Source organism: Furipterus horrens, unplaced genomic scaffold (genome assembly GCF_987537825.1).
Source record: "Furipterus horrens unplaced genomic scaffold, mFurHor1.1.pri manual_scaffold_11, whole genome shotgun sequence".
Classification (NCBI taxonomy): Eukaryota; Metazoa; Chordata; class Mammalia; order Chiroptera; family Furipteridae; genus Furipterus; species Furipterus horrens.
This window is the reverse complement of record NW_028327181.1, coordinates 80742218-80884262: the sequence shown is the minus strand read 5'-3', so window position 1 is coordinate 80884262 and position 142045 is coordinate 80742218. Positions and strand designations below refer to the sequence as shown.

Below are 142045 nucleotides of genomic sequence, written 5' to 3'. Positions count from 1 at the left end.
ACTAAATCCATTAGGCATTATTTACAAAAGGAAATCTAGCAGCACCTTAAATTTGATTGGTGCTTTATTAGAAATAAATGATAGCTGGTAGGAAAAATGTTAATATGGAAATGGAATCATCATGTTAGATCAATGTCAATAATATTTAGTCCGTAGGTAGAGAATACAAAGGTCAGTCTCTCTCTCTCTCTCTCTCTCTCTCTCTCTCTCTCTCTCTCTAATACAGTGATTCTCAACTGCAGTCGATTTGGCCTCCCAGGGGGCATTTGCAATGTCTGAAGACATTTTGGTTGTCACAACAGGGGAGTGTTGACGTCTAGTGAGCAGAGGCTAGGGATGCTGTTGAATATCTTATAATGCACAGGACAGACCCCCCCACGAAAAGAATGATCCAATCCAAAATGTCAATAGTGCTGAGGCTTAGAGCTCTCCTATCTTTAGGCCTCCTGAGGGTAGGGACTCTGACTCCTGCATCCTCCCCACCAGGACCTGGCAAGGGGTAGGTTCCCAGTCCACACTGAATGACAAGAGTGCAGGGAGAGTTACTAGGAAGAAAAATATTTGGTGGGGACACATTTGAAAACCTCCCTAACCTGCACACAGTTCTGGGTGCATTTCTACATGACACCAACTTCCTAAAGCTGAAAAATCTCATTCTCCAGCTGGGCGGTGCCCATCTAGATCAAATGCCACCCGGGAAATGGGGTAGAGCCGAATGGCAAGGAGAGTTCAGCCCCAGGATGAAACGGATTGAATCTCAGGTCTTCCAAGCTGTGCAACCCTGGGCAAGTCACATGACTTCTCTGTGTTTTATTCTTCCTCTGTACAGTGAGGCTCACACACATCCTCCCAGGTTGTTGTGAGGGTTAAATGGCATCATGTGCATAAAATGCTTAGCCTAGAGCTTGGCCCTGTAAGTGCTCGTTAAATGTTAGCTATTATTGGTATTACTACTGTTCATGTCTGGACTTGGTTGTGTGCAGCTGCACCACTGCCAGAGACAAGCTATCACCCACGTGGTACTTGAGCGTGAGTAGTAATGAAGCATAACTAACGGATGCAGATAGAAGCAGAGGATCCTAGGCCCACTGACCCTGAACCTTCGAGGGAGGGGCCTGAGAATGTACAATGATAGTGAACTCCCAGGTAAATTTGGGCAACCTGGCTTTAATAGAAAGACTTTGGAGTTAAGCCACCTGAGTTCAAATCCAGACTCTGCCACTGACTGACTGGGTGATCTTGGGCAAGTTATTTAGCTTCTCTGTGCCTCAGTTTCCCCACCTGTTAGAAACCTGCCCAGCACTACTCTAGCATCCAGTAGGAGTCAACAAATGGCAGCTCCTCCCCAACCCTTCGCTAGCTCTATAATTGGTGATTTTCACCTTCATCATCCATACAAAACCTGTTTCCTGGCCCCTGCATTTCCCTCAGATTCATCCTTTTTCTTAGCCCCCACTGGTATGAGATGAGGACATTTGTCACCCACTGACCACCTCACAGGTTTCCCCAACTCCTTACCCACTTCCTCGGGGAGTCCTTCAAACAGCAGCAACAACAGAACCCACACTGTGGTTTACAGTTTTGAAAGCATTTTTCCTAATTGATTTTTCCCAATCATCCTGCATTGTCGTCATGACCTCACTTAACCGAATAAACCTCTAAGAAATGTCACCAGTACCACTGGTGCTGCTGTGGTAGCAGTCCACAGCCTTTCAATCTGAGCCACTCATGTTCTGAGCTACATGCAAACCTAAGGCCACTCAGAGTCAAGCTCTATGCTCCTGCCCATCAGAAACACGCCTCTGTGCCCCAGGCCTCGAGACTCCCCTATTACGCCCTCTCCCCCTGGCCACACAATGCCCAGGTACCAGCAGGAAGAAGCAGCAAAGTTTCAAGATTTCATTTGTAATTCTTTGCAGATGAAATGTCAGAAATATTGGAAAGACAGAGTCATAAATCTGATCCTAATACAGCATAGAGCTTATTAATGAAGAATAAATCACCAAGGGACCTTCCCTGGAGGGCTCCGCCGGGGCCCGAGGGGACGATGGCATATTTATGTGCAAGTGGATCAGGTCTTTTACTTTCTCAGATATATGGCCAAGGCAGATTTGTCAGGGCAGTAGCCTTAACATCAACCAATTATATTTTTTTTAGTGAAATTAATCTATTCTATAGAAATCTCCTAAGCATTTATTGGATTAGGCCCACATCCAAATGTAGAAAATTAGACACACACACACACACACACACACACACACACACACACACACACACCACTGTGGGACACTGGCAGGCTCAGAAACAGAACAGCTATACACCCTCCCCCAAGATGCTCCCTGACTAAAAAGTTCAGGTGAAAGGGGCTGGAGGGGCCCGCCTTCACTGCCCAGGTGGGTCAACTGAGGCACAGAAAGGCAACAACCTTTCAGTCACCTAGATGGCTATGGTTGATGTGAGACAAGAACCCTAGACTCTTTTTCCCACCCCTCAAAAATATCCACGCCCTAATCCCCTGATCGTCCTAACATAACTATGTTACCTTACCCAGCAAAAGAGACTTCCCAGGTGTGATTACATGAACGATACTGGGGAGATTATCCTCGATGGGTCCAATATAATCAAAAGGGTCCTTAGAAAGGAAAGAGGGAGGGAGGCAGGAGAGCCAGGGGAGGAGAAGCAAGGACAGAATGAAGGCCAGAATGATGTGGGGGGTTCCTCGGCCAAGGACTGCGGCGGCCTCTGGAAGTGGGAAACAGTGAGGAGATATGTCCTCCCTCAGAGGCTCCAGGAGGAAGCCTGGCTCACACCTTGATCTGGGGACTGTTTACCTTCACACTGTAAGATATTTGTGTTGCTTAAAGACACTAGACTTGTAGTTTGTTATAGCAGCAAGAGGAGACTAACACAGTTTTAGAGAGAAGCTTCGTCACAGGAACCGCACCAGCAGTGTCTGCAAACAGTACAAGAGAGGGACCCCTACCCCAGGTCACCGCAGATCATCCCCGGTGTCAGGGACCTCCTCCCATCCAGAGGCCGCTGGGCATCACCTCCCGCCTGCTCTTCCCTTGGTGGTGACTCACCCTTTCTTGCTGGCTGCCATAGGGTCTCCTCCCATTTCCTTGTTCCCTCCTCTGCAGCTTTTCTGCAGCCTGACCCACCGCAGTCTTGGGAGAGGCAGTCACGCCCCAGCAAGGTGAGCGCTATGCCCTCCCCTCTCCCTCCCACTCCGCTCAAGGATTTTCTTACCTCTGAGAAGCTAAGGAGACCGTGACCTTGTCCAAGGCATGACCCCTGCAGCTGCTCCTGTTCTCAGCCGTCACCCCCACCAACCCTCATGGCCTCAGAACCAAAGAGCAAGCTGTCCCTTCTCTGTGCCACTTGGGGGGCCTGTTCCAGTCTGGATTCCTCTCTCCATCCCACAGGAAGCGGCCGGGAGACAGACCCAACCAGGGGGGTGGAGGGGAGGTGAAGAGTGGTGAAAAAGAGGCCAGGAGGGGCTGCTGTTCTCAAAGCCTGGCCAGTGGCCTGCCTAGCCTGGCTGGTGGCTTATTAAAGTGTGTGTTCCTGACACAGCACAAATGCCACCTTGACAGGGCAGAGTCTTGAAGGGGAGCCCAGGAATCTGCAGTTTAACACGCTCCTGGGTTGTGTCTGACTACACGGAAATTATGGGTGGAAAATATGGCCGTGATGCCAGCCCTCCTGGCTGAACCTTCTTAGTTCGGCTGGGAGTTATTTAACCGCCCCAAGCCCCAGTGTCTCTTCCATAAAGTGGGGGGCTCTGGTATGCATGTGACAGAAGTTAGGAGGATTAATGTAAATACATACATTACATTGTGGATGCTCTGACCATATCCCCTGGGACCCCATCATCTTGGAGCCCAAGGGAACTTCTGGCTGTCTGAGGGCCAGAGAATGAATGTCCCCATCCCAGTCAGCAGGCTCACCAATGACAGGATGGAGCTGGTGTATAAATGCCCTAGCTCTCTCAGCCTTCGGGCTGGACCACGCTGAGGTGTGGGTCCCAGGCTGGTCCCCTGAGTCCCCCAGCGAGATTAAGTCCCACTCACCCACAGGGTAACTTGCCTAATGACAATGCCCTTTGCAAATTGCCTTCCCTACCTCGCTTTCCCGCTCTCCTCCTGGAGTTTATGGTGAGCAACTCTCAAATAAACAATGTGCCCTAGAAGCCTCCTCTCGGGCCGGCTTCTGGAGGACCCCCCGTGAAGATGAGCCCCAGCGCAGGTCTGGCAGCCAAGAAGTGACTCCTCTTGGCTCTCAGTGTGGAAACTAAGTTAGCCCAGACCAGGCCGAGTCACCACAGGACACTGCATAGTGCTGTGGCCTGGAGGGGAGGGTCATCATGGTCCCAGGGGAGCCAGCTGACCCTTTCCTTTCCTAGATTCTCAATATCTGCAAGCTGGGAGCTCTATTACCAACTCCAATAAACTCATCTCCCCTGATCCCAAATCCCTCAAGTCTGAAATCACCCCAAACCACTCTTGTCTCTAACCCAATCCTTTTCTGGTTTCTCCAACAGAGCAAACACTCCTTAGAGATGCCTCACATGTAAATCTTGCCTCTGCCATGCCCAGCCCCAGCTGCCTGGGCCCCTGCCACATGAATTCTAGCCCCCAGGGGCATTGAAGTCACCTCCCAGAGAAATCCCTATGATTTCATCTTCTATTTAATCTTTATTTCTCCTCATACTTTTTAGAACTTCAAATAATTTCTCATTTGTGGCAACTAGGAAGCCATAAATCGCCCCTTTATGTCTGAGGAAAATCAATTGTTATTTGACACTTTACCTTAATATTCCTGACTTCCTTCAACTGTAATAAAGCTTCCATCTGCCTTTTATTTTACAGGCAATTAGTAAGTCACCTTTTAAAAATTTTTCCACATTTTCTATCAAATGAATGCCAGGATCGAAAGGGGAGAGCTGTTTTATGGGATTGAACTCACTGAGTAGAAGGGGTTTATCTGTAGCCTTCATGGTACCAACACTCATTACTGGGTTTTATTGATTTGGGGGCTTTTTAACCCTTAGCAATAATACAGGTGTCACCTGCCAGCAGCACTGGAGAGGGGGCGGGGATGCTGGGAGGGGCAGGGAGAAACCGGCTCCATTCTGAGCTCTGGGCCTACACTGGAAAGGCAGAAAAATGAGTTCTAACCCTTTGAAATGTGATCATTCCTGGCCCAACCACACTCTCAGAGCTAAATCACAGCCCAGACACCCTCTTTTTTCCTACTTTGGGTTTTTTTCCCTCAAATTACCCAGGAGAATGTGACATTGTTGCCCTCCCCACCACCACCACCCAAACACACACACACACACACACACACACACAGAGGGTCAAAGGAAAGCGAACTGTTCTTGGGGGTCCAAGGGCCTGGGTGTGGGTCCTGGGTCTACCTCCTTGAGCCCTGGGACCTTGGGCAGGTAAGTGAAGAAAGAGCTGAGGCTCAATTTTCCCAGCTGCAAAGTGGAGAGAAGAATCTCCCTCCATCCCCCTCACAAGGCTGCTGGTGTCTACCCACTGGACCCCATTTGTGAGAAATGCTTAGAAGACCATCTTTTTTTCTAAAGATTTTATTTATTTTTAGAGAGAGGGACAGGGAGGGAGAAAGAGGAGAGAAACATCAACGTGAGAGAGAAAAACATCAGTTGGCTGCCTCCAGCACACCCCCAGTGGGGGAACAGGCTTGCAACCCAGGCACGTGTCCTGACCAGAAATCTCACCAGTGACCTTTTGCCTTGAAGGACAGTACCCAACCAACTGAACCATGCTGGCCAGGGCTAGAAGACCATCTTAAGAAACTACTTGGTGAACTTACAAGAACTAGGGTTACGAGTAGAAATCTCAGTCCACAAACTCCAGAATGACACCTCCCTTGTTTTTCTAGAATACATCCCAATCTGTCCTGCACCTCCATTCTACAGAGCTAGTGGAACTTTGACCCCAGCCTTTCCCCAGCAGCCTCCCCACCTCATCCACTGCACCCCTTCCTACAGGCCACCATCTGACCCCCAAAGCCTGGGATACCTTCCTTTGTCCTGACAGGAGGGCTGGGAGCTTTCAAGCTGTCAGCAGGAGATGGGAGTCCAGTAGCTGAGGACAGAGTCCAAGGTGAAAAAGACAAGGTGGAAAAACTTCCCCATACGTCCGCGATGAAACAAATACAGGAAATGTTCTTGGTAGAATCTGGGTGGCAGGTATATGGTGCTCACGCTAAAGTTCTTTCAACATTTCTGTATGCTGAAATTTTCCATTAAACTCTTGGAGGGGGAGGAAAAACTCAATCCGGGGCAAATTTCCTTGGTGGGAGATAGGAACTAGCATGAGCAGAGGAGGAGGAAGGCAGGGGGCCTTCTGCATCCAGAGGAAGCAGCTTATGGGCACTGCTATATTATTTGTGGGCCCAGTGCAAAATGAAAATGTGGGGTCCCTTCTTCATACGTTATTAAGAATAGCAAGATGGCAACAGCAGACAGCAGGCATTAAACTAAGTGCCAGGGCCTTTGAAGGGGGGGCCCTATAGGTCTGCACAGGTCATCCACCCACGAAGCCAGCCCTATCTGTTTGGATGAGAGGTCTGTTTTGACCAACCCCTTCCCACCCATCTCTCCATGTCTGATCTTAAAAAAAAAAAAATTCCCACCTCTGAACCTAGCATCTTATGCAAGTGAACAATAAGGTGGGTAGGTTGGGACCTTTTCTAATAATAATGAGTTAATTAATGCTCGTGTAGCCCTCGCCATGCGCTAGGTACTGATTCAGCACTTGACATTGTATTAACTCATTTAATCCTCCCAACAATCTTATGAGGTAGGACTATTATTATTCCCGCTTCACAGATGAGAAAACTAAGGCGAAGGCAAGGGAAGTCTTGCCTAAGTTCTCAACGCTGATAAGTAGTAGAGACAGTCTCAGGCAGTCTAGACCCAGAGTTGTGCTTTGAATCATTGCACTCTGCTGCCTCTCTGAAAAGGAAGTCAGGAAAAACCTGACAGTGACAGCCCCTTGGCTGGAATGTTTGCTTGTCCCTGGAGGGCAGTCTTCTCAGAATTTCTAGGTCAGAGCTTCTCAACTACTATGTCAACGCATATCACCTTGAAGAATGTCATAGTTATCATATTACTAGTTTTAAAGTAGCAAAATCTGGGAATGATTGAACTTTTTAAAATATCAGGGCAGATTCAAGTAGTGTCGCTCTCACTCATTTGCCTTGCAATTGGCTTTCCTGACTACAGCAGAAAGGGCTTCAGGAACAGCCAACTCCAGAGTGCTGCACCGTCCCGAGGTAGATTCTCAAGGGAGTGGGTGACACCAATGAACATCATCACAAGGTTTGACAAGGCAGGAGAAGCAACATCTACAGCTCTAACTTTATTAATATAGGAATGGGTGAGTCCTGAATTTTTTTAAAAGCAATGCTATTTCACGGGCTCCCTCTCTCAACACAGCTGCCCCAAGGACACCACTGACACCTTGTGGCCAGGAGTAGAATTGCAGGTCTAGTGTCTGCAAGGGACCAGACAGGATCTTAGCATCTGCAGGCCTGGGAGAGGAACTATATCTCCAACTGCAATAATCACATCTCCCCTAACTCCAAATCTCTCAGTCTGAAATTGCCCCCAACCACTACCTTCTTTAACCCCCAACATCCTTTTGTAGTTCCTTAAACACAAAGCAAACACAGTTGTTTCCATTCTTCAGAGACACCTTGCCTCTAAATTTTGAAGCCACAATGCCAAAGAATCCTAAGTGCAGTCATTGCAGGAAACAGATCAGTTGTGTTTGGGTAAGTCAGGAAGAGCCCCTGCGGAGAAGGCCCTTGAGGATGGGTAGGAGTTGACCAAGGAGACAATAGGGGTAAGACACCGGAGGAAGAGGGGACAGAGCTTAAATTGGGCTTTGTGAGACAAGGACACAAAGCATGTTTTGTACCAGAATGCACTCTGTATTACTCCTTTTTATCCTCACAAATAACCTTCCCAGGGAGTTATTATTGCTCATATTTAAGATAAGGGAATTATGATTCAGGATGGTAAATTCATCTGCCCAAAATGGTCAGACATGTAAATGGCAGGGCTAGTGTGTCTGATGTGAGTTGTGGGGGATTTGAGCTGAAACAGATGAGGAAAAACTAGATCACCCAGGAAAAACAATGAAGGTACAGAATAGCTTTCAAGTGCCCTCATTGTCCTTGGCACTGAAGCCTTCCCCATCCTCAGAGGCACTGTCAGGTTGGATGAGAGTCCCACTAAGGCCGCTGGCACTGGCTGACTGTGCTTCCCTACAAGACAGAGTGGGCCACAGAGACTTAGATTTACAACAGCCATGGCCTTCATGACTTAATGGTCAGGAGTTAAGCCATTTCATCTCATCACATAGTTTTACCTAGAAATAGCTGCAAACCTTCACTCCAGGATGACTTCCAGTCATGAGAAGATGACCTGTGTATCTCCTAAATCATATTAATATGCAGGGCAGCAGGCCTGTGCTTCCTTCCTTCCCTCTGTAGCATCTTTCACCATCTGCCAGTCTCTTCCTTCTGTAATGCAGAAGAACGCAGAGCAGGGGCAGGAAGGTCATTCCAGTGTGGCCCCATCTGCCCACCCAGACAGCTCGGTAAACTGTCAAGGAGCAGCAGATTGGCTTGGCCTCACCTCCTATCTCTGAGAATTAACATAAATACCTTCCTTTCCTCTCTCTCCCTCCTTCCATGTCTTCTTCCCTCTACCGCCTCCACACTCCTCATCTTTTAGGACCTCTCTGGGATGGGACTGCCTTTCTGAGCAGTTCAGATGAAGATATGACCTCTTCCTCCCAGGTGACTCAATCATTAAATTAGACCCTCCAGAAGACCTGTGTGTAAGGGGGTTCCCTGTGCTCGCCGCAGCCTTCCTCCCAAGTACAAGTGGGGGAACTCCTCTCCACACCTGCCTAGGTGTCCAGGGACTTGCTTCATGGTTCTAGGTCCAGGCAATGGATGGAGACAGAGCAAACATCCCATCCTGGGTGCAGATCTGGTACAGGCTGGGTGATCCAATAACAGGGTCTTGGGCACAGGCTGTGGGACAGTCTCAGCATGGGCATTGGCTGATGATGACTCTGGCAGTGTCCTCGCTGGTTCTTCCCGCCACCCACTCACCATCTCTTCCTGACTCACGGAGGGGCTTTGTGAACCACTTCCCCAGATCCGTGCTTAAATCCAAAACCTCACCAGCACCTCCTTTGCTTACTCCTCCTCCCCTCATCCTCCCCTGGGGTCCTGCCCTACACCCTCTTGGCCCTTCACAAGAAAAAATATTTCTTCACTTTTCTTTCACAATATAGCTTGATGGTCTGTTAAAAGCCAAATGCAAACCATTTGCAACAGACAGCTGCACTTTTCTGAAAGCTGTTTCTTCTTTCTGTTCTGGGTGAATGCTTATTTCTTCCTTTTGTTCCAAATCATTGGTTTGAATCCTGGCTTCCTTTCCATCACTGTTGGTTCCCTGTATATTTTTCTTTATTTCACTTTGTATAACCTTTACTTCTTACTTTATTTTGTGGCTATACTCAATCATTTCTTTGAACATCCTGATCACTAATGTTTTGAACTCTACTTCTGATAGGTTGGCTATCTGCATTTCATTTAGTTCTTTTTCTGGTGGTTTTGTTATGTTCTCTCATTTGGGCCATATTTCTTTGCCTCCTCAATTTGGCAGCCTCCCTGTGTTTGTTTCTGTGTATTGGGTAGAACTGCTTTGACTCTGTCTTGGAAGTGTGGCCTAATGTAGTAGGTGTCCTTTAGGGTCCAGTGGCACAGCCTCCCCTATCACCCAAGCTGGGTACTAGAGGTGTGCCCTTCATGTGGGCTGAGTACACCCTCCTCTTGTAGTTGAGCCTTGGTTGCTGTTGTCAGACTAATAGAAGAGATTTACCCAGGCCAGTCAGCTTCAAGGACTGGCTGTAACTACTTACCACCAACCTCCACCCTCTGTGGAGGAACAGCTGTACAGGGGCAGGGTGGTGGTGCTCCAATGTTGTCTGTAGCTGTCCACTGGGTGTGCTGGCCCTGAGGTTTCCTGGGTGGTGCAGGCGCCAAGGTCAGTGCCCACCTTTGTTTTGCCTGGGGAACCCTGCCTGAACTATAAAGCAATCTGATATGGCTGCTGCTTGTGCTGGGCTTGGAGATTCCCAGATGAAAGCAAGTTGCGAATCTAAGGTGGCTTCGGTAGTGCCGGTTTTGAGCTCACTGAGGCCAGCTGTTGCTTGTTTGAGAGGGTTTAGGAAGTTGTGAAGCACAAGCTAAGACCAGCCATTCATATGGAAAAGCAGTCTGGGTCTGTAAGTTGGGTGGGGTGGAGTCTTCAAACCCTCCCCAGGAAGTGAGAGGCAGTTGTACCCTGCCCTGCTGGAGTTATGCCCTCCACTCATCCTCCACCCCCAGAATAAGCAGTAAATAGCAGAAAGAAATGGAAAACAGGCCAGTGTCCACACTGGAAGAGAGGATGGCTCCTGACAGCCCAGAGGGAGCACCACCTCAGAAGTATTATTAACACACTAGCCGCCTTGTACCAACATTGGTTACAATTTTACCTTTATAAGGAGCCTTCTTACACCTTGTCTCTTTCACAGCCAACATGCGAGATTAAGATTAGCATTATAAATAATAGCCACCATTTAAAAAACACCAGCTATGTGCTGGGTGCTTTCCATATGTTATTCTATGTAATCCTCACACCGATCCTGAAAGATAATCACTATTATCCCTACTTCACAGGTAGGGCTCTGAGAGGTCAGACTGCCCAAGGTCATGCAGCTAAAACGTACCAAGATGGGGCTAGAGTCCAGGTGGGCAGTGGCTCTGGTAGACTAGGTAAGTGCTTTCCACTGATTTCTGGGAATTTGCGCAGATGCACATAGGGCTGTAGTGCTGGATCTGCCAGCAGAGGGCGCACCGAGGCCTTGGGGCCCTGGAGTTCGCGGACTAGCCAGAAAGGCGGTCTTGCCTTCAGCGCCTGTAGCCTGGACCCTTTGAACCGTGGCTCCTTTCTCGGAGGCTGCTCTGCAGCCAAAATCTGTGGGCGAGTGGGGGCCAAACTGCCAGGCTGCTGCAAATAACCGGAGGTGCTTTTCCTAATGCCCACGTCTTGGGTTCTGGTCCCAGTCGGTCACTGAATGGCTCTGTTCGTCAGTGCCTGTTTTCCCATCTTTGAAACTGCAGGGTTAGCATGCCCAGACTCCTGAATCTCTGGAGGCGTTGTGGGGTGGAGGGAAGAGGGGAGTCGTCCCTGTCATTTCAGAGAACCCAACGGAAGGGGCACATCTGGCTCCTTGGACCCTCCCAGCATTAGCTCTCCTTTGCTTTCCAGCAAACCTTCCCTCTACACAACTTGCTTTGTTCCTGTTTCCCATTGCCCTGATTAGGATGCTCTCTTCGCATTCTTGCTTTGTTCTTTCCCATCCCTCCTGACTCACACACCCACCACCTCATGCGCTTTCCTCCCTCCTATGAGGCCCCTGAGAACCATCCCTCCTGACAGCCCTGCTCCAGCCCCTCCCTCCCTACCTGGGCCTCCCCGGGAGACATCTCCACGCTGAACACAGTCCACAGCACCCTTCCCCACTCCCTTGGCTCAGTCATTCTCTTCCTGGAGAGCTTGCTGAGCCAACCCAAGGGAGCCGCTGCAGGTGGTTCCAGGCCAAGGGCCTCTTCCTGATCTCCTAGGTGGGTGTTTAGTGTCTATTTGTAGATTGACAAGAGTCTTACATTTATAACCCTTTCTCTGGATAGCCAGCTCCTGAGGTACATGGAGAAGGAGCTCAATAAATACACATTAAATAAAAGATCAAGACACTTTCTATTCTTCCTAAAATGGAGCACATTTCTTCTCAAAGTGACACTTCTCATCCCCTGCCATCCTTTTTCCAGACTGTCCCCACTTCTGATTGCCCTCTCCCCTGTCCTCCATGCAGCCATGCCAGGCTCACACTGTCAAGTCCTCCAAGATGACTTCCGTGGCCACTCCAGCCCTGATTGACCTTCCAGGCTGCAAATTCCTATGGATGCCCAATGGTTTAGTACTAACATCTTGTGCTGTCTTACATGCCTTGCTATTGTTTTATGTGAACATGTCTCATCTCTGCAATCGGGTTGTGTGAGAAACAGAGAGAGGCACCAGGGTTTACCATTGCCAAGTTTGACACATTGCCAAGTGTTCAGGGTGGTGCAGAGGCCGTGGCAGTTTCTCCATGGAGAACACCGAGGGCTGCCTTAATGTCCATTTTCGAACAAGATGGGCTAACAATGTGCAGTGGCCTGCCCCGCGTGCCCCTCCTCCCACCCAGCTACATTTCTGACCACATTTCTGACCACTCTCCACCTCATTCGCCATTCCTTGAGCTCTCCGAGTGCTTCTTTGCCTCTAAGCATTTGCACGTGCTGCTGTTCTCTTGGCCTGCGCTGTTCTCCTGAATTTCAGCATACTCCCTTCTTCCCTCATTTCCATCAGGTCTCTGCTCTTTCACTTTGAGTGGCCATTCCCGCCCACCCTATATAAGACAACACAAGCCCCCACCCACACTACCTCTCTACCCACTTACTCTCCATATGTTTCACCTTGGCACTGAGCACTCTGACACAGTCCTGTTTATGTGTGCATTGCTCTTCTGCCCTCCCTAGAAGCTAAGCTCCATGAAGGCAGGAACTTGGTCTGTTGTGCTCACTCCCATACTTAGAGCAGTAGGAACTCAATAAATATTTATTGGCTATTGTTAACAGCAGAGGATTAGGACAGCTTCCAGTCTTTCATGTTATTTTCCATTTAAAATCCAGAAAATGGAAGCTGAGACTGTGTTAGAGGAGAAGGGTTCAGTAACCTGAAAATAACTCTTTCCGCCCTCAGTGTCTGCATGCAGCTGTGGGGCCGCAGGAGTCGTAGGGGTTTGACACCCCATCCCTCGTCCACCCTTCTAGGGTCAGAAGCGGGTCCACACATTCCGGAAGAGGTAGAAGCTTAGGCCTGCGCTCATTGTCGAATGTGCTGCAGTTCTGATAACAACCACCAGATGGCGCCCCAGGGCCTGCCGTCCCATTCCTCCTAATGCTAAACTGTTTCTGCTTTAAACCCTTGCACCAGTTTTTCTTACTCTTCCTCTCCGTACAGGTGAAAGCTTCTCCAGAGACTATCAGGCAGACCCTTTGACCAGGATGTGAGATGCTCTGAAGGCCCAAGACCTGGGACATTAACTATTTGGATGCCAAAAGTGGGAATTGTGATGTGGGTAAAGCCAACAGAGATGAATGCTGTTGCTTTTTTAAAACGTCACGCCACATTCAGCTCTCAAAACTAACCCAAGGCTGAAGACATGCATCAGTGTGTGCATGTGTGTGTGTGTGAGAGAGAGGGAGAGAGAGAGAGAGGGAGACCAGAGCCAGGACATCGGGGTTTCAGGGCTCATCTCTGCAGCCTGCGGTCTGAGAGTGTGGACTGATAAAACTGTACCTCACAACACCTGTTGAGGGAGAACATTTGCACATGCTGCAGCGGGAGAAAGATGTGGGGACATGTCTGTCCTGATGTACCTCCTAGAGTGTTTAGTTCCATGCACACGTGGTCAGGAGTGCCTGGATCCAGCATCTGTGACTGTGCTGTGTGCCCCCACTTTAGTTTTTCTGCCCAGATAACAGGGCTCTGCCGTGAGGGTGAGAGGTACCCACAGCAGCTGTGTACTGGTGTGCTGAGCCTCTCTATTCGATTTTGTATGACGTGTGACCGTGTGTGTGGGCTCTATGTAGGGACTCTCAGGGCCCAGGTAAGAGGTGTGTATATATGTACACACACTTGTATGTGGTACCCCTTGTGATCTCCCTCTTTGGGGGCTCAGGCAAGGCCAGGTTGCTCTCTGCTTCTCGGATTTTACTTCTCCATGGCACAGAGTCCTTCCAGGCCGCTGCTCCCCTCCGTTTACATTGCACCTGCTTTTCTCCCTGGCCAAGCATGCCCTAGGGTACATTGTTTATTTCTTCAATTAAAAGAAGAAAGGCCCTGGGAGCTGGAACACTTGAAATTACCACATAGTAAAAGGCTCCAACATTCAGGAAACCAGAAACCTCGAGGTGCTGTCTCAGCTATCCCGACCCAAGTTCCTTCCCTCCCTGAACTAAGGGGTTCACCCCTCTCCTGAGGCTGAGGAGGTCAGTGGCCAGAGACCCTGTGCATCTCTGTTTGGTATGTGTGACCCTGTGTTAAGTTTTTGCTTCCCACAGTTCTTTTCTGCCTTAGTGTGGTATGCAGGAAAGTCTAGAAAGCAGAAAACCCAGATTCCAGCACCCCTTCCCTGGCTGTGTGACCTTGGACAAGTTCCCTAACCTCTCTGGACCTCAGATTCCTCCCTGGTAAAATAAAGATGGCGCATACCATGACCTGAAGTGCCTTCCTGCTCTGACACTGTGTGACCTGAGGCCCTTTGTTAAGTGGAACCTTCCACAGTGAGTTTTGAAGGAGTCGGCATTATCCCCATTTGACAGGAGAAGGTGAAGGTTGGCAGGGTTTCTCCCGGGACACTGCTGTCTCTGCAACGCTGCCCTGAAGCGGACAAAGACACATGCTCGCCACCGTGTACTGCGATTGTCTTCTAGAACACCCCAAACAGCCAGGAGGGAATTGATGAGGACTTGTCTCACAGCTCTACACAGTAATTATTGGTGTTCATAATGACACCCCAAGGCATTACATTCCCCTGAAATGCCTTCGGAATCATCAAAGAAAGATTAAACCATGCCTCGTATAATTGCTCTTTGAAATATCTTCTATTTTATTCTCTTGCTTGGAAAATTGATAACCTATGGATTTTCAATTAACTTTAAGTTACAAAGAATATTCAGTTTACCCAAGTATCCCATCCATTTTCTGTTCTCTTATAGGGGTTTATTATCCATCTCAGGCTGTCTCCCTGAGGATAACAGTTTGGGGGTGGAAAAATCATGATCTATCATTGGAAGACAAGGCTCCAGCCCTTCCTAACGCTGTTGCTCTGCAAGTCACCTGGCCCCTCCCAGCCTCTGTGTCCTCACCTATAAAAAATGGACTGCCCTGGTTGGTGTGGCTCAGTAGATTGGGCTCCAGCCTGTGAACCAAAGGGTCACCTGTTCAATTCCTGGTTGGGCACATGCCCAGGTTGTGAGTCGGGTCCCTGGTTGGGGGTGTGCAAGAGGCAACCATACATTAATGTTTCCCTCTCTTTCTCCCTCCCTTTCCCTCTCTCTATAAATAAATAAATTTTTTTTAAAAAATGGACTAACATCAGCTTCACTCTCTCAGGGTCATTGCCAGAAGTAGGTAAGTTATGGGTGTGTTTGTAAACGTCATTTCTGTGAAATGAGACCTGCTTGGGAAACACATGAGAATGGCTTGGTGAGACTGCGGGCTCAGTCCGCAAAACCTCTAGGTTGGGCAAGGAGCATAGGACAGGCGTCCTGGACCCCTAGTTTTCCCAATAGCAACCTGTGCAGCCTTGGAGAGATCACTAGGCCTCTCTGGGCCTGAGCTTTGTCATCTGTAAAATGGGAACAGGCGGTCTTGGAGGAGACCAGAGATTGCAAATTGCCAGTTCAAGAACAAAATTGTGCCCGTAGGCATCTTTTGATTGAGCAGCAGTGTTTTAAATTCATTGCCAACATTTAAAAATTGAGACATCACCTATAAAAATCTAGAATCATGGCTCTTTTAAAAATCTAGAAAGAGCTGGTAAAACTAGGCCCACGTCCTTGCAAGACAAAATTGGCCAAGCTACTGCTGCCCCTCTCTTTCATTGCATTCCTGTGTCTCCCTCCCAGCTGGCTTCCCTGGCTTGAGTGTACTGGCCTGGCCCCATGTGGGGTCATGACCCCTAATGGAGTGATCTCTAAGGTTTCAGGCTCCCCCTTTGTCCTGGAGGAAGGAGAGAGAGTGACCTAGGACCTGCCCAGGGCTACCATGTCTACCTGGACCCTGGCTGGGGAAGGGCATATTCCTTTAGCAACTTCCAAGCTGATGCAGAGCAAAGTACTGTGGAGGAGACCCCCCAAAAAAAAAACCCACCGCAGCCCACCCCACCACCAGCCTTGCAGCCAGAGCCAGCAACTCACAGCTGTGGTTACCCGCGCTGATTTCTGTTTTAAAAAATACTGCTGGATAAACAGTGAGGGAAACCCGAGCTGTTCCCACACCACATAAATCCCCAGTTTGCTGTCCTATCTAGTTAGCTGCCCCCCCCCCCCCAAATAATGGCACTGCTGCCTTGCAAGCAAGGGCTGCAAAAGTGCGCCCCAGGAGGTGGGCGGCCAGGGGTCTCCCGGGCTGGCTCCCTGCCCCGCACTGAAGGCCGCCCTCCTCTCTTTCAGCACTTCCTGCCCAGGGGCACTCACCTTTGTCCTCCCTCTCTCCACCTGGACACCCTTCCTCCTCTCTTCCTCCCCCCTTCTGCTTTGTCTCACGAAAAAGGCCTCCACACAAGCCCTTTCTGGGGCTCCTCTTGCAAACCTGCCCACCTACCACACCTCCCCCCTGGAATGCCTCCTTTGGAGTTTCCTTCCAGAGTCTCCTGTCAAAGTGCAAATATCCTGGCTCAGAAGGTAAGACCTGAGCCTTCTTCACCTCAAAGATGATTTTTGCCTTAGATTAGGGTTTCTAGAGTTGGGCGGAGGGGAGGAAGGACACCCAGTTAAATTTAAATTTCAGATAAACAACAAATAACTTTTTAGGGTTAAGTATGTCCCAAATACTGCATGGAACATATTAACCTGGACTTCCTGTATTTTATCCAGCCACTTTACCTCCGTCAGACACAGAAGCCCTGGGAAGAGAACATTTACTGAGCACCCTCTGGGTGTCTGTACATCATCTGTACAGCAAACCTCTACTTTTCAGTTGAGGAAACCAAGGTTACGTGACTTCCCAAAGCCAAGGTTCCAACACAGACCCCTCCGTGTATTGTGCTTTTAACTTATCTGCCCACATTCTTGGTAGCAGGCAAGTGATGGCCAGTGCCAAAGTTTAAAATGTATATACATGAGAGAAAGCATTAATCTGAGGAAGCTGTCTCTATGAACTCAGTGTTTTCTGGGATTGAGCAAAAGACCCCATCACTGGTTCCCTAGGGTGTAATGTCTGGTCCCACCTTGCAGGCTTCACAGGGGCATCTGTGACAGTCATGAGGACTGTATTCTGTGGTTTACTCAGCTCTGTCCTGTCCAGCTTATTATTTGAGTCTCACAAAGTCCTTTAGGGCAGTAGTGACCCTGCTTCTTCAGAGCCTTCTGAGGAGCAAAGGACATACACATTCCAAACGAATGCCAGGCCCAATAGCAAATAAAGTCTGGTGAGATTTCCACCACATTCAAAGCTTGTCAGTCTCCCATCTCACCCCCGCCCCCCGAGGTCTTGCTCAGTAACAGGTGTCTTGTCTGGTTCCCATGTTCAACCTTCTGAGGGAATGCTAATAGTTCCATCTTGTCCCTCTTATGTGGCACATAAATATTTCACAGGGCCTTCTGCAGTTGTCCTTAAGATGAAAATCTCAGGTATTTTCATTATCATCACCTAGCTAGTATCACTAAAAACTGTATACCAGGCTATGGCAAGAGCTTCCTGAGACTTGCCTCACTCACTTCTCTCAGCAACTTAATGGGGAAAGAAGAAAAAGTTTACCCCCATTTCATAGATGAGAAAACTGAGGCTTAAGTCATGAAGTGAGTTACTGAAAGCCATTAAAGCTTTAACGGCAGGGCTTGGGTTTGAATCCATGCTCTCCTGGTTCCCAAGGCCATGATCTTGACCTGTTCCATTTCCACAGGAGAAGGTATTTGGGAGCTAAGAGGAGCCATCTTCATCCTTCGTTGAGATGTGACATGCCCTGTGGGCCAGCAGAGTAAGGAAAGAGAAGCCATAATAATTCCCTGTGCACATCATCCTTCGCAGCCAGCCAACTCTTTCACAGACGTCAGCGCCTTCATCCTCAGAATAGCCACCTGAGGCTGGTACTGTCATCTCTGTTTTTCCAGTGAGAAAACTGAGGCTCAGAAAATGGGTGTGATTTGCCTGAGACCACACAGTTGAGGAAAGGCAACCTGAGTCTTCTGCCTGTGGCCCCAGGTTCTCCCTGGGACACCCTACAACTCCAGGCACAGGTGGGGTGAGGGTGGGGGTGGGGGGGTCTGTGGCCCCAAGAACATGCCTGCTTGCCATGCACAGTGGGGGAAATTCCAAGTTCTTTGGGATGGTTCAGGTGTGGCCAAGTCAACTGCCTGTTTCAGAGTCCCTCCTCCTCACACAGGCTTTTCATCTTCCTCCCCCTGTCACTCCTAACAACAACCAGAAACAGGTCCCTTCCCTTCCTAAAACCCCTGCTCCCCTTGGCCTCCTGGCCTCGGGCATTTTTTCCACAAAGAGCCACTTCTATCCATCTCTGTCTTCAGGCCTGCAGGGCCTTGACAGGGAAATGCTGACTTTGAGGAGGTTAAAGGTGCTGGTGCCCAGCCCTCATCTAACAAACGGGTTGCCGAGAGGGGAGGAACTATTGTTGTTTTTCCCTGGCCTCGGAAGAGGGGCCTGTCAGGAAGATGTAGAGGCCAGGGGGCCCCCAGCCGCGTCCCGCAGGGTGGCTGACAGACGCTGGCAGCTGCTCCCGGCGCTGGGGTGCCAGGGGCCAGCACAGAGCACTCCTGCCGGGGCCCCTCCTGACCTCTCCACCCACCCCACCGTGACCCAGAGCCCACCCCTCCCAGGGACAAAGGGCCAGGCTGCTGGGCCTCATGGGGCCAGATGAGGAGGCCAGTGCAGGAATCCGGTTACAGCCTGCCAGACCAGGCCTCAGGAAGGTCTTCCTAGGATCTTCCTCCCAGCCTCCTGTGGATTCTCTCTAGAGCCCTACGGTCTGTAGCCCCTCAAGGGACCGTACAAGACTGTTTCTGTAGAATTTCCTCAGTGCTCCCTGGTCCCACGGTCTCCCTTCAGATCATCAAGTTAAGGAGAATGAGACAGGCTAGGAAGGGCATCTCGTTTATCTATTACCCACTTCACAATTCACAGAAATGATTAATTTAAACATTTCAAGTGTCTGTGGGGTGGGCATTCTGATGTAGTAGGGCCAGGCTGCCTGGGTTTGAATCCGGGATCCTCCACTTCTCAGCTGCGTGACCTTGCGCAGGTTACACAGTCTCTCTGTGCTTCAGAGTCCTCTTCTGAAAAACGGAGATGATGAGTGAAGCACTTGACTCAGAGGACTTTTGTGAGGATTCACTGGGGCAATATTGTGAGGTATACAGATCAATGGATGAATGTCAGCCACCATCAGTGGATGAACGGACGATCATCTCAGATGAGGAAACAGAAATTCAGAGAGATAAAGCAACTTGTCCCAGGGCACACAGTAAGAAAGTGGCAGACCCAGGATTTGAACTCACACCTGTTTAAGCCCAAAGTCCATGCATCAAGCTGCTCCACACACCTGAGGGCAACTCCTGGTTCTGCCATTTCCTAGCTGGTGATTTTGAGCAGCTCATATTATCTAGCTGAGCCTCATTTTCCTTGTTTGTAAAATGTAGAACATAATTCTTACTTGACCCATAATAGGAGGCTGGAGAGGTTCAGAGGAGACGTGTATGCAACAGCTAAGTTCTGGACAAAGTGCAGAAATGCGTCTGGTTTGTGGCTATGACCCCGTCTCCCCTGCTGGCCAACAATGCCCTGGCTGCCCATTGCAGAAGATGAAATGCCTGTTTCATGAAAAGCATGTGTGTAGCCTCCAGGCTACAGAGCTAAGACCCTTTCTCCTTTGGCACCAGGCAGCAGAGACATTACCATTATGGTTCATACCCATTTCGGCCCTGATCCTGCTGCTCTGGGCCATCCCATGGTCTTGGAATGCCATTCTCCAAGAAATTACATTAACCCTCCACAGAGACCAGCAGGCCACAGGGATGAAGTAGACTGACTGATTGGTTGAAATGGCAACAGGCTTTCCTCCGATTGGCACCAGCCAGGAAGACCATGTGACCATTTGCCAAAGAGAACTCCTTTGGGAATGAGACTACCTTGATTCCTATTTCTGTGCCCCAGACTTCATGGAAGACTTGGCGTCTGGGGATGAAGAAGGGGAAGCAGGTGGGTGAAGGTTAGGGGGCCAGGCGGCAGGAGGGGGGCGCCTGGAGGAACTTCAAGGACTCTATCTAAGAGCCTTTCTTTGCCGTGGAGAAAAACGACTTGAAACCCCTCTAGAGATGAGTGTGGCTAATTGGCATTAAGTTGGGGGTTAAAGAACGGAAGGAAGAATCTGACTTTTTTTTTTTTTTTTTTTTAAGTTACTGAGAAAGTAAGAATGTCACTTTGGGCAGAGAGAAATAATTTTTTTCTGGAGTATGTCTTTCTGTATACCACAAACCCTAGTGGGCCGCTGAGACTTGCAAAAAAAGATTTCTTTTAATCCACCTTCCTTTCTGCAAGCAGCAGTAGAAGGGCCTTTAAATCAAATACAGTCAGCAAACTTGTCTCTTGCACTTATTCCCTGCTTCACTCCCTGGAATTTGGCACTTGATGGATTCTGGATCTAACTTAAGGTTTTTTCCAAATCCAAGACTTGGGGAATTTTGTTAACAGTGCAATAAAATAACTTCGTAGTGTTACAGGAGTCACATTAAAGAAGTTGTGTGTGTGAGCTGCTCTCTCTCCTTAAAAAAAAATACAGACAATGTTTCTTTAAAAGTCTCCATCTGCAAATCCCATTAGATGTGCATATAAGGTTTCTGATGATTAATAGTTGCCTGCTCGGGTTTTGGTTGGAGGGGATCGTGTGGGTGCGGGTTAACCCCTCCCTCTCCTCTCTCACATTTCACTTCAGAAATTTGTCACTCTCTCCCCATTGCAGCATTTAAAAGTGTGTCTCCGCAGCCCTGGTCCAGCCCTCTGCAGGCATTTGCTGCGGGCTCCAGGACGAGCTCTCCATCAGCTGGTGCGTCTGGGCTGGGACAGTGAAAATGTTTAGTGTCATCGGCGACATGTACACGTACAGGGGACCCCAATAGGCAGGCTGGTGTGTCAGGGGACAGGAAGCCAGGAGTGAAGTCGGACATAAGTGTCACACACACATACGTGCAGCTGGCCACATGTGTGTGGACTTTTAAAAGAGACTTTAGTTTTTGTTTTGGTTCCTGGGGTGAACTTTTTGTTGAACATTTTCCCTTCTTATTTACTTTTATTTATTTTTTTTTTGCATTTAAAAAAATTTGAATATAAAAAGTGTACGAATCAAACCTTTGAAAGACTGAGGTGTGCAGCAGACGGCAGATGGATCCCGTGACCAGCAGCTGCATGAGGAGCCCCCACCCCCCAGCCCCTGTCTGGGGTTGCCTTCGAAATCCCCACTCGGAAGGCAGTGGGGCCTCGGGGCTACCCCACTACCCGCCAACCCCGTTCTCCTTCCACCAGAAACCAGACTTCCCAGCGACAGCGACAGCAGCATACCCCGACTTCTCCGCCTCCTGCCTGGCGGCCACCCCACACAGCCTGCCCCAGCAGGAGCGGGTCTTCACTGAACAGCACCCTGCCTTCCCACAGTCCCCCGACTGGCACTTCCCTGTCTCGGAGGCCCGGCGCAGGCTCAACCCGGGCCCAACTGGGGGCTCCAGGGAAATGGGGTCCAGCAGCCCAGATCTGGTGGACACCACGGGAGGCCCAGGCAAGGACTACAAGGTCTCTGGGAGCACTACCAATGAGACGGAGAAGGCGACCAGACGGAAAAAGGAGAGTTCAGGTAGGTGGCTGAAGAGCAACTGACCATTCTTTTACTGTGTGACCTTAGGGAGGTTTCTTGCCTTCTCTGAGCCTAACTGTCCTGAATTGCAAACAATACTATCTAACCTATGCAAAGGCAAGAATTACCTTTGGGGTTTCTTCTACTTGGAGCTCTAGGATTCTCTGGTGATGGGGGGCACTCCTGCGCCCCAGGAAGGATGTGCCAGCAAGAGAATGAAATAGGATCCACAAAGATTTGGAGGACGTGTGGGAAGGAGGCACAGTGTAGGATGGCAAGAGCTGGAGGAGGGCTTTCCTGAACCTGAGCTGCCTCTGGGTCATGCTTCTCCCCGCCGTTCCCTGGCCGGCTCCAAATGGTCCCAGATCACAGGGTTTGCTCCCCAAGGGAATCAGCTGAGATGGAAGTTCAGAGGGCTAGAAGCAAGGCTAGAGGCCTGGGTGGTCAAGCAGAGCCAGGACCCGGTGTCTCCAGGAGCCTAGAGGCAGAGAAGCAGGACTAGGGCCGGGCTGGGAGAGTGAGGGGAGATGGAGTGCTGAGGTTTGGAGAAGACAGCCCACCAGGTAGCACCCCGACTCGCTGGGCTGTGCCTAGGCCCCAGGGAGCAGCTCAGCATGCTAAGATCTACATGACCCTGAAAGAAAGCCCTCCTGAGGATCACCGGCCTTGAGGAGAGAGTCAAGGAGGCAGGCAGCCAAGGGCAAGCACTGGACCTCAGAATGCAGGTAAAGCTCAGCTCGGTGCTGGAGTCCCAGAGGCAAGAGGATGGAGCTGACCCTCTTGTTAAGATCCCAGCTAAATTCCATCTCCTCCCTGTGGTAGGGACCTGCGGTTTCCCCATCTCCCATGGGGCCCTTCCCAGCTTCTATCACCGCCAGTTCAACTATTATCTGGCTCCCTGGCCCCACCTTGCCCAGAACAAGGCAGTGCCCATGCCTTCTGCCCTCACTGCCCACTATGTTCTCTGGACAGCCACCCAGGGGGCAACGTCTGTTTATCTGACCTATAGAGGGGCTGACCAGGGGCAGGCAGAAAATGAGAGAGCCAGCCAACCAAGGACAACATTCTGTGCTTTGCTTTACGAAGCACTTCCAATGGAGCACAGATTTCCCAAGCACCTGCTTTTTGCCAAACCGTAGCCAAGGCCCTGGTGATGCAGAGATGAGTAAGGTGATCTCAACCTGTCCCTCCTCCCCCCTCCGCAAAGAGCTCAAACTGAGAGGGAGGAGGGGCCTACAGATGCCTGTTTGACAGCACAATGTGCTACTATCAGGGAGGTGCAGGGTACAGTAGACAACATACGTTAACTCTTTTGAGTTTCGCCAGTTTGTGCTGTAAGCCCAGCAGGTCTTATCGGCAGGTTCTATATGTGTGGAAGAGAGGATGTAAAGTTTGAGGGGATCACCGCTGGAATGGAGTCTAAATGGTGTGATCTGCTCATCTCAATTCACCCAGGGCTTTTCTGATTTCAGCATGGAAAGTCCAGTGTCCGAGGAAGCCCCTCAGCCTTGGGCAGACTGGGACGGTTAGTCACCCTAGAAATAAGCTGCAGCGATGAACTTCAGACCCCAAATCCCACACCTATCAGTAGATTTCAAACATGATCCTCATTTTGAAATAGGAGGATTTTGAAACATGCTTGAAGAAGTTCCTCAACGTGCTCACAATAAATGATAATGACCACAGCCCTCCTGTTTGCTCAACAGAAGGGCCCTTTAAATTTCCAACTGGTTAAATTCTGAACTATTCCTAGCCCTGGCTGGAGATTTGCCGAGAATGGGGCACTTTGTGCTTCTCCTCTCCAAGGAGCTCTCAGTGACTTGGCTCTGAGCCTGGCTGAAGAGCTCTCCCCTCCACGGCGCCGGCCACCATCTCTGCCCACACTTCCCTCGGCTGCATCCAGCCACTTTCCAGGGAGCAGGGAGCCAAGGCATTGGGGAGGCACGGGCTTAGGAAAAATTATTCTGTGTTTCAGCAAGGCTCAATTATACGTCTTTCCTTTTGGCCAGTGGCCCATAGCACTGCATTAGGGAGTAAGCTCTGTGCCAAGCAGCTGACCACCCCAAGAGGAGAGACACCCTCAGCTGAATTTCCTGCACTCTTCATAGGGTTGACTCAGGTCAGCAGAGGTTTCCATCCTTGAGGGGTCTTGGGCTCTCCCTCAAGGTCCCCTCAGGTGCAGCAGCAATGGCAGAAGTCACATAGAGCACAGTACAGCAAGCTGACTTTCATTCATTCTCTGGATTCCAGACCTACTCTCCATTCAGCATGAAATTTTTTTTAAGATTGCATTTATTTACTTTTAGAGAGAGGGGAAGGGAGAAAGAAAGGAAGAGAAACATCAATTGGTGGCCTCTCTCACACCCTCAAGGGAGGACCCGGCCTACAACCCAGGCATGTGCCCTGACCAGGGATTGAACCTGTGACCTTTTCATCTACAGGACAATGCCCAACCCACTGAGCTACACCAGCCAGGGTTCGGCGTAGAAATTTTTATTACCCAGTTAGTTGCTTTAAGTCTTCCTTTGTGGTTTAACTGAGAGGAAAGTGGTGGGCAAGGCTCATGACCCACTCCAGGAATCTGCTCACAAGAGACAAACCCACAAAGGACCCATCCCTAACCCCATCAATCCTGAGTCACTGGTTAAATTCTTTCTTATTTAAAATTTTGATATTTTATTCATTATGGACTTTTTGTGTTTTTATTATTTTTTTAATTGCATTAAAATATTGTTTCTCTTGATTAACTGAGGTTTTAGGCGCCCCTTGCATTTTGCACTCAATGTGAGTTCCTGATACACCTGACCCTGGCTCCTACTAAGCCACCCCTGGAAGGTTAAGCAGCATGGATCAGAAAGTGCTTCCCATGATGCTTCACAGCCCAGGAGACAGGCTGCAGTGTCCACACTGCAACTTCTGACTGCCTTACTTTGGGAAAATCCTTAACTTCCTGGAGCCTTAGTTTTCTTAGCTATAAAATGAAACTATAACAATAGCACCTTCCATATACAGTAGCTATGAAGGTTAAATACAATGATCCACGTGATGAACACTGTGCCTGGCCCATGAATTCAGTAAATAGCAGCTATGAATAATATTAGGCCCATGTTTCCAGAACCAGCCTCTGTCAAATCTCCCTATTATTTATGGGATCCATGGAATTGAATGCTTCCAATACACTGTCTCAGAAATTCCTGAGTCTGGGGTATAATCAGTGAGAACCTCTTACAATCATTGTTGATTCTAAGAATCCAGTTGTCATCAATTAGGAGCTCAGAGCTCAGAGCTCTGCTGGGGAGGTTGCGGGGCCTGGCGGCGGTTGGGGAGGAGCGGGTTGTATCTGGTGAATGCGTCCGGTACTGGCTGGCTGAGAAAACCCAGGTAACACAAAGTTCCTGCAAGTCTTTTCCAAGAGGGACATTCTTCTGCTCTCCCCTCTCCTTCTTTTGTCATCCCCAACTGCTCCCACTGGAAGTGGGACTGATTTGCTCAAGTAAATGATCAGGAAAGCAGGGGTCCTTGGTCCCCGACCCTGAGACCTTCTTTCTGTTGGTTCACAGCACAAAACTGATTTAGGAGACCAGTGTGATGTTATCTCACGTCAGCCACTCCCAGGGTGTTAAAGAGCCCTGCTGGCAGGGACAGCTGCGAGGCCACTGTTGTTTGCCCCCAATCTGTCATTGCTACCGTGGTTGTCTTTAATTTATGGGGATGAGGGATTTCTCGGTGATTTCCTGACGGGGTTCAAGGGAAGGTCGCGTGTGATCAGGTGAATCTGATCGCCCACTGGAGAGAGTCCCTGTGCTCGGGCTCAGCACCGCTGGCTGGGCTCTCGTGTACTCACTGGGCCTTCATCAGACTCGCTTGTCCCTTCCTCCCTCAGCACCTCCAACCTGTGTGCCTCCCCCAGGCTCAGCCCTCCCCATTTCTCCCCTGCAAGACCTGATCCCCGCCTGCCCCTGCCTGACAACGTGAACCTTCATTTTGCCTGAGGTTAAAATCCTCCACAAATTGGCCCCTTTTGCCCTTTCTCCACCTGTTCCCCTTCTACCGGCTGCCCCCCTCACCTCCACCTCCACTCACCTTACCACGAGCCACACCAGTTTACTTGCCTTGCAAACCCATTCTGCTTTTTCTCCCCCCACCCAATTTGCCGAACATTTTCCCCTTCCCCCACTCTTCTGCCAATAGCTGTCCTATTTATTTTAGCATCCAGCTTGAAAACGACCCCCTTCAAGAATTCTTTCTTTGTTTAAATTAATGATTCCACTTGTACATAGCATCATTTCAGTGTAAGCTGTAGTTAAGAAATTTCAAATTGTAGTGTCCACTAGAACCTGTGCTGATTCTCTGCATAGTTTATGACCACATAGGAGCTCTCCTGAGATTCTCATTATGGGACATTTTATAGTTGAAATCTATTTTTTTTTTTATTGTGGTCAAAAACACATAATATGAAATTTATCATCAAAAACATTTTTAAGTGTATGTTTATGGTACAGTAGTGTTAACTATATGCGCGTTGTTGTGCAATAGAGCTCTAGAACTTTTTCATCATGTGGAACTGAAACTAGATCCATGGAATGACAACTTCTTTTTCCCTTGCTCCAGGCCTGGCAACCAGCATTCTACTTTCTAAGAGTTTGACTACGTTAGATAGCTCATAAGTAGAATCATACAGAATATGTCTTTTTGTGACTGGCTTACTTTACTCACCATAATGTTCCTTTCGGTTTATTTATGTCATAGCATTATAATAGGATTTCCTTCTTTTTTAAGGCTGAATAATATTTCATTGTATGTATATACCACATGTTCTTTATCCATCTAGTCATCTGTTGATGGACAGACACTTGAGTCACTTCTAACCTCTTGGCTATTATAGATAATTCTGCAATGACCATGGTGTACAAATATGACTTCAAGATCCTACTTTTGAATTTTTTCGGATATGTACCCAGAAATGGGATTGCTAGATCATATGATCTATTTTTAATTTTTTGAGAAACCTCCATACGCTTTCCCATAGCCACTGTACCATTTGACAATTCCACCAACAATAAGCAAAAATTTCAGTTTCTCCACATCCTCACCAATACTTGTTATTTTCTGGGTTGGTTGGTTGGTTGCTTGGTTTTTGTTGGTGGCCCTCTAATGGATGTGAGGTGATCCTTTATTGTGGCTTTGATGTGCATTTCTTTAATGATTGGTGATACTGTGTGTCTTTTCATACACTTGTTGGCCATATGTACATCTTCTCTGGAGAAATGTTTACTCAAGTCCTTGGATTGTTTGACTTTCGTTGTTGACTTGTAGGAGTTCTTTATATATTCTAGATATTAATCCCTTATCAGATAGATGGATTACAAATATTTTCTCCCATTCTGTAGGTTGCCTTTTCATTCTGTGATTGTTCCCTTTGCTGCATAGAAGTTTCTAAGTTTGATATAGTCCCATTTTTGCTTTTGTTGCCTATGTCCTTGGTGTCATATCCAAGGAAACTATTGCCAAACCCAATGTCATGAAGCTTTCCTCCCATGCTTTCTTCTAGGAGTTTTATAGTTTTAGGTTTATGTTTGTCTTTAATCCATTTTGAGTTAATTTTTGAGTACACCATTTGTTGAAGACTGTCCTTTCCCCATTATGTAGCATTGGCACCTCTGTTGAAGATCACTTGGTCATTGTTCTGTTTCATTGGTCCATATACCTGCCTCTATTCCAGTATTATACCATTTTGATGACTGTAGTTTGTAATATGTTTTTAAATCAGGAATTCGGAGGCCTCCATATTTTCTTTCTTTTTTTTTTTTTTTTTTTTTTTTGTCTATTCAAGATCCTTTGAGCTTCCATATGAGTTTTAGGATGATTTTTTTTCCTATTTTTGAAAAAATAAATGTCATTGGGATTTTGTTAGGAATTGCATTGAATCTGCAGATCATTTTGGGTTGTATGGCCCTTTTAACAATATTAAGTCTTCCAATCTATAAACATAGGATATCTTTCCATTCATTTGTCTTTTTTAATTTCTTTCAGCAAGGATTTGTAGTTTTAAGTGTACAAGTCTTTTGCCTCCTTAGTCAAGTTTATTCCTAAGTATTTTATTCTATCTGATGCTATTGTCAATGTAAACTGTTTTCTTAATTTTCTTTTCAGCTTGTTCATTGCTAGTGTATAGAAATGCAACTGATATTTTTTGTGCATGTTGATTTTGTATCCTATAACTTTGTTGAATTGGTTTATTAGTTCTAAGAGGTTTTTTATGGAATCTGTACAGTTTTCCATATACAAGATTATGGCATCTGCAAACATAAATTATTTTATTTCTTCCTTTTATTTCTTTTTCTTGCCTGATTGCTCTGGCTAGCACTTCCAATATTATGTTGAACAGACATTGGTGACATTGGGCATCCTTGTCTTGTTCCTGATCTTAGAGGAAAAGCTTTCAGTTTTTCATCATTGAGTATGATGTTACTATAGGATTTCCATATAAGGCCTTTATTATGTTTAGATAATTTCTTTCTATTTCTAGTTCGTTGAGTGCCCAAGAATTCTTTCTTGACCTCCTTCCCCACATACACAGATCAGGCCTTGTTTATATCTCCATTTTAGCATCAAACCACAGTTGGCCTTGCATCCAGAGTTATAGAAGCATATGGCTGACTTTCTTTCTAAAATTGAAGTGTCTGCAAGGTCAAAATGATATCTGATTCACCTGTGCAGTCTCCCTAGAATCTACTGAAACATCTGCACAGAAGAGGCACTCCATTCAATGTCTGGTCAACAGTCTCTATCGCAGCCTAGCATTCATTCATTCAGTCTCTTACTTTCTCTCTGAACTTGGCTCCACCACCTGGAGTGAGGGTTTCTACCATGTGTGATGTGCTTCTGTAAAATGCATCAGAACTTTCACAGTCTCACTCATGAAAAAGTGTTCAGAGAACCAGACTTCAGTCATAAAACTAGCCCAGGGTCAGGGCAAGTGCTAGAGTCAGAAAGACACATAAACAGCCATATGCAGGCTGAGCTGACTGCAGGAATCCCCCACGGGATACTAGAGTCAGCTCCCAAGTACCAGGGCCACCATGAATAACAAATGGAGCTGCTGTGGCTGAGCAATAACATGGACCCACCATGGCAGAGCAATTAGGGGAGATGCCACAGCTGGGCTGCTAGAGGGCCCAGATGTTACATGGACGTGAGGCTGTGTTCGCCACTCTAAAGGAAAGAAAAACTTTTTCTGTAGGCTCACTGGTCCAGGGTCATTACAGTGTTGGACAGGGTGCTGTTTTCAGGGGCGCACAGCAGCCCCTCTCATCCCAACTCCAACCCTAGAATGCCCAGAGAGGAAGAAGCCTTAGGCTCCAGAGTGGCCAGCTTGGGAAGAGAGCCAGGAACTCTACACTCCTTCCTTCGGAGAGTCCCCTGACTCTTGGGTAGAGCTCCTGCTTATCCTCTTCTGACAGACCCAGAGCAGGGCCCCAGTTCTTGGCCATTGTCTGAACTCGGATACATCAGCACAAACCCTGCCTCAGGCCCCACCCAGATACATTCTGGAAGTTCTGGAGAAAGTCAGTTTCCACCGAGGCAGCAGGATTCTGAGCAGCTTCTAAGATGTAAGGGCCCAGAGAGAGCCCATGGGCCTTGAGAAGGTCAGTCAAACAGCCACCTCAGCCTTGCCTACTACTCTGCCAGGCTGGGGGCTCAAGAGTCCCACCCTACTCACCTATTTCTGTGGCTTGAATAAATCAGGGCACCTGGACCCAGGGAAGTGGGGATGATCCCAGAGGCAGATCACCCCTTTCTTTCTGGGGGTTAAGATTCCTGCAGAGCCCCAGAGCTAACCCCTTTCCCCAGGGCCCTGTCTGCTCACTGAATCAGGCTTCCCTGGCCTCTGGCCAGCATTCCTCCCCCACCCCCACCCTAGCCTTTTGTATTTCATGGTTTTCCCTGTTTTCCTTAAACACGGTGGTGGAGGAATAGGTGAGCAGTGGGGCCTGGGGCCTGAAGCCCACACTTCCTTTGGTGACAGCTAAGGACAACATCTGGAACTTATAAACACCAACAAAGCCCAGTGCTGCCCATGCCTCTCCAACCCATCTTGGGGGCTCACTGCTGCTCCCACCTCTTAGTTTCACTGCCTCCCTCCCCCCTCTCTTCTCTGCTACCCTCTTCCTAGTCCCCACACCCCATCTCATCACCCTGCCCATTTCACTCTCCTGCCACCATTCACCCTCACTGCCCGCCCCACCTGGGTCCCTCAGCAAAGACTACTATAGCACCCACTAGGTATTTTAATTCCAGAAGAATCTGCTTCTCTCCCAAAAGATATTCCCTGAATTCCCTGGCCTCACGGCTGGGCTCCTCACAGAGGCTGAGAGCCCTCCCTGTGTCTCACTAGGCACCTAGGGGAGAGGGGAGGGCCCCCAACATTAAGTTCAGCAGGGCCCAGCTGAAAGACAGGCAGTCCTAGGAAGCCAGGGAGGTCCTAGAAGCCAGCGCTCTGCTGGTCTCGGAGTGGCTCCATCCAGGTCTTGTCTGTTTTGATGGGCTTTAACTCCTCCTTCTGAAGTTGAAAGTATCAAAACTAACAAAGACGTCAAAGGTGTGCTCTGTGAAGGAAGCCAGACCCCATTTCTAGAGGATTTCTCACAGTCTCACCTCCTGACATCATGCTTCAACTATCCCTCCCTGAGGAGTCCCAGGGAGACAGACTTGGACCCAGACAGACACTGTCCCTGGAGTGAGTACAGCTTCCATGCTCATCATACTCTGCAGGGTAGTGTGACACAGTAGCAACAACCCTGGACTGGTCCCAGGGGACTTTTGGCAAGCCATTTAGTCTCTGGGTCTTAATTTCCTCATCTTTTCAATGGATACTGTGTACCTGGCCTACCTCACAGAGTAATTAAGAGGATACAACAGGAAGCAGCCTAATATGTGGAAACAGCTTCCTATCAAAGAAATCTGGGTTCTAGGTCCAATTCTGCCACTAACTTGCTGTGTGTCTTTAGGTAAGTCTCTTAGGTACTCTAGGCTCACCTATAAAATAAAAAGGCAACATTAGATCACCACCAAGTCCCCTTCCAGCTCTACTATTCTAGGATTCTGTAGACTCTGAAAGCCCAAAAGGAGTTTATCTCTAGGGGAAAGAAAAACACTGTCAACTGCAAAGTGTTCTTTGAACACATGGCATAATGTCTTTCTATCTGGTCTTGGATAACAATTCATATAAAATGGCTGTGAGAGTTGGGGATAGAATACAAGACTCCAAAAAAGCATGTTCCCCAAAGTCTGTCTGAACTTCCTTGTAGCTCCGATAAAGCCGTCTGCTAACTTTAGGAAGGTCTGCCAAAAGTGACAGCTATTTATGAAATAATTTCATTTGGGTGGTGTGGAAGCTCATGGTGGAAACCGCAATCACACATACATCCTGTTTGCATTTCTCTGGGCACGGCCAACTGTTCCATTGTGACCCTGCTCACTGAGAGGACTGAGCGGCTCTGGGGCAGCCCGCTGAGTTCCAGCCTCCTACCTCTGCAGTTCTAGAAGAGGCACCCGCTTCCCCTGAGAGAGGAGCAGGACCCAGAGGACCGATGTGTGATTCTGATCAATGCTAGTTACTGTGCCTGGAATCATGGATGCCTGGAAGGCTGATGCAATTGTGGCCAATAGTGGCCAGAGACACAAATCCAAGCAGAGACATAGGAAAGTAGTAGAGAAGGGGAAAATATCTAAAAGGCCAGACATTGAAAAGGCTTGCCTTTCACGCAGCTCTGGAGGCATGGTACCCTAAGGAGCATTGTCTCCAACCTCCACCGTGAATCTTCATCTCTCCAACACCATCTCCAGTACAACCTCTTCTGATGCTTCTTTGAGTCTCGGCAGTGTGCCAGGCACTGTGCCAGGTGTTAGCATCACCTTGCCCATCTCATTTTACCTTCTCAGCAGCCTTCTGATCACAGTGGATGTAGCTATCCTCATTCTGCAAATGAGGAAACTGAAGCTCAGAGAACTTAAGACTTGCACAAGGTCAGAGAGCTCTTTCTTGGAGCCAGAAAGGCCCAGACTCTTCAAGGGGTCCTCAGACACCTCTGCAAACACAGCTCCCCTGCCCTCAGCTTGAGGTGATAAGCTTCACATGTCAGAGAGAGAGAGAGAAATTCCCTGGGCTGAGGACCTTGGGAAGTCTGGGGGGTTGTAATTGGGACAGAGCACATGGCAAGACCCCAGATTTGACTGAAGGGAAGAATGAAGGGCCAAAATAAAAACATTTGAAACTGTTAGGGACCTCCGGCTCAAGGCCAAGGATTCTCAACAAAAGAGGGAGTAAGGACAAGGGAAGAGGATATCAGGGCTGTGTATTGGAAAAAGACTCTGAAACCAGTTCTCCAAGGGAAAGAAGACCCAGCCCAACTCCATACTTCTATTCATGGGGAAACTGAGGCCCAGAGAGGGAGGGAGGCTCCCCAGCAAAGGTGTACTTGGGATCTAGCCGTCCTGAAGGGAGTGTGCTCGTGAACTGTGCATGTAAGCTGGCAGACTGAACACCTCCTGGCCAGAAATGGCATGAAAGTGCTCATAGTGTTCCTTTGTCTCTTCCTATCTTGATGAAAATGTTGCAGAACAAAGAGAACCATAACTTCCACTTCGGTTTTCATAGCTAGCTTCCCGTACTTCTGGCCCTTTTGTCATTTCTACCAGTGAAGAAAGTTCTTCCCCATCTGGGAAGCTGGTGAGGGACAAGTGTCCTCCTGGTGTCAGTATCCCCCTCCCCCACCACACCAAGGATTACGCAAGGTTCACACAGTGGCTCAGACACTCAGTCCTCAGCTCGGGATTCGTTGTCCTATTTCCTCTTCTTTCCCATCCTGAGACACTAGCACCTAAATCAGGACAATAGATACAGGAGAGGAAAGTGAATAGGGAGTGACTTGGCTTGGTCAACAGTGGTCAGCTGCCCACATAACCAGTTGAAGACCAAGTCAAGGGGGTCCTCCTCCTACCTCCCCTCATCTATCTCAGAAGGATTATGTATCGGACTGTGTAGGTTGGATAGGGGGTTGTTTCCTGGGACCCCATAGAGCACCTACTAAACATAGGCACGCCTGGGAGAAGGGGTAAGTGTCTGTGGACATCACCCAGGATGAGCCCCCCACCCCGGGAGCCCTGCAGGTGGGGATGAGCAGAGCAGCCATGGCTCAGCTCCAGCCCCTGATCACCCAAGACGCAAAATGAAGAGCCTGATGCTGGGACTGATGGCCCCGGCTCTAGTCAGATGGGTCTGGGGTCGCATCTCAGTTCTGCCCAGCACACTGAGCAAGGTCCTGGGCCTCTCTGAGGCTGCTTCTTTCTCCGTGGAGTGAGAAGGACTTAGCAAACATCTAGCAAATACCTCCTAGGTGCCAGGTACAGTAGCAAGTGAGAAAAAGCAGTTACATCCCTTGGGGAGAGAGAGAGAGAGCTGTTAATCAGATGATCACAAATCCATGGGACAATGCTAAAGGGGACAATAATAGGACCTACTCCTGAGCGTGTTGTGTGGGGAGGATTACAGGAACAGCTGCATCTAAGCACACTGAAGCCTTCAAGAAGCACCTGCTGTTTTTAATCCAGCCCCTCAGATGGAGTCTCGTGGATTTAATAAACTGGACGTGTACTTTATACCTTTCCAGCGCTTTAAAGTTTAAAAAGCATTTTCCGCACATTAGCTCATCCAGTCTTCCCAATAATCCTGGCAGGTAGACGCTTTATTTCCCCCGACTTCTTGATGAAGTGACTGAAGCCCAGAGACTTTAAGTGACTTCCTCAGAGGCTCCAGCAAGGAGATGCAGGGTTTTACACGCCCTCAGTTGTTAGAGGGAAGGGCTGGAAAACGCTGAGCTCCGGGACAGGGGGGGCGGGGGCGGGAAATGAGCGGATTTCCCTGCCTCTCTGCTGGCCCGAGGACTGGGATGTGCTCCAGGGGCCGTCCCTCCACTGCCTGACCGCCGCCCTCCCGGGCCAGCGGCGGCCAAGGCCGAGGACTCCTGGGGGACCCGGCTGGGGCTGCGCGTTCTTCCCCTCCAGCCCACGCTCCCGATTCCGGAGGGGTCTGGGCCGGCCTTCTCCGGCCCGAGCCAGAGGATGCCAGGCGCGTCCCGGGCGAGAGAACGCGCCCCTTTCCTGCACCCGGGCACGCCCGGCGGGCGGCCCACCGTTTGAGACGCCACGACCCCCAGCACTTGGGCATCAGAACATCGGGGTCAGTTCAGATTGGCCTCTGAAAACAGATCGTCTCCCCGACAGCACTCACAACCAGGTGGGGGGTTCGGGTGCAGCTTCAGTAAAGCACCTAACTGTGAGGCACGGCCTCCGTGTCTGTAAAACCAGGAGAAGGAAGTGCAAGCCTTCCCTAACTTTACAGCCTGCGGGAAAAGTGGTTCCTGTGCCCCTGCACCAGGCACGTGGCACCCATTGTTAGTTAATGGTGCAGAGGTGGGGGCCTCCACCCATCACCACCACTAGACCTGAAGGTAGCACCCCACTGACCCTGCTCGGGAGATAACATACTGTCCCTTCCATTCGTACCATAACTTACAGTTTGTAAACCCTTCTGACATACATTTCCTTTGAACAGTATGTGAGTCAAACGCCTGGGTTTGATTCCTGCCTCCGCCATTCCCTGATTGCATGCACTTGGATGAACTTTGACAACTGGCTTGACTTCTCTCTGCTTGTTTCTGTTCTATTAAGTAGAGCTAATACTAGAACTCGTCTGGCTGGTTATTGTGAGGATTAAGGGGCGGATACAGGCACTGTGTTTGGTCCCTGCACCCTGTTAGCAGCTACCATTGAGCCCATGCTGTGGCTTTCTGGGAGCCTCCTTCACAGATGAATTTTCCAGACCCCTCCTGATGGCAAAGGGGGAAGGAAGCCTAAAGCAGCACTTCTTGCTTACATGTGCACACAGCCCCCCTAGAGATCTTGCTAAAATGCATTTTCTGATTCAGTAAGTGTGTATTGGGTAGGAATGGCCTGAGATCCTGCAAGTCTGACCAGCTCCCTGCTGATGCTTCCACCAGAACACTCTTTAGCAAGGTCTTAGAGCAGTGGTTTGTAAACTTGACCATGAGTCAGAATCACCTGGAGGGCTTGTTAAAACAGATCGCTGGGCCCCACTCCCAGAGTCCCTCATTCAGTAGGTCTGGGGTGAGTGAGGCTCCAGGACTTGCATTTCTAACAGTTCTCAGGTAACGCTGATGTTGCTGAGGACAGGTAACCTCAGTTTTAGAGCATCTTGCCCACTACTAATGTCAGGGCAGGGTGGGGGCTGGGTGAGCTGGATGGTAGGGGTTATTGAAGAGCCAAAGACAGCTTCTTATGCTTTGGGGATAAACAAAGTGGGGGTGGGGAGGCTGACACCTGAGTTTGGGAGCCAAAAATCTTCCCAATTCTCAGGAGGTGAAGACACTAGAAGGAAAGAAAGGGACAATGTGGGTTCTTTCTCAGCATCTTTTAAAAATAAGAGAGAGAGGGAAAGGCTGCCCCACTGCTTGAGGACAAAAGAAAGTGAACTGAGGCCCTTGAGGCTCATATCTTCCTATGTGGGGCCCTCTCTCCCCAGACAACCAGGAGAACCGAAGGAAACTGGAGGGCGCCAGCAAGGCCCGCAAGGAGAGGACGGCATTCACCAAGGAGCAGCTGCGGGAGCTCGAGGCGGAGTTTGCTCACCATAACTACCTGACCCGGCTCCGGAGATACGAGATTGCTGTAAACCTGGATCTCTCCGAGAGGCAGGTGGGAGCCCCAGGGACCCCTCCTCTTCTGGGCATCCCTCCTTTCCTTGTCTCTCTCAATCCGCCTTCCCTACACACACACACACACACACACACACACCCTGAATCTTCTTCTCTCTCTGCCCAGTCCAATGGATCTCAACTGTGGCTGTATCTGAGAATAGCCTGGAGAGATTTTAATAGCTGGAGAGATTGGTTTTATGGGACTGGAATGGAGTTCAGGCATCAGAGTTCCTTAAAGGTCCCCCAGGTCATTCTCGCATGCAGCCAGCAGTGGAACTTCTGATCTGGTTATTCCCCAGCTTGGGTGTGCATTGGAATCACCTAGGTGCTTGTTTAAAATGCAGGTTTTGGAGCTCCAGAGAGTGACTTTGCAGTAACAATGGTGGGCTTTGGAGCTGTTTTTCTAATAAGTTCTCCAGGTGATTCCGGTATGCGCCGTTTCCTGGGCACACACTGAGAAGAACTTCCTAGCCCTTTGTTTTGGGCTTTCCCTCAGAGTATTCCACCCACACTCGTGCTCTGACATAGCGTAAAAGAGAATAATAATGATAATAGCATTAATATCTGATAGCAGCTTTCAGAAGATAAAGCACTCTGCCAGAGTACCAGATTTAGAATCAGAAGACTTAGATTCAAATCCTGCCTCTTCCACTTGCTAGTCCTGTGACCCTTGGGACTTGTCTCCCACCCTCTCTGGTCTCCAGCTGTAAAACAGGTCATAACCCCACTCTCAGGTAATGCCGAAGCTCAGATGAGAAAATGCATAGACCAGAGCTACATAAGCCAGACAGAGCTATGTAAGCTGGACAGTGCTTTACAAATGTGCCTAAAGATGAGGCTAGTAATCCTTTGTTCCAGGCATGGAAAGGGGGTGGAGCCAATGAAGAACGACTTGTAGAACCTGTTTCCATGTCTGTCTGGGTTTTTTATTTTTATTTTTTTTAATTTATTGATTAAATAAATTAGACAGAGATGAAGGAGAGAGAAAGAGAGGAAGAGAAGTATCCATGTGTAGTTGCCTCTCATGCGCCCCCAACCAGGGACCTGGCCCGCAACCCAGGCATGTGCCCTGACTGGGAACCGAACCGGCAACCTTTTGGTTCACAGGCCCGCGCACTCAATCCATTGAGCCACATCAGTCAGGACTGTCTAGGACTTTTTTTATCTGGACACACAAGACAGACCTCTGGGCAGATTGGTGTGTCTTCCCTTTGGTCTCAGTTCCTGGAGCCTTTGGAGGAGTGAGGAGGGGCAAGCAGTGTTTAGAGCTGGGGTCCCTGGAGCTGTACCCCTACTAGCTTGAGCAGCTGTCAGGGAAGTGATTGTAGTGACCCAGCTCCTCTGTTTCCTTTGCCAGGTCAAAGTGTGGTTCCAGAACCGAAGGATGAAGTGGAAGCGTGTGAAGGGGGGTCAACCCATCTCCCCTCATGGGCAGGACCCCGAGGATGGGGACTCAGCAGCCTCTCCAAGTTCAGAGTGAGATTCTCCATGGAGAATAAAAGACTAAGGACTGAATCCCCTACCCAACTACCCCAACCCCACTTTCACCTTTTCCCACCTACCCCGGGGTAGCCTCTCCACATCTTGCAATGACTTTGGGATATGAAGCTGACCAGTGTTCCTGGGAGCCTTAAAGTTTTCCAGAAAGTTCTGTCCAGCATTGCTCTGTCTTAGCAGCCCCTTCCCCAGGGCCTTCGCTTCTCACATTTCTTGTGGAATCTTACAGCAGCCAGACCAGACCCGAGTGAATCTGGGGAACAACTCCAGGGACACTGCTTCTCAGGGTCTCTTGGCTGCTGCCCCCACCTCTTCCTGGCACCCTCCTCTCACCTGCCAAGCCTCCTCCAGGTCTGGACACCACCTGGCCTGCAGGGAGAAGAACCTTGGAACCAGCTGGTGACTCATGAAAGCTAATGCTTTGAAAGGAAATGACTGAGACACACACACACACACACCTAGACCACCTTTCCTTTCTGCGCTGTATATCTGAGGCTTTGGGGGTCCTGAGTGTCCCAAAACCCCAGAGAAAATCAGTGTGAGGAGGGTTGAGGACAAAAATTCAGCTGCTGCAAATTGGAAAGCATCCCTGTCTCCCAATTTGCTGGCTGTTAGGTGGGCAAGTTTATTAGCACTGGGAGAAGACAGAAAAACAGCCTGGTGTAGGTCTCTGCGGTCCTGTCCTGGCCCGTTCACACTGGCTTGAGTGGGAGGGTTGGTAAGGGGAGGGGGTTGTTGGGGGGGTGAGAATGGACCCAGGATGCCACCTGCTTTTTCAAAATCAATTCAGGAATACAGCTGAGACTGCTGAGCAGCACCCAGAGCAACAGAGCAGCTATTTCTTTTAAATCCACAATTTCTGGGTTGAAAAACTATCCATATGCTCACATTATTGAATTGAGGGCTGGAAAGTGTCCCCCATGTTCTAAGGCTGCTGGATGAGGGCCTAGAAATACTGAACCCTGGAGAGGAAGGTTCTCCAGCTGCAGTGTCGTATACTTTCAAATGACTGACCACAAAAGGGGGCAAAAAAACCCAAACAAACAGTCACTCTTTCTCCACGGGACGCATTGAGCCCCTTGGATGTGTTCCACAAATGCTGTTATTATGGGAGGAGCTGCTAAGTTTATGTGTGTGGACTGCCCACATCCTCTGGGGTGACACTCCAGGGCTGATGGCCGAACAGCCTGGGGCACCTGAAGCCTTGGAGAAACCCCCTGCCTGCCCCAGTGCTCTGTTTCCCAAAACCAGCTGCTTTCGCAGAGGGAGGTCACCAAGAGTTTGGATCCCTTGTATGTATATTTAATCATTCACTTGTAAAAAAAACCCCACCTCCCCATCCCAAATGGACAATTGTTGTGGAAAATGATTGCCAAATGAGATGGCTGGTTAGAGCATGCATAATTTTTTCTAAGGCATACTTCATATATTTTCTTAAGATTGCATCAAGTTAATCGTGCAAGGTCAATTCACTGAGTAAAAAACCTCTTGGAAAAATAAAATCAATTAAAAAGCAAAGTTCTCAAACCTCTTTCTTTGCAGAGTTTAGAACCACAGCTCTGTGTGCACTCAGCCCTCTGATGCTCACGTGATGATGGGCCAATATCTAGAAACAACAAAAAAAGGGGAAGAAGTCATCTAGAACAAGGCAGCCCCCTTTTGGTTCCTTAAAGCATGGAGACACAAATGCAATCATTGCCAAAATAAAGTCTTTTCTCCCCTGCAACTGTATTGTCTTTATTCCCCGTTGTAAAAGTTTAGCTTTCAGCTTCTCTAGCCTATGGCTTATCAAAGAGTCAAAGTTCTGTAAACAAAAGATGAACTCTTTTGTTAATAAAGGAATCTTGACCATAAACTAACCAGCCTAATTTTTTTTCTCACCTGAGGACAAGTTTCCATTGGTTTTAGAACGAGTGCGGAGAGAGAGAGAAAGAGAGAAAGAGAGAGAGAAAAACATCAATGTGAGAGAGAAATAGCATTTGATTGCTTCACACCCCAACCAGGGATTAAACCCACAACCGAGGCAAGAGCCCTGACTGGGAACAACACTTCAACCAACTGAGCCACGTGGCCAGGGCACCATCCTTAATTTTCAAAATACAAGTTTGGAGGTTTTGTTTTTCAGGATAAAACAATATACATCAATAGTAATAAAAATGACACAATAATAAATATCCTTTATTTTATGTCTTTTTAATTAAGAAAGATTTGTCTCACTGAGATGTCATCAATCAACATAATAGGACTGGCTAGAGAAGGGAGGGAGGAAGGGATCCAGTAGAGGAGACCTGGCCAGGATTTAGCTTTGAAACAGTCTGGGCCAGGTGTGGGCAGTGACCAGAAATGACATCATCAGGAGCTGGCAGAGGAAAGCAGAGCTGCCAAAATCAAGATGCTAAAGGGAAGGTTCAGGTTCAAAGCCAAACCAAACAGACTCCCTCAGCCACTCTGACACTTCCTCCTAATTTGAATCCAGTGGCTTCAGAGGACATCGACTTCTCTTGGTTTTCCTTGTCTGTCCAGAATATTCCTTCTCTGCTTCCCATACAGATCCCTTTCTCAATGCCATTGCCCGCACTGCTGGTTCCCAAGGTCTTCCCTTTCTGCCCACTGCCCTCCCCCACTTCTAGCTCTCTCCAAATGATCCCACTACCTACATTTTTTAAAATTGTGGTAAATATACATAACATAAAATTGTAACCATTTTACATGTACAGTTCTATGCCGTTAAGTCCCTTTACTTTGTTGTGTGACCATTAACACTGCCCTCTCTGGAACTTTGTCATCTTCCCAAACTGAAACCTGGTACCCATTCAAAAATAATTCCCCTTCCCACCTCCCTTCCAGCCACCTACAATCACATAGTGTTTATGCTGTGTCAGGCACTGTTCTAAGAGGTACTACTAGTATTCTTGGCTTACAAATGAGATAACTAAGGCAGAGTGAAGTTGGTTAAACTCCCGAAGTTTTATAGCTGGTTAGTGGTTGCAGTAGAGCGTGTGATTGGGCCCATTTCTTTTCCTTCCTCTCCATGAGAGGAATACAGCTGCATGACCATTGGCCTGGGGGGCAGGGAGTGGGGGAGAGTGCCTCCCTGCCTCATTGACTCCAGGCTCTTCCGTGTGACCTGCTTTGGCCAATAGGAAGTGAGCAGAAATGCCAGGTGGGTCTAAGCAGAAGTGTTAGAGCCATCCTGTCTCTGCCTTTGCTCTTTTCCCTCTGAACATCGCTGAAATGGATTCCATCGACAGCCCAGGTTCCAGAGCCCATTACCTTCATATATGTCAGTGAGGGTATAAAAGTTTGTTGCTGTAAGTCACTAGGATTTGGGGGTCATTTGTCACTGCTGCACCACTCCAGGGATGACTGAGGTTTGAGTCCCGGCATTCTGGCATAAGGCCCAGGCTTTCCTTGGCCCGATCTGGGAGCTTAAGGTTTCATCTTCCTCTGCCTAGTGCCCTTTGCTTCCTGGATGACTACAGGCACCACAAAATTAAAATACCTGAAGGGAAAGTTCATTTCCCTAATGAGGCTGGCTCCTTGGCCTGCATTCTGAATCCTGTATTGCCTGGGCAGCCCAACAACCTACCCATTCACTCGTACTAGAACCTGGGACACATCCTTGATGCTTTGCATCCAGGTCCATTGAGGGGAATCTGATTGTGAAATTAAAGGTACATGCGCACATTCGTCAAGTGTTTTCCAGTCTCTCTCGAACACTCCCTGCACTCCTCCCACTCTTTGCTTTGCAGAATCAATTACCTGGTCCTGCTCACTTCGCTTCCTATGTAGATATTTCTTATGCCCGCTGCATTCTTGATCTTTGCACCACCATTGCCTTTGTTCAGACTGTCAACATCTTTCACTTGAATTGGAGCTTCCAATAGCTGTCCCTCCTTGTGATCTGTGGCTACTCAGAGTCCATCCCCTAGAGCAGTGGTTCTCAACCTTCCTAATGCCGCGACCCTTTAATACAGTTCCTCATGTTGTGGTGACCCCCCCAACCATAAAATTATTTTTGTTGCTACATCATAACTGTAATTTTGCTACTGTTATGAATCGTAATGTAAATATCTGATATGCAGGATGTATTTTCATTGTTACAAATGGAACATAACTAAAGCATAGTGATTAATCACAAAAACAATATGTAATTATATATGTGTTTTCCGATGGTCTTAGGCGACCCCTGTGAAAGGGTCATTAGACCCCCAAAGGGGTCACAACCCACAGGTTGAGAACCGCTGCCCCAGAGCAATCACACATGCACATGCACACGCACACATGCACGTGCGCACACACACATACACATCCACGTCACCCCTGATTTAAAACCTATCAATGGCTTCCCATGACCTACAAAATAAAATCTAAAACTCTACACAGGTCTCCAGAGGCCCCATGCTCTGGCCACTACCTACCTTATCCCACTGTCCCTACCACAGACTCCATGCTCCAGCAAGACCAAGCCACCGCCTTCTCACATACACATGCCCAGGGCTTTCTTGCCTACATGTTGGTCATTCCCTTCTGTTCGGACTGCTCTCGCAGGCCAAGGACTTAGGCATTTTAGGAGCACTTAACGAGACAACTCAAAAGGAGCACAGAGGAAGTTTTAGTGTGTCATTAAGACCCAATGATTTTCAATAGTAGACCAATGCCCGACATTGGGCAGCAACATTAACTAATTTCTAAAATCAATAGAAAAAAACTCTTTTGATGTGTAAATTTTAATTTCCCCAATAAACAGAGTTAGTAGGTCCATTGAGGGGCGTCTGATCATGAAATTAAAGGTACATGTGCACATTCATCAAGTGTTTCCCAGTTCCCCTTGAACATTCCCTGCACTCCTCCCACTCTCCAGCGTTGGCGTTTGGGTGAACAGCTCTGGGTGCACAGTAGCTGGGACCAGTTCCCCCTCACGATGGTAAAAACCTTCTGCTTTTCCTGGGGTGCAAATCTATACCAGGGAAGCAAGGCCACCCCACTGGTGACTCCCTGAAGTGAACCAGTGACGGTGACCAGAAATGGTGACATGGTAGGAATCCAAGCAACCAAGAATTCCCAGACAGTAACTTGTCAGTAATGGGTTTCTCCATCCCTGAGAGAGCATCAGGAATGAGCAAGTGTGTGGCTGCCCTTTGAAGAGACGTAGAGAAAAGAAGGAGGTGAATCAAGTAGAGAATCCATTTCTACGTGAAAGGGCCTGTTTGAGGGATGGAGGCCTTTGATTCTCAGGGCTTCAGAAATCTCCCCACCTGCCCGGGCCAGGCCCTGTGCTGTAGCACATTTTTCTACAGCTCTTGTATTCAAAGGAGAGAAGCAGTATCAGACAGAGATCCACTCTTTCCTGTTTGGACTCCCAACGCACCACAGTTCCAGAAACCAGAAGACCCATGGTGGGTGGCTTTCTTTCTTCCATTGAGTGGAAATGCTTTCCATTAAGAGTTATATAATTTCCAGCCAGGCAGAGGGGCCTGTGCCAATTTATCCCTTACAACGACCAAATGCAGCAATTGTCAGTCACCTCCTCTGCTGGCCACACAGCACAGGGCTCTTCCCACATTCTTTCTCTCACTGGTTGCCTCCTTAGTCCCATTTGCTGCAAACTATGAATAGACACCTTCAAAAATATCTCAAATCCATGCCCTTCCCAAATGCCACCATCAGCCTTGGCCACTACGATCCTTCTAGCTCTGTCTCCCCACCTTGTGTGCGCTCCCTTATGGCCCTGATCACAATTTATAATTCTCCTATTTGTTGTTTGCTTATTCGTTTGTGGTCCGCTTTACAAGCTGGAGGGAAGAAAAGGAGATGTATTTCTCTGACCATTGTAATCCCAGCTACTAGCATGATGCCTGGCACATAGTAAATGCTCAATAGATATTGCTGGCCTCGTGGATCACACAGGGGAAGCTCTGGCCCAGAAGCTGGTTAGACTGGCTGGCTTGATGCAGGTCAGGCCCTTAGAGCTCACCAGGTCTGGCATGCCACGCCCTTGCCCAAAAAAGGGGGCAGTGAATTACTTACCCTGGTTCTATTGCTAAAGAAAACTGTCTCTGATTCTGGCCACAGGACTGATTCTCTGTCATTCACTCCCCTACTCTGAGCCCTGAAGTCTGAATGAGCCTCTTCCCTTTGACCTGCAGTTGCAAAGAAACAGCGTCCAGGGCCTGACCAGATAAGAGGCTTATGAGCAGCTTATGCACGTCTCTGAGGGTGATGCTTAATAGCTTGAAGGTGACATCAGGGTCGGGACTAATATCCGATTGAACAGAAAGAGACATGACCTAACTCGTCTCTCACCATGGGCCTGGCTGTGAGAGCTTCTCATTCTTTATTAATTTTCTAACTGGGGCTGCTGGCTCAGGACTCCAGCCTGTCCCCAGAGCTGGGGCCCACGGCTGGGCTTAACTCCAGCATGGTTGGGAAGGGAGCAGGCTCAGCTAGGTCTGAGAGCCCCCGGGAAGGGCGGCTACCATCCAGACTGTGCTCATTTTGGCCAGAGCCCGGCTGTCGGTTTTCTCTACTGTCCAGCTGATTTTCTGTGCTTTGAGAAAATCCAGTAGGGCAAATTCAAAGTCTCTAGAGAATTCCTCGTGGTATCGAAGAAATTTGCTGCAGCCTTTCATCACGCAGCAGGCTTCCCCAGTGCCTGTAAAGGATGGTTTTATTTGTGTTTTTTTTTTTTTTAATGATTTAAACCAGTTTTCCAAGAACACAGATCCTGTCTGAAGCACCCAGCACACCTGGCCAGAGAGCTGCAGGCCTCTCTGTCTGAGCTGAATGCCTGCCTGTGGGACCGTGCTCTCTTCAGGCTGTTTTCTTTTAATATACTCTTCACGGCAGGAAGAGAAATCCTTGCTCCTTATCACCTTCCCTCCCCTAGCTCCCACCATGTGCGCAGGGGCGCACACACACACACACACACACATTGACTTCAGAGACTTATAGACTGAGGTTCAACACAGGCTCTGCCACAAACTGCCTGTGTGGCTTTTGTCAAGTCAATTAACATCTCTGAGCCTAGTTTCCTCATTCCAGTGGCCTGCAGAAGTTGCGGTGCTTAAAAACATTTGTTGAAAAATGCTTCTAAAAAGTAGAGATTATATTTTATTTATAGGCCAATAAGGAAATCAGATTTATTCATTCATTTATTCCACAAAAATATTCCTTGGGTGCCAGCTATGTGTTAAGTTCTGGGCATGGTGAGTGGATACAGAGCCAGCCTGTCCCCAGGACAGTGGGGTCAGGTCTGCAGGTGTGCCTAGCAGTTCCTGGCTCAGAGTGGGCCTTCAGTAGGGTGAGATTCTCTCTCTCTCTCTCTCTCTCTCTCTCTCTTTCTCATTCTCTCACACACACAAATACACCATGTTCTAGGCAGAGTTTTCTTCTCTTTCTACACAAAGGTTGCAACCCAATAACAACAAAAGCACAGAACAAGGAGGTGGGGGCTTAGGTTTCAGCATCTGCTCTTACTTGTTTGCTGTGTGACTTTAAGTAAGTCACTTACCCTGTCTGGGCCAATTTCCTAGTGTACAAAAACAAAACATTCTAACACCTTGCTCTACCTTGAGTACCAAAGATGGTCACTATGGTCAAAATGTTTTCAAAACACCAAACTGTCCAGATAAGAAGCACTTCTGAGCAGCAGTAGGGATAGTGATGAAGGTCAAGGGCTTGGAAGACACTAAATTCAGATTTGTTTCTGATGTGTTGGCCCAGGGCAGAACTCCCATCTCCTCTCACACTGTGGTCACACACAACAGCCTTAAGCACACCCTATGATAGTGATTTCAGTTGTCAAAAGCATCCTCCCTACCCTACCCATACACATCCTACCCATACACATCCTCCATGGGACCTTGACCCACTGGCCTGGCACCTGGGGAGGAGCAGCCACTTCAGAGGTGCCCCCGGATGGAGTCAGAAAGTGGCTGCCCAGGACACTGCTAGACAGCATTCTCTCAGGAAGTCCTGCAGTGGCTCTCACCCCATAGTCCTCTCTCACCGACCCACTCTCCCTTCATTCCATCTCCCCTCAGCACTGCTCCCTGGGACGCCACTTTCCCTTCCCAAAATATTCAACCCGTGAAAAATCTAGAGCAAGGAAAACTAGGCACAACTGCCTCTCCCCAGCAGCTGCCCTGGTGGTGACCTAGCGGCCCAAAATTTCCCTCCAGAAGGGAAGGCCAAGGGCAGAGGCCGCGTTTCTTCTGGGAGAGAGTGGGCGGGCCCAGTCCCCTTAAAATGCCTCTTCATCCTCAGCCACTACCCTTTACATGTTTTCCTCACCCACTTCTTCCCTGAACGACCTGAGAAGAAGCTATTCCAGAGCCTCAGGGGGCCGAGCGGGCTGCTGGGAGGATGGGGGTTGCTGGGGCGGCCAAGGTCTGTGGGACTGGAGAACCCCTCAGCTAGCCCAGGCTCTTTAAGCTCGAGAATTTGTGGCCCTTCAGGGGGCTGCGGTGCAGGATGCACCTTCATCCCCCAAATCCCCTCTGTGTGTCCCGGACGGATCTCTGTGGAGCAGATGCCAGGGGTGGGGAGGAGGACACAATGCCCCTCTTTGTTGGGGGGACCCGGGCCAGCAGTCAAGGGAGGAAATTAGACAGCGCTCCTGACAGCAGGCTCTGTCTGGGGTGTCTGTGAAATATGGGCCAGAGGGGCTCCTTCCCGAGACCAGTTGTTGCTGCCGCCCACCCCCACCCCCACTTTGGGCAGAGAGGACACTGCCTGTTTGGAGAGAAGTGATATATGACACCCAGCTTCCTTCCTTCCTCCCAGGGGCTTAAGGGAGCTCTGAGGGCTTTGGGGAGCTCATGGCTGCTCCTGGGAGGTGAGGATGTTCCTGCATGTTTGTACACGTGTGTGCATAGGTGTGTGCATGTGTGTATATTTTCAGTGTGAGTGCATATGTGTGTGTTCACTCCACGGCCAGAAGAAAGAGTTCAAAATGCTGCTTCCCCCGAACCAACGAACAGAATGCTGGCCAAGATGGCTCCGTCCTTTAGCACACATGCCTTTGCTCAGACCAGCATGGGCCTTAGGCCCCAGGGCCGAAACAAACTTATTTAGAGAGCTGTGTTGTGAGGGGAAGGGGAGGCAGCTAGCTGAGCCTCTGGCCTCTGATTTCATCTTCCAAGTAGCCACCTCACGTGGAGGGACTGTTGTCAGGATGAGCACAGCTCCCGCCTCACAGAGGCTCCGGGAGGTTCCTAATCCAGCCACAGCCTCAGAGCCTCCAGTGGCCCCGGAGCCATTTGTCTTCCAGGGAGGAAATGGGAGGATATTCCCACCCACCCACCTCCTTTGTGGCCATCCAGACCTCCACATCTGGACCACAGCTGGCTGCTGGGCTGCCCTGACAGACCTGTTCTCTCTAAATGACAAGAAGACAGAGAGTTGTCAGCAAAAAGCACCCCAACCCCTCAGCCAGCTGGGAGCCATAAAAGATGGGACTCAGTTTCCCTCTCTGTAAACTAGGGCCAAGATCAAGGGCAGCCCGGCTTTCTGAAAGGTCTGTTGGGAGAATGAAAGAATAATATAAAGTGTGGAAATATTCAGTAAACTCTATGGGCTGCCCAAAGGTCAGTGACTAGTATATGAGTTCATCCAGGCATATGCTACAGGTTACACTTGGAATGGGCGCTATGAGAGAGTAAGAAAAAAATGTAATTTTTACATCAAAACCAATGAAGTCTTTTCACTGTTGAGCTGGATGAGGATCTTATGCCCATTATGTAGATGAGGAAACTGAAGTCTAAGAGTTATTGGAACTTGCCCAAGGTCACACATCTACTCAGTGTTGGAAATGACATTTTGCATTGTGTCCTTTGGGCCTTGGGCTCAAGTTCATTATTGCCAGGTTCTGACCAGTTCCTGAGCCTTGAGCACTTCCCTTTCTCTTCCCCTGTCTACCAAAGGGTTAGATCTTTGGAGCAAGACTCCATTCATTGTCTGCTCTGCCCTCGAGGAACCAGGAAGGACCCAGATGGCTAAGTGACATGCGAAGGTGTTAAAAAGTGGAATGGAAAGAATCTGGCCTTTGAGTCAAACCAGTCTGGCCTGAATCCTGGCTCTACCATTTCCTTGTGTGAGGGTTTGGCCAAGCCGTACTTTCTGAACCTCAGGTTCCTTATCTGCAATGGGACTCAGCCATGGTTCTGAGTTGCTACACAGAGTAAATAAGCTAACATGCATGAAATAGCCCAGCCTGGGACTTGGGCTTAGTCAGTGCTCAGGGAGTGGATTGCTTTGCTGTTTCCCCAGGGAAGCAGTGACATTTGAGATACAAAACTAAGTGAGTCCAGGGGAAGAGGCAGGTGAGAACCTCACTGGCTCCAGAACCAAGGAGAGAGGGCTGGAGCCAAGGACTGAAGCTTGAGTGAGACAGGTCTGGGCAAGATGGCAGAGGAGGCCTCTGACACACAGCTGTGAGTCACTGGGAAAAGCAGAGAATGTGTTTTCCCCCCTGTTGGAGGAATCCTACAAAGGAACAACACCATGGGCAGAGTTGACAGCATCTTAGAGACCATTTCATCCAGCTCCTTTGATCCACAAGGAAAGTGAGGCCCGGAGAGAAGGGACTAGTTCAGTGCCATACAGGCATTCATTCATGACAGATTCCTGACTCCCTCTATTGCTCCATTCACCGCACGGGAGCCTGGGTGGGGCCAGGGAAGGACCGGGGCCTGGGGAGATAACCCGTTCTCATCAGTGGGAGGTCAGGAGAAGGACAGGAGCGAGGGCTAGACCAGAGGCAGCAGCCAAATCCTGGGCTTACACCCTTCTGTCCAGAGCCTGACATCCTCTCAACAGGTCAGATCTGCCAGCGGAAGCCGGCTGGCCAACCATATAGGTCCCTATCAGTCTAGACTGCTCACAGGCCCATCTCGCCAAGAAACTTGAATCAAGGGGGTACAGGGCGGTCAGGATGGCCGTGGAGGTCCCCGACAGCTCCGGAAGTCTGCACACAGAGTCTCTGGAAGACTGAGTGGTGTTGTCTCTGCAGAAAAGTCGTCGGACATTTCCGTGTGACACAAACCATTCCTTCCCCCATAATCACCCTGCTGCAGCCCTAGCTCAGGGCAGACAGCCTGCTGTGCATGGGCTTTATTTTCAAATCCCTCTTGCTTTTTTTACATCCCTGTGAGTGCCTGGACGCCCAGGCAGAGGAAAGCGCTCAAATCTGTCCTTGAATGTGCTGCTGGTGATGTGATGGCCCAGACGGGACCCTCCAAGCTCTGCGGCAGAAACAAACCCCCTGCTGATGTAATTTAAAAGAATAACCTCCCAATTTTCTCATCTCCCTTTGCTGGATACACCTTATCAAATGACAAGAGGGGCCAATGTTTGGCTAAATGGTTCAGAGGTTAATACTCAACAGATGGGAGATGTTTTTGCCTTTCCCCTTCCTTCCAGAAGATCTGGTTTGCTCCTCTTGCTGGATGCATGAGACTGGAGGGACCCAGGGGCATTCCTCCCATCATCTCCTTTGATGGAACCCATTTTCCCTCACAATCACACAAGGGATCCCAGGGGACTATGTAGAATGTTCTGTCCAATGCAGTACCACTGGCCACATGTAGCTACTGAGCACTTGAAACATGGCCAGTCTGAATCGTATATACATGTGAAATACACACCAATTCAAAAACTAAGTACAAAAAAAAGAATGCTGAATATCTCATTAATCATTTGTTTTATTGCTTACACATTGAAATGATATTTTAGATATATTGTATTCAATAAAATGTATTATTAGAATTAATTTCACCAGTTTAGTTTTATTCTTTTGAATGTGGCTACTAAAAAATTTAGAATTACAGGTGACTCTACTTTTATTGGTCAGAGATAGTATAGAACATGCTTCAGGGTTATCCCCCATGAACTCTAATTCAGAGCTCTTTTCCTAAAAAATAGTAATAAATCTAATAAGAATGTTAACACACACAACATGATAACTATAGTTAATACTGCTGTATGGTACAGTTGAAGGTTAGTGCTGGAGCTCTATGATACACTGAGAGACAAACAAATGGGTCCTAGAACAAATTAAGCCTGAAATGTCGCTGGGGGCAAAAATTACTAAACTGAAGATGTCCTATTTCAGGCACATCATGAGAAAGCAGGGTTCTTTGAGGGGGAGAAAACAATAATGCTGGGGAAATGGAAGGCAGCGGGAAAAGAGGAAGACCAGACATGAGATGGATTGACTCCATAAAAGAAGCCACAGACGTGGGTCTACAGAGCTGAGCAGGGCTGCTGAGGCAGGACATGTGGACACCACTCATTCATGGGGTCGCCAGGCATCGGAGCCACCTCCACAGCATGTAATACACACACACACACACACACACACACACACACACACACACACACACACAAGTGAGAGTGGTCCTAAAAGTTCTTGTCACAAGAAAAAAAACACATTTCTTTCTTTTTTGTATCTATATGAAATAACAGACTTTAAACTTAATATGATAATCGTTTCATAGCATATGGAAGTCAAGTCATTTTGCTGTACACCTTAAACTTACACGGTGTTGAGTGAAGAGGTTTGCTCAAATGACGCCTTGGAATAACCTTGCATGTGCTTTCAGCCACTGGCAAGTTTTAAAAGCATTACCCAAGCTACACCTTCAAGATGTTAAAAGGTGGGGGCGAAATGTTTTGAGGATAGGTATATATATAAAATGCTGCCTAGTGAATCCCTTTCCTGGACTGAGAAGTCCTACGCCATCAGCTCTTCAGAGTGCGGGAGGGATCTGGAACTGTTTCTCTGATTTCCAACCAATATGCTTTATTTGAGCACTCGCCCATCTCCCCTGAGGTTCCAGAGGTCCCCAGTGCCACTGTTCCCAAAATCTGGGCAGTGAAAATCCGACTGTTCTCACCTTTCCCCGTGGCTGACATAAGACTGAGTTTTCTTTTGTTGCGTACTATTTCCACTCCTTCTTGCCTTGTTATTGTGGGTTTATGCTTTTTTAAAAAGTCTGTTGTTTTAGTGGGACTTTGGCTTGGGAGGAAGCAAGAGTTGATGTGTGTCCATTCATCTGCCACCTCTAAAGGGAAGAAAAGAAGGGCTCTGCCGTGGGGCCGTGTCAGGCAGCAGGAAGACCTGGGAGAAGGTAAATGAGAGAGCAAATGTTGGGAGGAGATGGACGGCTTCCCTAAAGCACATGGGGTGGGGGATGGGGCTGTGGAGCAACAATTTTGCTAGGGGCTGGGAAAGCAAAAGGTAAAAATATGGAGAAGGTCCCTCAATGGCCTTAGTGGGTGAGAAATAAATGGATGATTTTTTTTTTTAATGCTAAGTATGTGGTAGAGATAAGCACAGAGGACTATAGGAGCCCCTGTGAGAAGCGGTTCGTCCAGCCACAGAGAAAGAAAGATGATAGACGGGTAATGTGAAGGCTTCTTGTAGGAGTGAAGACGAAGGACAGCAGGGTGGCTGAGCAGTGCAGGGCTAAGCACGCACTGTGCCGCCCGAGGCCAGAGAGGAGGCAACGGGAGGACAGGAGGGCTTTGAGCACCACATGGGAGCTTTGTCTGTATCCTGTGGGTGACGCAGAGCGCCTGAAGGATGATCTGGTGGCTCACTTGGGCAGCTGAGTGGAGGATGGGCCCAAGGTGGACACCGCTGGAGTGACTCAGGCAGCCATTGCAAAATCCCATGAGAAATGATGAGACTTGCACACAGACAGCAGACGTCTGAGTGACGGATCACTGGGATCCTGTCAAGGAGATGAAATCAGCAGGGTGGGGAGATGTGGACCGGGGTGAAGAGATGAGGAGGGTAGCCTCGTGGAAGTCTCTCGGGTTTCCAGCTCCACTCCCTCCTGCTCAAAGCCCAGGATAACCCCAGCCCTAGACCATGAAGAGAGGGCTGGCTCCCCTCCCTGCCCCATCTTTCCTCCTCCAACTCTTTTCCTGGAGTCCCTTGGGGAGAGAGAGAAGGAGATGAAATCATGGAACAAAGAGGATTAGAGCCACATTTCTTCCCTTCTCTACAATGGAAAACTCTAAGTTTGTTGGGAGAGGGGAGCCTTTAGGGGGACAGGGGGAGGTTGATGAGGTTATGGTTTTGTGAAATAGGAGCTGTCTGGAACCACCAATATAACAGGCAACAAGGTTCTCATATTTCTTTCTTCTAAGTAGACGTTCTTCTTGGTTGACTCGTTTAGAGTCTCCTCTGCTGCGGTGAGTCTGTTCTATTATATTCCCAGCCCACACGTGTGCCCTTCTACCTGGCTGACCACTGGGCCTGGGCACCCTCAGAGGAGCAAGTCACCACCTCCTAAAGGAGAAGGGGCTCCCCGCAGCAGGAAGAGGGTCTAGAGAGTAGGACAAACCACGCAAGGATTTGGAGGGTTTAGTTTCATGTCCAAGTTCCGCCACTTCCCAGCTATGCTGACTCAGGCAAGTGTCTTACTCTCCCTGAGCCAAGTCTTCATTTGTGAGTGACAATGATCAGACCCAGCTCAGAGGACTGCTGAGATGACTAGACAAGATCATGTCAGTCGGAGGATAAGAGGGGCTTTGGAAACCAGGCCCACTCCTGATCGTTGCAGTGCCTGGGGCAAGAACAAAGGTTCACCTGCCCGTGTCTAAACACTTAGGAGCTAAAAATCAAGTTTAACTCTTAAATCGGTTTTACCTTCCAACCTTGACAAATATTCTATAATAACAACCTGGAAGGCCGGGTCCAAATTCAGAGCTGCTGAACTCCTTAGAGTTCAGCATGGAACACCGTGACATTGAGAAGGCGGCATCTGGCTCTCACGCCCACAGCCCGTTGCCCCTTCTCTTCCCACCGCCAGCTCTGTCCTTCATTGCAAGGAATTCAGTGCTGACACATGAGGACAGCCCAGCTCTGATGGCTCACATGCACACACACACACACACACATACAAACACCACAAATAGCTGTGGACTTAGAGATGCACACACCAGGGACACCTGGGTAGGATGGATTCTGAAAAGAGGCCTATGCAGATCCTGGAAGAAGATTTGGAAATTTCTGGGTCTCAGGAATACCCTGCATGGTTAGAAGTGGGCACTGGCTCCAGGTAGGCTCGTCCCCTCAGCCCCACACACTGCTTGCCCTGCAGAGAGGGGTATGGTTGGAGTAAGCTGAGCACTCAGATCAGGGGCCCCCTTTTGCTCTAAACTCTAGGGTGATGGTGAGTAGGGGGATTACTTTGGGTATTCTCTCTCTCTCTCTCTCTCTCTCTCTCTCTCTCTCTCTGACTCTCCTCTTTTTTTCAAATTTCCTTAGGAAGAATTTGGGGTCATTTACATGCCAGCTTGTCAGAGAAGTGGGGACAGATAAACCGGGATGCCAGGAACTCTTGAGAAATGTCCAAAGCCTCTTCAGGCCTCAGTGCTGCTAATCATCTCCCTTCCCACGTCTCTGGAAAACTCAGAGACTTGTAATTTATTGTCTGAAAACAGAGAATCCTTAGAGCCTTAGACAAGAGCATGGCCAAGAACTCAGGGGGAGAGGGGAGGCGGGGAGGGTTCCAAGCACTCACCAAGCGTGATGAAAAATGGGCAAGGACATTTGGAGGGGCATGGTGATGCCCAACTGGGCAGGAGATACAGGCCCAAGGCTGGACTCAAAGCTGTCCTGTCCCACGTACCACAGCCGGTGAGCCTGGAGTAGAGAGCCTGGAATAGAGAGGAAGAGGCTGGAGGGAGCAATGCAAAGAGGACTGAAGTCTGGGCCCAGGATCAAGAATCAGGTTCCTGGGCCAGGCTGAGGGGGCAGTGAGCATTCAGGGACCAAGAACATGGACTCCAAGATCCCAGGCCTATGACTAGCTCTATTAATCCCAGCTACCAGATGTCTGAGCTCAGACAAAGTCCCTTTCCTCTCTGAGCCTCAATTTACTCATCTATAAAATGAGGATAATGGTGTTTTCCTCACAGAGTGGTGGTGAGGACTTAATTAGATAAAGTGCAAGATATGCTTAACGCTGTGCCCAGAATGAAGAAAAAGATCGGTAAGTGTTAACATGCAATTGTTACTATGATTATGGTGCCTGGAAAATATCAGTCAAACACTAGTTGAATTTGTATGACCTTCAGGGGATTGTGTCCCATTAAGGGGTCTCAGTTTTCTGATCTGAAGAAGTTCTGTCACTCTCTAGAAACATTTCACTGTCAATGCCCAGAGTTCCCCTGACACAAATGATAGCTAACACTTGCAGAGCATTGAGGGGGGGCAGGCGCTGTCCAAGGCACATCACACATAGGACATCATGTCATCCTCCCAGTCCTCTTTGAGGCACCTTCCACAGTTCTCCATTTGGCCGATGCAGAACCCGGGACATAGGAGGCTTGGGGAACATGCCCTGTATCCCACAGCGAGGCCCAGGCTGGCTGGCTGCACACTCCCTCCTCCAGTGTCTCACGCACCGTCCGTCTCTGTCCAGCAGGGGCTGGAGCCACCAGGCGGTGCCTTTGGACGGAGCCTCTGGTCAGTCCACTGATGTTCCCCACCCCAAACTAGTTATGGGGCCAAATTAGTCATTTTGGCGCTTGAGTCAATGATGCTGCCTCAAAGTGTTTAGATTTTCTAACAGTGACCCGTCCCTCCGCCTCTGGGTCTGAAAGAATCAGTGGTAGGAAATACTGATTTGGAATTCAAACGGGAAAATGGCCATTCCTGAGATCACTTATTAATACATCATCTTAATTAAGGGCACTGGCCCACCTTGTCTCATGGGGTACCTGCCATCATGCGGTGATATATACAAGTCTGGGATTGTCACCCCATTATACAGATGAAGAAATCCAGCTGGGGGCAGAGAGGTACCACTGGTTGCCTGGGATGCCACAGCCTGTTGGCGGTGGGGGCAGAGGCAGGATTTGAACCCAGGGCTCCTGATGCCCAGATCATTCTGCTGGTAACACCCTCTTAGGGACCTGGAGCTCCTAAGGGTGGGAATCACCGCAAAGGGTGGGAATGGCTGCAGACCATTTGGCCAGGCCTCTCCCATTTGCTCTGCCTTTTGGCAGTGGTCTGCAAGGCTACATTAAGCGTTCTTTTCCGAGATGTTTGTGGGCAGGAGAAGCCTGGAAATTGCAAAGAATGAAGGCACCTGGCTCCCTGGGGACAATTTCAGAGTCCATCTCCTCACCTTGTTTATTTGTAAAATGGGAACAGAGACACAACGGGTGTATGTTTTACATTAAACCAAATAGGAACTTGTGGCATTTCTGTCTGCACTTGAGACATGTTTATACTGCTGGGTCCATTATGAATCTGTTTAATATCCTCTAAATTCTCTGAGTCCTTCCATCTCTGCAGCCAGGAAGTGGGTAATGTGCGCATAGGGAAGAAATTTCCAGGCGTTCAGACCTTTAGGTAAATGAGGACTCCTTTTTTTTTTTTTTTTTTTTAGGGGGAAAAGCCTGTTGCAGAAAAATTAAATTCTTCCTGTTCAAAATGGTTTTTCCAATGATCTTTTCCTTGTAGGAAGTTGCTTAGGTCCTAGACAGATGCCAAGGAAGCCACAAGCCACACTAGTGAAAGCCGTGTTCCTTTGCCCTGGAGAGCCTGGGATGGGGACGTGGAGGTGAGTGACTCTCCAGAGCTGAGAAAGACTTTGGGGATCTGAAGGAGCTCAAGGTCAGCTGAGGGCTGCCTTGACTGCTGGGGGCTCCTGGGAAGCCGACATCGAACTAATCCTGCCGGATTGGGAACAGGTTTCCCACAGGACAGCTGGCAGGAACAGCTCTCTGCTTGCTGGCAGAACAGAGAGGTATTATTTTAGGGAGAAAAATGAGATTCCTGTTATTGCTTATTCCTCCTGCAGAAATGTTGGTGCGTCCCAGCCAGGGCCAAGATGAAAGGTGAGTCCGTGCCAACAGAAGAGTGAGCTCATCCCATGTGGGGATGTGAGGTGTTTCCAGCAAGGCACAGTGTGGAAAAAAGCTCCGGCCTTGGAATCCCAAATCCCTTGTCAAAGCAGAACCCTTTGACCCTCCCCTCCCCTCCCTCCTCCATCAGCTAGTCTGTCTGTCGCCTTCCTCCTCCATCATCTCACTCCTCCGTTATCTGAGCTAACTCCCATTTGATCTCTCTGTCTTCTGGTATCTCTGACCAAACACTCCTCCTCAACACCCTTGAGTGTCTATGTGTATTGTTTAGAGACTGTGTGAAGGGAAGAGCCCAGGCTTTGAAGTTGGAGAGATCTCAGTTCAAATCCCCGCCCCACCGCTTACTGGCTGTGCAGTGTTGGACAAGGGCCTTCACCTCTCCGGGCACTGCTGTCTCACCTGTTATAACACTATCTTGCAGCTAGATGAGAAAGCAAATGGGGAAAATACATAGGGCACGATAGATGCTCATTTAGTATTTTCATCCTCTCTTTCTTCCCATGGAAGCAAAGGATATATATGAAGTTGTGAGACTTTGGGATTTACAAATGTCAAGTTCCCACTGGACTCTAGGAAATATGGGGTCACAGATTATTTGTTGTACGCATCACCAGAGTCCTGGCATGGCCTAGGGTTGGCACAAGTCACCCTGAACTGAACCAGAAATTAAAAAGAGGGGTTCCAGGGAACTAGAGGAAACTTCCCTAGTCTTGGCCAAATGGTGCAGCCAGGAGCCCAGGCCAGAGAGGTCAGGAAGCAAGACGATGCTAGTCGGACAGAAGCAATCAGACAGTTAGGGAGCAAGAAACTCCATCAAGTGGCCTCAAAGTTGTACCAGTTAGAAATTCTGAAGGATGAGGTGAGGAGTGAGTCACCTAAGGTAGGACTGGGAGCTCTAACTGACATTTTGGTGGCCTCAGGCCAGGGCCTGAAACACACCTGCAAGCCAACTTTGATTTTCCACCTATGAATCACAAAGGGTGATATTAACAATGGGCCTCAGGAACCTTCCTGCGGAAGAGCGAAAGCCCTTTGTTTCTGCCTGGCTAAAGGAGTACATGTGCAATCAGTATGTAAAATTTGCAACCTTTATAATTTTATCACTTTCCGAAATTATCTTTTTAAATTTCACATCCTCACATTTCCAGCCCTGTGGGCAAAAACTGCAGTCAGCCTGCCCTGGTCATGGTTGTGGTGAGTGAGGTGTCTGTGACAGAAACCAAATTGGTTTATGCGTAGCTTCCTGGATTTTACTTCTCCTTTGACTTCTCTTTGTTTTAAAAATCTCTTTTTTAAAAACCTATGCTGTCTTCGTTTTTCTAAGAAAAATTTACAAAAAGGATTTGATGAACGGGGACAAAGAGTGAACTAGTGACCTTGTCTGGGTTCAGGTACAAGCTAAGATACTACCACAAACAAAAGTGCAGCAGAGAAGAGTTTTATTTTGCTCTTATGATACGGACAAGGACTAGTCAAGAAACCAGGGAAAACTCCAAGAACTTATCTGGATACCAAGACGCTGTCCATTATGTTGCCCTGTCATTCCTTAGAGTCTTATCATCCAGGTGACCCCACACTCCAGCCCAAGACAAGGAGGGCAGAGGAGGGGAGGGCAGGCAGCTTCCTCATAGAGCTGTCATCAGAAAGTACTGTAGCTTGGCTCTGGCCGGGTAGTTCAGTTGATTAGAGTGTGGTCCCAATACACCAGTGTTGTGGGTTCAATCCCTAGTCAGGGCACATGCAAGAAGCAACCAAATGAATGCACAGATAAGTGGAACAACAAATCAATGTTTCTATCTCTATCTCTCTCTTTTTCTTCCTCTCTCTCTCTTTCTCTCAAATCAATAAATTTAAAAAAAAAATTAATTACTGTAGCTTTTCTGCTTCACCAGATTGGCCACAACTTAGTCACAGGGCCACATGCAGCTGTGTCAAGTGAGGGGGAAGCTCAGCACAGGGCTGTGCAGAACAGAAAAACCAAATCACCTCTCTTTTGCTTCCTTTTGCTCCCAGCACCCACCCACAGCCCTCCTAGCCATCCACAAACTTGAGGCCTGGCTCAGAGTGAGTGTTAGACCCCAGGAAGCGCTACAGAAACAGCTATGATTTAGTTTCTGTACTTTCATAACAACCACCAACACTTACTGACCACTTAGTAGGAGCTACATACAGCACCAGAGGAAAGGCACAGTCTCCTGGCAAGAACACTCAGCAGACAAGAGGTAATAATAATCAGACCCAACCAAAAAGTACATCTGTGACTCTGGGCAAATCACATACCCACCCTGAGCCTCAACGGCCTCATCTTTCAAATAACATCCATCTCCTAGGGTTTGGGGAAGATTCAGCGGGAGCACTTCCATAGCATGTCTGGTACAGGGCCCGGCACAAGGTAAGCCAGCGATCAACAGAAGGCATCCTTAGCTCACCTAACTTGCGTGAGGCAAGTGGTAAAACTGGAGGGAGGGTGTAGGGTTGTAGTGAGTAGCTGAAGGAGCTCAGGCTTGAAGCCCAGCTCTGCCTCCCGTTCATTGTGTAAACCTGGGCCAAGCGCCTGCCAGGTGGAATAACGGGACAGGCGTGGGGCAAGTGCTGGTGATTTGCATCGCTGGACTTTGAGGTCTTACTGATTAATGTCACCACCATACCAATAGACACCTTCTTGCCTGTCGCCTTTTTCTTCTTTTGAATGATTTCCTTGGGACAAATTCAAAACCATTTCTCCAACCCTTTCTGCAGTCATCAGATTCCAAAACACAGGTAGCTTGTAAATCCCTCAGGGAGTGCGGCTCCCCTGCTAGGAGCTGCCTGCAGTGGGTGACCCACAGCAGCACAGTCTAGCTGAGGCCTGTGTGCCAGAGATTACATCATCAGGAATGATGTAATCATCTGACCAATGACTTCCCTGGTTATCATGAGCTTTACTGTCTTCCAAACTGGTTCAGTTTGCAGATCATCTCACCACCCTGTAGGTAGTAGTCTTATGCTCTGGATTGACCCAGACACAGAAATCAATCCCTCTCTGTGACTTCAGTACACACATGTAAAATCACTCATACTATGACCAACAAACATTGCAGGCCGGCTAAACATTTGAGGACCAGCAAGGTAGACATTCGCTTTGTTTTGATGTTGTTGTATTTGTGTGTGTGTGTTTGTTTGTTTATCTTCCTAGTGTCCCTTTCACCACCTAGTAAAAATAGAGAATTGCTTTTACCCAGTTCCATGTTTCTGGAAGTGCTGCTATGTGCAATGTCCCAGCCCACCAGCCACAGGGTTACCTCCTGACCCGGGCCTGGCCCAAACCAGTGAAGGTACCTCCAAAGACTAAGTGACTGAACTGGTGTCAGGTGGACCTGGGGCTGTTGGGGACATCTTCCCAACCCTGCAGAAGAGGTCTCTCTCCAGGAAAGAGAATAAAGCCAAGCCCAAGAAAAAGCTGAGTCAAGAGAGACAGGGGGATGAGCAGGGAGGTGTCCTTCGAGTCCCCAGATCCACTTGAGCCAATGTGAGAATTGCCACTCTGTGAATCGTGTCCTCTTGAGTTCTGCAACTCAGTGGGATTATGACTCCATTGTCAATTTCCCAATTAAGCCAGCCAAGGTAGTCTGTTTTTCCTGTTTTCCTTCCTTCCTTCCTTCCTTCCTTCCTTCCTTTCTTTCTTTCTTTCTTTCTTTCTTTCTTTCTTTCTTTCTTTCTTTCTTTCTCAATCCACTGAGCCACATCAGCCAGGGCTCCTGTTTTTTTCTTAAGAAATTTCATTTGAGCCTGACTGGTGTGGCTCAGTCGGTTGGGCATTGTGCCACAAACCGGAAGGTCACTGGTTCAATTCCCTGCCAGGACACATGTTGGGATTGCAGGCCAGGTCCCTGGCAACCGATCTATGTTTCTCTCACACATCAATGTTTCTCTCCCTCTCTTTCTCCTTCCTTTCTCCTCTCTCTAAACATAAATAAATAAAATTTTTAACCAAAAAAAAAAGAAAGAAAGAAAGAAATTTGACTTGAAGTTTAATCACTTGCTACCAAAGATTGAACACAGGTGGGGGTTCCATCTACTCTACCTTGCTGGTCCTCAAGCCTTCAGCCAAGTCTGCAACATTGGTTTTTAGTATTAAAGTTATAGGGAGGCTGATTTGCATGTCTGAGTCAACCCAGAGCAGAATGAGAGTAGGGCCTGCAGAGGGTGAAATGATGGGAACCTAAACCTATCTCTGATGCAGAGCAAGTCAGTCTTTCCTTTGTTCTGCTCCCACCTTTCATCCCCCAACCTGGCACCTGGAACCCCATCAAGTAATTTTCCCAAAGACATTTTCTTTCCCAAAAGGAATCAAATGCTAAAATAGTTATATTTTCATAATATGTATATGTATTTTTCTATGTACATTTTTCTGGAGAGAGGAGTGCTCATTTTCATCTATTTCTCAAAGAGTTCCATGACTCAGAAAATGGGATCAGAAAAAAAGAAGGTGATGGGAGGGAAGAGGGGGAGAGGGAGGGGGTCCTCACCCACTAGAGCATGAGGGAGGGGCACCCTGCCAGATGGAAGCTGGAGTCAGACCCTGTGGGCAGATCACACACTGTTCCAACCAGAGGTGTCCTGAGAGGTTTTCAAACATTGTCAGCCTCAGCACCTTATGTTCTAACAAAATCTTATAGGAAAGCAGACAAAATAGGCAAGCAAGGCACCAAGAGGGAAGGGAAGACTTGACCCTCGAAGATCTTAGAGAGGCCCTCAGGAAGGTAAAATCCTTAAGACTCCTCAATGTACACTTTGCAAAACCCCTGATCTAGCCCAAACAACTAACTTTACAGGCGGGGAAACTGAGACCCACAAAGAAGTGAGTTACTGGCTTTGTCTGATGAGTTGTGATACCATCAGGATTAGAATGTGAGACTCTCAGGCTCCAGTGGCCAGCTCTGTGTTCTTCTCTCTCCCTGGGAAATGTGAAAACCACATATTCTGCCCCCAAACCTCAGAGTACTCAGCCCCTTCCACAGCCCACACACAGGGGCTTGGCTCTGGTCCTGTGAAACGCCCCCCACTCTAGCCTGGTGGCCCTTCTGGTCTTCCTGAGCAGGACACTGGGGATCTCTTTCATCCAGGACAGAGCTGTAGGGGGGGGGGGGGGGCTGGAAAACACCCCTTCACTCAGCCAGCAGCGCATGTCCAGGCTGCATGTCATCCATCAGGGTCCAAGGAGAAGCCAGTGTCAACCTGGGGCTGGGGAACAAGATCTGCTCAGGGCAGGATCCCAAGACAGCTCACTTTACAAGGATGGAATTTCACAACTTATGTGTTTTAATTAAATTTTTATTTTTATGGAATTTTAGCTAAAGTTCCCCTAGTCCTGCAGCTCACTCATTGTTATTAAAAAACCATGACCAGATGAGAGAGAGAGGAAAAAAGCTGTCTGGGCAGCAAAAATGAGGCTACTCTTTAGAAGCTATCTGACTGCATTATATAGTTGAAACCCACTCCTAGCTTTCAGATGCTGATTCCGCCCCCATGACTTCACAGATCAGATTTTAAGTCTGTGGCTTATTGCTTTCTGAGCCTCCTGGGGCTTATAGGATTATTCTGGATTTAATCCTTTAATAATTTTTCCTCCCTCCTGTCTGAGGCTTGGTTTTTCCAGCTGAAATCAGCCCGGGTGAAACAGCTTGCTTCCAGCCTTGATGGACTCCCCTCTCAGACTGCTGTCCACTGTTACTGTAAGACAATCAAGGGGCGGGGGCGTCGGGGGGAATGTGTGGAAAGCCGACTGCTTCTGGGACTTACAAAGAGAAAGCTTAGGGGTCCTGTTTTGAAGCTCTGGCACAGAGGGAGGTGGCCATGGCAAGGCCTGTACCTGAAGCCCAGCATACATTATCCTCTTTACTCCTCACAGTGGCGTTAGAAGTGAGGATTATTATCCCCATTTCATAGAATAAGAAACTGAGACTCCACGGTAACAAATAACATAAGCTGACCCAGATGGTAAGTGTCAGAACATGGAGGCAGCTAGAATGCACACCTGGACCTTTGGCATATGCTAATCAATCTGGCCCTGGACTTAGCTGTTCCCAAAGATATGCTGATGGACTGAAACCATTCCCGGGGGAAATGATATGTTAACTAACCTGGTGTATGGGGATGGGGGGGGAGTAGCAATCAGATGTAAATGATCTACTGAATATGTTGATAAGCAAACTCACCCTCACCAAAACGTGTGGTTGACAAGTATAAAAAAGGTGCCTGCAGAAGTGCAGGTGAGACTCCTATGGGCCTACGAGGAGGACCGGGAGTCCCCATTCCCCATTCCCCTTGCTCCCACGGGCCCTTGAGTTGGTCTGGGAGCTGCCTCTCCCCTTCCCGCATTTTCCCTCAATAAACCCACTGCCTAACTCCACAGTGGTCTCCGGGTGATTTCTCAGAGCAAGGCTGCCCTGACAGTAAGAAGTGGACGAGGCTTCCAACTCGCCCACTGGATTCAGGAGTCCTTGCTCTCTGAGCCACACCATCTCCTGAGCACAGTTCCCCTCCACCCCAACCTGTTACCCCTTTCATCTGAGCATGTGGCTAGACAGGGACACCCCCAGAATATGGGGAAGGGAGAGGAAGCCCCTTGCTCAGCCAAGCAGCCCAGGTAACAAGCCTATTCCCCTCCCCAACATATACTCCAAGATGAGCAGGGGCAACCCAGGTGAAAGTACCCTGAGTGCCCGCCGCAACCGGGGCTGGAGAACAGAGGTAGAGGAATGCATGACACTTCTCATGTGAACTAACATAACAGGCCCTGATGTTGCTACCATGTGGGAGCCCAGGGGAGCCAATGCGAATGATCTACACAGAGGTGGGCACAGCTGGACTTGGCCTTGAATGGAGTAGTTTGGTATTGACCAACAAAGAAGGAACAAGGGGAGCGCTGAGCAGAGGCGACAGCATGAGCAGAGGTATGGAGGTATAAAACAAATGGCGCATTTAAGAAACAATAGAAAATCCAGCTCTAACTGTGGAAGGGGGAGGGGCAGCTACAAAGATGATTAAGACATAAAAGGTATCCCCATAGTTTAGGGCAGGGGTGAGATCTTGCCTGACTGTGTGGCTGGAGCATAAGGTAACAGGAAAGGTGGTTGGGATTTTGACCTAGCTCAAGGGAAGGGACAGGGTCCCCAGTATCCTTTCATCAGAAGGAGAAAACCAAGCGGATATCCTGACTCCCCATTTCTACTTCTGGCGTCTCTCGCTGGCAGCTGAATCCTGGTCCTCCTGTTTCAGGCTTTCTGGGAGACCTCCAGGGAGAGGGGTTTGCACCCATTCACCTTGGTTGGGGTAATCTCTACTTGTGACCCTGAGAGCCCTCATAATCAACCCTCCTGTCCAACAGCCCTTTGGAAGATAGCAGCCAGGTCTAGGGCAGGCTGCTGCCCTCCTCCCCTTGACTGAGCTCTGCAATCAGCAAGTCGGCTCTAGTCCCTTCTCTATCCACTGTTCATTCAATCAACAAAGCCCCAGTGGACCGCTTCACTGTACCACGTGCCATGCACCAAGCTAAGCATGGAGATATAGAGATGAAGAAGCAGTCCCAGCCCACTCAGTAGAAAGAAAGGACAAATAAACAGATCGTTGCCACCCAGCAGGATAAGTTCTATCAATGGAGGTGGTCACAGGAGAATATAGCAGCATCAATATCTCCAGGGAACTCGTTAGAAATACAAATTTGCAGGTCCTGCTTCAGACCTATTGATAGACATTAAAACCGGGGAGGGCCTCACAATCTTTGTTACCACAAATCCTCTAGATAATTTCGATGCAGGCTCACGTTTGAGAATCAATGAACTATAGGAATAACAGAAGAGAGAATATTATTTAACCCAGGATGGAGTGATGGAGGTTTTCTGGAGGAAGAAACTCCTACAGCAAATCTTCAAGAACACGGGGCCAAATGAAGGGGTAAAGACCCATCCAGGTGGATGAAGCTGTGTGTGCAAGAACCCGGAGGGGGAGGGGCTCTGGGTATTTTCAAAGAACTCAAAGTGGTGGGTTGGCAGTGTAGTTGCTGGAGATTAGGCAAGAGGAGCTGGGAAGAGAGACAAAAAGTCCTAACAAAAGATCACAGAGCTTCTGATAGAAGGCAAGAAAGAGAGTTTAGGTGCACAATGGACCCCGTGGAGTAAAAAGCAGATCCAGAGAAGCCATGCCTGACAGATAAGTCCAGGGCCCTGGAAGCCCCCCTCCCCACCTCGTCCTTGAAACCCCTTTGATTAACCAAAACGGCATGACCTCATGTGTTATGGCTGCAAAGGCACGGGGGAGGCCAAATCCGGTGTTTGTATTGAAATTAATTGGGGGCTTTGTGGATGATGAAGGCTTTGAGGAATGCGCAGGCCCCTGATGTGATCCCGCACACAATGGTGTCGCTTACGACCACTGCGGCCCCCAGTGGCCCACATCTGCATGTCCACAGCCCTTCTTGATGAAATAATAATCACAGACAGATATGAATATTTTAAATCCAAAGCAGATATCTACCAGGAACTTGGGATGGAGAGGGCTCAGGGAAGCACCCCAGAACTATTTTTAGCCTAGAAAATGGAGCCCCTGTTTTACCAGGGCAGCCACTTGTCAATCAGGAAAATCCCACTGCTCACCCCCAGCCCTGATTTATGGTGATTCAGAGGGGAGATGCTGCCAGGAACAGGGCTGGGGCCAGGAAAATTTCATCTGTCTGGAATCCGACAGGAAAAAAGAGGCCTGGAAATTTCAGAGGAAGCTGGGATCTGTGCCGGTTACAGCGCCTCTGTTTGTGTTCGCTCAGCTGGCTCCTGTTAGCGAGTTAAGAGTCCGCTGAGGAAAAGCATCAGGCCAGGTTTTTCCATCACTCCAGACCTTGAGCTTGATCCCCAGGCAGCGGCTGCTCTTGTGACCTCCGACCCCAAACAACAGGAGCCTTCACCAGGTTTCCCTTGGCCCCCAGCCCTGGGCCCTATCTTAAATCAACGTCTTTGTCTTTTTCTCTTTTCTTTGACTTAAAAAAAAAAAAAAAAAGCAAAATACTTCTATCTCTTCTGTTGTTTGTTTAATCAGATCTTAGCACACTAATTAATTCAATTTAGTTTTAATTTACTCCCCCAGAGTGGCCCAGCTCTCCCAAAGTGAACTTCTCATTTGTTCTCCCTGGTGCTGGGGTGCCAGGGACCCTGAACTTCCAAACCTGATGCTATGAGCTCTAGAATGAAGCCAAGGATTAGGGCTCTGTTCAAAATCTTGCTGTTGACAAATTCTAAAGGAGCAAACAAGATTATGTCTTTTCTGTTGAGGCATTCATTCACTCTGATCCTATTTTGTGCCGGTTCCCATACTAAGCGTTTGGGGTTAGGGCAGGGCAGGGTGGATATAAAACAGGCATGGGCCCTGGCTGGTGTGGCCAGTGGTTTGTGCACTGGCCTGCGAACCAAAAGGCCACAGGTTTGGTTCCTGGTCAGGGCATGTGCCTGGGTTGCAGGTCAGGTCCCCGACTGGGGGCATGCGAGGTATTTCTCTTGCACATCAATGTTTCTCTTTCTCCCTCCGTTACCCTCTCTCTAAAAATAAATAAAATATTCTTTTAATCTTTAAAAAATTTAAATTAAATTAAAAATTAAACAGGCATGACCCACCTCGAACTCACAGTTCGGTTGGGGACACAGCCCTGTAAATACCTACAGCACAGGAACAAATGGGATAACCAAGGTGAGCAGAAGAGAGTCATGAGGACAGAAGAGAAGTCCCTTGGGCTGGTTCAGAAGGTAGATAAGAAGGAACAAGGCACCCAGAGATGTGTGCAAAGACAAAGAAGCGGGAAAGAAGGGGAACATACACACCCCACATCCCAAAGACTCTGATGTGCCTGGAGCATAGATAGGATCTGAAGGCTGGGATGGCTTAGGAATGGGGTTTGTTTAGTGTTGGGATTTATGTCAAGAATGCTGGAGGGCTTATCTGGGAAACACTGAGGTCAGATATGCATTTTGTGCAGGTGACTCTGGTGGCACTATAGAAGCTGGGGTGCAAAGGGATGAAGCTGGAGGAAGGGGGTCAATCAGAAGAGAGACAGAGGCTGGTGTGGCAGGGCAGTGGGGATGGAAAGGGAGAGCTGGGTTTAAAAGACATTTCAATCCCAATTCTGTTAGCCCCAGGGCCAGGCCAATGAGAGCTGTTCAACAATGACATGCCATGGGCGAGGAGAGACTTAGCTTCCAAAGGAACCCAGAGCAGAGCCTCATGACACAGTCTGTGCAGCAGAGAAAGTATCCAGGCCCACAGCTACTCAGTAGTGCCTGCTTGAGACTGTGGTCAGCAAGGGACCCAGTGGAAGTGAGACCCAGGAGTCTGGCACTGCCCATATCTGGGAATGCAGGGCTTTCAGTATCCTGAGGGAAAGCCTGAAGAGAACAGTGAAATTTTGCCTGGGGCACAAAATTTAAAAGGAATCCCCAAAACTCAGCAGTATTTTATGTCCAAATTAATGCAAAAATTCACAATGAACAAAACACAAAAATTTCAAAAAGTATAAGATCCAACCTTTATTACTCAATGCCCTGCCTCATCCACCTCACCTTAATCTCAGCTATAGTTCCAATAAAACTTTATTTTAAAAAGCAGGTAGCCAGCCCATAGGCTATAGTTTATTGCTTTTTCTTTTTTTAAAATAACTTATTTATTTATTTGTTTATTTATTTTTATTTTTAGAGAGAGGGGAAAGGAGAAAGAGAGGGAGAGAAACATCACTGTGTGATTGCCTCTCACTTGCGCCCCCAACTGGGGACCTTATGTGCAACCTAGTCATGTGCCCTGACTGGGAATCGAACCAGTGACACTTGGCTCGAAGGCCGACGCTCAATCCACTGAGCCACAGCAGCCAGGGCTGGTTTATTGCTTTTTTAAATACTGTGTTAGACTTCATTTCTCTTGCTTACTGAGTTTTTGGGTGCCCCCTTATATTCTGGGCCTGCACTCCCCTCACCCTGGACCTGGACCTGGACCTGGGCCTGCACCAGGGGGCTGCTTTCTAGAATACAAACCCCAGTGAAAAGTCCCCTTGCCTATAGAGAACATGTCTACACACATTTGGCTTGACAATGCTCTGAATCTATGTGTGCTAAGGGCTCTCTGTGGTCAGCAACTCTGAACCAAGGGCCCCCTAGACCCTGGTACCCTGCTGTTTAGGAAATCTGATGGTACCAGGCACCTCGGAAAACTTGGGCACACTCTCTAAGCTCAGTTGCCTCATCTGATAGGAGAATGTTCATGTGTTGTTTTTCATTCCAAAGAAATCAAATCCAAACCCAGGACCTTTTCTACACCTAATTCACCAACACTCTGAGCCCATATCATGTGCTGGGCACTGTCTTGGGGAGACAGCGATAAAGAGCACATAAGAAACGTATTCCCGACCGTGAGCCACTACTGCAGTTCATACCCATGGATTAGAAAGAGCTAGGCTTGGCATAGACCATGAAAAGCCCTGTATGCTAAGATCAAAATTTAGATTTTATTCTATTAGCAATAGGAAACCATTGGAAGCTTTTAGGCAGAAAATGGCATTTTCAATCTGTTTTTAGAAAAAGAATGCTGGCAGATGTGGAGAGGAGGGATTAAAGCTGAAAGTATCTGGAAACAGAAAAGTCACTCAGAGTATTTTGCAATAATCCAAGGGAGACATGATAAAGGCCTGCGTGGTGGGGGTGGAAAGCAGGAATGGAGTTAAAGACATTTCTAGTAAGAAGCTATACAACTTGGTGTGTGAGGTGAGAGAGAGGGAGGAGTCCAGGTTGATTTCCAGGTTTCTGCTTCGGGCAATTGTGCATCCAGCAAACAAAAAAAGGAAAATACAGGAGGAGGGGCAAGTTGGGGAGCAGAGCACATGCTCAGCTTTGGACTTGACTCTGAGTGAATGGGAGATGTTCAGATGAAATGAACAGATGAGATATGATGGGCTCAAGGATGGGGGAAAGTTTAGGCTGCAGATACTGCTGTGTAAACAATACGGGCTCAGGTGAGCTGAGCCAGAAAGAAGGTTTAGAGGGAGAAGGAGCTGAAGATGAGAGGCCGGCAGAGGCAGGGTGGGGAGAAATGAGGAAGACCAGGGGCCATTAGGAGATCTGGGAGGAGGAAAAGCAGGAGTGACATCCAGAGGACGAGGAATGCCGATAAAGCAAAGGAGGAGAAGGGGTTCGAGGCAGCAGAGCAGTAAGGGCATGAAGACCAGAACCAAACTAGTCTAAAGCCAAGGAGGTCAATGCTGGTTTTATTTACTAACAGCAACTTCAGAATCAACCAAAATCTGCATCTCCTTTAAACCCAGGGACTACCACATCTGTTTCCATGGAATGGTGGGAAGAGGGCTGAGGAATTCACGGGAGACCTCCTTCAAGGTCTGGGGATGGGGAGAAAGAAGATGGTGCTGTGGGACAGGTAGATTCCAGAGTTCCTGAGAAAGTGAGCAGATCTAACACAGAGAGGACCTGAGTAAGGATTTAGGATTAAGAGGAAAGGCAATAGTGAGAGAAGTGATACCCCGTCTGGGCTGCACAGGAGCCCCGTGCTCAGCCCCAACCCCAGAGGCCCTTGTTCAACTGGTTGTTTCAGATTTAACACTCATTTGCCCATGTAGAGCTTAGGTTCCCCAGCCAGACCCCCAGAGTCCATTTCACCCATAATCCACCAGAAACACAGTACAAGTTATGCATGAGAAACACATTTCTTGTCCCATCTCAGAGCACTACAGAATACCTCACCACTTACTGTTGCTGGAAGGAGGGAATTGAGCTCCCAGGAATGAGCAAGATGGACCTATATTCTGGTCTGGCTCATTTATCTGAGCCACAGAAACCCACTTAAGTCACTGCAAGAAAAGCAGAGTTTGTGGCAAAGATACACGGAATCAGGAATCTAGAACCAGAATGTAAGTGGAAGAGCCGCAGAGGAGGTAGCAGAATTTAGCCCCTGTCCTGTGGCGGCTCTGTTTCTCCCTGGGCATCTGGCCCATTGTCTTCTCTCTGCTTCCGCCACTCTGCTTTTTAAGCTCCCTTCAAACTTCAGTTTGCATGAGGCTTTGGCTTTTTACCCTCAACCTCACGGAATTCCCACCAGCTACTATCCCAGCTGCTACCATATCTAATTTCCGTTTCTCAACATAGATTCAAAGCAGGGATCTGATCGATCCACCCAGGGACCCAGAACACCTCCACTATTTAAGCCAGAAGTCCGGAGGGACGGACAGATAAGCACTCCAAAACCCATGTAGCACAATAAACCGGGGCTCTCTAAACCAGCTGATACGGTTTGAATTGGAGGAATGACTGGGGGTGGGAAACGATGAGGTTTCAAACCATCATTCAAGCGTTTTTAAGGTAGTGACCAACTACTATGAACCTGGGAGGTTATCACATACAGACCAAGAGGTGGATTTGCAATAGAGAATGATGAAGGAGATGGTGGTGACATCATGTCTCCTGCCACCCAGAGATGAGAGGAGTTGCCCCCTTAATGCACTGGTGTCTGTGGGGTCAGGGGATCCCTGTGCCCAGTGCCCTCCTGCCTGCTGACTTGGTGCTGGCCTCCTGCAGGCCTCTTCCTTCCAAAAGCGAGAGGCCTTGAGAGAGCTGGGGTGGAAGCCTGAGGGTATGTCGTGAGCCTCTGACCTCAGACCCACCCAGCAGGGTCTACTGTCTCCAGCAGAGTGTGACGTTCACTTAGGCTTCTGTCCATCCTAGTCTCCTCCTCCCGTTCCTCCACCTCCACCCGGCCCCTGACCAAAGCAGACAGCCTGCAGAGGGCTCTCCCAGAACTCACTGGCTATCCTTCCAAAATGGGAAGAATTCCAAAGCCAAATTCCAAATACCTTCCCTCCCACATTCTCCCGCAGCCCCACCAGCTTATCCATCTCTCAGAGCAAAGAAACCAGAAGCCCAGAAAATGACATCAGCGGACATTGGTCAGAGGCCTGCACACCAGGAGGGGCGCTGTTCAGTGGAGGGCGCCAAAGAACGGGACCTTAACTGACCCATCGACCCGCCCGCATTCCGGCTTCTTTCGCCCCCAGCCCTTTGAGGCTGCAAAGCCTTAACTGCCCAGGAAGACCCTGTCTTCCCTAAAGCAGGTGGAATGTTCATCTCTGCTATTAACAGAACATCCGGTAACGCTTTAATTAAAAAATTTAACTCTAATTATTCCACCAGCTGACCAGAAATATAAGGAAAACCAAGACCAGCTGTGATGTTGCAAATAGATACACACATGGAAAGATGGGGTGGGGGCAAGAGACAGAGGCTGAGGACCAATAACCGGGGAACCAGGGCAATTCTCCTGCTCACAGCTCAAACATCATGTCTCTGCCTCTCAAGAGACCCCAGGCTACCACCCTGACACCCTCAAACACACTTACATACAGCCTTTCCCCCCACCCAGCCCTCTGCTGTCCCTGCCCTAGAGGGGCTCAACAATCACTGTTTCTTGTTCAGATCAGACCTGCAGTCAGCAGATTTTTTTTCAATAGGAGACTGAAGTTTATTATATACACGTCACACCTGACATCTGAGAAAATGCTACTTACATAAAACACCATAGATTAAAAATACATAGTATTTGTATTTTAATACAATAAGAGTCCCAGGATTCAAACAAAGAAGTTTGATTTTAAGTCTGCATTACGTAGTTATTTGTTCTGCTACAAAGAACTACAGTGGAGGTAAACTTCACTGGTGTATTACTCAAGTCAAATATTCATGAATCTTATATACAGGGCTTTGCATCTGTAGAGGAAGAGACAAATTTCTTCAGCACATGCACCAGTTTCTGAGCCTTCCACTTCAGAATCCTCACCAGTTTCCTTTCCAGAATCAAATTCCTGACTATCAGGTGATTCAAAGCTATCCAGAGGTTCTCCTTTCAATCTCTCTCTGAGCTCTGCCATGTACGACACGTGCTCTGCTACTTCTGTCAATTCTTTATTCTCCTTTGTCAGGTGGGCAACTTCCTTGTCTTTTTGTTCAATTTCTTTATGAAGTTTCTCATTTTTTCTGCCACTTCTTTTCAGTATTCAGGGGATGGATTTTCTGTAACCACAAGATCAAATGCTTCTTGGGTAACTCCAAGATCTTTATTTTCACTATGTTCTTGGACAATAACTCCAGAGCTGGAAGTCTTAGATGTTAACTGGTCGTTCCAATATTTCGTTTTGATCACACCTATACCAACTCATTTTCTCTTCCCACAAGAGATACAGCTGTAGAAGGCTTGGTCGTCTCCAGAGTTCTTCTGGGGACAGGACTACTCTTTACATGCCCTTGGTCCCTTCTTGTTTCTGCTTCATCCTGGGATTCATTGTGCACCGTGACCCCGCAGAGGCGCAGGAAGACCGGGAGGACCTGGAGGACTGATTTCCGCGGAGCACAAAGCGGCTGGTCCGGCAGCTGACACCTCCTGCTGGGGTCTCGCACAGGGCCCCCCGGCCATCTGCACTGTCCCCACCAACCCAGTTGGCAGATTTTAATGTCGTGATTCCAGAAGAAAACCTGAGACTGTCCTTCACACCCACAGGCATGCAGCAGGGCACAGAAGAGCCTGAGAAGCCACAAGAAACAAACTTGTTGATATTCATTTTCTGAAATATTTGGTAGGAAGAACCTTTGTTCTCACATAAAATCAACTCAGATAGATTATGAGAAAGAAAGCAACACTTGCACACATTTTTAAATAAAACACCATTCTCAAAATCATGTGGGCCAACTGCAATGTAGTATCCAGGATTAGGTCTTGGAACAGAAAAAGAACGTTAATGGAAAAAAGCTGGTGGAGTACAAATAAAGACTGGAGGTTAATTACTAGTAAGGCATAATGTTAATTTCTCAGTTTTGACGAAAGTACCTTGGTTATACAAGATGTTAACAAAAAGGGGAAACTGGGTAAAGGGTATACAGGAACTTGTACTGTCATTGCAACTTTTCTATATAAAATTATTCCAAAATAAAAAGCTTATTTTTTAAAAAATCATGTGGCTGCTTCTGGCTTCCTGGCCCCCCTCCCCACCACCACCACTCCCAGGCAGCACAAGTTCACAATCGCTCCATCAGAATTCCCTGGGTGGCAATCGCTGAGAACCCCACAAGGATGGGCTGGGACCCGCGGCAGGATGTGTGGTCATGGGCAGGTCTGAGCCGGCTCCAACACCAGGGAATCAGTCTGCAGAACCACAGGCAGACCAGAGCCCTAGAACTCCAGATCATTCCAGATCTCCAGGTCATTCGTTCATTTCGTAAATGTTTATCATCGCATGTGTCAAGCATTGTGCTAGGCTGCTGTGAGAACAGGAATGTAGAGGAAGAGAGTTCCGGTACAAGGATGAATAAGACCCAGAGAAACACAGTCTCCTCCCTTAAGGAAGCAGTGAGGGAAACAGATGTGCTCCCCACACAGTGACAATACCTGGCAGTGACTGGAGGGCAGGGATATGCGCAAAGCCTGTTGGGGCAATCAGGAAAGGCTTCACAGAGGAGGTGATACAAGCTCCAGAAACTGTAGTTCAGTTGCTCCTTGTGACCCAAAGATAGCCACACCTGATCCTCTGGCTCAGGCAGTTGGAAGGAGCCAAGAAGAAAGATGGCATTGGTCTCTGCAAATATCAAGTGCTGTAGGCACCGTAAAATCATCATCATCATCATCATCATCACCATCATCACCACCATCAGACTCAGATGGCCCAGTGGGAGGTCCAGGCCCTGAAGTGGGCCCTGATGAGAAGAGCACAGGCACGGAGGAGGCTATCCCTACAGCTAAGGGGGCCACTTCTGGACAGCAGGGGCGTGTTGACACAGCTGGGAAGACAGTCTTCCTCTGCCTCATTAATCACTTCTGCACAGGAGCTCAGAGGGAGGGGAACCCCAGGGGCCTGGGCTAGTTCTCACTGGGGCTCCTGGGGGTGGCAGGAGGGGCCCTGGCCTCAAGCCTAGAGCCAGGGGAAAGTCCGATGATGCCAGGATGGCATGGAATGAGCCTGCCAGGCCCCAGGGACCCCTAGGTCAGGGGATTTCCCAGCCAGGATGTTTGTCCTCAAAGCAGCAACCTTCCTGCCCAGAGGTTAAAACCACTTCCAGCCTGCGGCTGGTAACCCCCTAACAGGCAGTTCCCAGGAGAGGCATTTGTTTTTTCTCTTTTGGCCAAGCCAGTGGCAGCTGCTTGCCATGCGGTTCCAGACCCTCCCTAAACCCTGCCCAGGGGTGTGTGTGTGTGTGTGTGTGTGTGTGTGTGTGAAATCTGAAGGCATCGAGGATCACCAGCCTTTGCTGAGAACAGAAGGAAGATCCATTCGAACCAGAGGACTGCTCTGAATGCAACAAGGGAAAAGATGGGGAACCAGCCGAGCTGTTTCTTCATCCATTGTTTACTATTCATTTCACAAACACTTACCGAGCACTTGCTACATGCCTGGCCCTGCTCTTGGTGCCCAGGAGACAGCAAAGATCAGAGAGAAGTGGTCCTGCTTTTCTGCAGCTTACTTTCTAGACAGAAGGGCAGAGAACAGAATATGTCCACCAGAGTAGTCAGGAAGGCCAATGCCCTGAGTTCAGACCCAGTGTCCAGAATAGCTCTCCCTGGGCATCCTCTTCCTCTCTTCTGGCTTTCACAGAAGCCCCTCCCCAGTCTGAACCTAGAGGCCTGAGGTTGGACCAGGAGCTAGCTGGAGGACAGGAGACTTGAGTTGTCTGGACTCCCCTGTAGCCCCCATCTGCTCAGAAGGGGAAATAAGGAAGGCAGTTCCTGGCATCTCCCCTCCAGTTTAATCTGAAACCCTGTAGACGAGCAGGTGGCCAAGTGGACCAGGATCTCAGTCATCTCTTCACCACCTTGTCCCCAAGGGTGTGTGCCCTCTGCTTCTCATTCTCTCCTCACTCCTTTCTCTTTCCCTCCCACGTTTTTTTCATTCTTTCTCTTGCTTTCTTCCTTCTCCTCTCCTCCCTCCCACCCTCTGTTCCCTCTCCCCCTCCTCTCCCCTCCCGTTCTTCCTGTCTTACATTCTCCTGCCCAGGAATCAGACCCCAGACAGTACCTAGGAAGTCTGCGGCCTTGCCTAATAGAACAGTAATAGTCCTTGGGGAGGCGCGATAATGACATCCTCCTTAAATAAAAGGACTTAATGGAGATTTCCCAAATTTGAAAACCACATTTCCACTAGCAACCTATTCAGAAAGTGACTGCTCTAAAAAGGAGCTCGTGGGGCAGTGGGGGAGGTGAGAGAAAGAATGTGCAAAGTACATTCTGCTCAGGGGTTTTCGGTGGCAGGATGAAGCCCCTGGTCTGAGGACACATGCTAAAGGTGGGTCATCTTGATCCTCCCCAACCCTACAGGGCAGGGCCAGAAAGAACAGAAGCTCAGAATCTGGAAATCCTGTGTGACCATGGAGAGTTACTTCATCTGCTGAGCCTCAGCTTCCTCAGCTGTGAATTGGGTATAATCATCCTCTCCCAATATCCCAATGAGGGTTGGGCCATTACCTAGTTCCTAACATAAAACAGACGCCAAAACAACTGCAAGCTAAGCCTTAAACAAACAGTTAGACTGGGTGTTTCTAAACCAGAGCTAGGCCACCCATTCACCCTGGATTTAAGAAAGTACCAGATTGTTGAAGGGGGAGGAGAGGAGAAATGGCTTTCTCATTGCCTCTATCACTAGGATACTAATTAACAGTAAGTGAGGAGCAGAATGTAATTAAGATCTTGGGGAATCTGGGATCCCTAAATTTATTTCAGGTAATCATGTAAACCTTTTGGGGGCTGCTGAAAACAAGCCATGGCTCTCAAGCCCACCTAATTTCCACCCCCACCCCCCCCACACACACACCCTGAGCAGAATAATAACGGGGAAGAGCAGGATGACAAAGGTGTGCCAAATGAATGAATCTGGTCAGGAGTCCTAGATGGACTATGAACCCAGCGCTGCCACTGCCTTGCTCTGTGACCTTGGGGAAAGCTCTTTCCCTCTCTGGGCCTCCATTTTCCGAGGTGTAGAATCATGGCACTGGGTGATCTTTAAGAGTATTACCATTCTAAAAATAATTTAAATTGGAAGTAAAATTCTTCCGACTTTGGGTCTCTCTGCAGCGCCTGGGAAGTGGTATGTTTGCCAACACTGCCACCTAGTGTCAGAAATACACAGCTCCGGGCTGAAGCCTCGACTTAGGGCCCTTGTGGTCAAAGCCTCCTGCGCCAAGGTGGGATGCGTCCTGGCGCCCCACCCACCCCACCTTCATCCCGCAACGGAGACCGTTCTTAGCATTCTTAACAACGGCTCTATTTTGAAAAATCCTTTTCTTCGTTTTGTATCATAGGCCACTTACTGTTGCAAATATAATCCTGTAACTACCATTTCCAAGCCCCTACTGCGTGCCAGTTACTGTGGTAAATATGTTATACACATTGTCTTGTTTGATCCTGAAAACAACTCTATGAGGAAGATACTTGGCTTTCATGTTAAAGGAGGAGAGTCTGGGGCTCAGAGAGGTGATGTGACTTGCCCCAAGTCACACAGCTAGAAAGAGATTAGCCTGAAACTCAGACCTCGGTAGACTCCAAAACTCAGGCTACCTCCTCAGGAATGACTAGTTGATTTTTCTCAGCTATTTCAGGCCCCATTTCCACAGGCCTCTTTTTTTTTTTTTTTTTTTTTTTTTTTATGGGGGCCAAGGAGCTACCTACTTTAGTCATTTGATGATTCTATGAAGACTTTCTCATCCAGTTCACAGGCCTCTTAAGTTGGCAGGGGCATGGAGGGAGTCACTGAGTTGAAGGAAAAGGGAAAGAGGTCTCTAAATCACAGCTCTTCCCTGCTCCTGGGACGGGAGTAGATGGACCCTCACCCAAGGCTTGGGGCTCACCAGGCAGACTTGGGGCACATCAGAAGCTTTCAGAATGTTCCCTGAAATACCAAAGGGACACCTCCAGATCCAAAAGAGGGCATAAACCCATAATTCAGAGAAACCAGAAACTCGACTCGTGTCTGTGGCATATTTGTCAATTTATTGTCACCACAAGTGGAAACCTCCCCACCACCTACCAGAGGCCATGACCAACCTGAGGTAGGGAATGAAGACAGAGACCCAGCCAGTTCTCATTTACTCAGGAAAAATGATTCTCTTTCTGATGCATTCCTAGGCCTTGGGAAAAGGACAGACCCAGCTCCAAATTTTATATTTTCATAGAGCTTCTGATAAGTTGCTCCTCAAACACATTAGGACACCTTTCACAATCCCCAGCAAATGTAGCCACTTCCCCCCCGTATGAATGACACCCACAGCAGTGTGAACCTCATCAGGAGAGACAGGGGAGACTACAAGGATGACCTCTACTCCTGGTCTGAAGATATTGTCTGTAATTGTCTCATCCAGTAATCTTCTCTTATTCTTGTGGGCTTTTGGACTCTTGGAGAATAAACATCCACTCATGGGCCCTGGAAATGTCCCAAACAGACCAAGACATTGTCAATATCTCTGCTGATTCCAGGTGGCATAAATACTATGGCTCTATGATTCTACCTCTTCCAAAAAACTGTAAAACTCAAAGATTAAACAATAGCAATAACAATAATAATAACATATAAAGGATGCATATACAGTATTCCCTCACTTATCACGTGTATTACGTCCCAGACCCCCGTGCGAAGTAGAAACCTTACATTTATTCTACATTCTTTTTTTTCTACACTCTTAAACCTACGTAACTTTAACAACATATGTATACAGTACCACAAAATCCCACGGTATAGCAAAAAATCCGCAATAAATAATTAAATATAGTATTTTTTAAAATCCCGCGATACAGTGATGCCGCAATAAGTGAACCACGATAACGCGAGGGACTACTGTAGTCACTGGATGTGGAGTTCACCAGCAAAAGGCTCTGTCTAAAGGCAAATGAGAGGAGGCAGAGCACAGCCAGGTCTTATGCCCTGCAATCCTCCGCTCCAGGCCAGCCCATATCTAACTCACCCCAAATCTACATTACCATGCGCCCCTTTCAACTTTAAAACACTTTCACAGTTATTCATGATATGTCAGCAGGTTCAAATGTCCTTTATCTGAGACATTGTAACTGTTGAGCATAACACAGAGACCATGCGAGCACCAAGGCACTAGTGGAGATGATGGGTGTGGGTCAAGGGCCTGGGGTGAGCTGTGAGGCCTTCCCAGAGCCAGCACACACCATTCTGAGAGTTTCCCTTCTGCCCATGCACTCCCATATTTTCCTGGGTTCAACACAACTTTACCCTGAAACCCGCAGGCCCACCACAATGACCCCCATGCCCCGCCCAACTTGATCACAGGGAGCTTGAAGAGTTGCTAAAGCTGCCCGCAGGCCAGGCCAGTTTCTCCAGGATGGCTTTTGTTTCCTTGTAAACTCCAGAGGAGTGAAACCCTGCTAATTGGCGGGGTTAGGTATCAGCAGGCCCGGCCCAGTTGGAGGCATTGCCCTCTGCCTCCCACACCCAGGCCAGAGTAGTTGTTGTAATTAAGGGAGCAGAGACCCCCAGCTCCTTTCTTTGTGGTCCAGGGAGGTGCCATCTCTAAGGGCAGCACCCAGACACAGCCTCACACCTGCTGACCATCTAGCAGGGAGCACACACACACCCAAAGGACCAGGCTTGAATGAGCAAGCAGCACAGAGCTCAGCACAGCATGGGCTTCTGGGTACTGTTTGGGGAGCCCTGGGCCAAGCGAAGCCATGGAAGCTGCAGTGTCTGCTGCCTTCTGAGTTGGAACTGGGCGACTCCGGTCTTGAGAGGGTTAAAAACCCACTCTTACTCCATGGCTCTGTTCCAAAGGGTCTCTGTTAACACCAGAGGTCTCCTGATATCTCACTCACTTTAATAGATTTTTCCCATTGACGTTTCAGTTTATTGACTATCATTTCCTTTTCTACAGGGGAGCTATTTTCTGGGTCACTGATCCAACCAACTTAAAAGGGGTTGCATTGATTAGGTTTTATTGGTGGTGACTTGCACAGAGATGAGCCCACTTGCTCCTACCTGCTAACAGCTCCTTTGTTTCCCCCTCCCAGCCCCCACCCATGCTGTTGACTTACGGGAGGGACAAAGTTGGAGCACTTAGGTGGTGGGCTTCATGGAGTGACGGGGAACTTCTGGCGGCATCGCCCCCAGCTTTAGGGTACAGGCCATTAAAACACACCTACACAGAGGATTTCATGTTAGTAGAATTTGAATAAAGATGGAAGCTAATCCAGAAAGTGGCCCATTTATTTTGTGAGCATCTACTGAGAGCCTGTTGTGTGGGACAATCATAAGCAATACCTTACTAACACAGCTTGCAAAACTCTTTTGAATTTATTATCTCACTTGATGCTCAAAACTCTGAGCCATAAGTAGGATGATTCTTTTTTTTTTTTTTTTTTTTTCACTGTGTGGTTGCCTGTCACAAGCCCCCCCAACTGGGGAAATGACGTGCAACCTAGTCATGTGCCCTGACTGGGAATCAAACCAGCGACACTTGGTTCGCAGGCTGATGCTCAATCCACTGAGCCACAGCAGCCAGGGCTCATAAGTAGGATGATTCTTCATCCTCCTTCAAGGGTAAAGAACTGGAGACTACTAACAGGACCTACCCTAAATCATGCAATCAGCTCGTGGGAAGCTCAAGATTTAAACCTTGGGTTATTTGACCCCAGAGTCTCCATCCTCCTGTACGGAGAACCCAGATACCAAGAGGTATAAGGCCAAGTTAATATGTAACGTAAATGTATGATTATTTACGTATGTGCAGGGCATGTGCCACTAAAAAGGGGAGTGGAGTCAGAGCAGAACTGGACAGGCTTCAGGAGCCATCTAATTCAATACCACCCCTACCCCCACAACTTACAGGTGAGAAAAAATGAGTCCCAGGGATGTCAAATAACGTGCCCAGTTCACACAATGAATTCTTTCCTTCTTTCATTCACTTGTTTGTGCCAAGTGGCATGTATGTGTTCTCTCTAAAGCGGGTACCTTTGAGTGCAGAGGAATGCCAGCCGGTTGCCGGTGGGGACACTCATCCATGTAGAGATAGCATCTCTCCAGGCAACCGGTGATCCTTCTCTCTTCTGGGTCACTGATCTAACCCTTTTCCCCACAGGCCTTCCTACCCCAGCCCGTGATCACAGGCAGAGCAGCCCATCTCCGCCAGGACCCCCAAGCACCAAGTCCCCCGACTTGGTCTTGGCCCATATCAGAATGCCCCTCCGGTTCCACCATTCACCCTCATTTTTTGCTGTTTCAGACACAGGTAGACTTTGTCTGAAAGGACAGTGCTGCTACCCAGAACCCTCCTGAAAGCAAAGTACCCTTTGTGCAAACCAAGAATTGACTTTAATACAGCTGCCACGAGTTAGGGATGGGGAGCGTATGTGTTCATGGGTGAATATTTTCATGGTGACTTTAGCACATGGGGGGTAGCATAGTGAGGGGCTGTGTACATGTCTGTGTGTCTGCAGCTGAGGCCTATAGAGGTCATCCTGTCCATTCCCCTGTTTGTGGGTTCATTCATTCACTCAGGAAGCTTTTATATGCCCAACATCTCCTCTGTGGCAAGCATTGCACTGGAATCCGGTGATTCATAGATAAATAAGACACAGTCTCTACCCAGGAAGAACTTGTGGCCAAATGTGGGAGAAGGACCCATGTGCAAAGAATTACAGCTGTGTGTGGTGAGCATGCAGTCAGGATATTTGCAAGGGAGAGGAGTCAGGAAAGCATCTCATAAAACATGACATCTGAGCGGAGTCAAGGACAAATAACGGTTCACAAGGCATGCCAAGAGTGAAGGAGGACATTGCAGATAGTGCAGGGGCATGGTGTGCTCTTGGAACTAGAAAAGTCGAGTTCAAGCATGGGAGAGAGAAGTAGGCAGGATTGGACCGCAGTGGGCAAGGCTGGGAGTAGAGAAGCTCAGTGGGCAGGGGGTCCAAGAGGGTGACATTGGGTGGAAAGACAGGAGAGCTCTTTCTCAAATCTAGCCAACAAGATCAGCTCTTTTTCACAGAAAGGCCGGGAAGATAAGCCCTTATGCTTTTGGTCCAAGTATGAAACTCCTTCCAGTGGAGAGAAATTTTCTTGTAGCAACAGCTCAATTCATCATGTTTCAACCTTCTTTATGCTGCATGCTCCCTCTCTCTCTCTCTTTCTGGCTCCTATAATGCAAAGTCTTTGTTTTGCTCCCTGTGAATGAGAGAATTAAATCATCTGATTTAAATAAATTTCTTCTCCTAAGTAGAAAGCTTGGCACATTTCAGAGAGAATTCCTGCAAATCCTCCAGAAATAAATAGAGCACCTGAGATCCACCCAAATGGGCAACGGTTAAATGTCTGTCAGTTACCAGAACCCATTTTCTCTGCATAAATCTGCAGCAATCAAGGGCCATGCATTATAAAAACACAGAAAGGCTTTTCACCAGAGGAGCAGCAGCGCTGCACGCCAGGCACTCGTGCCAGAGGGATGAGTCCTGGCATCTTCATGTGTGGTCCGTGCTACACTTGTGTACCTACAGGCCACTGTTAGGTCCCAAATCTCAACTCCAAAAGGAGAGGAGAGGCCCTGGCCAGAGAGAGTCATTCCCATAGGCCAAGGTTGCAGGTTCGAGCCCCAGTCAGGGTACATACAAGAATCAACCAATGAATGCATCTATGAATGGAACAACAAATCGATGTTTCTCTTTCTCTTTCTGTGTGTGTCTCTCTCTCCCCCTTCCTCCCCTCCTCTCTCTTTCTCTGTAATAAATAAATTTAAATTCAAAGGGAAAGGAGAGCTTCTGGGCCCTGTGTAAGGTAGTACTCACACACTCACACACACACCAACATCTCATACTGACACAAACACAATCAGACTCACTTGTTTGCTTATACATGCACACTAAACACATACATGATACACACTCACAGTTATACCCATGCATAGGTATGCACACACAAATGCAATCACACCCACACATAGGCATACACATTCATACACTCACACCACATAACACATATACTCCCATACACTCACTCATACACAATCACAGCCCCTTGTACATACATACACCTCATATCACACATGCAATCACTCATAAATACACCCACTCATACATACGCAAACATCTAGCACACTCACACACACATCCCACTTATGTACTAACAAACACAATCACAACCGCTCGCACAGACACAGACATCTCACACCACGCATTCATGCACACACTCACAAGCACGATCACACCCACTTACACAGGTTCGCAAGGCCACTCAAACACATAACATACACTCACACATTTTCTGTGCTCCAGGGAAGCAAGACTAGCACCTTCTATGTTAAGGCGAGAGATGTGTATGGGCCAGTGAACTTCCAATCTCATCTGCACAGCTTTCGCAGTCTTGTTCTCTGCTGCCCAGCAGAGCAGCAGGACCTGGGTGATGTCAGCCTTGTTCCCGCAACTATACTCACCAAAAACTCCTCATTTTGCCCAAGTACCTTTGCAGCTATTTTATGCACAGTTTATTGGAGTAGAACATCTACACAGAAACGTGCCCAGATTGTAAGTGTAGGTTAGATGCCTTTTCACAAAGATCACTCTTAGATCAAGAGGCAGAACATTTCCTGAACCCCAGAGGCCCCCACGTGCCTCCTTCCTGGGGTAACCGCTCTCCTACCTCCCAACAGCATAGATTAGCTTTGCCTGGTTTTGAACTTTATATAAAATGCCATCAGAAGTTCACTCTGACACCCCATAATAACACCCACATCAAGAACTTCATACCATTGACACTGCAAGACAAAAGGAGACCAGGAAGCAACAATGTAGAGTGGCAGGATGGGGAGGGCGTGGAAGGGTGAAAATGCACTGCACAGATGCCAGACGCTCTCTGATCCATCAGGCGAAACTAGCCACCCAGAGTGAGGCCAGACTCCTTGCTGCAAGATGTGAGCCCTGGAAAAGGGGGCGTCAGATACAATCTGACCCTTCTCATTTGGGGCATTTTTCAAAGTGGGTTAAAACCACCACACTGAACACAGGCTTAGGAGAGTCCCAGCTCTGCCACTAACTCCCTGGTGGCCCTGGGTAAACCATTTTGCCCCTCTGAGCCTCTTCTTTCTCACCTGTACAGTGGGCGTGAATGCAGTAACATTGTTAAATTTTCTTGAGCACTTACTATGTGCCGAGCATTTTCCAACTCATTTAATTCTCTAGCCAGGGGTCAGCAATCTATGACCCTTGGGCCAATCCAGCCCCCAACCCCTGTTTGTGTATCCCCTGCAAGCTAAGCATCACTTTCATATTTTTTAATGGTTTGGGGAGGAAAAAGAATATTTTGTGACACACAAAAATTATGATATTCAAATTTCAGTGTTCATAAATAAAGTTTTATTGGAACACAGCCATGCACATTCATTTACATCATGACTGCTTCCAGAGTAGCTGTGACAAAGACCTGACAGGCGACAAAGCTGAAAATATTTATTATCTGGTGCTTTATGTTAAAAGTTCACCCTGGCTGATGTGGCTCAGTAGATTGAGCATTGGCCTGTGAATCAAAAGGTCACAGGTTTGATTCCCCATCAGGTCACATGCCTGGGTTGCAGGCCAGGTCTCCAGTTAGGGACATACAAGAGGGAACCAATCGATATATCTCTTGCACATTGACATTTCTCTCCCTCTCTTTCTCCCTCCTTTCCCCTCTCTCTAAAAGTAAATAAATAAAATCTTTTTAAAAAAATAGTTTGCTGACCCTCACTCCAAATTACCCTCACTGTGGGCACTCTTTATCATTCCCATGTAACAGATAAGGAAGCTGAGATCCAGAGAGGTTAAGAAAGCTGCCAGGGGACCCAGCTGGGAGTAGGCAGTCTGGGCTAAGTATAGGTGGCAGCTCCAGTCGACCCACCCCAAGGAGCTGCCCATTGTCCATGAGGCCCCCTAAGGAAGTAGGCGTGATGGCCTGCTTGGCAAATGGCAGAAAAAGAGAAAAGGTGAGATAGGGGACTCCTTTGCCTCCACACAGGCATCAGCGACTGAGTCTACTATACCCACCCCTCAGCTCAAAGTACCCCAACACCCCACACAAAGCATAAGCAGCCCAAAGGCCTTCTGATGAATTAACTAGTGATTTTCTACAAACTACTAACTCAGAGGCAGAGGTTTGTATGAACCAATACTCTCTGTTTATGGCCTGTTATTCGAATTGGCAGGGCCCTGTTCTTGGTTTTTATTCATTCATTCATTCACTCATTCATTCATTCTTTTTATTCCCATAGCCTAAGTCCATGTAATAGCATTTATCTTTCTGTTTGCTGAGTTATTGCAAAATAGGTGGTGTTACTTCATATACGTTTGGTTTTTTATTAACATAAATGGTATTGTGTCGTATCTCCTTGTTTCCTACTTCTTCCACCTCGGCAACATTTTTCACCCTGTGCGCTCCTGTTGAGGCAATAACACGCGTACAATAAAGTGTGTAATTGAGGTGGTCTTAAGTATAAACTTGATTTTTTTTCTTTATGTGTACACCTGTGTAATCACCCCCTAGATCAAAATCTAACACATTTCCAGCATCCCAGAAGGGTTCCCTTGGGAATAAACTACCCCTTCCCCCTTCTGCTGTCAGAGACACTATTCCAGCTTCTGTCTCCCCCCATTAGTTCAGCTTCTTCTTGAACTTCATCTGAATGAAATCTTATAATAGGTCCTCTTTCATGTCTTGCTTCTCTCATTCAACTTGTCTGAGAGATTCCTCCAAGTGGTGTGGTAGCAGCAGATTGTTTGTTCGCTTGTTTACCCCAATGGAGCACTCGGTTTTTGAGACCTAGCCACATTACACCTGAAACTAATACAAAATAATATTGAATGTAAACTGTAAATGAAAATTTTATTAATTTAAAAATAATAATACTGTAGACAAAATATGGAGCCACATGGCTCTGCGTACATCCAGTTTCCGCTGCTGCTTCTCGCTGCTGCTACATGGCAGCCACCCCATTTTACCTTCCCACCCTCCCGGAGAGAGACACTTAGGGTCCCTCAGCAATGTCCCTCATCCATGTCCTGTTATGGAGCTGTGTGAACATTTCTCTGGGATGAATACCTAGGAGCGGAATTGCTGGGGAACGGGCTGGGCATTGGGAAACTTACAGTTCTACCAAAGCAGGAGGATCCTGGAGAAGAGTCTCTCTGTGATCTTTCCCTGATCCCATTCTCCCCTACCCCTCCCCCCTCTCAGAAAACCTTTCAGCTCCTCCTCCGTGTCCTCTTGCCGGACCCAGCTAAGCACCCAGCTTCCTGAGTGTCGCTGCCTCCGTGGCAGCCCGCTCCATCCTGCTGCATTATAACAAGACGATAATCAATGAACTGCTAACTCTATTGCAATAAAGGAGCGAGCCCAACCTTATATAATTCTTTTTAATTGTTTTCTCACATTACAAGAGGGGTTTTTTTGCTAAACTTATTCCACCATAAGTTATGTCGTTTAATTTCTCAAAGTGCTAATAATTTAATTGCTTCCTTCCTGCGCACAAAGTGCCTGTACTGTCCTCCCTCCCCAGCGTGGAGATTATAAAACGGAGTTGGCAGGAATATCTAAAAGGGGAGCCTTTTTGGCGGCAGGATTTGATGGGAAGCCGCTTTCTCAGAAGTCAGTGTGTGGGGCTGGGAACCAGGATGAAGGACTTCAAAAGGCCTTCAAAAGGCCGTGGGGCCCAGCCAAGCCTGCCCGCTGAAGGGGGCTTGTGATAATCACAGGGGAGGGAAGGAGGGAAGGACCTGAGATTAGAGGGGCTGGAGCATCGAACACTGGAGTGCGCATCCCTGTCCTGGGAGGCTATCAGGGAAGCTGGGATCCATCCGCAACAGAAGGCATTTAGATCAGACTTCAAAGTTGCTGACAGCCAGCGCTCTGAGGTGCTGCTGGACCCCGGGGAGGGTGGGCAGGTGGCATCTGATAACGAGAACTAGCGGGTACTGAACCTTAACTGACAGCCTGGCACTGCTCCTCTATAGCATCTCATTTTATCTCCACCCCCAACTCTCTGAGGTAGGTACTGTTATCACTGCTATTTCACAGATAAGGAAACGGAGGCAAAGAGAAGTGAAATTGCTCAAGTTCACACGGCTTGTTGGTGACCGAGCAAGAAGAGTCAGTCTCCGGAGCCCATGCTTTTATCTGCCAGTGGGTAACCCCATCTGCCATCTGTCTGGATTGACTGATGGTATCATGTCTTATGTGGCAAGACGGTGGGAGGTATAGGTCTTGGGGCAGGATCAGGGATGAGTTACTCTTTTTATGCAAATGTTTTTATTTTGCCACTTAAACCACAGTTTCCTTGTATGGCCCGGGCAGGGACAGGGGCAGGGGTGCAGGACAGGCCACTGGACCATGAGTCCTAACAGCAGGAAGGTGAGGAGCAGGAGTGGTGAGATGCTTGGTCTGTCTGCGGGCCCGTCGCTTGACTCCCAGGGCAATGTCATGCAGCCCAAGTGCAATGTTAGATGCCAAAGGGCCAAGGCAAGACCTGTGGCTGTTTCTCCTGATGAAAAATGGGTCCCACACAACGTAGAGCTCATGGGACACCTCCAGTCCTGGTCTGAATTGAGCAGGCCAGCAGCAGTGTGCCTCAAGTCTCTCTTCCTCCTTTACCTTCCCAGGCCCTTTGGCAAAAGTCCTGGGGAAGATACTGCCATTCCCAGCCTCTTCCCTGGATCAGTGTCTGATCTGATGGAGGTAGCTTGTGAGGCCTGGCTTCCTCGTTTCAGGAGTCCTGGCCCTTGTTCTCCGCTAGTTCAGATGCTGATTGCTGGAAGCCATCTCTGTGGCACTGCTCTGTGGGGGTCCCGTGGATGGCTGGTCTCTGGAATTCCGAGCAGGCTGCAGGGAGTGGCCCAGGGTTTTCTGCCTTGGGGGCCTCTTCTTTCGAAGCCTCCTCAAGGCTTCTGCCGCAGTGACCCCCTGCACATTCCCAGGGGATCTGTGCGTGTTCCTCACCAGTCGTTCCCCTCCACGCTGAAACAGGCCCTGGATCTGCAGCAGCTCCACATCCTGGAAGATGTTGGCCAAGGTCTGCTTGCAGCCCTGGGGGTGGGACAAACTAAGAAGCACCTTCCCTAACCCCTGCTGGGCCTTTCAAAAGGGTGAAAGGAATGGCGCAGCTCTGGGCTTTTGCTATGAGGGTGTTCATGAGAACCAGGTGGTGTTCACCCATGGGAGGGAGCCTGGCTGAGATCATACGGTGACATCCCCAGCACAGGTCTGACTTGGGGCTCAGATGCAGTGCTTTGCACAACAATGGACCTAGTGGGATTCGAGGGTACGGTCCGAGCAGCACCCCGGCTCTGCTGGCTTGCCCTCCTGTCCACTCCCAGCTCAGCACAAGCAGGGGCGCACACCTACGTTATGTACCTGGCTGCGTACCCAGCTGCACAGGCCGGCCACCAGAGAAGAGTTACTCCTGAAGATTCCGAGCCAGTCCCCTTCCTCCTTCCCTCACTGTGCCCAGGGTCTGATGCATCAGAACTGCCCCACACCCCACCCCACCCCGTGACTCCCCACAACCCAAGCTCCTAACTATGGTCTCCAAAGTGTCCACACTCCCCAGTCCCACCCTTAATACCCAAACTCATTACCACCCTGGGACACCATTTCCTTTGGGGCTTCTACACCTTTGCAAATGCTACTTACTTCTTGAACCTGGAAACTTTTTTCTCCCCCACGGACGAAATCTCACTTGTCCTAACAAGCCTCCCCATCAAATGCTTCCTCCCCACTTCTGCAAGCAGAATCCCTCTCTCAACCCCCACCCCCAAAACTCAGAGCACACCCACCTCTCTGAGAGACCTGCTCTACTGAAATTACTCAGCTGTCTCCCCTTACCACTTGCTAGCTCTGTGACTTTGGGGAAGTTTCTTAACTTCTCTGAACCCCACATGCGTGTGATGTGGAATAAGTGAATCACACTTGGTGAGTGTTGAGAGAGCATTTGCTGTGATTTGGGACTGCCATTGACTATGTATTCCTATCTCCTGGCACAGTGCCTAGCATGTAACTCAATAAATGAATAAAATGGATAAAATAACTAATTAATAAATTATGTTCCAACTTCTACCCCCCCATACCCCCCCAACCCCAGCTCCAAATAGAAATGTTGCTGTTTGCTCGAGTTTGAGACCCCAGATGGAGCTCCCACTTGCTGTTTCCATTAGCCTGGTATTTTCCCTGGAAGACAGGTCTTCAAGGGTTCCCGTAAATTAACACCTTGTTCCCACCTGCACCCCACCCCAGGCAGCAGGCAGCAGAGGGCATCCTGAACCAGCAGCCACCAGGCATAGAGCCTTGACCAGGATGTCCCACCTCCAGATGGGGAGAACACAAAGTTTTGTTACCAGATCGCTTCCTTTTCACTTTCCTTTCTCTGGCCCTCATTCCCTTCGCTAGTATCTGGAACCAGGTGGCCTCAGTTAGGAGTCCCCACCTCCTTGACCTGCTCCTTGGGATGGGGCTGTCTGGGGCAGGCTTCATACCTCCAACTTTCAGTCTATTGAGTCCACTGATACAATAGAAAAAACACTGGACAGACAGAGTAGTTCATGCTCCCACGGCATTCCTGGCTGTGTAATCTTGGGCAAGTCACTTAACCTCTCTGAGCCCCAACTTGTAATATGATAATGTAGAGGGATGTGAGACTCAGCAGTGTGACAGCTGCCTGCCCTGAGAGAGGGGAGATGGGAGAGGGGAGAGGGTGAGGTCAGAGCCAAATGCCTTTCTGGCCTCCAGGGTTTGAGATCCTGAGGGGACTGGGGAAGAGGGGTGGGAAACAGAGCCACCACCATTACCTTGGCCGTGGTAGGGTGACTGACTTGGAAGGCATGCGCAGACACCCTCCCACCAGGGAGACTCCTGACAAGGCCCCATGAGTGTGGCTCAGGACTGCCATGTTTACCCCTTCAAATGCAGTTGCTGGAACTGGGTTTGATGAAAAAGCACAACTCATTCCCTTGCACTGAAGAGATGACACAGCTTTGCAAGTCCTGTGGGGAACCCAAAGTCACCAGGGCCCCCTCCCTCCTCCTGCCCCAGGGAGCAAACAGTTCCATCAGTGTGTTTCTGGAGTCTCCGTCCTGGGCAGAAAACAGCAGAGACCAAATAGGGCCTGATACCCTGAACTCTTAAGGGACCCAGCACAGAAGGACCTCTAGGAAGAGTCACTGCTTAACAGGGCAGGGAGCTCAGAGCCTCTTTAGGCTAGAACTGGGGACACCCCCTGCACGAGCGGCTCCCCCACCCTTGTGTTGACACATACCTCGCCCAGGCTGCCTTGGTGCCTTACACTTGAGTAATGAAATATGTTGTTATGATTACACCATTACACTGCCGCTTCCCACCCTCCTCCCGACGAGACAGGAAGCCTCTGGCAGGCAGAGGCCTGTTTCACACCTTCATGGACAAACCCCTTCCCCCAGCACCCATTCAACTTCTTCCTTCATTCACAGGTATTTATGGAGCACTGATGTAGGTGCCAGGGACCCAGGTTGGATGCCTGAGGCTCATTGTGTGTGTGTGTGGGGGGGGGGGATCTGCTGCTTAATCTCTAATTGGGCCCCCAACTTTGGTCTCCCAGGGTTCTAAAGATAAAATTTCCCCCACTCCATCCTAGAAGAGGCGGTGAGTCCGGCCTAATGAAGTCACAGGCTGCATGCTTACAAAGTTCCCTCTTTCTCCCTTCCTATGGTGTGACAGCCCCATGGAAAATTCACAGGCAGGATCTGGAATCTCAGCTGGAAAGCAAGCCCAGGCTTCACTGTGGGAAATCCCAACAGCCAGACCAGGCCTGGGCCCTGGGAAATTTGTTCAAGGCTACTGGTGTGTGCAGGCCTGGGCAAGGTCAGGACCAATAGGAGCCTCTCTTTTTCTCACACTGACCTGAAATTTCTCACTCAGCTTTTTGGAGAGTAAGCATAGACATTAGGTCTGAGGACACAGAGCCAAGATTCCAAAAAGAAATTTCTAAGGCAAATATCTTAGGGGTTTTTTTAGTTTCCCCAGAAGCCCCTCCTAGGACACCTTGGAGTCTTCACCTATCTATCCAGTGCTTCCCTGATTCCTTCCTTTGGTCCTGATAGATTCTAAGCCTGGAATACTCCCAACAGCCCCATACTCAAATCCTACCTACCTCAGTGCCAGCTCCATTGCCACCTCCTCCAAGTAGTCCTCTCTGATCCTCCCAGGGAAGAAGGTCTCTCTCCCCTTTGAACACCCAAGTTCAGGCTGTGGTCAAGACTTTAGCTTCTGAAATCAGACAAGCCTGCGTTCACAGGCTGGCTCTGCCCCTTCCCAACTGGGTGACCTCAGGCCAAGTTCTCTCTCCTCGCTGAGTCTGTGTATTCCCATCTATCGTTGGCAGCCATCCGTCTCGAGAGACGATGGTGTAGCTTCTTAAGAGTCTATCTGCACCGCCGAGAATGGCTGTGCAGTCCAACTCGGGAGTGACACGGTGTCTGTCTCCTCCCGTGTTGAATCGACATCTTGTGATGACGCTGGAGTGTCCTCTCCAGTGAAGCTGAAGCTACAGAGCCTGGGCAGGGTGATATGGAGGGTCTGCTGTTGCCCATGCAGCAGACCCCCCCTCTCTTCGCAGCTGAAGGGTCCAAGGGAAAGACGGAGTCAATACAGCTTGGCTTCAGGTGCGCCGCAGGAGTTGCCGGTGTTGACTACAACGTCAAACCGCCTTAGGGACTCCGGCTCCGGATTTTCTGTCGGGGTTTACTCCCTTAGCCTTTCCCCTGAAGAGGTATGCCGCAAGGCAGCAGAGGTTTTTTGGAATCAGAGTTTTCCTTCTCTGATGTGCCCTGACTGGAAGATCGAACCAGCGACACTTAGCTCGCAGGCCGACGCTCAATCCACTGAGCTAAACCAGCCAGGGCGATTCCCATCTATAATAAGAAGATAATGACTGTAACTCTCTAATCCCCCACATTCTGAGAGGATTAAATGATTTTATATAGGCACAGGACTTAGAATAGTGCCTGACACCAAGCACACCTTATTGGTGATTTCTATTTTACTTATAACCTTCTCTCCATAGCAGAGAATGTCAATCTTCCCTACCAGAGGGTAAGCTCAACGCAAAAAATGCACTCCACAAATATATGTTGAATGAATGAATGAATGAACAAGTGAGGAAGGACTGGGCCAGCACTGCAGGGATAAGCTGTCAGTGCAGCTCAGGATGGTCTCCTTGGGCTGACTTCAGTGGTGAACCTTCCCCCCTTGGTCAATGCCACCCAGGTACAGGGTCTTCTGGGAAATGCACCCAAGCGCAAGGTCTTTTGCTCATCTCTCTGACTCAGCTGTTTTTCAAGGCAAGTTTCCCAAGTGTCTCTGGCTGCCTCTTCTATTCGGGTGCAGGAAGGAAGGGGAGAGCACGAAGCGGGCTGCTTAAACCCCTTCTTCATAGGTGTTAGAGTGCAGGCCAGAGACAACTCCAGTGGCGTGATGGCTGTGCCCTGCGCTGGGATAAGCTGTCACTTCTCACCCTGTGGACTCGGGTCCAGAGTCTGTGGTGATGGGCAGGGCTCTCCCCTGAGGATTCTCAAATCTCCTTCTCCGTTTCATTCAGAAAGTCAGGCTGCAGGAAGGTAAGAGCAAGGTGTAATTTAGAGTCCCCTTTTCTCCTTGTGGGAGGTCTCCCATTCCCAGATACCCCAGGGCTCTGGGAAGAAGCAGGCCACCGGAGCCAGACAGCCATGCCACATGGAAGCACACCCAAAAGCCCCTGCCTCTTTGTCACTTAACTCCACCCAGCTCTCCTGACCAGGGGAAATAACACTTCCAAAGGTCCCTCTCAGCCCACCTACCCCCAATCCCACCCCAGCAGGGCTCCTCCTGAGAAAATGGGTCGTGGGCTGCCTTTGCGGGACTTGCCCAGAGATACTCGGCCCCTCCCTTGGGCTGCTTAACCTTCAATATGGAGTCCTTCGGTCTGTGAATTAGGTCCTCCACCTACACTTTGGAGCAAGACTCAGCAGGCTTTTTCTGTAAAAGGCCAGGGAGTAAATTTGTAGGCTCTACAAGTCATACCATCTCTCTTGCTGTTGTAGCACAAAAACAACCATAGATGCTATGTAAACAAAAGAGCATGACTGTGTCCCAATCAAACTATTTATAAACACTAACATTTGAATGGTTTATATTTTTCATGTTATAAAATATTGTTTTAATTTTTTTTTTCAATCATTGCAAAAGGTAAGAACCCTTAGTAGCTTATGGGCCACACAGAAACAGGTACTGGGCCCGACTTGGCCCATAGGCCCTGGTTTCCTGAGCCTTGCTTTAGAGGCTCCGGTGCTTGCCTGCCCAGAGAGCATCACCTGACCACAGACTCCGTTCCAGGGACTGCATAAAGCAGCTGTCTTCCATTAGCCTCAGCAGGCAGATTGTAAAGTCCCAACTGCTCTAGGGCGGAGACTGGGTACCACAGGGTGGGGGCCAGTAAAGCAGTGAGCCACCCAGCCTGCCCCCAAAGAACTTCTAAAATCCATTGGCAGGGGCGATCCAAAACAAGTCTGAGGAGGATTCTAATGCAAGGTCAAGGAAGACAGACTGAGAGACCCCTTACCTTGTCCAGTGAATAAATTAAGTTCTGTGCAACTTGCACTGAGAAAAGTTGAAGAAGGGTAACCAGCTCCCGGGGAAAATAAATGTACCAAGGAAGATGTCAGGGAAGGAATGGTATTAAATGTAGACTTGAAGGAATAGGAACTTCGGGACTAAAGCCGCCACCCCTAGTCTCGCTTCCTCCAGTGAATGGGAGCCCTCTCTGGCTTTTGCACAAATCACTGAGGATGTATAGTTTCTCCCCACCCCCACAGTCCCATGACCAGATGGTGGGTTCCTCAGACAGGCATAGGGGCCCGACTCATTTCTGAGCCTCCGGACGCCAAGAACAAGTTTTTGCACAAGATATATTTTGGAAAACACGTGCTGAGACTGAATTGCAGTTGGGGTTAGGACCAACATTAACAAAGATTTCTGATGAAAACCGGATCAAACATATGGGGCCATTTCCTCTATTTTATGCAGCTCCCCAGGCTCCAGAAAGACATTTCCCATGGAATGTGCCAGCTGTCTTGGGCACAACCTTAGAGTCTCTGAGAGGGGATTCCTCATTCAGAAAAAATTACTGCAACCTTCTAACTTCTTGGAAATGAGAAATAAAGCAGTGATTATTATAACCTATGTATATACACAAACACGAGGATCCACAATCCTCCCTCGTCAGCCACCTCCTGCCTTTTAACTAGACTCCCCGCTTCTCTGTCAAAGAAAGTGGGCCCCTTGTCCCTAGAAGCTTAGACATCCAACAGCCACTGCAGACTAGGCCCCAGGGGCCTCTAAGCCACTTCCCATAGAATCTAAACGAGCCTGGCCACCTAAACCCAGAATATGAGAGAGGCCACTCACTGCCTCTAAGCTGGCACATCAGAAGCACATCAGAAACACAGCTAAGCAGTTGTTGAGGTTTCCCCAGGATAGCAGCAACCAGAAGAGGGTGAGTGGCACAGTCAGCACTGGCCAAAAAGAGCTCCACACAATCACAGGGGCCCTGCTTTCTCCTCACCCTGGCAACCATGCCTGACTGATTGATCTCCCTGAGGGGAGTTCTCAGGTTGCTGGGACTCAGCCCCTCCTGCCATGGGTGCTTTTGATCCTGTAGCTAGTCCAGCACTGCCCACAAGACCTGACACCCCATCCAAACATCAGCCACACACAGTAAGAGCAAGAGAGGCCTAAAGTGGAGGAGGTAGTGAAGTGAGGATGTGCAAGGGAAAGGGGACGGCCACAGAGGCCGGGGTGTATATGCACACACATACACACAGAGAGATTTGTGTGTGTCGCTGGTTTGATCTTCCAGTCAGGGCACATCAGAGAAGGAAAACTCTGACTCCAAAAAACCTCCGCTGCCTTGCGGCATACCTCTTCAGGGGAAAGGCTAAGGGAGTAAACCCCGACAGAAAATCCGGAGCCGGAGTCCCTAAGGCGGTTTGACGTTGTAGTCAACACCGGCAACTCCTGCGGCGCACCTGAAGCCAAGCTGTATTGACTCCGTCTTTCCCTTGGACCCTTCAGCTGCGAAGAGAGGGGGGGTCTGCTGCATGGGCAACAGCAGACCCTCCATATCACCCTGCCCAGGCTCTGTAGCTTCAGCTTCACTGGAGAGGACACTCCAGCGACATCGCAAGATATCGATTCAACACGGGAGGAGACAGATACCGTGTCACTCCCGAGTCGGACTGCACAGCCATTCTCGGCGGTGCAGACAGACTCTTAAGAAGCTACACCATCGTCTCTCGAGACGGACGGCTGCTGACGACGACGACGACACACAGAGAGATTTAAAGGAGGCGTGTTCCTGGTAACTCAGCATTGACAACACATTATTCTAGTCCCCTCACTCCTATAAGGTAACCGAAAGCAAGAATCAAGGTAGATCTTATTATCCCCATTGTACAGATGAGGAAACTGAGGCTCAGAGTGATTAACTGACTTGTCCAGATCCCAAAGTTGTTCAGGGGCACAAGCAGGATTTGGACCTGGGCCAGGTAACCCCAGTCAGACTCACACCTCCTCCTAAATAGAGGCACCAATTTTTTTAAAAAAATGGTTTGGTAATGGTTATTAGGATGAAAATCCTAAAATCCTGTCTGGACTTCCTCTAATTTATGCAACGGTTTATATTGTTTTTAGTTTTAAACACAATCATCCTAACAGTATACAGAACAACTTCCAAAAGTTCTAGCCCAGCTGCATAAATTGCTCCTTGACTTCCATGTTCTCCGGTTTTGCCAGGCTCTGTCAGGATGAAGTCTCTTTGGCTCTTGATATGTTCCTGCCACAGTGCACACAGTTCCGCATCATTTGTGTAAACAAGGGAGAAGGGATTGATGTATGTGTGTGAGGTCTGTAATTGTGGTATATGTATATGTGGTCTGTGTCACCAAGAATGCACAAGACTTTGACTATCTTGGCTGCCTCCAGGAAGTTAAAATAAAATTATACCAGAGATCATTAAACAGCTTCTGAATTTTATACCATGTGGCTGTCAATGCTGCTCAAGATGTTCACCTTTCTCAAATAAAAAAACATTTCACAACATTTACAACCTTGTTTTAAGCAAAAGCAACATAAAATGTGAATTCAATGGCTTCTATTTTCAATGCTGCAGACATAGCTGGGAAAAGAAAAAAAAAAAGATCTGGTTATCACCTTGCAGTAAGGCAGAGAAAAATACAGAACCAAGTACAACGAAAAATCTCGCCAAGTGAGATCCACACAGAATAAGAATCCAGCCCGGGAAGCCACACAGGGTGAGAGGGAGGGAACTGGGTAGAGAAGTAATTGGGTACCAAATGGGGAGGTGGTGAAAGGAGCTCCAGAGGCCAAGCCCCTTCCCACATAAGTTTGCACTGGGGTTGGGGCGAGGGAGGGAGATATTTAAAGAGAGAGGAGCAGAGCCAACTTATTCCTGCCCTTGAGATACACCACTAAGTTTAAGTAGGAAAGAACCAACCCCTCACACATCACTGGAACTTTCAAGGTTCCTTCCCCAGTCTAAGACTCAGTTTCTTTGTCTATAAAATGAAAGGTTTGGCCCAGAAAGATCTCCAGGTGCCTCCCAGCTCTAATATTCTCTGATTTGATGGCTGCAGCCTTCTGCAAATGTGCATAAAATAGATTAGTTTTAGCAGTAGTAAAAACAAAACTGAAAATCAGATTTATCATTTTAATTAAATATACTTTACATTCTTAATTTCTAGGGAGCAAAACACTCTACCACCACCCCCACCCCCATCAGTTTTCCCTTTGTGGGAGACATTCACGTCTGATGTGCAATTTAAGAAAATGCTGAACCACCCCCTAAGAAGACACACAATTAACAAGACCCTGACTGGTATTTCTTAACAGAAAAGTGGGATTGTAGACAGAAAAAGAACATAAAAAGGAAATGTCAGGGAGGGGAGGGTCAGGTGGGGTCAGGATATCAGAGGACTGGGGATCAGGCTGGTAAGAACATGTGCTTTTGTCTCTACATGGCTCTCGGAAGTGGCCACCCCTGAGTGGAGCTCCAGAGAGGGAATCTGGAGGTAGTTTGGTCCCATCTCCTACTCCCCCACTCCTGAGTGACACAAAGCAAATTGCTCTCTGAACTTTAGAGTTCTCAACTATAAAATGTAACTAGATATACCTACTTGGAGGAATGCTGGGAAAGTATAGCAAGATAACATCATCTGCAGAAACTTAGGAAAACAATCAAGGGTAAAGCATGCGTGCAAACACCATATTTTGGAAACTACAACTGGAATCCAGAATGCCTGGTCCTCCTCTGGTTAGGAATTGTGTCCTCTCAGCATATGCTCCCCCAAAGTCCTTCCTTTCTGCCCTGCTCTTCTCCACCCAGGTGCTTGGTCTCCAGGGAGTGAAAAGAAATCAGTGCCTTCACCCAAGAGAAACACCATTTCCTGGGCTCCAGGCTCCATGGCCCCAGATCGTAAATTAACACCTATGGCTGTAAATTACCAGATAAATCTGGGCTGGGGTCTCCAGCAAGATAGATGAGAATCAACAGGAGAAATAAATCTACAGCCACAGCTCCCCAGGGAAAGCCCTAGAGCATCAGGGACAGTCCAGGGGTTGGGTCGGGGGAGGGGACAGACAGGGACAAAATGGGGAGTTGCTGTTTGGGGAAGAAAAAAAAAAGGAACTCCTGCCCCTACCACCATTCCCTGAAAAAGAGTCCAGGATGAGTCAAGTTCGAGGCTTCTGCCAGTCATAGGGTTCCCTACAGCCACCCTAGCAAGCTGGGACATCCACTGGATTGCCCATTATTGGTGATGACAAAAGCAAATATAGACACTCTCAGAGAACTGAGGGAGATTAAGTGGAATAAATGGCATTTAATCTTTAAAGAAAGAAATTGCCTTCCCTTGGCAGAGCCCCGCCCAGTGGGAGCTGTGGCCCTCATAATTCAAGTCCGCACTTAATTAAAAAATGGAGCATCCTGGACTCTGCCCAACTGGCACCGAATCCATTGCAATTCTTCAGTCAGCTGACATTTGTCCATGTGTCACTCTTTAAAAGGAAGGGGAAATTTTCTAAAAGAAAAATAGAAGTTTATATCCTGCAGCCTTCAGAGAGATCCTGCCCTTGAGCTGGGGCGCTCTGTCTAAAAGCAGAGGATTGAAATCTGAACCAATAGGGGAAGAGACAGGACAGGACAAGGAAGGCTTCGCATTTTGGATGAGTCCTGTAGGCAGCAAATATGAAAAGCTGAAGTCACCAGCCCCCTCGAAAAAGAAAAATTACTTTCCTTGGGGCATCCTTGGTCTCTCTTTGGCCTCACAGACTCTTTTCCCAGCATTAGCCTCAACCTTTCCTCCTGGAACAATATTCCAGATGCAAGGAGGACATATTTATTCAGCCTTGTTTAAAAATATTTCAGTGCTCCTCATTGGTTTTCTGACAAGTTCCTATACAGCAATTAAAAGATGACTCCCCAGGAGGAATCCTAAACTCTGCCCAGGGATTGACTTGGCCAATTGGTGTCATTGTGTCCATTGCTCTACTCCTGAGAATATCACAGCTGTCACCACAGATGAGGGAACCAAAACCTCCCACCACAAAGTCCTGACTGTAGGCTACATCTGCAGTAGGAGATCCCTGGGGAGTCAGGCTGGGGTAATCGTCTCCCCCTGGTTCTTGAGGACATCCCACCCCTACAACACAAGGGAGAGAGAGGCCCAGTCGCCATCCAAGGCCCAATCTTTCGGTCTTTTCTCCTAAGACAGCTCTGCTCTTCCAGGGCGCCCTCTGGAGTTGAGCAGGGCACCAGTTTTCCCTGTACCTTCCCTCTGTAGCCCAACATGCTCCTTAGCCAGCTGCCTGAAGGGAGGGGTCCCTTTCCTGTGGGGTCTCAAGAGAGATCTCTGGGTAAGTGGAGGGTGGAGAGGAGCAAAGGAAACCGTTCCCAAGCACATTCTCCAAAAGTGATACCTTTCCAACTATTTTTAAGGTAACAATATTGACAAGATCTATGGTCTTGTAAAGTCAGCTGTGATGACAGACAACAGTGGTCCCTCACCATCCTGCTGTGCGATGACCCCTGACAGACCCTCTCCTCAGCAAGTGCACATGCGTTTGCACACCCTGATATAGGTAAGCGGTTGATTTCAGGAGGTTACACACCCATTGTCCCTGGGTTCAGAACCCTGGCAGTTTAGAGGAAGCCATGTGAACGTGGGGCTGTGAGACAAGGACAAAAGGAAGTTCAAGAGCGGCACTTTTTTTTCTTGGCGGTCCTGACTCACCTCCCATAGGAAGACCTCAAGGTCTTCCATCCCTACCACCTCACCCTGCTCTCTGGTTCATTCCTTATGGTGAGAAGTTCAGTCTGGCCAACAGTAAAGGATTATAGGACACCACTTACCCCCATTTATCTCATCCATCTGGCCTTACAGAGCTGTCCCTCTGTTACCCTCTGAGCCCCATCCTTTAAGCTGTGGGACTCTCAGCTCTTCCAGACATTGAGGAAGCCAGACTTTTGAAGACATTTCTGCCTTCCCTTCACAGTCAGGTTGTACAGGTCACCCAGCCCCCTGCCACTACCTTATCTGAAGGCCCCCTGGGGAGAGTCCGCTTCTCAATGATTCTTGGGCTTCTTAGTCTGATCCAGATGCCTCAAATAGCTTCCCCTTCCTTCACATCCCAGAGGTAAGCCTCAGGCTGCCTTGGCATGAACATCTGCATATCTAAAACCCATATTTACATTTTATAGTTTAGACTCCTGGGAAATTGGTTAGAGTCCAGCTCCAATATACCAGAAGGAAGGAAACATTTACCTCTGCAACCCCCACCAAAGGTGTGATGGGGGTTGTCAGGTAGTACATTGTGTGTGTCCAGGAGGGCACTGTGAGCATACTTAATCTGGGTGTGTCCATGTGTACTCTCTGGCTCAGACTTGTCCTCCATCTGGCTTGCCCTGTGTTCCCTCAAAATGCACCTATGAGTCTGTCTGAGGTGTCCTCAGTGTGTTGAGTGGACTCCTGGGGTTGATGAGTATTTTCAAACCTCAGTTTCCTCACTTGTAAAATGAGGGGTGACACCTCACAGGACTGCTGTGAAGGCTGCCTGAGTTAATGCAGGTCCAGTCCTTGCAGCAGAGCATGGCAAGTAAATGTTGGTTATTGTGATGTGACTTCCAACAGAAACCTCCAGCTTCTCCATTCCTTTCCCAACTGTCTTGAGCCCTGGAAGACACTCAGATAGTCCCCCTGGAGATCTCACTGTTCTGAGTCTGGATGTTGCTGAGTGGGAGGCCAGGTGACACAACAGTGGTACCTTCTCTCACACAGCCAGCCAGCCAGCGTGCTGAGCCAGAGCCAGAGGAGGAGGTCCCTGGATGGGGACTGGGATGGAGCAGTTACTCTCCAGGGAGCTAGGACCTCTCCATAAAATGTAAGAACTCAGAACCAGCTGGGAACCCCTAAAGAGCCCCTAACTGGAGTGCCTGCTCTGGGACCCACCAGAATTTTCTTCATTGTATGAGGTCAATATCAGAGCTGCCTTCAGGAAGAACCCTCTGTTCTCCTCCCCCACCTCTCTTGGCCCAGAGACACAAGCTCCTCCCTAAACTGGTTCTAAGCAGCCCCAGAGCTGGGATCTGCTTGGGCTTGTCTTTCCTCCCTTGGGCAGGGTTCCTGCTAAGCTCCATTAGTTTTGTCTTTATTGTACTTATTCACCAAACAGGTATTTCATGGGACCCTCAGAAGTAAGAAGCAGGCTAGGGGAAGAATTACAGAGACAAATGAGACCTCTGAGCCCTGAAGAGCTTTTCTTACTTAGGGATGACTATACCATGAGGCAGAATAAAAGACATCCACACCAGAGATATAGGAAAGAATGCTGTGTCCCTAAAGAACTGATTCAGACTATCTGGAAGGTTTCCTGGAGGAGAGAGGCGGTAGACACGAGCCTTAAAGAATATTTAAGTAGCTCTGGCTGTTGTGGCTCAGTGAATTGAGTGCCAAAGTGAATTGAGAACCAAAGGGTCACCTGTTCGATTCTGATTCAAGACCCATGCTTGGGTTGCAGGCCAGGTCCCCAGTTTGGGGCATGCGAGAGACAACCACACATTGATGTTTCGCTCTCTCTTTTTCTCCCTCCCTTCCCTCTTCTTTAAAAATAAATAAAATCTTTAAAAAAAAAAGAATATTTAAGCAGCAAAAATAGTGAAACTTATTTTCATTTTTCCAAAATGATGTGGAATGAGTCCTAAACAGATGCTAGCAGTTTGGTGTTTTAGTCCCTGCTCTGACCCTGACCGGCTGAAAGAACTCATATGTATCATTTCCTTCTCCAAAAGGCAGGAAGCAAAATCAGGCTCTCCTCGAAGAAGTGCATAGACTTTAGACCTAAAGAATTGTCTCAGAAAAAAAGGCCTGGGGGATTTCATATCCTGTGTGTCCCCATGGCTGCAGCCTAAGCAACCGAACTCCCAAGTGCTTGCGTTGATCACAGCTGTTTGCCTGGCACCCAGCACTGTGTCTGGCACAATAAATGTTTATTGAATAAAGTGAATAAACGAAGTGACAGAGACTATGAACAACTCTTTGGCTAGAAATGAAACCAGTACTGCCCTCAGATCATCAGATCCCTTAGGGCTTTTGCTCCTTAATATCCTATGTTTGCTCTCAGGATAAGAGAAAAGATGGCTGAAAGGAACTGTCCTTTCAGGGGTCCAAGCTGGGGCTTCTGCTGCAATCAATAGGAAGTGGGTCACAGAACTGATCTGCAGAGCACAGACCCTTGAGGAAAAGCTTGGATTCCATGCCAGCTTACATTTATTGAGTGCCTACTGTGTATTAGTTGTTGTCACATAGCTTTAATTGTGGCCTCAAGGGGCTGCACGGGAGAATGCGGGCGATTGCGAACTGTAAACCCCAGAAGCTGACAGTGATCTCAGCCAAATCACGGCCCCCCTCTGAGTGTTCGTGTTCATGTTCAATCTCTGTAAAATGGAGACAATACAGCCACTTCGTCAGGTTATGGGAAATGAGCACGTGGAAGAGGAGCGCTTCATAAATGCTAGTTATTATTGTTCCTCTGGGCACACCAGTCCGCTCGCCTCCCCCCACGGCACGCACACGTACATGTTCACACTCCCACGTACATGTAGATGCACAGAGACGCGTGCAGACTCCAGCCGGAGGAGCTCGCTGAGCCTCAGACCCAGGGTCACTGCCGAGCCTCGCGGAGAAGCCGTCCAGTCCTCGGCTTCCCTCCTTTCCTCCCAGCTCTTTCTGAATGAACTCCGGCCGCGAGTTTATTTTTTTATGAATGAGAGCCCAAGCAGTGAATGAAGCCGGGAAGCAGCCCCTGCGTTCTGATTGGTCCCCGCCGTTGGGAAACTCCGCCCCCTGGTTTGGCGAAGCGAGTCTCCGGATTGGCGGGCGTGCCCGGCCCTGGGGTTTCATTCACAAAAGTCAATGAAACAAAGGGAACGTGTTGGGGGGGGGGGGGTCGGTGGAGGGGGGGTAGCCTGGGCCGAGGCAAAGAAAATGCACCAATCAGCAGCCCCTCCGGGCTCACGACTGTCCACGACGCCCGGAAAACAAGCTGGTGCGCGGGGGACCCGGGGCCGGGGCTGCCTCGCTCCCGCCTAGCCCCGCGGCCCTCGCTGCGGCCCCGGGGCAAGCTCCGGATCCCCCGCGGCTCCAGCACAGAAGCCCCGGCCTCAGGTGAAGCTGCGGGACGGGGAGGGAGGGAGAGTGTCCGTGATTTCCCTGCCTCGCCTCCAACACACCCCACACTCTCACTGCCACCTCCGCAGATTCCAGGGTGGGTTGTGGGAGGCGCTGGGATACAGGGTTGGAGGGGGCGCGAGAGTTGTGGGCGTGCGAATGGTGCGCGCCTCGACCGCTCCTCCGCGCTCAAGCGCGCGCGCACACACACACACACACACACACACACACACACACGTCTTATGTAACCGAGCCTGGGCAGAGCAGGGCTGCAGAAAGCAGCCGAAACGGCGACCCCGGCTCCCAAGAGCAGGTGGGACCTCCTTTGGCGGGAGGGGAGTGGTGGTGGCGCTCAGCTCAGCAAGCGGAAACCACCCCCACCCCCACCCCCCATCGCCTGAGTGAGTCGGAGAAGTTTTGCCGTCGGACCCACAGCCTGGGGCCGGTCCCCTCCCCGTCGCCCTTACCCACCCCCACCCCGCTGCCTCCCCAGGACGGTGTGCGAACGCAGCCCCCCCGCCCCCAGGTCTCTGCCCCCGCGCGGGGCCCGGGCCTTACGGCCGGAGGGAGCGGCCGGATGGAGCGGAGGATGAAAGGCGGATACGTGGACCAGCAAGTGCCCTACACCTTCTGCAGCGTGAGCGCCGCGCCTGCCTCCACGCCCGCCCCTGCCCTGCACTCCGCCCCACAGCCCCTTCCACGCGTTCTTAGTGGGGTCCAGGGTTGCCCGGCTTCTGAGTCACCCCGGGAACCCAGTTCCACCCCCTAGACCAGCCGGCCTCAGGGTGACTCTGGGGCATTCTCCCCCTTTCCCGCAGAAATCACCCGGAAATGGGAGCTTGCGCGAAGCGCTAATGGTCCCGCAGGGGAAGCTCATGGACCCGGGTTCCCTGCCGCCCCCCGACTCCGAAGGTAAAGAGCCGGAGAGACAAACCGCGCGACCCTCCCCACCACATACACCTAGAGGACCGATCCTGGAGCCCCCGCCCCTTTGACAAAAAGACTCGCCCTCCAAGGGACTCTGATCGTTCTCGTCCCCTATTACCCCAAGGGGGATCACCGGGCTCGCTGAGGCTCCCTCTGTCTCACCATCACCTCCACCTCACCTCCAATTCCATTATTCACCCCTCAGATCTCTTCCAGGATCTAAGTCACTTCCAGGAGACGTGGCTCGCTGAAGGTGAGTAGTTTTGTGACCTTTTCTATTACTGGAGTGGGGGGGTGCTCTCTACCCCGGTATTCCAGCCTAGCCCACTTCCTCTCTCCTTGGCCTCAAGAAGCTCTCCAAGGCCCCCTCCCCAAGTTCCCTGCTTTTCTGCTCTCCCCAGTGCCCAATGTGGACACTTACATTGATATTTATTTTCTCTGCCCTGAGCCAGGCTTGTGTAACTAGGCCTGGGGATGAATCAGACCATTGTGTGGGGTATTTGCTTATTTGAATGGAACTTGGCCCCAGGCCCATTTTCCTGGTTGAAATTTTCATTTGCAAAATTTGTTTGGCAGCAGCCACCAGGCTGAGGTATATGTTGGGGATGGGTGGGGGGTGAGGAAGAAGAGGATGAGGAGAAAGAGCAATTAATTTGTAACCTATCTTCAGGAATTGCCAAAACATTGATTTTTACCTAAACCCTTGATTTCTGTTCTTCCCAAGTCCCAGCGCCAAACAATTTTCTGTCTGAGCCAAAAGAACAACAAAAGTTTAAATAATTCTTTTTTTGCAGCACTTTGTCAGAGGGCTTAGAGCTGCCCCCTTCCTCCCAATAGCCTTGATTGTAATTCTGATGGCAACTGATCTCTCTCCTCCTTTTTTCTGAATTCCTCCACCCCAGGCAAATTCCCCGCTTGTTTCCCAGGGGGTTGGCTGTAAGCTGCAAGCTGCAAGCTGCAAGCTGGCTGAGGTGGGGTCAGTAGCTGGGCCTTGGCTCAGTGGGGAAGTGGGTTCTGGGGGGGTCTCCTGGTTGGGAACCATTGGTGTGTTTTTAGGGTGTTGCTTGTTGGGTTGCAGGTAGGAAGCTAATGATGTTTAGGTAGTCTCCGAGAGGGAAGGGTCAACACCCCATCTTAGAGTCCCTTTATTTTAACACTGAAAACCAAGAAGCCACACGCTAGGAACACCTGGGTATCCTTGGTGATTTTTTTAAAACTGCAACCCTGCTCCTCTGGAATGCTCTATAAAAGCTTGGGGTAGAATGGGACTAGATCTGTCTTGACCACTGTGGTATCCAAAAAAATATATGTTATCAGAGTGACTATTTAGCATAGAGCAAGTGCTTGAGGCATTTTATGGAATTTGTGGTTCACCAGCTACTTGGGTGCTGAAGGGATCTGGGGGTTCTGAGGACATTGTGCACATCTTCCCGACTCTGCAAGTCCTGGGTGCCCATCTCCAAATTAAAAGCAGAGCTATGCCCAGTCTCCCCATCCTCCCGAGCTTCCGAGGTCCCAGGCTGGGCTGTGGCTGAAGAATGCAGGTGTCAGTTTCCACGGTCTCTCGAAGACTTCCTTTTCCATCGCCTGATTTCTGTCTGGCCCGCCAGGCTCCTTGTCGGTCAGCTGAGGGTCCCTGTGCCCCCCACAGTGGGGAGCTCCCAGAGGTGTGATCTAGGGGTAGGCTCAGAGGTTGACATTTTGGCAGCAGCTGGTCAATTTGTGCCTGGGTTTGAAATGGGAAAGGGAGAAAAATGTTCTCGTCTCCTCTCAACCTAAGAAGCCCCACCCCTTGGCAGTGGGGGTCTAGAGACTGACTGTACGTGTGTCTATCTGCATGTGTCAGTGTGACAGCAAGTGTGTATATCATGCTGCTGTCCTGGGAGTCTCTGTACATTTAAATCCAGTGGGTGGGGAGGTGGGGGTGGGGATCACAAGACGGAGGGGGGTGCGCGCTGGGATCTCCTTGGTTCCCTCTCCTTCCTTCTGAGGGAGCAGCTCAGGTTCCCAGCTGGCGATGGATGGCCAGGCCTGAGGGGGGGATGCTGAGGCCGCTCGCTCCTTCTCGCTCTCTCTGCGGAGACAGATGCAGCTGCCGGGGCCCTGTCCCCCTGCACCATCCCAGCACCACCCCAGCCTCCTCTCCTGCCTCTTCCCACCAGGTCAGTGACCTCTACAGCTCAGGGGGAGTTTTGGGGTGGTAGGGAGGGGCTAGCTCCTTTGGAAACTTGCCAGTAATGGGGCAAGTCAGTAGGAACGGGGGCCGGAGTCCAACCGCCCTCCTTCAGTTTTTTTTTTTCCAAAAGCCCCAATCTGGAGACAAGAAGCAGATCCTTGTAGAGTGTGTGTGGGGTAAGGGGGGTTGTGAAAATTTCAGGGGGGTGCCCAGGTTGGATCCGGCCAATGTGGTTGTGGGTTCAGAGTCCAATGTCCAGGTATCGTTGGTGGTGAGTGTGAGTGGGGTTCTGGGGGCAGGCAGTTAAAATATCTTTGGGCTTGGGGTTTTTGTAGATAGAGTGAGGGGGACGAATTGAGTCCAAGAGGGCATGGCTGGTTTTGGGGTGCCTGGGATCTGTTGAGTTGCTGGAGAAAGGATCAGACTGCAGTAGGAAAACGCAGGCTTGAGCAGGCTGAACCCAAGCTGTGTGCCTGGTTACGGTAAAAGGTGTGCTGCTTCTGATCCAGCGTTCCTTTCCTGGCTCATGGGGAACCCTCGGGGACAATGACTTTGGTCTATTTGGTAGTAAGGAACATTGACTCGGGGGCCGTGTATGTCCTTTGTGTAAGGCTTGAATCTGGAGTCCCAGAAGCTCTGCAGAATAGTTGCAGGGTTCCTTGAGCCTTCTGACACTGTAAAATTGGGGTGCTCCACACACGTAGGAATGTGGATTTGTTAGAAAGAGAATGATCCATACCTTTTATGAGATTCTCTAAGGGATGGGTCTCTGCTCTCCTCTGCTTCCCAGTCCTCCTCTAAGGTCTCCCGTCCCCTTTCCCTTTGGTTTCCCCCTTTGTCTTTGTAAGTCCAAAGAAGACCCTATGTGTGAAGGGCGTGCATGGGGGATGTTTCACTCGCATGTTGCTGTGGAGTGAAAGGAATTGGGGTGTGTGTGAATCCGTGTGTATGCATGCCAGTGCCTCAGCGTGTCTGTGGGGAGAGATGAGGTTAATCCCCTCCCCCCGTCTTTCTCAGCTACAGTACCTCCTTCTACATATTTCTGTTTCCTTACCTTCTAGAAGCCTCTTGTCTCCTCCATAGAGAACTGGTTTCTTCCAGTACAGAGACTGCCAGGGTGGGGGCGGGGTAAGGGTGAGCTCTGAAGCTGGAGCAGAAGAACGGCTCCCGGCCTCTCCACCAGGACTCCTTAAGAGGCCCCGACACCCTGTGGTTGGACCCTAGGAAAGGAAGGCGATGGGGACTGTGTGATGTAGGTGGGTGGCTAACCTGGAGTGGGCTTAGCTGCTTGGCTGGTTTAACCTTCCAATTTGGGGAGCTCTGCTTCGGAAGTCCCCAAGCCCCTCCTCTCCTTCTGCCCCTCCCCTCCTTGTTAGAGGGACGTTCCCTAAAATTTTCTCTCTTTGGGCATTATGCTGGCTTGGCCCTTTTGCTATCCTTCATCACCTGCAATGTCCTCGGGCAAATAAACTAAACCCTAGTGCCAGGATGGAGTTGGGGGAAGACTGTGCCACATTGGCTTGGCAGCCAGAACTCAGCCAAGTCAACATATATAAATAAAAGAGATTAGCGTGCATTCGAGACCAAACATAGTCATTAGAAATTCTCCTGCTCTCCAGGAACATGAGGCACAATGTTTCTGTTCCTTCTTCTGTCTTTGAGCAACTAAGGCCCTGGCCTGCCCCTTTGGGAGAAGCAGGTGTTCTAGGGAAGGGCCAACCAGGGACTGGGGTTCTCGCCACAGCCCATTTTTGCCTCTGCTGATTTCTCCCAGTCCTGAGAGCAGGGTGGCACTACCTCTTTGGGGGTGTGGTCTGTGTGCGGGGGTAGCCTCCTCTGGGACTGCTGTGGAGAGGGGGTTCTGGTCAAACCTTTAAGCCTGAGGTGGGAGGAGAGGCAAGATGACCCCTAAGGCTCTCTAGGGTCTTGTCAACTGGCCTGTGACGTCCCCAGCCCATTACCTCAGTAGAAAGCAACAGTTACTGAAGCCCCAGAGGGTGCCCAAGTGCTCAGCCTCCAGGTGGTCTCCACTGCCTGGGGATCCTCCTTGCCTAAGAGGCAGGAAGGGAAATGTTGCTCATCCTGCTCCCATCAGCGCCATCCAGCCCCATACTGTGGTTGGGCCAGAGGACACAGTATGGATGACCGTGGGCCTTGTGCCCCTGGGGAGTGTTTTCCTAATCCTGCACCTGGACCCCGCTCCGGACCTGTGGGATGAGATTTGGTGGTGGGGTGGGGGTGGCCTGGGAATCTATGTTTTAACAATGTCCCCAGATGGTTGATTCGGGCCAGCTTGGGAATGGTTGCCTTTGTGCCCTAGTGGCACTGCTGAAAAGGTGCGTGCTGCCTGTGTGTTCTTGTTTTTGCCAAGGGATTTCACGTCCTCCTAATCTGTTTGATCACTTTGAAATTGTGTTGTGCTGACGCTTCATAAGTTCCTTAGCTGCTGGTGGCTCCTGATTCTTAAACCCCCTCCTCCCAATCCCTCTGCCAAGAAGTCAACTATCTATAAACATATATCTTAAAACACTTGGTACCTCTGATGTTTAAAGCAGGTTGGTGAAGAATTTTCCTGCCACAGCCTAAAGGATCCCATGTGAGATGGGTTTTCCCCAGAGGACCTGCCTCTACTGTTACCTGGTGGTGGAGAGGGGGAGCCCTCAGGGTAAAGGAAGAGCTGGCTGGTTAGGATCTCTTCAGTGCTTGTTCCTAGGCCCACCACACTGGCTCCCACCAGCCTGAGGACAGAGGTCATTGTATGTGTACCCACAGAGTCAACAAATAATGCCCTGTTCTGAGCCAGATCCTGTTCCTGTACCGGGGAATCAGATGAACAAGACAGATAAAGCCCCTGCCCTCAACAAGCTCAACTTTCTGGTAGAGGAGATGGACAATAAACATGTAAACATAAGTTAGTAAATTCAGGTAGCCATAATGATGGGGGAAAAATGAAACAAATGTGAGAAAGGGCTGGGTGGGACCACTTTGGTCTGGTGGTCAGAGAAAGTCTCTGAGGAAGTGACAACGTGAGCTTAGACTTCAGTGGCCAGGAAAAACAGGCAGGCAAAGATCTGAGGAAGAGGGATCAAGCTGATCAGCTTTGAGGACCAGAGAGAAGACCAGAGCTCTAGAGAGTAAAGAGCTGGGAGAGGCAGGTCAAAGAGGTAAGCAGTATCAGACCATGTGGGGCCTTGGAGGCCAAGGGGTAGAGTTTGGGACTCAGGCTGTAAGTAAGGGAGAGTGTGATTTGTTTTCTGTTGTAAAAAAGATCACTGACAGCCAAGTGGAGAGCTGACTTACAGGCTGTAGTGGAAGTAGGGAGTTCTGACTGGAAACTGTGGCTGAAATCCAAGGAAGAAACTATGGAACCTTTGCCCAGGAGCAAAGCAGTAGAGTTTGGAGGTGTATACAAGCTAGGACAAGTGGGGGTGTTCTCAAGCCATCTCCTTGGACCCTCACCCTTACCAGCCATTCCCAGCTCTGGTCATTTAATCCATCAGCTTCCCCACTGTCCAATCTGAGAACGGTCTCCTTGAGTTTTATCACCTCACTTCAAGCCACTCTCTTCCTGGGCTATCTGGAAGTTCTTCCTGGTGTCTACCCTTCCCCTTCCTGCTATAATCTATTCTTGAGAAAGGGGCAAAAGTGGGCAAAGACTCTGGGGTCAGGAGAGGTACTCAGCTGTAGATACACCTGAAGGAGTTGGTGAGGCCAGTGTAAGAACTAGAAATCAATCCGGATATCCAGGTTGGAGGCCGTGGATGAGCTACTGTTCTATTTTAGTTTTGCTGCCTAATCCCCAAACCCAGTTCCACCCACACTGGCACCCTGGGAATGCTCCTCAGACTTTCATGCCTGGGGAGCCCTCCTCTCTTCTAGCTGCACATCAAGGGGAAAGGCACCTGACCTCCCAGTGTCCCCAGCCTCTTCCTTTCCCGTTGTCATCCTTTTTTTTTTTCCTCTCTCTCTCTCTCAAACCACCTTCTTTTCTTCATTCCATCTCCTTTCCCAGGATCTAGATTTCTAGATTTCATGCTGGAAGCTGTATAAGATGCAGATTCCTGGGTTTAGCTCAGATTCAGAATCTCCCCATGTGATTCAAAGTCCACAGGGTCTCACTCTTTGTAATGTCTACCCATCCCAGATGTGACTCTACTGTCAGCTTTGAGAGAGCTTTGTAAACTCTTGAGGGGCAGGGCTGTCTTCACTTCAGAAAAAATGGAGGGAATAAAGACAAAGCATCTAGGAAAAGACTGGAATCTGCTCAGACAGGTTCTGGGAATTTGCAGCCTCCCCTCCAGGGTCTTAATGGAGCCCAGAGATGGAGGGCACTAGGACCTAGGATGGAGTTGCCTTTATTCCTAGGAAGGCTGGTTTCTTTTTCTGGGCTGGTGCTAGTCTGCGGGGCTGCCTTAATTGTATCTCCCATGGGCTGCCATGCAGGGCTTCCCATCCCAAACTCACTTTTGACCTCTCTCCACAGCTCAGGTACCAGATAGTGATGAACAGTTTGTTCCTGATTTCCATTCAGAAAACTGTGAGTAGAGGGCCCTGGGCAGAGGGAATGGGGAGTGGGGAAGGGCAGGAAATGAGTCATACAATGACAAAAGATCATCTTGTTCTCTCCTAAAGAAAGGGGTGAAGGGCAGGGTTCCCCCATTCTTGGGTTTGGACTCAAAGACCAAGGCAGTAAGTGGGAGATGAAGACCTTGGTTCAAATCAGGGCTTTCTCCGTTCTAGCTGTATGATCTTGGAGCATAGATTTCATCTCTCTGATTCTCCATTTCCTTATTTCTGAAATGAGGGGGCTTGGTCCAGTTCTGAGTTACTTTCATGCAACTTGGGAGCTATTTTGCCCACCCCACTCCCTGACGTGTGGCAATGTCTGTAGACATTTTTGGTTGCCACAACTGGAGGTGGATGCTGCTGACATCTAGGGGGTAGTGGCCGGGGATGTTGCTAAACACCCTGTGGTACTCAGGAGAGCCCCTCCAACCAACAAAAAATTATCTCGCCCAAATGTCAGTGGTGCTGCTGTTGAAAAATCCTGCTTTAATGGCACATACTTTGCTCTCAACTGTCTTCACCAATGAAATGAAACAGGGCACACGTAATCGAAAACAGCAGATAACAGAAGAGTTGATTACAGGCATTTGACGGCAGTAAAACAGAATCTTCCACTGTCGGTTTGGAACCAACTCTGCTGCTCTGCCTGGTGGCTGGAGTTTGTGGGCCCACCAGGGGCCACAGGAAAGGCCAATGTTTTTCACAGATAATTAGGAGCATGTGTATGATGTTAGTCAGCTGACATGCAAGCAGGCTAATATCCAGCCTTAAGCAGAAAAAGAAATATTCTTTATAGCCCCAAATAAGAAAACATTTCTTTCCCTTGGAATTTTCCAGGGCACTCAGGAAAACCACAGGCCCTGGGTTGCAGGTGCTCACCCCAACAAAGGTGCTTTTGGGGGTTTGGGGGTTGCGTTACACGTGTTTACCTCTAGACTGTTTCTTTGGTTAATGTTGGACATTCACCTGATGTATAAAACTAGACATAATGTAAATAGCCAAACTTCTTAGAAGTGCCTGACTGAAACCCAGAGAGGGAATGAGGCTGTACCTGTAGCCCAGCTGATTGATGCTCAGAGATCAGAAGGTGTTGGAAGTTCTTACTGCCTCTTGGGTGACACTCTGGCCCTGCTCTGCCCCCCTCCCCCAATCCCCGCAGTAGCTTTCCACAGCCCCACCACCAGGATCAAGAAGGAGCCCCAGAGTCCCCGCACAGACTCGGCCCTGTCCTGCAGCAGGAAGCCGCCACTCCCCTACCACCATGGCGAGCAGTGCCTTTATTCCAGGTGAGCCCCAGACAGCCAGTGAAGGGTGGGATGGAGGAGGGAAGGAGGCACTCGTGAGCGAAGGCAGCAGTTGGGGGGCATGTTCGACAGCAGAAAGGATTTCCGAGCCCCCGTAAGAGAGCAGTACAGCTCAGGATTTCCTCGGAGCAGTTAGGATGAGAATCGCAGCAGGGGGCTCGGGTGTGTGCTAAGGGCCAGGGCTGAATTTGTTTCCACTGAAGAAGCCACTGTCCCACCCAACCCGGTGGCTCTGGGCTGGGGGGAGAGGTGTTCTCAGACTACACCCAGTTTCAGCTTTTATGAAGAGAAAAGGAGTTCATTTGGGGCCAAGTCTGGCTCATGCCATTCCTTTCCCAGCATCTCTCCTCTTCCTTCTCCTATAATCCCTTTGCCCTCGCTTCTCTGGGGATGCACAAAGGGTTTGAAGATGCTTGCCCGGCTTCTCTGCCCCCTCACCCCTGTCTCCCCCTCAACTCCAGTGCCTATGACCCCCCTAGACAAATCGCCATCAAGTCCCCTGTCCCTGGTGCCTCCGGACAGTCACCCCTGCAGCCCTTTCCCCGGGCAGAACAACGGAGTTTTCTGAGATCCTCCGGCACCTCCCAGCCCCACCCTGGCCATGGGTACCTCGGGGAGCATAGGTAAGGAGACTCCTCAGAATGTGGGCCCAGATCTTGGCCATTTTTCCTCAGTCCCAGAGTGTTCTGCATCTGCCCTTAAGAGACCTGGTGTGGGGGGGGGGGGGGGGAGGAAGGGATATTGACACACACACCCACACTGGAGCCTACTCTGCAAGCTCTGGGAGTGGCAGGCACGAGGAGGGCTCAATCTGACATTCTCTTCCTTCTCCATCCTACCATATCCAGCTCCGTCTTCCAGCAGCCCTTGGATATTTGCCACTCCTTCACATCTTCTCAGGGAGGGGGCCGGGAACCCCTCCCAGCCCCCTACCAACACCAGCTGTCAGAGCCCTGCCCACCCTACCCCCAGCAGAGCTTCAAGCAGGAATACCTTGACCCCCTGTATGAACAGCTGGCCATGGGCCAGGGTGGGGTCAGTGGGCACAGGTACCCAGGGGCGGGGGTGGTGATCAAACAAGAGCAGACGGACTTCGCCTACGACTCAGGTAAGAGACATTTCAGGTGTGAGGGGTTGGGGTGAGGGCTGGGCGGGGTGGTATGTGATAACCCCCAGTATGTCTTCCTGATCAAAAGTATTTTTACCTTCCTATCCTTTTATTAGTTCATAAGTCTAATTCATTCACTTTTTTCATAGCTTCAAAAGAATTGTCATTTTCAGTCAGCAAACTAATTCAGATCAAAGATAAATGGAATGTAGGTCCTTACCCTCAAGGAGTATGTGACTTATTAGGAAAGTTAAGGCATTTATTTCCACGTCTATTTAGCAGGTGTTTTAATTATCTACGGAGACCAAAGTACTGTTCAAGGAGCATGAATGCTTGGAGTTGGAGGATACAGACACTTAAAAATACAAAGGGATTTGAATGAAGAAAAACATGAACTTGGAACTAGCCAGGCTCATAGTCCCCACTTGGGAGTCAGGGTTAATATGTGGTTCCCAAAACCTGTTCAAGTCTAAAAGTTGATGGATGACCCACCATCCTGGCCACAGCTGGATACCGGAAATAGGGACTGCTGTAAATTCTATAATAGTTACACCTGGTGCTGACCTGCGTGAGATGCACTCAGCCGTATTCATAAATAGCTGTAGTTCAAAGCCCCCAGTGCAGAGTGAGGGGTTCTCAGTTAGCAAGGGCCCAGAAAACCCTGGCTTGTTACATTGTTACCATCCCCACATTTGAGTTTCTATGCAAACTTGCGTGAGAAAAATAAATTCAGCGATCAGAGTAGGCTCAGAACCGACCAGAGCTTTCCAATTTCCCGAACCACAAACTGCCAGGCTACCCGAGTGAGAACCAGAGGGTGCATTTCCTCAACCCTGGGGCATAATCCTGAGCCATGCCTGGCAGTGAGATGCAAGAAAGAGAAGGGAGATGCTCTTGCTGTTGACCTTCAAAGGATGTAGACCGGAGGAGATCATGTTACATGCCCTTGAACTCCTGCCCCTCCCCCTTCAGCTTCCTCTGAATGGAGTCAGGAATTCCATTCACAAAATGGTTGCATGAATGAGCCCACCCTCCCGCCTCCGGAGGTGTCAGGTTTCACCATCTCATTCATAAGTGGGAGTGGAGGGGGTTGAGCAGAAGGGGCTGGAACTTAAACGGATGGCTTCACACAACCAACTGCCTCGAGGTGGAGTGGGGAGGTTTCAATCCTATGGAATGGAGTGAAATGGAGTGGAATGTGCTCTGCTGTCAGACCTGAAAAAAACCCGGCCCAGTGCCTGCTGCCTCTTCCCCAGATACAAATACATGCAATTTCTTCCCCTCCCCACCCCTTGCCCCCTGTGTCCCACCCCCCTCTTTTCCTCCATTCACCCTTCCCTCCCTCCCTCCCATACACACTGGGCAGGGAATCTGACCTGCTGACCGGAGATTAGCCCATTCCAAGGGAGTCTTAGACATGGACACTGAACCCTTTCCCCGGAGGTTCATCTCTAACCCTCCCTCCTCCCCTTAAATTCACAGGAAACAGCTGCTCCCTGGAATCCTGGGCCTTGTGAAACAGCTTTACCCCAGCCCCAGCTGCTGCCATCCCTGCCCTGTGGCCCAGCCCTCAAGCTGAGGGTTTCCAGCCTCACACCCACTCTGGCTGAACTTCCCCTGGGGCTGGTGGCAGGCAGGCAGGCAGCTGGGTACAGAGCCAGAAAGCAGGCTGGCAGGAAGTTCTTAAATGTGTGTAGGCCTGCCACCTCCATTCCTGCCCCAGCCACCTATAACAGCACCCTTCTCTCTCCCCCCAGATGTCCCTGGGTGTGCATCAATGTACCTTCACACAGAGGGATTCCCCGGACCCTCTCCAGGTGACAGCACCATGGGTAAGGCAGCCCTCTACTCCCTGCCACGGGGGAGGGTCTCCTGGCCAGGAGCCCCTCTGGACACTCTGGGGCCTATTCAGTGAATCCCCAGACTTGAGTGACCCCCAACTTCTTCCTCAAGGCTATGGCTATGAGAAACCTGTGCGACCATTCCCAGATGATGTCTGTGTCGTCCCTGAGAAATTTGAAGGTCAGAGAAGCGACTGTTCATGAGAGGGTCAAGGGGTCTTATCCACTGCCTCTGTCACCTGGGAATCACATGACATATTGGAAAAAGGGCCTGGAAAGACCCCTGGGAAAGAAGGTTGCTTGGGGGACTGGGAGGCACAAACCCTGCCCTCCTGTTTCCTGTGTCCCCAGCAGACATCAAGCAGGAAGGGGTTGGAGCATTCCGAGAGGGACCGCCCTACCAGCGCCGGGGTGCCTTGCAGCTGTGGCAGTTTCTGGTGGCCCTGCTGGATGACCCAACAAATGCTCACTTCATTGCCTGGACAGGCCGGGGGATGGAGTTCAAACTAATTGAGCCCGAGGAGGTGGGCCTCTCCAATGTCCCCACCTCTCCTCCCAACAGCTCTGGGGCCTGGAGATGAGAACCTGGGAATGGGTAGCCTGTGTCTTCACCATCATTGTTGCTTTACCTAACCTGAATTCTGCCCAAACCTGGGTCTGTAGGCTGCTGCTTAGTTGCAGGACCAGCTTAGCATTCTGCACTAAGATTCTCAAGTGTTCTTTCTGACCTGCCCCCATTTTTCCTCTGCTGAACTAGCATTACCATCCCAAAACTCCTGTTCCCCCAGGTCGCCAGGCTCTGGGGTATCCAGAAGAACCGGCCAGCCATGAATTACGACAAACTGAGCCGCTCACTCCGATACTATTATGAGAAAGGCATCATGCAGAAGGTCAGGGGCTAAGGGTTCAGGGACAAGAGGGTGGGGGCAGGTGGAAAGGTGATGGAGACAGGACAGAGAACATTCTTAGTGAGTTTGTAGGAGCAGATAATGAAGTGTGCAGAAGGGACAAAAAATTGTGGACAGTCCCAAGATTTTTCTCCCCCATGGAAGTGCTCAACAGTAACAGAAGCCCAAAGCATGGAGAGACTGAGTTAGAGGTGAACAAGAAGGGAGCTGGCTGATGAGAGGAACCAGTATGGGAGAGAAATGTACCCCACACATCTGCCTGGACCCATTCCCCACCCCTGCATTGACCTAGAGGGAGTGAGCCTGATCCAGCCCCTCTCTTCCCACAGGTGGCTGGCGAGCGTTACGTGTACAAGTTTGTGTGTGAGCCTGAGGCCCTCTTCTCTCTGGCCTTCCCGGACAATCAGCGTCCAGCTCTCAAGGCCGAATTTGACAGGCCAGTCAGTGAGGAGGACACAGTTCCTTTGTCCCACTTGGATGAGAGCCCCGCCTACCTCCCAGAGCTGGCTGGCCCAGCCCAGCCCTTTGGTCCCAAGGGTGGCTACTCCTACTAGCCCCTTGCAGCTGCTCCCTTGTCACCTGGGTGCTGCCCTATGTACATATGGATGAGTTTGGCGGTGGGGAAACCCTCACTCTGAAATCCACAGATGTCTTTGGAGCAGATCCCCACTGGCCCAGGCTCTGAGCTGCTCACCAGAGTCCGTGGGAAGGGAAGGTGGAGACTGCAGGTGCAAAGATGGGGTCTCAGAAACTCCTGGGGGTCTCACCTCTGGCCTTTTCTTAGGTCCAGCTTAAAGGCCCAAGCCCCACTCCCTCTCCCCCATCACAGAAAACAAGAGTTTGTTCTGGGGGACAAAGAAGGAATGCCCCCACTTAATCCTGGTGGAGAGGGATGCATTGAGCTCCCCAGGTCTCCCACTGTGGGGAGGTAGAAGCCTGGATCCTGCGCTCCACTCCAAGCTGTGGCCCTGGAGGGTCCTGCTTGCCAGTTCTTGGTGCTCTGTGTTCCCAGAGGCAGGGGGAGGCTGGAGAAAGAACCTGGGATGGGGGCGGGGTTCCTGCTCTGAGGGCCCTCTGCTCTGCCTGTTCCTAGGCCCAGGCCTGGGGATAGCACCTCCACCTCCACTCCGTCTGCCAGCCCCTAATAAAGGCCCCTGCTTCTCCTATTCTCCTGTGTCCTCTTTGCTGCCATTGAGAGAAGGACCCTGGGGTTGGAAAGAGCTGGGCCTTGGGGCAGATGATGGGAGTTTGAGGCCTGACCCTGACACTCTTAAGTTACCAAATGCGTTCTTGGGAAAAGACAGTTCACCTCTGACTTTTTCCTCTGAAAAATGGGCTCTTGGGCTCAGTGATCCATGCTCTTTTCCCCTCCTGGGATTATTGTGTGAGTCCTGAAATAATGTACCTAGGGTACTTTGAAATGTAGCCCAGTGCTTTTTGGCTCTGCAGCATGGTTCCTACAGCCACCTCCCAGTGGGTAAGGGGCGGGAATAGGCTTGCTGAGCTTTGAGGCCTCCTGGGGCTTGCTCAGGTCGGGTTTGGCACGTGGCTTCTGCCGTCACAGTTGCTCCCATGAGCCATACTACTCATGTACCCTACCTATGAGTGTGTTCCCCCACCCCCCACTCCTGCCATGGCTCCAGGTTGCTGTTTCTGCTGAAGCTGATAAGAGTTTGGAGAGGATCTGGAGACTGGAAGAAGGCACCCAGGCAAGAGGGTGAAGGGAAAGGCTGGAACAAGCTCTGGGTTCTGGTCAGTTTAGGGAAAGGATACTAGACTTTTGGGGGAAAGAGAAGTAGGGAACAGCACAGATTCTCCTTGCCCAAAGCTGAGAGACCAGAACCCTGGGGACGAGTTTTCTGGGGGTGCGTGGCAAAGGCAGGGCTGAAAAAGCAGTGACATCTAGAGATGGGAATGACTAATTATGACAGAGGGGTAGCTGTGGAGGTGAGAGAGGGCAGTTGTAGACCCTGCCCCCATGCAAACAGCTTCCCAGAAGCCAGGCGCTCTCCAGGTCAATCGGAAACAGCCATGCTGAGGCTGAGCCGCCCTACCCTCCTAAGTCCCTGCCCAGTACTAATGCTAAGACCCAACAGCCCTCAGGAAGGGATGCCTCTCGACCGCTACCCACAAATAAAAAGCAACATTTTTTCCCCTAGAAACAAAGCATTGATGTACTGACTTGCAATTTAGAGCAAGGAAAAGAAAAATTTTAAATACGAGTTTTTAAAAAATATACATGATTTAATTCTATATTAAAGCCAGGCTATCACAGTGAGAAGGTGTAAAATTTGAGTGGGAACAGGTCCAGAGTACCGACCCATGAGAGACGGATTTAGATGAGAAACAGCATCATGGAAAAGGTCTCCACAGGCTGAGACATGACCTCTGCCCTCTGAAATGTTAATGAACAAGCTACTCCTCACAACTCTGTTCAAAGCCTTAAGCTTGGAGGGGCACTGCTCCGAGGAGACAGACAACAGCCACCGGAGGAAATTCTTTGGGCTAAAGGACAGGCAGCCAAAACCAAACGATGCTGCAGACTGGCTGAAGGTGAACCCGGGACCAAGAAGCCTGACCCAGCAGTAGAGCTTAACCATGCCCCACGGGGACAGTCCCCCCACATACACAAACAAGCACAGGCTCAGCACATGTGCAGGGGCAGGAAACTCCTGAGCTGGCCTCCCGCAGGGGTGCAGTGAACAGACTTTAATGGCCAAGAAGATTCCAGCTTCTTGCATGAGACCCACATCCTCTCCTGGGATGTCACTCAACCTCGGGTAATACTGGTTCAAGGAGGAGAAACAAGGGCCCCATTGTGTGGGAGCAGCAGGCGAGTCCTCCTTCCGAATCTGGCTGGAAGCCCCCTTCTGAGCGGGCTGGGCAATGTGGCCTGTATGCCGTTTCCTGATGGACAGTCAGGTCAGAGCCCCCCATGTTGTGATAGCAAAGAAGTAACTCCAGCTCCTCAGGGAGATGTTCAAGGAACACCCACAGAGCTAGGGTCCTTCTTTTTGCACACCAAACCCAGAAAGATGACCAGCTCTATCTCCTTTTTTCAAACTGAGCTTAAAGCCCAAACCTCTTATCTCTGGGGGTTAGGATCTCAGAGGTGCCAATGCCACCAGTGCTGGTCACTCAGCAGGGACAGGTAGGCTGCGAAGCCAAGTTTCTTGCTGAATTGCAGAGACCTGAGCTAGAATTAAGATTGGTGAGCTGGGTGCCCAGCTCCTGCTGCCATTTCAGTTTCCTCTGTCGGCCCCTACTGTCTTGTCCCCATAAGGCCTTAACTGTCAGCACACAAATATCCCCCTGCCCTAATTACAGGCCCGGGCTTCCTGAGGAGCACACTCCAACAGAATCTCGGAGGCGCACACTCAGCTCTAAAAGGAGGCAGGGACCTCAGTCAGCACTCCTTGGCCTGTATTCCTCTCCACTGGCTTCTCTGAACTGTCTTCAGGGTGATTTGTCTGCTGCCCAAAGACAACCTACATTCCTTCATTTCCTAGAATGTCATACAGTCTCTTAAGTGTCTGGCGTACAAATCGATGGTAGTTCTAGTATTTACTTCATTTCAAAACTTACTAGAGTGGGGATGGGGGAGGCAGTGCTGCCATTACATACCCAGGGGCTTCTGAACAAGCTGCACGTCCAGAACAGCTTTCCAGCTGTTTCACTGCCTGGACTGGCAGCATCTGTCTGTTCTTCCCAGTCAAGAGTCTCCTCAAAAGCTGTGAAAGGGGCACTGGGAGGTGGTTACTCCCCAACAGAATGCTAGGAGCAAACCACTCAGTGCAAGACCCGGAGCACAGATGCTGGGCAGCACAAACCGGCTCTGAGAGGCATTATGTTGGTTTTCAGTTTGGGGCAGGGGAGGGGAGGCGTTGAGCATAAAATCCCTTCATTAGAGCCCATCGAGGACTTCAGGTTTCGAAAGGAAATAGGACGCACTGCACATGGCGAGTGTGGTGGGCGGGAGGGAGCCGGGGAGAGCCTCCGAAGTCAGTATGTGGCATCTGTAAGCACTCAGGCACCCGCCCAGACCCGAGCGCCCATGCAGTGGATGTAGTTACTCACGGGGCCGTCCGCGGCAGCACCAGCCTCGCACGGGAGCTAGGATAAGACTGGGGGTCCGGGCTGTGTGTCACCTCTCAGCCCAGAGAGGCCCTGGACTCTGGTCTTAGTGGACTCTCCACCATATGCACCAACGTCACAGACACTAAATCTCCCCACCCCGAGCCCAGGCCAATATCCTAACCTTTCAGCTAAAAGAAACTTTCAAAGAAAACCATTTTTGTTTTCTTAAAAAAATGAGTATTTTCAGGAGGTCAATAAAAAGTACAGGGGTTGGACAGGAGGAGGAAGTGGCGCCAAAACTTTCAATGAGCTTCATGGCGCCCTCCCCCACAGAGTTCCAGGGTCCTCACCGCATCCATCTGTCTGTCTGTCCAGGTGTGTCAGATGCTCGTGATCCCCCATTTCCCATCCCAGGGCTGCACGAGTTGTCCTTTCCTTGGAGATGATGTAGTGCACCCCTGTGTTGGCTGTGAGCCCCAGGGCACCCCAGTGACTTGGAGGAGTCGGGGCTGAAGGCTCTGGTCAACCCAGGCATAAATCCCTGTTTCTATGTTACCATGAGGGAAGAAATGCAAATCAAGCTTGGCAAGTGTCCAGTTAAGATGTGCAGTCAGTCACTGGACAGCCGTGTCCTCTGGATCAGCATTTCACCAATAAGAGTGAGTCCAAGCCCTAGGCCACTGCTGCAAGAGAGGCAAACAAGTCCTGCTTCTCAGCGCCGCCGGAAAGCCCGGGATATTCTCCAGGCATTGGGCTCCTCGTAGCGATTGTACAAGGGTTCAAGACGCTGCTGCTTCTTCTGCTTGCTTAGCTTAGTCGGGTCGGAGACCTTGAAGAAGGCTGGAGCAAACTCCACGAGCCACCGGGGGTCGATGGTGGTGACCTCACGCATGTATTCCTTCGTGGTCAGCACCAGCTCATGGTACACCACCCTGAGGGCAGACAGACAGGCTCAAGTCTCTGATACAGGCCCCCATTCCAGTCACCTGGTCCCTGGTGGGCCACAGCTGAGCTTGCGTTCTACCCTCTCACCTCTCCCGCCTGAGCCCTCAAGAGACTACATTCTCTCTCTCCGACAGCCACACTCCGGTACCGAGGGGGCTGAGCACCTCTAACCACAAGAAAGCCATCAGGAAAATGTGCTTTAGACCTGGCTCTGGCTCCAACTAGTTAACTGACATAGAGCCAATCACACCCATTCTCTGGACCTCAGCTTCCTGCTCTGTGAAATGGGACAGTGGCCTTTCAGGCTGTCTCCACAGAACTCCAGGACTCTGAAGAGGAGCTGAGGAGCTAAGGAGCTGAGGAGCCTCAGGGGCTGCCACAGGGAGATAGGGAAAGCCAAGCAAGCAAGGCTCTATAGCTCCATCCTTTTACCATGTGGCACAGTGGTTTTAAATCAGTTTTATGTTAGGAGAAGCAAGATTACCATTTTTTAAACTACTTCACTAAATGATCTCTAAGACCCTTGTCCTAGCTCTCACTCCCATGATTTTCTCTCTCTCAAAGGGGTCTGACGGTGCCTAATTCAGGCTTCTGCTGCCCTAGAAATATAAGCGACATTAGAATAGGAAGTGCTGGGGGTGGGTGAAGACAAAAACACAAAGTGCCAATAGATTTACAGGTTTTCTCTGCAGAGAACAGCTCCCAGACCTGGGGCCTGACCACCTACCATTCCGGCTGTCTGTTGAAGAGAGCACTGGAAGGATGGATGTAGACCACCTGCTGGTCAATCAGTGTCCGGTAACCCTCCTGAGGGTCTTTCTTGGCAGCATTTCGGAAGAACCCACTGCAGATCGCCTTCTGCACTCGGACTGTGGACTTACCACAGGAAACCACATCCAGCTTGTGTCTATCAGGAAAATAAATCACGAGAGGACAAAGATGTAAGACAACTCTATTTTCAGAAGTTCCATCTTCCAGAGTGATGGTGCCCAACACCCCCACCTTGGGTCCCCAGAGTAGGCACCAGGACCCTTCTTCCAGCCATAAGTATATTACAGGGCAACTCTGCCCAGTGAGCAAGATGGATGCAATAAGAGCCAGAGATTTAATTTAATTTGACTTATAATGTTACAGATGCTAGTAAACAAAGGTTTTTTCCAACAATTAATAAATCGTCTTCTTCTCAAGAACTTTCTGAAGTGATTCTCAGCTGTACCCTTGCGTGGGGAGGAATATAAAGAAGATGGAAAAGCTAGAGGAAAAGTGTTATGCAGGGAGTCTATAGCTCCAGGTACAGAGATGAAAAGACATGATATTCAAGGAAGTTCAACTCAAATGTGGGGTAAAGAAATAGATGTTACCTGTCCATTATGCCTAACATCTGCTTGCGAATGTCCTGGGCCCGGCGCAGAGAACGAGCCTGGATAAAGTTCTCATAGCACCATGGGTTGGAAAACTTGTTGTTCTTCCAAGAGTTGTACACGGCCAGCAGGGTGAGATGGTCTCCTTCGGTCTGGTGGAATTTGGCCTTCTTCTGATCGGCGAGGGCTTGTTTATCCTGCCAAACAGTGGGAGAAGAGATCATTTTCCTCCCAGCAGCTACTAACTGAACATCCAGCAGTTCTGAGAAGCCCCTACGTGGCTCTGTCAAGCATCCATGCAATGGCTGATTTCACCCAACTTAACGTCATCCCTGGTCTGAGCTCCCTACCTTGGGCCTGTAGAAGACGTTCTGCACGGACAGCATGGACACGATGGTCAGCATCTCCTCACTGCAGCCCAGATGCACCGACATGATCAGCATTTTGCACAGCATTGGTTCCAGAGGGAATTCTGCCATCTAGCGGGAGAAGAAAATACTACCATTTCTTCCTTGTGGAAGACCCATGTGGACTTGCCCACGTGAGACACTGCTCAGAGTGGTCAACAGACCACAGGAGGTTTACCCGAGCGTGATAATGTGGGATGGCCGTCTCTATCAGAAGATGTTGTTGGTTTTTTATTTCCCAAAGAAATCTCAATGAAAGATACATTTGTGACCAAGAACATAACTACTGTTGTGGCAGGTAGAAATTTTGCAGACATCTTTTAAAATTATGACCAGATTTGCTCTGGCTGGGTAGCTCACTTGGTTAGAGCATCCACCCAATATGCCTGATCACCAGTCAGGTCACACAGAAGACTCAACCAGTGAATGCATAAATAAGTGGAACAACAAACTGATGTTTCTCTCTCTAAAATCAATTTTTTTTAAATTAAGGAGACTCAATGATACATTCCAAGGTCAAATTGACCGTAGATAAAATTTCTTTTTCTGTAAAGAAAGTTTTAAGTGATAGCGAAAAAATCCAGGTTAAAAAACAGGTATCTAGAATTGTACTCAAAGCTTATCCAGAGAATCAGAGCTTGACTTTACACAAAACAAAGTGCGGAAGCTTGGCCAGGGAATCTTCCCAAAAGCACCTGAAGTTAAGTGTGTCCCCTACCCTGCGGCCCAGGCGAGTAAGCAGGCCCTCGTCATCCAGTGCCCCCAGCGTATACAGCTGCTCCATGGCGGTTATCAAGGTTTCCATTGGTGGGGCATCCATGAAGTCAAAGGACAGCAGGTCATTGATGCCCATGGCCTATAACAGAAGGGAAGAAAGTGTGTGATGGTAGGGTCAGCCTCACCAGTGCTGACAGGGAGAGAAACTACTTGTCGCTTTCCTTCCTGTTCCTTCAATGGCAATTAGGAAGCCAACAGCAAGATTAGCAGCAACCTCCAGGACGGGGCCACACAAAACTCAGACTAGTAGAAAGCATGTATTTTCTCAGCAAACTTTAAAAAACACTCCCTCAGAATGACAGTACATACAACTCAACAACAAAAAGACAACAATTAGCCCTGGCCAGGTGGCTCAGTTGGTTGGAGCATCATTCACCAAAAGGTTGCGGGTTTGGTTCCTGGTCAGGGCGCGTATGGAAGGCAACTGATCAATGTTTCTCTCTCCATCTCTCTCTCTCTGTCCCTTCCCCTCTCTCTAAAATCAGTAAACAAAATCAATAAACATATCCTCAAGTGAGGGTTTCAAAAAAGACACCAATTTAAAAATGGGCAAAAGACCTGAATATATGTTTCTACAAAGATATAAAAAGGGCCAAGAAGCACATGAAAGGATACTCAACACAACTAATAATTAGGGAAATGCAAATGAAAACCACAATGAGATAATACTTTATACCACTAGGATGGCTATTTAAAAAAAAAAAAAAAAATAAGTGTTGGCAAGGATTCGGAGAAATAGGAATCCTCGTATATTGCTGTTGGGAATGTAAAATGGTGCAGCCAATGTGGAAAACAATTTGGTGATTCCTCCGTAAGTTAAACACAGAATCACCGTATTATCTAGTAATTCTACTTCCAGATACATATGCCCAAAGGAAATGCAAGCAGGGTCTCAGATACTTACATACTAATGTTCACAGTGGCATTATTCACAATAGCCAAAACGTAAAAACCTCCCAAATATCCATCAACAGGTGAATGGATAAACAAAACATGGTATATACATATAATGGAATATTATTTGCTTTTAAAAGTAATGAAATTCTAACACATGCTACAACATGATGAACCCTGAAAACATTATGCTAAGTTAAGCCAGATACAAAAGGAAAAACATTGTTTGATGCCACTTATATGAGGTAAATTCATAGAGACAGAAAGCAGAAAGATGATTACCAGAGGTTGGAGGGAGGAAGAAAGGGATAGTTTAGTTTAATGGGTTCAGAGTTTCTGTTTAGAATGATGAAAATGCTCTGGAAATGCATAATGGTGACAGCTGCACAACACTGTGAATGTACTTAATACCACTGAATTAACATTTTAAAAAGGTAGTAATGGCAATGTGTTATGTATTTCACCATTTCAAAAATAAGACAATATACCAGCTTGTCCTATCTCTTGCGTACGTAATTTCTACTGTGCATCTAGGAAGTGCCATGTACCATATTCAGTGCCAGGGATGTGCAGATGACTAAGATACTGTCCCTGCTCTCAAAGAGTTCATAAGGGTGAGACACATGAACACAAAACCACGGCAATGCAGTGGAATCTGCATGCCTGGTACAAAGTAAGCAATCAATACATTTGTTAGCTAATTTGATGAAAAGAAACAAGTGAATGATGCATTATTCAAGTGTATACATAGGGTGATGTGGTAGGACCCAAGCTTTCTGTGTCTTTCCCATAAACTGATCATGACCATAAGCACAGCAGGTGTTCAATAAATGTTTACTGTATGAATAATAACTATAATGAATTATGGTAGCAATCAGTAAGCACTGTGCCAAGTGTGTTTACCTGCATTATCTCATTTATCTTCACAACAGATACTATTAATAGATGCCCCCCCCCCCTTTTGATAGGAGAGTACAGAACAGAGGGCTGAGCAGGTAACTTTGCCAAGGACACACAGCTTAGAGCAGAAGTTTCAGCCACAGATGCCCCTCTGTTCTCACCCCAGAGAGTGGAACAAGCTTTTCCCTGAAGCTGTTTTAGCCTCTCTTACAGGGAATGGATAATAAATTACAACAGAACAGGCTGTACCAGCAAAGTGCTAGGGCTCCAGGGGGGCAGCAGTGGGGGCGGTGTGCCATCATCTGGAAAATTACTCTTGTGGCTCCCTCTGCCAAAGGAGAAGGAAGGTCCTCACTGGGGACTGAGAGGAAGAGCAATGATTCAGAATGAAAACCAAGACCCCGAGGGCCAGCCTGAAACCTCCACTGATACAAAGTTTTTGGACTGGGGCTTTTGCTTGCATTCTAAAAGAACAGAACTGGATCTGACACCTAAAGGGATGAAGGAAGTATGTTTGTCCACAGTCTGGCACTGATTAGATTTTTCTAATATCCTTTTAGAAAATGCTACTATCTAAAATCTTTTATAAACAAACATTCTGCTGGTTATTATGGTAAGGAAACACAATGTGTGTTCAGAGCAGACATGCCAACTTAGCAGCAGACCCACAGTGGAAAGACAGTTACCACAGTCATTTGCATTTCACTTTATGAGGTTACTAAAGTATTTAACAAGGGTCATGATATTGAGATTCATTTACTAAGGCCATAGGACTGGACCGTTTCCACCAACCCATTCTTGAAAGACAGTGATTTCTACCTTGAGCGAGAGCACTGTGCTTGCTAAGTTGGTTCTCTGGATTTCCGGCACGTTGGTGGTCAGCATTTCATCTCGGTAGGCACGTTCTGTGTACAGCCTGTAGCACTTCCCTGGGCCTGTTCTCCCAGCTCTGCCAGCTCGTTGCTTTGCCTGAGCCTAGAGGCGCGGGCATATAAAAGTAACATATCTGTTCAACATCATTTAACTGCCTTACCCAGGAAATCCGTTAAAAGAGGGGCACTCAACTACTGGCAAAATCCAAAATGGGGTTTATTTCATTTCCTTTAGGACCATTTCCAAGACTACCAAGGTTATTATCATTCCCTCTCCAACACTCAACATTGCAGGAGTTTGTTAAAGTGAAACGAATACAGAAGGAAAATAGAAGAAATATTGTAAAGATCACAGACATACGCCCTCAAAATAGTGTGGCATGACATAAAAGCATAAAACAAGATGACAAAATGTTATTCCCACAGTTACGGCCAAAATTCAAGTTAACTAAAACAGTCACCATCGAATATCAATGATGACTACAGCCATTTTAAAAACCAGGCTTGAGACACTCAATGCCAGAAGGAAATGTTCACTCGCACAGGTAAAAAAGCAAGTTATAAAACAATATAATATGGATTTTGTAAAAAAATCTTTATGATAGCGTATAAATTACCAGAAGGAAAACGCTAGGGAAAAATACCCTAAAATGTTAACTGTGGCTAACTCTGAAAGTAATTTTGCAGATGGGTTCTATTTTCTTTACTCTATCAATATCTTATATTGAACACTATTACTTTAATAATCAGGAAAATTAAATACTTAAACAAAAATATATAAAACATACTTACTAGACTACTAGAATTATAACCATGAAAAAAACAGGAAAAATGATAGACAAGAAAAACATTAAAATGATGATAGTGCATTAAGGGTAGTAGCATTATGGGTAATTTTATTTATGTATTTATTTATTTAGCTGAGCTGCTTATTTATTGAAAATAAATGACAAAAAAGTTTAGCCCTGCCTCCATACACATCTTGGGGCCTGGGTTGGGCCCTTGGGGACAAGCATCTTAGTGTCACAGTCCAGAAAGCAGCTGCCTTTCCAGGGTGCATGTGTGAACAGAGGCAAATTTTACAGGGCTTTTTAATGTTAAAACATTATTTTAAAGATTTAAAACAACACAAAATCTTCCTTATCTCACAAAAGCACCCAGTATCTTAAAAGTTCATCTTTGAAAACAATAAAGTTCAAAATACAAAACCATAAAAAATTTTAGAAAGGCCCTAACCAGGATTTTCAGGAAAGCTTTTGGTAGAAGCTACCATACCTGAGAAATAGGAGTCACCACGAGCTGGTCAATTCCTGTCTTGGAATTGTAAACTTTCTGCTTCACAAATCCAGGGTCCACCACATAGTAGATGCCATCGATAGTCAGCGATGTCTCTGCAATGTTGGTGGCAATCACGACCTGCAGATGAGGGACACAGCTGGGCTGAGCTCACCAGGTTCAGGCCTGAGGTATGGAACAAGGCTTCTGAACTCAAACATCTTCCCCAAGGAGTGTGCAGTCACCTCCTTCTCCAGAGGACCAGCACTTAATCTCAGTTTGGTTTCAAATGGGCAGAAGGGGAGGTGCCTTCCTCTTAAGGGTTCGCTTGAGTGGGCAGGGGGTGGGGGCTCGTACCTGAGAGGAAAAGTGGAATAGGAAAAAGCAAAGGCCAATCAAAGCCAATTTCATTTGGTGCAAATGGCTACATATCTCATTTTCTAGATCCAATGTTGATTACTACAATTTTAATTTTCTAGCACCCTGGGAATGCAGAGACTTCCTGGCATCACATGCGCCAGTGCAAAATGAGATTTTTCTTCCCCCACAGGGACATCTGGACTACAAAACGCGCTGCTTGTGTGTGTGTGCAACAACAGGGAGTTCTGTTTTTTTCCTCGTCATAAAATGAACCATGAGGCAGCAGAGGAATTTCATATTTGTGTGTATGCCGCAGTGTATGTGATCTAGAAGATTATTGGTCTCAGCTTGGCACTGCCACTGCTCTTCCACCCAGAGGTTCAGCTAATAAAACACAATTGCTTAGAAAAATCATTGCTAGGAGGCACCAGAACATCTCACGTCATGCCAGCACCTTACCAGCCCTGAGAGGCTCCTACCTACCACAGGACGACAGAAGCCATCTCAAAAAGAAGTGTAATCATCAGAAACAGAACAGAGAGGAATCACTATCTTTCTCCCCCAGACCTGCTCCTTCTCTGCGTTTCCTTCCTCAGCACCACCTTCCATCCAGAGGCCCAAGCCAGAAACTTGGGAGTCATTCCTGACTTCTCCCCCGCCCTACTCCCCTACACTTCCAGGTATCCACTATGCCTTGTCCAGTCTAACTCTTTAACGTTATTCAAATCCATCTGTCTTCCATCCCTAAGGAAATGAAAACATATGTACACACAAGGACTTGTAAGTAAATGTCCACAGCAGCATTATTCATAATAGCTAAAATGTGGAAACAACCCAAATGTCCACCAACTGATAAACGGATAGACAAAATGTGGTGCATCCATATTTTGGATATATAATAGAATAATATTCTACAACAATATTATTTGACAATAAAAAGAAATGAAGTAGTTATACATCCTACAACATGGATGAACTTTAAAAAGATGCTACATCAAATAAGCTAGTTACCAAGGGCCACATATATATGATCTCATTTATGTGAAATGTTCAGAATAGGTATATTGAGAGACAGAAAGTTGACTGGTGGTTTCCAAAGGCTGAGCAGAGGAGTGAATGGGGAATAACTGCTAAAGGGTACAGGGTTTCTTTTAGGTGATGAAATTATTCTAAAATTATAGTGATTAGTAGTTAATCACTAATTAATAATAATAATGGTTATTAATGACTGCACAATTCTGTAAATACACGAAATCGTATACTTGAAAGGGTTAAATTGTATAGTATGTAAATTATATCTCAATAAAGCTGTAACTTCAAAAAAATCCATCTGTCTCTTTTCCCACCGCCTGATATATACACACAGTCAGTTCCAGCTACTGGAACTACACAGCTCCCTGAGATGGCCACACTCTCTCACCTCTAGGCTATCACAGGCTATTCTGTCTACTCAGAACACGTGTCCTCCTGCCCTTCTTGCTTAGGTGAACACCCACATGTCCTTCAAGACTAGCTTAGATCCTTACTTCCTCTAAGAACGCTGGGTTGGGCGCGCCCCCTCTGGATACCCAGAGCACCAGCAGCACTTTCACGCTGTACATTAGAGGCCTGTCCACTGGTGGATGCCTCACAGCAGAGAGGCTGGCCCTGATGTCTACTCCAAAGCCTGGGGATGCTCAAAAACATTTGTAAAATGAAGGAAAGAAGAAGAGGAGCAGCGGTCACATACAAAACCCTCATTCCTTAACAAACTGGCTGGACCAGTCTCTAAAACATAATAAACAAGACTTACATACAGCTAAGCAATCCCCATTAGTGCCAGGGGCATGCACCACATGGTTTCAAAACACAAGGGAGCTTCATTTCTGCTCAGGGTTACCTTTCTGCTGCCAGGTGGAGCTGGGTCAAAGATTCGGGTCTGCATCTCACTGGGAAGAGCAGAATACACTGGGAGGATAATCAACTCAGGAACGTCAGGTCCCAGGGATTTCATTCTTTCATACAGGATCTCGCAGGCAGTGTCGATCTCCTCCTGACCAGTCAGGAAGACTAGGATGTCACCTAAGAAGAGGACGGGAGCATTAATTTACTTTCTGTGTGTGTGTTCTAGCCAAAGGTCATAGTGACATGAACAGACTCCAAATGACAGAAAACACACTCAAATTCCAACCTCTAATAAATTAAGAGGTTTTCATCTGTCCATGTTTATTCTATTTATTTATAATTTGCGTCTATGCTTAAACAGATGCATTTAAACCTCATACACCGTTATTTACATTTTCAACACCATCATTTCAAACATGCAAGCCTGACACACTATTTAAAAGGCATTTTTTAAAAGCTGAGTGAAAAAGATACCCACATCAGGACTTTTGCCCTAAGAGGAAAACATGCTCTTTCCCCCTACCTGGTGGTTCTGTTAAATGGATCTGCATGACAGTGATCAAGCTGGCATCCAGATAATCGGTCTCAGGTTCCTTTGTGTACAGTATTTCCACTGGATACGTTCGACCGGGGATGGTAAAGATGGGAGCTTCATAGAAGTACTGAGAAAACTTCACTGCATCCAAGGTGGCTGAGGTGACAATCAGCTTCATGTCCTGCCGTTTCTGGACTGTCTAAGGGGAATATGGTGTAGCTTACTAAAAAGGAACACCCAAAAGGGCACAGTTCCAATTCCTAGAACTCAGTTTCCAACTGCTAGAAGGGTCACCGAAGAGCACCCAGTTACCTTCTTCAACAATCCAAAGAGCACGTCAGTGTGGATCGTTCTCTCATGCGCCTCGTCCAACATGATGATTGCATACTGAGTGAGGTCGGGGTCAATCAGGCACTCTCGGAGCAACATCCCGTCTGTCATGTACTTAATGACTGTTTCAGGGCTGGTACAGTCCTCAAACCGAATGGTGTAGCCCACCTAAAGCAGAACAGAAGTCAAAAACCTTAGATACAAACCTCTCATTGGTGCAATCACCGGACAAGATTTCAGCCCAGTCACCGTTACCCAGAACCTTAATAGACAAGAATTTAACCAAGGTATAGAATGATGTCCTCACAGTAAAATCAACTTTGGACTTGATCCCAAACAGATCCATGATTACAGTGAGAACCCTCTCTCCCTCAGGATCTGTGCCTTTAGCCTTTCTTCAGGCATTTACAGAACAGCTTCACTACCCGCTTACCTCTTGGCCCAAGCAACAACCAAACTCCTCTGACACTCTTTTGGCCACTGACATGGCTGCCACTCTTCTGGGCTGGGTACATCCAATCTTGCCCCTGGAAGTGTAGCCCGCCTCTGCCAGGTACTGGGTGATCTGCGTTGTCTTCCCAGATCCTGTCTCTCCAATAACAATCAGGATCTGATTGTCATGGACAGCCTGAAAGCAACAGAATACGAATACGGTTATTAAAATTTGCCACACATTACTCTAGAATGAAATAATTAATGCTTATGTTCTAACACTAAAGGAGAAAAGGGGACACAATAGTACACCTATGGTAAGATTACAGCCAGTGTTTAAATTACTTTTAATCATGCATTGAAACAAATGTTAATGATTTTTCTGTGGGCTATGCTCTTTATTTTAATTGCATGTATAACTTAAATTTAAAACGTTAAACCTTGTGGGTACTCTGTTTTCAATTGACTCAAATTGTTTTTTAATTTATTGGTTTTCTTAAATTCATAAAAACATAAAGAGGACACTAAAAGCATAAACTATCACCCAGATCTCCCTAATACATACATACAATTTTTTAAAGTATTACAAGCACATGGTTCAAGAGTTCAACAATAAATAAAAAGGTATGCACAGTATTTCTTTTTACTGTCACTCCCAAATCTCCAGTGCCTTACCCCCACCAGTCACCTCATTTCTATACTGTTTATGACAGCAAAGGATTGCCATCAACCTACATGTCTACTCGTCGTCGGCAGCCGTCCGTCTCGAGAGACGATGGTGTAGCTTCTTCAGAGTCTATCTGCACCGCCAAGAATGGCTGTGCAGTCCGACTCGGGAGTGACATGGTATCTGTCTCCTCCCGTGTTGAATCGACATCTTGCGATGACGCTGAAGCTACAGAGCCTGGGCAGGGTAATATGGAGGGTCTGCTGTTGCCCATGCAGCAGACCCCCCCTCTCTTCGCAGCTGAAGGGTCCAAGGGAAAGACGGAGTCGATACAGCTTGGGTTCAGGTGCGCCGCAGGAGTTGCCGGTGTTGACTACAACGTCAAACCGCCTTAGGGACTCCGGCTCCGGATTTTCTGTCGGGGTTTACTCCCTTAGCCTTTCCCCTGAAGAGGTATGCCGCAAGGCAGCGGAGGTTTTTTGGAGTCAGAGTTTTCCTTCTCTGATGTACCCTGACTGGAAGATCGAACCAGCGACACTTAGCTCGCAGGCCGACGCTCAATCCACTGAGCTAAACCAGCCAGGGCAACATGTCTACTAATACAGGGCTATTTAAGTAAGCCAGAGCACATCCACATAACAAAGCACTAAAAAATAAATAATAATAAATACGGAACAATTTCTGAGCTATGTCATTAAGGGAGAAAAGATGCATAACAGTGTATATAACATGCTGCCATCTAGAAACACACACAATACATATAAATCATACAATGTCTGTGTGTGTGTACACATACATATTTACATATATATACATACATATAAGACACTGTTGAAAGGATTCACTAGAAACTAGTAAACTCAGGCCCTGCATGGTGTGGCTCAGTGCATTGAACGCTGGCCTGCAAACCAAAGAGTCACTGGTTTGATTCCTGGTCAGGGCACATGCCTGGGTTGCGGGCCAGGTCCCCAGTTGGGGGCGTGCAAGAGGCAACCACACATTGATGTTTCTCTCCTTCTCTTTCTCCCTTTGCCCTCTAAAAATAAATAAATAAGTTCTTTTAAAAAATAAACAAGAGTAAAAACACTTTAAAAAAAAAAGAAACTAGTAAGCTCAGTTGCCTCAGGAAACTTGGTGGGCTTCAAATCAGATCTCCAGAAAATGGAAATAAGTACCTAAAACAAAGTCTTGCCTCTATGGGATCGCTGGCTGAGCATCCCCATTTTTCTTATTGATTAGAGCTGTTGGTCTGTGTATCACAATACTCTGTCCACTGGTACCCCAGTTCAAACAGATTTATCTCCTCATAGGAAAAAAATGACTAATATATGTATATTTATTATATATATATATTCCCTTTTTATTCCCTATTCCATTTGTAAAAGCCACTTTAAATGTGCACATACCTGTCCAGCTAATTTCAATTAAAATATGTCATCCTTCTCTTAGAAAAGACCCCTATTCTCCCACCATAATGGGCCTTCTTACCTGAACCAGCTGCTCCTTCAGTTTGTAGATGGGCAGGCTCTCTCTCTGCTCAATGATTGACATCTGGGTCTTTTTTCCATAAGAAGCTTTGTTGCCCCCAAAGGCATGCTTCTTCCACTCAGGAATGTCATTGGGCATCATCCCAATACCCCTCATGTTGGCCGCAATCTGCCTGCCTTCCGCTGCAGAGGAAACAAGCAACTTAGTACTGTCCTCAGGCTATCCCACTGCCCTTCCTCCACATTCAGCAAATCAGGGTTCTCCAGTATATCCCTGCTCTATTAGCTCCGTGTTCAAGCTACCATCCTCTCCCCTCCAAACTATTATTATAAAAGCCTGCTAATTCATCTCACGTGTCTGCCCCTGCCACCTCCTCTATTCTATAGTGCCCCCTCAAAATCCTTTGGAAATGCAACTCTGATCATGCCACACCCCTGTGCTTAGAACTTTGCAACATTTCCCAGTGAACTTCAGCACTGAGTCCTAATTCCTAATACCATTTACAAAGTCCTGTCCTTCCACCCACCCCTCATCCCCCGCCACTCACCCATCACTCTCTCTATTCCAGCCACACAGGTCTTCTTTCCCACCTCACAGCCCCAACACAGGCTATTCCTCAGCCTAGACCACATTCCCTAACCCCTGGCCCATCCCCTTTAGCGGACTAAGTCCTATTTACCCTTTGGTTCTCAACCTTCCCAGGGAACTGACCCACCACAGCCAACTACATTACCTGTACTTCTTCACATAGCACTGGTCATGATTTAGTTAGTAATTTGGTAATTATTTGACAAATATAATCTTCCCCACTAAACTATAAGCTTCATAAATGCAAAGATGGTGTCTAATTCACAGCTGTATCACCAGTTACCTAACATAAACTAATAAAATACTCGTTATGACTATATCTGCCAGGAGTTAATATTTACTGTGTAAAGAATGACATGAAAAGGGAAGTCTGAAAGCTATATTATTTGTAAGTTACTCAGAAGAAAAACTCAGCAAGTCTAATAATTTGACCAGGGTTGCTAAAACATTTTTGACTTCAAACATTTGTTTACAAAATAGCCCTGGCTGGTGTGGCTCAGAGGACTGAGCACCAACCTGTAAACCGAAAGGCCACTGGTTCGATTCACAGTCAGGGCACATGCCTGGGTTGTAGGCCAGGTCCCCACTTGGGGGCGTGTGAGAGACAACTGATCGATGTTTCTCTCTCTCCCTTCCCCTCTCTCTAAAAATACATAAATAAAATAAAATAATTTTTTAAATTAAAAAACATGTTTTAACTTTAACTGAAGAGAAAAAGCAGATCCCTAACACCAAGGCTAAATCTTTAGTAAGTGCTAGCAGTGCCCCCTCTCTGTGTACCTGAAGGGTCAGATTTTTTTTTTAAAGTCCGCCCCTCCTAGGGTCCTACCATCAGGCAGAGGATCAACCCAATGTTTGTTGAGTCCCATGGGAATAGAATCCATCTCAGCTTCCCGCTGCGCCTGCTTGAGCTCCCGTCTTTCTTTGGCCAAGGCACTCTGCATCATAGCTGCTTGGGAGAGGGAGCCATCTGGGTTCTAGTGCAACAGAGGACAGAGCAGCAACATCAGAATGGGATCTCAGCACACAATAAATGTCCAGGAAATAAAATGTAGATGATAAATCATTTGAATCTAAAGAATGAGACCCACCTGGAAGAGAGTTCCTATCAACTCACCAGACTACATGAAAGAAATAAACTGTAGCAAATTCAGAGAAAATGAACAAAGACAATGATAAATCACTAAAAGAACTGAGGAGGTTGGCTTAAAGATGAGAACCCCAAGAGAGACAGGACATATAGGAAAGGGGTATGGGCCAAAAACTAAAAGGAAGACCAGTGTGGACACTTCAGTAAGATAGATTTCCATTCCACCTAAAGAACTAATGATCAGATCCACCTGAAGATGGAATGAGTCCCCTAAGGGCTGGTGAATTCCCTATCACCAACCATGTCAAGCAGAAACCCACATGGAGGAACACTGTAGAAGGACACATGGGTGACTATAAAACTGAATGGGTGGCTGGGCTGAGACACCTTTAAGATATCCCTTTTCCAAACCTAAAATTTTACCTTCACCTCAGAGCTCTGCCCTCTACAACATCCAGTGCTATATAGCTTTCTATTAGTGGCCAATCGGTCAAGTGAACCCTTCCAAATTGCCTTTGAATATGCAGGGTAATGATTCAAGCCCTAAGGCTAGGGCAAAAGCCATAATGGTAGATCAAGCACACATATTTATCTCTGCTTCCTCCAAAAGTAAAAAAACAAACAAACACCAACAATAAAATGAGAGGAAAATAATAAAAAAGGCAAAAGCAACAAAGCAGAGTCAATATCTCTTTAAAACAAATGTATTCTAGCCCTGGCTGGTATGGCTCAGTGGTTTATGCACCAGCCTGTGAACCCAAGGGTCATTGATTGCATTCCCAGTCAGGGCACATGCCTAGGTTGTGGGCCAGGCCCCCGTTAGAGGCATGCAAGAGGCAATCAATCTATGTTTCTCTCCCTCTTTCTCTCCCTTCCTCTCCTTCTCTCTAAAAATAAATAAATAAAATCGTTAAAAAGAAAAGTATTCTAGACCTTGATCAATAGTCAATACTACCTCCTATGGCCTGAGTTCTGTTTACACACACCTAATAACCTGCTCTGGAAAACAGAACTATTACATTAAGAAAAGAAGGTCACATCACAAATCCAGATTAAAGTCCCAGCATTTCTTACCTTAACGATTTTAATAGGGCTCATGTCCATGCTTTGCTTGGTGTGCCCTCTCAGGAATGGAGGCTCTTCCTCAACCAGTTCGATCTCAAGGTCCTCATCTAAAAGTCCACCCAGAAAGAATTAGCCAAAAACAAAAGAAAGAAGTGACCAAATTATTTTCACCAAATTAATTAATTTCCATAGGCACCAGCAATCTTTATCAAAGTTGGCTCCCAGGTCAAAAAGACAGCAATGCAAGTAAATCCCTAATCCAAGTGTCTGTTCCCCCTGCTCTCCAGCCATTTCTAAGGCATTTGTTCTCCAACCCAAGAACTAATCAGAGCTAAAAAGAAGTCTCGCCTGTGGAAAAATGCTGTTCTGATATTCTAGATGGTACTAAGGCACTTGCCATCCAACTTCATTGTAGAGTTTACTCCTGCCCTGGTCAGGTAGCTCAACTGGTTAGTGTCGTCCCAATATGCCAAGGTTGCAGGTTCAATACCCAGTCAACGCACATACAGGAATTAACCAATGAATGCATAAATAAATGGAACAACAAATCAATGTTTCTTTCTCCCTCTCCTTTCCTCCCTAAAATCAATAATAATAATAATAAATAGTTTACTCTTAAGCCACAATAGAGTGGCAAAAGAAAGAAAAAATTAAGTTGGACAATGGGATAACACCAAATATTGGCAAGAATGTGGAGCAACAGGAACTAACACCTACAGTAGAAACATAAATTAGTACAAAGACTTTAGAAAATAATTTGCACTGCCTAGTAAGGTTGAACATGCACTTTTCCTGCCACCCAGTAACTCTTCTCCTACATATTTAGGAAAAAGAGGTCTTACATATGTGCAGTAAGAGACAAACAGAGGAATTTTATAATAGTATTATTCATAAAGGTAAACAAAAAACTAGAAATCGTCCATATGCCCATCAAAAGTAAAATGGATAAATTATGGTAAATTTATATAGAGCAACACTCTACAGCAATGAAAACGAATGAAATACAAGTATAAAATCAACACAGATAATTATCAAGAGAATGATAATGAAACAAAAAATTGAAGTTCAAAAACAGACTAATGTTTAGGGATTAATATATAAATGATAAAACACTAAAGAAAAGTGTGGCTGGTGTGGCTCAGTGGACTGAGTGCCAGCCTGCAAACTGAAAGGTTGTAGGTTCAATTCCCAGTTGGGGCACACATCTAGGTTGCAGCCTAGGTCCCCAGTTGGGGGCGTGAGAGAGGCAACCGTGTATCTCACATATTGATGTTTCTCTCCTTCTCTCTCTCCCTTCTCCTTTCTCTAAAAAAGTAAATAAAGTCTTTAAAAAAAAAAGTGAGGAAATGATTAATACCACATTTAGGATGGTGCTTACACAGAGGAGTAAGGAGAAAGATCAAATCAGGGGGCGTGTAGGGGCTTCAGAGGTACTGGCAAAGCTCTACTTAAGTAAAGCTCTACTTACTGGTAGGTGTGCAGATATCCATTTAGTAACTGTTTGTTTATTATTGTTATATAAATTATACATGTTTCATTACAGAATTTATTTCACAATTTTTAAAAATTGTTAATGGAGTGTGTTAAAAGTTGTTTCCAGGTGGGAGGGGGTGAGTGGCAGTGGAAAAGGGTATAGGGGATAAATGATAATGGAAACAATACAATAAAAATAATAATAATAAATTTTAAAATTTAAAACAAAAGGTGTTTCCAGGGCAGCTCAGAGGTAATCTAGGTGAATCCAGGATTTTTCAGAACAATTACTAAGAATATGAGATTAATCCCCAAAATATAAATAAAGTATTTATATCCTGAAAACTTATAAGCAGCAAGCGTAACAATATACTGTTTGCCAGAAAAATGAATTACTTCCATCATGGAGGAACCCTTGTTCTTTGAGAGGTGAGTGGTAAGATCCAAGGAATAAATGATTCAGAATCACTGGATTAAACTACAAATAAACCACTCTGTTTAATGGCTCAACTTGCCAATTGTCTTCCCAATCCATTATCCTGCTCAATCCCAGTGGCTAGTTACCTTCTTCATCATCCACTTTAGGAAGAATGCCAGTCTCTTCATCAAAGTCTGGAAACTCTTCTTTGGAAAGAACATTGGCAGCAATCATCTAGTCAAAGGACAGAAGGCAGCATTTGTAACTTGCTAGGATCAAAACCCTTATTTTGTAGTAGAGTTAATACAGAGGTTTCATGTAGGAAACCAAGGTTTTTTTCTCTTCTGATCAAGTATTGCAGAGCCTCAAACTTCATAAATCCCACCCCTGGGGTACAAGACAACATGGTACCCAAAAGCGTGGTTCAAGTATCTCTTCCCTAGGAACAGTTATCTACTAACTCTGCTCTTTCCCTTGGTTCTATAGCATTCTGCATATTCCTTATTATGTAACATGTAAACCTTAACAACATTTTGTTTTGATTTGTCTCCCCCACTGGACTTGGAGTCCCTCAAAAGCAGGAACCATGATACTTTTGCATTTGTAGCCCTGCATCTACACAGTACCTGGGACAGTGTGGTTCTGATGTTTACTGATGACTGATGAAAACAAGAACAAAAAGTTACATAGCATTACCATATGCAGGCACTAACCTAAGAGCTTTACTTCTATTAACTCATTTAATCCCCACAAGGCCACCACCAGCTCTGTTTTTACAGAAAAGCACACTGAGGTGCAAAGATGTAGAGGAACCTAGCTCAGAACCACACAGCTAATAAGTGGCCAGAATTCACCAAGGCTATCATGCCCCAGGGCCCACTCTCTTAACCATCATGCCACACGCTGAATGGCTATGTGACCAGAGAAGCAAATGGCCCCAACCTGTTTGATCTCCCACTTCTCTGGGTCAGAGATTCGGGTAAGGCGCTTGCGCTCCAATGAGTCATCCTCTACTTCAGGGGCACTGACGAGGGAGAGATGAGTGGGTCTGTCCGGATTCCTCATTGAGGTCTCCTCATTGGCCTCCCCAACAAGATTCCGTCTTCGATTTGGGTTTAGATCTTCTCCGGTCTCTTGATCCACATCCTAGGGCACAAGAAGAATGAAGCTAGCTCGCCTGCTGTCCTCTTTATGTTTCCTGGGCCACCAGATATGGTAACAGGCTGTACATCTCACCTACCTTCATGCTTAGGCTGGTCTTGGTCCCAGTGAAGGACAACACTTTGACCTTGACTCTCTGGCCTTTGCTCACCACATCGGCCACATTAGCCACACGGCCTTCCCGCCGGAGCTCAGAGATGTGCACCAGGCCTTCCCATCGCTTCCTAAGGAAGAGTCAGACAAATTTGGAGCATGTCTAAAATACCTTTTCCCCAACAGATTTCCACCCTTGTTGGAACTGAACAAATACCCAAACTAAACTCAAGAGAAAGGTACCAAGAAGGTGGTCAAGCAATAGAAAAGCATTAGAGTATTATCACCCTCCTTCCCAAAACATGGGGGTTGGGGGATGTATGGGATGACAACAACTTCTCATGTTTCAAAAGGGCAAATCTCCTGAAGGTAAAGGAAAGAATAAATGGCTCCATGACACTTCAAATAGAATGTCAATTTCTAATAACCTGATATGGCTAACTTGATTAAAGTGTCATTAATCATAATAACTCTTCAGAATGTGAAAATCTCCAGTGATAAATTGTGCCCATTACTCATGTGAAAGAAGAGCACCAGCCATTACCTTAGTCCCTCCAGCTGCACAAAGCATCCAAATTGCATGATGCTGGTAACTTTGCCATTGTAAATGTCCCCAATGGCGGGCTCTTCTGGGGGAGGGCGGTCTACATGCTTATCCCGCCATCTGTCCAGATTTCTCTCCCCGTACTTGTCTCGGTCCTTCCGGTCTTTGAGGGGACTCTGACTTCTGCTCCTAGACCGATATCTAGACTTCCCTTTATTCCTCTCCCGGGTCCTAGAACGTGAACGAGAGCGGGACCGGTGTCTCCGCTTGTGGTCTCTATCACGGTCTCGTTCTCTCTCACGGTCACGCTCTCGTTCTCGCTCTCGCTCTCGGTCCCGGCTCCGGCTCCGCTTCTTCTTCTTTGTCTTTTCTCTAACAAATCAACAAACACCTGTTTAAAAAAGAAACTCACCCAATTTCTTCTTTGCATCCCCAAGTACCCAGCACAGTGCCATGCGCATAGTTAAGTGCCTCCTTAGAGTTAAAACTGAATTAATTTCAATAGCTATGACATCCCTACAGGTCAATAAAGAATGAGGCCATAAACATATTTAGCCTCTTTGAGCCCAGAATTCTATCTCTGAACATCTTAGCATTTGCTGCATAAACACTCTTAACAAGGAGCAATACAAATAGATCCAAAAATATGGTAATGGCCAGTCTAGATTCTGTAAACTAGCCCAAAATTTTGCCTGGCTGGTCCACAAAATTCACAGAAAGCTAAACCTCCAAAGGACAGGGCAGCAAGGACGAACCGGTGCTCAGCATCTCTTTGCTTCTCCGTGCCAGCTGCACTGGGCATTAGAGCCTCCAGCTCTTTCAGGACATTCACAGCGACTTTCACATCATCCTCATCCAGCATGGTCTGCAGAGGAAGAGGCCAGCAAAGTTAGGAGGAGAAAGGGAGAAAAAATATCACTCAAGAATCTGTACTTCAGGAGCATTTGAGATCTTGCTTCCCAACATTGTCCTCAGTTTGGCTCAAATAAACACTTATAAAAATTTTTTAAAAAAAAGATTTTGTACTTCAGGAACTGCAAATCCAACAGCCCCTTCATCGCTGACCACTTATGTGAAGCAGAAAGGGGGATGGAGACTTCCAACACAATTCAAGATAGAGGCAGAGGAATGAACAAAGGCTCTTGAAAGTCACTCCTACACTTGGCAAATTCCCTTTGTCCTTAATGCAAGGTGAAGGAAGGAAATTGTATGTCACCCCTTCTGTGAAAGCATGCAAGTGATGATTATAAATTAAAAAATGGTGCTAAAGTTTTTGAAAAGCAACTCTCCTGCCGTGACCAGTGTGGCTCAATTGGTTGGGCCTCCCCCCACCACTACCACCCCAACCCCACCTGGGGCAAAACGAAAGGTCGCTGGTTCAATCAATTCCCAGTCAGGGCACATGCCTGGGTTGCAGGTTCGTCCCCTGGTCTGGGTGCAAGCAAGAGGCAATCAATCAATGTTTCTCTCCCTCTCCTTCTCCCTCCCATTCCCTCTCTATAAAAATAAATAAATAAATAAATTTTTAAGAAAGCAATTCTCCCTCTGCACTTCCTTTTTCCCTTTCACCTGCTTAATTTTTTCATAGTTCTTATCAATATCAGCTATATTCTATACATACTTGTTTGTTGCCTGTTTCCTCTCCACTAGAGTTTACATGTTTATTTCCTGTCCCTGCCTCAATACTAAGATGAAATAATCTTCAAGATTATTTGTTTTGTTCACTGCTGTATTCCTGGTGATTAGAACAGTGTTTGGCACATAGTAGATACTCAATAAGTGCTTGCTAAAATGGAATTTAAAAACCAAAATATTTCAAAAATTAGACTTCTAACAACTAATGGAGCAAAAAAATCTAATTTCACACATCAGGTATCTGTTCCAGAATCTTAAGTCATTTCATATCCCTAGTCACTGCTTTCCATAAATCCTAATCTTATTTACCTCAACTCTCATCCTCTGACCCCTTTAACACTATTCTATACGTAGTACGTACTCAGAGAGTGAGCAAACACTTTCACTTATAATTAATAACTAATAAAGAAAGAAAGAAAGAAAGAAAGAATGAGACAAAGAAAAGGGGCGGGGGACATGCAGTTATAGTAGACATTCTCAAAATGATATCAGTACCCGAACAGAAGGGTTGTCTGGTTGGCAAAGGACTGGGAAGAGTTCCTTCAACTTTTCTTTTTCAGTTTTGGGTTTAACAACTGGATCTTGTTTCGTTAAAGAGCATGAAGAAATTTTAAAAAAAAAGAAAGATACATTTAATATTCTTAATGATTAACAAAAGAACTTCAACATTATATTTGCATCAAACTAAAACCAAAACATGGAACTTTTCTACATATTACTCATTTACTCATATATATTACTATACACAGTTTAAGTTTCTAAAAAAACATTGATTACAAAATCCTCAACAAACTAAGCATAGGAGGTGCATCAATATTCATTTGGTTGGTTATGTCTTATAATTCTTATAATTTTTATTTTGTCTTAAGTCATTAAAAAAAATAATTTTATTTTAACTTTCCTCAAACATTTGTTTCCCTTGTAGCATCTCAAACACAATAATCTTAATGGTTAACAAAAGAAACGCAACACTAGAGTTACATCAAACTGAAAACAGAATGCTGACAATCGCAACCATTCAGGAGGCTAAGTTCAGCTAGAAGCTCTGCTCACCTTTGCTAGCAGAAGGCTTTGCTGGAGGCCGCATGGTTTGTATGAGACGCAGCAAGTTACTAATAAGAGAATCCTTTGAAAAGAAACAGAACAAAAATTGTCAGCTCCCTGGATCAGGACTTAAAAATATTAAGAAAAGGGATGTCCTTTAGAAAAGGGTACTTATTCCTGCCTGCTCCATTTTCCTAGAAAGGTGTCACAGGAAATTCAGTTACATCACCACTGCTTAGAGGCATGAAAACATTAACACTTGATAGTCTAACCACTGTACATCTTAAACTGATACAGAATAATATTGAATGTAAACTGGAATTAAAAAATAAAAAATATCACAAACTTAATGTTGTATTTGATTGGTATGTACAAATTATTTCCTTTCTCTATCAAAACTCTAATTAAACCCTATCAAAACTAAATTCAATAGTGACATTAAAATAAAACAAGGGTCTCCAGACACACATACCGTGAATTCTGCACCATTTTTGATCAGGGAAGCCTTAAAAGTATCAAAGGTGGTATTTTTCTCAGCAAGACTGATCACAAATTCAGCTGCAAATGAGAAAAGGGATTAAAACAAGAAGAATGAAGACCTGAGCAAAAAAAATGACTTTCAAGCATGTTATAAACAAAATTAATTAGGCAATCCAAAGTCATAAAAACCAAAGACCACCATCCATAAGGGTAAAAAAAGAGAATTTAGACTACCGAGATTATCCACATATGTTTTAATTAATTTTTTTAAAGATCTAATTAGCTTTACTGAATGATTCATGAATAAGGCAGCATCCCATCTAGTAAATAAAAAGTTATTCTTTCCCTAGCTGGTGTGGTTCAGTGGATTGAGCACTGGCCTGTCAACTAAAGAGTTGCTGGTTTGACTCCCAGTCAGGGCACATGCCTGGGTTGCCAGCCAAGTCCCCAATTGGAGGCATGCGAGAGGCAACCACACATTGATGTCTCTTTCTCCTCCCCTTTCCCTCTCCCTAAAAATAAATAAATAAAATCTTTCTTTAAAAAAGTTGTTCTTGTTCTAGTTAATTTTTATAAATGAAAAGCTATAACTACAAAATGGCTCAGTAGGCCTTTGAGTGAGTTTAAGGGATGAAGACTTTATTATCCCATATCATCATAATCTCTAGTCATGAAACTACTAGCTTACTGGCTAGAAGTAACAATGTCCAAAAGCATAAGCCCATGCATGCATACACACACGGACACACAGGAGGCACGCACAGGATGCTTTCTACGGTTTCTGGAAAGGTAGACTCTACGTGAAGGCTACGCATCTGCTGGATGGTACAATCTCCAAGTTGATGAAAGACAAATTTGCCCCCCCTCAATTTTTATCTGCAAGCCTTCCTAGTTCTTGAAACTTCTAATATTAGAGCTATATACTAATTAAGACTTTCAGGAGAGAACTTCACTTTATGACAGGCTGAGATAACATGCCTCAAACTGTCTCACAAGAAAATTTTAATGATTTAGATTTTAATCCTAACAACATGAATAACGAACATAAATTAGTCCTACCATACCTTTTCCATGCTGGAATATGCCTTTACCTTTGTTTTTTAAGAGAGGGAAACATCAATGTGCGGTTGCCTCTGGAGCGCCCCCAAGTGGGGACCTGGTCCGCAACCCAGGCATTTGCCCTAATTAGGAATCAAACCGGCGACCCACGGTTCGCAGGCCAGCACGTAATCCACTGAGCCACACCAGCCAGGACTGCCTTTACCTTTTTGATGACAATAAGTGAAAGCCAAAATGCCACCAGGTTACATGGACATAAGTTAATAACAGTGCCAACGGTTAAGACCTTTTGACCATCTACTACATGCCGGGCACTATCAAAAGTGCTTCACATGGATTATCCCATGATCCTCACAGCAACCCTCACAGGTAGGTACTGTCGGGGCACTGGGCAAGCCGCCCCAATATATCCCACAATGGTATATTGATTACTTTGAATTAAAATTACTCAACAAGCAGCTACTGCAGGAAGAATAATGTCTACTATCACCAGCATGCGGCTGTTGTCAGTGTTAACAGTTTTAATTATCTGAGGCTGAAAAACAGAAGCAAGTAGCGATGGCCGCTCTTTCACTGACAGCTCTGAAAAATGGTCGCTCTTTCACTGACAGCTCTGAAAAATGGTTTCTAATAGCTCGGCCTGGAGGGCTCTCAAGCCGAGGCCACCGCCGCAGGTTCCTTGTGCCCAAGTCTCTGAGACAGAGAGACTCACACGGACACAAACACGCAGCCTCTCAACCCCACTTCTGCTTCCCTCGATGCCAAACCCAGAGGCCACAGGAACTTCCCCGACTCACCCAGATCCTTGTCGTTGATCCCCAAGTGATTGTCCAGCTCGGTGCAAACCTTCGACACTAAAGACAGATACTCGAGTTTGGCGAGTTCTTCCGCCGGGCCCATCTCCGTCCCGGCTACGGCTCCCACCATGGCTATAGCCACAGCCATGGCTACGGCTCGCCCCCCCACCCCGCACCACCCCCCTTCACTGCAAGCTTTCGGGTCTACTAGAGCCCGGCCTCAATTTTCATTTCCGGGTCGGAACACATTCCTTTTGTTGACGGTACGTCGAAAACACCAGGAACTTCTCGTGATGTAACCGGATAGATAATAGAGATCAGAACGGAAGTGCTTAAGGAAGGGACGGCCGAGTGGATTACGCTGGACGCCATCCGGCGCCCTCTACAGGCCGGCGAGATTTTGTAAAGATTTTATTTATTTCTAGAGATAAGGGGGGGAAGAAAGACAGAAAGAGAAACATGTATCGCATCGCATGCCCCCAACTGGGGACCGAGGCCCGCGACCCTGCCATGTGTCCTGACCTGGAACCAAACCGCCACCCTTTCGGTTTGCGGGCCGGCGCTCAATCCACGGAGCCACACCAGGGCTACGGGCCGCGAGTTTGTTGTCGGGTCTCGGCGGGAAAGGTTCACTCTCAGCGCGCTCCCTCGCTCCGTCGGCAGAGGGCGACCCCGGCCTGCGCAAGGGGCGCGGGGTGGGGGTTGGGGGGAGCTCAGGACACGCCGGCGCCTGCGCTTTAGAACTTTTGAAAAAGGACCCCGAATTCAAGGGGGAAAAGCAAAACTTGC

General features: G+C 48.2%; 3 protein-coding genes, 2 long non-coding RNA genes and 2 pseudogenes across 9 annotated transcripts in view; 2 read left to right on the top strand and 5 right to left on the bottom strand.

The window, feature by feature from the left end:
• The window catches only part of LOC149998547 (uncharacterized), a 13247-nt gene extending 10047 nt beyond the window's left edge, over positions 1 to 3200 (bottom strand). For both annotated transcript variants that reach the window (XR_016514217.1, XR_016514216.1), the window contains exon 1: positions 3084 to 3200. This is a non-coding gene — a long non-coding RNA (uncharacterized LOC149998547). The remainder of the gene's footprint in view (positions 1 to 3083) is intronic.
• An 18077-nt stretch (positions 3201 to 21277) lies between these two features.
• Positions 21278 to 37108, top strand: MEOX1 (mesenchyme homeobox 1). Its single transcript, XM_090291481.1, has 3 exons — positions 21278 to 21791; positions 35395 to 35567; positions 36927 to 37108. The coding sequence occupies exons 1-3, from the start codon at positions 21326 to 21328 to the stop codon at positions 37047 to 37049; spliced, it is 762 nt and encodes a 253-aa protein (XP_090147607.1). The 5' UTR covers positions 21278 to 21325; the 3' UTR covers positions 37050 to 37108.
• A 32607-nt stretch (positions 37109 to 69715) lies between these two features.
• LOC149998545 (geminin-like) lies at positions 69716 to 70307 on the bottom strand (annotated as a pseudogene).
• A 14457-nt stretch (positions 70308 to 84764) lies between these two features.
• On the bottom strand, positions 84765 to 86916 carry LOC149998544 (arginine vasopressin-induced protein 1 pseudogene; annotated as a pseudogene).
• Positions 86917 to 93111: 6195 nt separating this feature from the next.
• LOC149998543 (uncharacterized) lies at positions 93112 to 101093 on the bottom strand. The gene is made up of 3 exons (XR_016514215.1): positions 100882 to 101093; positions 93550 to 93692; positions 93112 to 93210 (listed from the first exon to the last, which is right to left on the bottom strand). It is a non-coding gene; the product is annotated as an uncharacterized LOC149998543 (long non-coding RNA).
• ETV4 (ETS variant transcription factor 4) lies at positions 99714 to 113771 on the top strand. Of its 4 annotated transcripts, none has more exons than XM_090292278.1 (13): positions 99714 to 99772; positions 100269 to 100412; positions 100594 to 100687; positions 100908 to 100955; positions 107362 to 107415; positions 108607 to 108730; positions 109210 to 109371; positions 109597 to 109856; positions 111614 to 111688; positions 111810 to 111878; positions 112049 to 112221; positions 112486 to 112587; positions 112935 to 113771. In XM_090292278.1, the coding sequence occupies exons 2-13, from the start codon at positions 100353 to 100355 to the stop codon at positions 113157 to 113159; spliced, it is 1446 nt and encodes a 481-aa protein (XP_090148404.1). In that variant the 5' UTR covers positions 99714 to 99772; positions 100269 to 100352; the 3' UTR covers positions 113160 to 113771. The 4 variants fall into 4 exon arrangements, with proteins under 4 accessions (XP_090148404.1, XP_090148405.1, XP_090148403.1 ...); XM_090292279.1 differs by having other exon boundaries at positions 108604 to 108730; positions 109228 to 109371; XM_090292277.1 differs by having other exon boundaries at positions 108604 to 108730; positions 112052 to 112221.
• A 3311-nt stretch (positions 113772 to 117082) lies between these two features.
• On the bottom strand, positions 117083 to 141436 carry DHX8 (DEAH-box helicase 8). Its single transcript, XM_090292275.1, has 23 exons — positions 141257 to 141436; positions 139393 to 139478; positions 138930 to 139002; positions 138372 to 138457; positions 136997 to 137106; positions 136242 to 136613; positions 135684 to 135828; positions 135386 to 135589; positions 134590 to 134677; positions 132562 to 132659; positions 131227 to 131374; positions 129810 to 129991; positions 127656 to 127850; positions 127205 to 127390; positions 126881 to 127091; positions 126353 to 126534; positions 124114 to 124254; positions 122786 to 122941; positions 120114 to 120251; positions 119339 to 119467; positions 118989 to 119185; positions 118355 to 118534; positions 117083 to 117614 (listed from the first exon to the last, which is right to left on the bottom strand). The coding sequence occupies exons 1-23, from the start codon at positions 141402 to 141404 to the stop codon at positions 117395 to 117397; spliced, it is 3675 nt and encodes a 1224-aa protein (XP_090148401.1). The 5' UTR covers positions 141405 to 141436; the 3' UTR covers positions 117083 to 117394.
• Between the last annotated feature and the right edge of the window lie 609 nt (positions 141437 to 142045).

Excerpts from the sequence above, each read along its gene's own strand:
- ETV4 (XM_090292276.1), top strand. The coding sequence starts at position 100,353 with ATGGAGCGGAGGATGAAAGGCGGATACGTGGACCAGCAAGTGCCCTAC. Across the intron at positions 100,956-107,361 it reads GGAGACGTGGCTCGCTGAAG|CTCAGGTACCAGATAGTGAT; the intron begins GTGAGTAGTTTT and ends CTCTCTCCACAG. Across the intron at positions 108,731-109,209 it reads GAGCAGTGCCTTTATTCCAG|TGCCTATGACCCCCCTAGAC; the intron begins GTGAGCCCCAGA and ends CCTCAACTCCAG.
- DHX8 (XM_090292275.1), bottom strand. The coding sequence starts at position 141,404 with ATGGCTGTGGCTATAGCCATGGTGGGAGCCGTAGCCGGGACGGAGATG. Across the intron at positions 120,252-122,785 it reads GCACAGTGCTCTCGCTCAAG|GCCATGGGCATCAATGACCT; the intron begins GTAGAAATCACT and ends CTTCTGTTATAG. Across the intron at positions 117,615-118,354 it reads TTCAACAGACAGCCGGAATG|GGTGGTGTACCATGAGCTGG; the intron begins GTAGGTGGTCAG and ends GTCTGCCCTCAG.
- MEOX1 (XM_090291481.1), top strand. The coding sequence starts at position 21,326 with ATGGATCCCGTGACCAGCAGCTGCATGAGGAGCCCCCACCCCCCAGCC. Across the intron at positions 21,792-35,394 it reads ACGGAAAAAGGAGAGTTCAG|ACAACCAGGAGAACCGAAGG; the intron begins GTAGGTGGCTGA and ends CTCTCTCCCCAG. Across the intron at positions 35,568-36,926 it reads TGGATCTCTCCGAGAGGCAG|GTCAAAGTGTGGTTCCAGAA; the intron begins GTGGGAGCCCCA and ends TTCCTTTGCCAG.